The 144,179-nt window shown below is 35.3% G+C and overlaps 1 protein-coding gene across 7 annotated transcripts; it reads left to right on the forward strand.

Moving 5' to 3' along the window:
• The first annotated feature begins 5,211 nt into the window (after positions 1-5,211).
• On the forward strand, positions 5,212-116,734 carry tox (thymocyte selection-associated high mobility group box). Of its 7 annotated transcripts, none has more exons than XM_088642374.1 (11): positions 5,215-5,749; positions 62,813-62,878; positions 66,034-66,141; positions 80,311-80,559; positions 99,827-100,087; positions 102,197-102,457; positions 105,913-105,993; positions 107,364-107,735; positions 113,347-113,475; positions 115,253-115,404; positions 115,568-116,734. In XM_088642374.1, the coding sequence occupies exons 1-11, from the start codon at positions 5,648-5,650 to the stop codon at positions 115,602-115,604; spliced, it is 1,818 nt and encodes a 605-aa protein (XP_088498500.1). In that variant the 5' UTR covers positions 5,215-5,647; the 3' UTR covers positions 115,605-116,734. The 7 variants fall into 7 exon arrangements, with proteins under 7 accessions (XP_088498502.1, XP_088498500.1, XP_088498501.1 ...); XM_088642375.1 differs by having other exon boundaries at positions 5,216-5,749; positions 102,227-102,457; XM_088642377.1 differs by lacking the exon at positions 5,215-5,749 and adding an exon at positions 7,728-7,749.
• The last annotated feature ends 27,445 nt before the right edge of the window (positions 116,735-144,179 follow it).

Consider the following 144,179-nt stretch of genomic DNA (forward strand, 5'->3'; position numbering starts at 1 on the left):
TGTGAAAATCCTATGCATTGGTAATAGATGACAGTGTTCCCAGAAAAAAGAAATAACGGCAAAAGAAATGACTAAGTTACAAGCAGCCATAAAACTTCATTTCTAACTGTTTCTTCTTTGTTGCCCATCATCCTTGTCTCCTGAGCATGGGTTGAGGATTGATTTTCATCTTCCTGCTCTTGTGCTTCATGCTGAAGACACTATTATTGGTACTCATGCACATTTGCACACTCTTCTATATGATACTTTGAGTGGGACCTCAAGCCTTTAGTACATACAGGAAATGCCACGACCAACATACTAGGAAATGACCTCTTGTGTAGGGCAGTAGGTGTAGCTTCAAGTATTCAAACTATAGTACATTAATTATTTATGACTATTGTTACATGAACAGAGACAACCCTTTTCTTTTCTTTTTCCCTTTTCTTGTGGGTAGAAGCATGTGTTTCAAACACCATTATTTTCAACAGGACAAGGTGTCCAATCTGTGCTTGCTGTTTATGGCTTCACTCTACATGACTGAATACTACATGCAAGTTGTATTCACATAATTAATACCAATGCTCAAAAACTATGTGAGTACTTTTTACAGTCCAAGAAGAATCTGTATATTTTGTAAATGCCAGTCTAATTACTTTCAAAATGGTATAAAGTAATGTATAGGATATGAGTTACTGTATATGAGCATGACATGACCTAGGTGACCAATAAAATATGAGTAAAAGCAGAAAGCCTGTTTGTTCAAGAACAACAGATTAATGGTCTGGACCAAGCAGAATGGTTTGGAACCATCTACACCATAAGCTATTAAGAACATTAAAACACAAGAATTCCGGACAAGAGCAGGATACTTTGCCTCTGTAGCTTGCTTCACTGCCAGTAACTAATATATCAACAACCCAATACCTGAACATGATTAAATAGTTATAGCAGGATCTGAATGAAACCTAAATTAAATTAAATATGAATGAAATTAATATGAACAGGTGCAGTGTTAAGTTAATTAGCTTTGAAAAGCACAGAAAAAAAGAGGACAAGAACAGGTTTTATAGCATATACATTTCTCAAATCATGATATAAATTCAAAAAATGTTAAAAAAATTAAATGAAGAGCTTATATTGCTTTGTATTTGTACTGTAGTATTTTTACGCCTTTGTTATTTTACAATAAATACCTTCTTGTGAACTTTTCTCTGTATGTTTATATTATACATGATGTTTTCCACTTGCCTCTCAAGCCACAGGGTGCTTCATTTAGTCAATTAAGGAAAATTGATTAGTTTACATTTCTCAATAGGCAGGTTAATGGGGAAAAGTTAATATTGTATCAACAATGACAGACAGAGGAATACATGACATTCTTTTCTATATTTTGTTCAACAATAAATATGGTAATAAGGGCATCATAATGGCTAATAAAGTAGTGACACGATCACGGAGCTTTGGTTTCGTGAATCAAAAATGTGCACACAAGAACAAGAATGTTTGCAGAGAAGATGAAGCCATTTGGCCCACATAACTTGTTTGGCTGTGAGTAACAAATTGATCCAATGATCTCATCCCTCATCCAGCCATATCTTGAAAGCAGTGAAATTGAACGTCTAGTCAATTGACTTATAATTGGTTCCAAAATAAACAGATTACATACAGTATGAGTATCATTTTGGAAGCCATTCGTGCATACATACATGTTTAATCTAAAATAAAACTCAAATTCTGATATCTAATAGTTATATAGACCATTAATTTGAGCCAAAGCACTACATAGCTAGTTTCAATCATTATTGTGTGCTTTCACCCACTGTCAACAGTCAAAGTTCTAACTATGTACTGTGTAACCATAAATCTGTCTAAGCCTTTTCCAGCGATGACAGCTGTACATTGTCAACCCTGGAAAAGAGAGAAGTACATCTCCCAGTAAAGACACATTACCTGTTTCTGAAGCTGTGCAAAACTGGTTGACATAGCTGGTCCCTGGTTATTGAAAGAATGGAAAACGCCTGAGAACCATGGATGCAGGTCACTCCGCTGTTTTGAAAGTTGTCCTGTGCCAGGATTGCTTGGGTGGCCCTTGTATGTGAGCACTCTACAAGTCACACACAAACACAAGTCACAGAAATCATCAATGAAAGATAATTGACTGTACTCAGCAGCATCAAGATATGGAACTCCTCCCAGCTGTCAGTAGTTAATAGTAGGGTAATATATCTCTCTGTATCTGGAAGATTACCTGATGGATCTAAATATCTAGTAGACTGACCTTCTTCTCGATATCCTGTGTGTGACATGTCTAAACCAGCAGACCAAGACTTTACCTCTATGCATAGTTAGTCTTTGTGACTTGACTTGCAGGCCTGCCAGTTTACTTAAGTCAAGTCTCTTATACTGGAAATACAATACAGAGACACCTATAGCAATATCACTATCTGCTTTTCATTAAAGTTCATAAACTTGCAGAGATGAGTTCTGTTACACCCTCCACATCTAGAGGGCGCTCCTGCTCTGTCCTGTTCCTAGTTTCCCTGTGCTTTACTTGTTCTTCTGCTGTGTCTTCTTGTCTGGGGCTTTATATTTCCGGGTCTCCCTATCCTCCTTTCTCCGACCGATACCTTGAGCCCGGACCGAACCCCCATGTTTGCTCCGTTCCTGCCGCTATGCATATGGACCTCCCGTCTCTCTGTCTCTCTCCACGGCTAGCCCCCAGCTTCCATGACAGAATGCCGAGTCTGCTATGGACCCCGCGAGTGGTCTCCTGGCCACCCTGCCTTCAGTTTATTGTCTCCCTTTTCTTCTTTCCTGGCTTTTGTTTTTCTGGCTGCCCTGGCTTCTGGTCCTGGTATCTCCTGTCCTTTTTCCTGGTTTTTGGTTCCCTGGCCTACCCGGCTTTTGGTTCCCTGTCTCCCTGGTATTGTTCATGTTGTTCGTCCCCCTGTTCCATCAGGGTTTATTTTTGTGTGTGATTTTTTTTTAACGTGCTTTGTCTCAAGGGCTCCCGTGCCTGCTGTCTCCCTGTCCTGGGCTCTTAAGCCCACTGTATCCCTGTCCTGGGCTCCCACGCCCTCTGGTCTCTCTGGTCTGGGCTTCCATGCCCCCTGGTCTCCTTATTTTTTGTGAGTCATTTTTATGTGTTGTTTGTTCCCCTGTTCCATCAGGGCTTATTTTTTGTTGTGCGTGCTTTTTTTTACGTGTTTTGTCTGTTTTATTTTGTCTCGCTCCCCCGGAGCCATTCCCGCCCCCCTTCCTCTACTCAATAAAGGGTTTTATGCCGGAGGAGGGGGTCGTGCTCAGCTATGGACTCCAAGAGGTTTCCTTTCAGTTAAATGACGTTTTTCCTCCCCTCAGTGCTGTGCAGCTCATTTATTTACTTTTGGGGCATCAGGAGCCGCCCTTGAAAGGGGGGTTACTGACACGCCCTCCACATCTAGAGGGCGCTCCTGCTCTGTCCTCTTCCTAGTTTCCCTGTGCTTTACTTGTTCTTCCGGTGTGTCTTGTTGTCTGGGGCTTTATATTTCCGGGTCTCCCTATCCTCCTTGCTCGGCATTGGGATGGGTTGTCCAGAGGCTCGCCTCACCAGGTCGCCCCACGTCTGCTACCTGAGGGCTTATGTCTCGTTCCGACTGCACACGATACCTTGAGCCCCAACCAAACCCCCTAATTTGCTCCGTTCCTCCTGCTACGCAGCCAGCCCCTGGCTTCCGCGACAAGTTCGGAGTGATCAATAAATGATTTATTAAAAATAAAAATGAATTTTTATTTACTGACCTCAAACACTTCGATCCACATGTACAATCCAGTCTCATCTCAGCTACATCGTGAACTCATCGTTACAGGTTCATAAACCTCTAAGATGAGGACAGTCATCAATAAATTATTTATTAAAAAAATATAAATGAGGTTTTATTTACTCACCCAAAAGACTTCAAAAAGCTAATCACAAACCACATGAATGTGAATATACAGTATACTTGTGAGACTTGTGAGAGGGACTAGCGTCCCGCCCAGAGTATACCCTGCCTTGCGCCTGTTGCATGCCTGGATAGGCTCCAGCTCCCCTGTGGCCCTGTATTGGATAAAGTGGTTAGAAAATGGATGGATGGATAGTTGTGAGATTAATAAGGGGAAAGCCACAAAGTTACTTTTTTATTTTTGTTATTCATTGAACACATGAATATAGAAAAAGTAGATATTCATATTTAGAATTCAACAACAAATTATTATTACATTATGTGCATAGAATGAAAGGATTTCAAAACAAATGGACAGCACTGAGGAATTAATTATAATGTATATGTGAGCTCTACCTCTTGAGTACCAATGCTTTCGTTTTTGATTATATACACATAGTGCACTATGCAAACATTTGAAAGCATCTTGTGGAGGACAGAACCAGCATATTTACCCGTACAGTAATAAGTACTTTAAATTGATTTATCAGGTAACTCACAACTTTCCCAACAAAAGGGGAACACTTTGGGTTGTTGTATTTTATTTTGTTAAAGAGGAGAGTGAAGGAAGCAGATGGAAAGATATTTTACATTTCATCCCGTCTCTCTGCTTAAAATATTTTTCAATCCATACCATTCGAGGGCAGATTGAAATGTGTATTAAAAATACAGAAACAGTCACAAATTGAGCGATTTTTCATGAAACCTGTATTTTTTCCCCACACGAATAGCTCAACGCTGTTCTTTTCTTTCTTTCCTATTCACTACTGATGATTTCACATGAACCATTAGGATCCAAACTTAAAAATCTATTAAGCTACCGCAACATATCACAACCCCTAAACACAAAAATGTATATCAATAGAATTTTTCAATCAAAATAAAATGGTTTTGACCATTTCACCTGCGGTAAATTCTCAGTTTTTTTTTTTTTTATCTGGACACCCAATACTATTCAAATTACTACCAACTGCAGGACTGCACTTGTCCCACAATAGAATGAAAAACAAAATCTACGGCTCAGGGAAGTAAGATTGTCTACAACTGTATACACTATACAGTATGTCAATCAGTGCGGAAGAATCAAGTGGAACAAGGACTGACTTTATTCCATTTAAAGTAATAGATTTTCATAATATCTCATAACTTGCGAAGCAGCAAAAGAAAGCCCAGTTCAAGGACTGTGAATAGAAGCGATTTGGTATTCGCTCTCTTTGTGGCGCCCCCTGTACACCGCTGAGGGGTATAAGCGCTTTAGCTCATGTTCTGTCGTGCGAGTCTTTTGTGTGAAATGTTGGAGGCTAAGAGCAAACAGAGCCCTGCTTCACTAAATGCGTTGGGAAGCCATTCCGAAAGGATCCTCTGATTTGTTTTTTTCCGTAAAAAAATAAACAGAAAAATAAACTTGCATAAAAATAGGCTAACGTCGTTCAATGAGGAGATAAACAGTAGTTTCCAGGTAGATTTTGTATTAATTCGCTTTTGAGAACGCTTGCGAGACTGGTTCATTTTTGGAGAGTTTTTCGCAAACCGCAAACGGATGTGAGGCAGAGAAGGTGTTCCTCTCTACTGTATTTCAGTACTACGAGCGCTACTAATACCCATTACTAAGTCACATACATCTTGCTCTTTTTTACTCTTAATCCTTGTGTACACGAAAACAAGAACCCGAAATACAGGAGTTGATTGATGTTTCTACTGAGATGGACGTGAGATTTTATCCTCCACCAGCACAGCCTGCATCAGCTACAGATCCTTCCTGCTTGGGACCCTCGCATTGCCTGGACCCTTACTATTGCAATAAGGTGATACTCGTTTGTTTTACTGTTCTGATTTGTTTATTTATTTGAAGTTTATGGACCGAGTCGGTGCTGTAATAAGATTAAAAAAAAACTTTTCCCAGCGTTAATAATAATAATAAGAAGAATAATAATGACTATTGCCAGCATAACTCTTTAACGTTAGTGAGTGTCAAACTGCGTGTTAAATGAAAAAAAGTAAATTGATTACAGTCTCAGCCAATTGGATGGCAGCCGAGAGAGAAAAGTAAGCATGCACTTTAATTATTACAGTGTCCAGATGTGTTTAGGTGATGTATCCGTTCCTGAACCAATAATCTGTAGATACAGACTTTATACGGCAGGAGCGTGCAGCACACAGCTTCTGCGTTCTGTATTGTTGGTGGTGCCGCTTTTCGGACAATAAAAAAAAAAACGAATGACTTTAGATATAATTCTTGCATTATGCGTGACAGCAAGATTATGTTTTGTTGTGGGTATTCCCGTTGTAGATTGTACAATGTGGCTTTCCCCCAGGAGCTCTGTCACACCAAGCAATGCATGTTACTTTTATTGATAAAAATGTTACAGTGGCAGCAAACCACAACGGGATCGACAAAGATTTCACATCATTCGAGGGCAGACGGATCCGTTGCTGTTTCTCCAGACAGTCTATCCGATACAATTAACTCGCATCGAAGATAAAATATGAAAGAGACACGAAAATGGGAAGGTTTTACATTACTCAATTAAGTTCAATAACCATGTAACAATAAAGGAGCATTTTAGTCCTTTTGATAATAATTGTCCTTCGTTTATTTTTCATAATATAAAGTTCACCATTCTGGACTTAAATTAGAGTTTTTGTTGTCGTCTTTTTCAGTGCGCACATTGACGGACTAGTGTATTTTGATATATTTTTATGTTTGAGATGTTGAAGTGTTTCACCGTGCCCATTTTTTCCTGGGGAATAGGGGTCATCTTCTTGTCTTCATGCTGTAGGACACTCGTGCTTTACAGTATTTTAAACGAACGCACACTGAATACGCTAAGGAAATATAATACAGTAGATGGGTATCGAAATATAAAGTATTGAAACTTGTGTATTGAGTATTAGTGTGGCTGCTGTAGTTTACGTGACGTTATGTGATAGGATCCAATTTCGAATTAAAGATTAAAAATCCTCGCACCTGATAAAGCCATTGGAGACTCAAGACACTATTTTGTTCTTAGACAAGTTTTAACATTACACTGTGAAATGGCATGTACTGTATTGCCTCTAAGGTATTGTACGTACAGTATGCGTCCCTGGCAGTGTTACAGCTACTGTAATATAGAGTTAAACATGTTTATCTCGTCAGCCAAGTGCTAGTACTACTAGTGTTGTTTTCAAATCAGAAGTGTGGGGATCGTTTACGTATACTTGCAACAGTTTTTATGTTTAAGCCTTGCCTGTACTCTCCCAGTATGTGTTTAACGAAACAAAATCTAGGAAATACTGTCATGATGTGCCTTTACGTGCTACTAATGGAACTGTGTTTTTAATGTAGGTGCATTCATTAAACGCTGGTCTACTGCATTCACATGTCGTGGTCGTATGTACTGTACTCATTCTTATTTTGTATGCAATATTTTTTTACGGAGACCTCTACACGGCAAAGAGGTGTGTGATTTTAAGTGGAAACAAACCCTCTATGTAAAGATTTTATAATTTTATTAATCAATATAAAATGTCTAGAAGCAAATCTTTTTTGGGGGGATTGGGGGTGGTGGCAGGTCAGTTTATTAAGAGGGCAGTGTTTGCATGGTTTCCAGAGTGTGATAGTGAGGCTTCATGGGCTTTGTGATATTTCTTCGTGCTTAGGACTTCTCGCTGCGACCACTATCTTGTGAGAAGAAAAATTGAGGCTGGAGTGCAAACGAGGGTGATTGTGGCAACTGTGCGATCCATCTCTTATACAAACAGACCGAGATTGATGGTGTGCTACTCGATACGGGTCAGGCTTTCATAGCTGCATATATTAAATGTAAGATTTCCCCGAGAAAGACTTTGAAGAAAAAAACAGTTTTGTAATGTAGTTTTATAGCGCATAGACTTGATTTAGTTGTTAAAATGTGCTCTCTTGTGCATATGTACTGACTTCAGTCAAAAAAAAATGTTGATGGTATGGTGAACTGTAAATATGTTCATGAATAGGTTTAATCCAGTATACTTTTGGAATATTCAGTAATAAGGTGACTGTTAAATTCACTTTGTGGGGATCATAGGTCAGCTGTGCATTTTAGGCAACAATTACAGAAAATATATAATTCACCAAACAAATAGTTACCTATTGTAGATGAATGATATTAAATTTAAGAAAACATTTTAAAAGAACATTACTCATAATGTTCAATATAGAAAAAAATGAACATATTAATTTGCTTGAGACACAGGACTACTTTGAAGTGATAGAAAGAAAACTAATCTAGATGTGCAAATCCTCGCTTGTGGGAAGACATCCAGGTACCTAAGGCAATCATTTTTCTTTGCTAACATGAAGAATAAAAATAAAAAAAACTAGAAAATAAATGAGTTTAAATGCTATCGTAGTATAGCTGGGAGGTATGTTAATGATTAGAGGATTTGAACATACTGTAAATAGCATTTCCTAACTAGTTTTCAAAATTGTATTAATTAGCTAGTGCCTTTAGCATTTTGGACATAAATTCAATTATTGAATTAATGGACAGCTTCATTAAGTGAATTTAAAACTCTGTGTCTCAGCACTCTTCATGGCTATAGCTCTTGTGGACTTTCGGTAAAGTTTATTTTTGCTGTTTGTACATCTTCTGGTAAAATGTAATGTATTTTATATTTATACCATCGTGTAACCATTTGTTTCTGTTTTCCATGATAGTATGAATATAGTGACATATTTCCATTTAGAAGCTGAACACTTGTGTAAACATTGTTATCAAATCTGATCAGTGACATGGTTTTGAAAGCCACTCTTTCACAATAGATGAATGACGTTATGGTTGCAGAACAGTATGTGACATTTTCACAGAGAGAAAGACATTTAAAAAATACTTACAAAACAGGTCTGAAAAATTAGAAATTAAATGGAGGTGATAATGAGTATTCACATTCTGTGCCTGTCTCTAGGTAGTTTAATTAATGTTTCCATTGAGAATATTCATTACTGTTTTCACAAATTGACTTTGGTTTTCTGAATGCTCTGCAGTAAAATATGTCCATCAGTACTTCAATAAAAGCAAAACAAAAGAAAAAAATGACAGTGTTTTCAAATCATACCTCTCATTTTGAAGTGTAACTAACATTTCCAGGAATTTCAATCTCGTTTTTCTTTGTTTTTAACGTAGGAAACCTTCTTTCACAAACTGAAACAAAACCAGAATCAATTTCACCCAGCTGTGTTGAAATGCCAAATTTTATATCTTCACACCTTTCAAATAAAATGATAATTCCGTGGTATGTTGTGTTGGATATTTTATATGTAAATCAAATAAAGCAGAAATGTTCTGAATTGCTTCTTTCAGAACATGTTCCAATAGGGTTTGTAAAAAATGCTATGGTGCTGCATTAAGAAAATTCATTGAGGCATTTTTATTGATGGCGAGGATGAAAACTTCTGGCATGTTTTAAGTGAATACAATTAAATAGAAAATCAGCTATGAAAATGAAATAAGAAATGAAACATAGGGGCAATTGCCTTTTGTCTTATGCTTATATAAGTCTTACAGTGATTTTGAAAACATCAGCGTTTTTACCATCTGTTCACAGAATGAGAATAAACTTTCCTATAACTGCTCTGGCAGTTAAAAGAATTGTACTTTGTGGGTAGAGGACAAATGCTTAACAAAAAAATATGTTTTTTTGCATACACCGTATCATTAGAAGCTATTAATATTGCTGTGTAGTTTATAAATAAATTACTTGTAATAGATTGCATACACTCTCAGGTCTTAGGAGTATTCTGTTTGTACTTCAGAATTTATACTGAGAGTAGAAGAGAAAAGAATATTTGAAAACCTTGCTCAAGAAGTTTCAGAAAGTTTATTGTGTCCCAATTCTAATAATTTGGTGCATGACTTGGTATTAATTATTAAATAATGAAACATGTCTCTAATCCATTATCATTCAAAGGTAAAGAAGGGGTGAATGGAAGAAGCAAAGTATGTGATTATGTTGGGATATAATGAAAAACAAACACAAATACTGCAGACTTCTCATGAATGTATTTGAAGCTCAACATTCTTATTTAATATGGATGTCTGATTAGCTGATTTATGCACTCTTTAAGCCTGCCTTGCGTTAAAGGCTTATGGTTTCAGAGGAGAAAAAGAAAACAAAAATAAAAATTCCTTCTTAATATAGAACGAGCCTGAACTCTCTGGGGAGTGGTCCACATTTGTCAGAGATGAGAGAAGCGACAGGGCACCCTTTGAGTAAAATAGAATACAGCATAGTGTTGCATAGATTCAGCCATGGTCATTAATCATACACAAAACCTGTTCACTGTGGAAGGCTAATGATTTTCTTTATGTTAATGACTTTCTGTTGGCATATAAAAACATATTCTTAATAGAGTTTCGAGGCTTTAAGTTATTAAAGCTAATGAGATAATACTTTGGTCACAGGAGCGAGCTGTTTAAGCCATACGTGCCTTTACTTTTGTAAGCCTGCCATTGAAGTGGCTTGGGGGATCAGCAAGGTTTGATGCCAAGAATCCCCAGGGCTCTCGGGTTCAAATTATGTTCGTGATTGATATTAGGAATTCACGACTGGGCAACTTCCACTGTGTAGCCTCCAAAAGATTAAAAGGAGAAAAGAAGTGTGTCCTGAAACATAATTGATGGAGGTCATAGAAAAGCCTAAAGGTATGCTTAACTTAACAATAAAGTATACGTAACAGACAAGCGCCTTGTTTTTCTAGCTCAAATGCGTTTAAAATATATGACATTTGTATATATAAACACTAAATATATTGAAGCCCTTTACAAAGTTCCACAGCATTAAAAAGTAAAGCTGCGTTAAAGTAACAGAACAATTGTGTGACATTTAAACAATAATCCTATTTAGTTAATTATCTTGTGAGCCTCCATATGTGGAACAGTTCCACATGAAACAAAACAACAGTCTGTGTGGCATAAAATTATAGGCTGATAATTAAAATATGCAATAAATAAGTACCCCATAGAAATGGCTGATACATACTGTAAATGTTAGGCATTTAAATGCCAAAAAATCTACTTCTTTTTGGTTGCCGTACTTTGTAACCACACTGTTACAGCTCTTACACATTTACACTTTCATACACTGACTTCGGTGCTTTCAACTGTAAAATATTTGAACAGGAACATGAAAAACAAAGCCGACACAGACTGATAGATGGTCATCCTGCGCTTTCGCTATTTTTGTACATCTGATGAAAAGTCTTCATTTCAGAAGAAGCACATGTTATTTATAGAAGTACAGTCATGCATTCACACAAGATTGATTTAATGTTACGCTGTCAGTAAGGTTTTTGTTATGTGGGCAAAAATTTCACCCAAGCTTTTGCTCTTAACTTTTTATACAGTAATCTGTCTAAAAGAACTGCCGTTTAGATGTCTTTCATTTTTCAGAGTAGATGATTTATGCATGTCTTTCAAAAGGAGTTTATTAAAATGACACCAGAGCCATCCAAATCTATGTTTGAGCAACGCTGAATAATAATACAGGAGGAAAATGATAGAATTCAAAGGTTAAAGTACTTTTGTCTTTCACCTTATTACGATGAACAGTTTTGCTTTGTTGAAAAAGTAAGAGTTCGTGGCTTTGCTCGCTCACTTACAGTGTGACACCAAGGCCAAAGTGCAAAAATGGGTGACTTTAATTTTTTATTGAGCACTTAACTTTATCATAAAGATTAATTATTTATGCAAGGTGCAGAAACAAACGTTAGTCTTAATTAAATATCCGGGAAAGAAAAAGCAGTTTTACTTCAATAATTTATCTAATTTGTTAATCTAGTTTAGGGGAATAATAAAGGGCTTGTATCTACACTCCCCTGTTGGCTATAAAAGGCTATTATGTTCATGGCAGTGGTTCAGGTACAGCTGCTGAGTGTTAATGATACATCATCACCTCCCAGATAGACACAGCAAAGGTCAGCTCAGGAGTGACCCTCTGAACACTTCAACAAGCTAATCTTCTTCCAAATTACATATTATCACCTTGGAAACCTCAGTATTGGAGGGCAATTCTTGGCAAGCAGATACCACCCACAGCAGAGTGTGTGATAAGAAGGCTGGCAGCAGCAATCATTCAGAAAACGATTTTTTAAGGAGCTGCTATGCATTGAAATGTAAGGTTTTGCCTAAATTGTGAAGCACTACCATTATTCTTTATTTTTCTGATCCACTACTGCTTTTAAGACTAAAAAGGTGGCCATCATCTGTTATATCTTTACTGCATTAAAAATGTGTTAAGACATTTAGAAATATCAGAAATTTTAATTATAGAAATTATTCAAACATAGACATAACTTAATAATCAAATTAACAGTCTGCATGTCTTCAAGTATTAGCTTGAGAAATTTCAGGTAAGGGTTTGAAGTTGTAAATCTTATTTCAACTTAACAAAGTTTAGTAGTGCAGTTTTGAACGGGCGATAATGTAGGACAATTCATCATTTAAAACACGCTATCTATGTATGCCTACAGATTTTCGTAACTATATTGATCCAGTTAGAGGATTACTCACTTAGGCCCCTATTTTTGGACTTGCAAAAGTGATTTATATTAATGTTACTCATGTTTTTAGTCATTTAGATGGGTGATTTCTATATGATCGATTTTCAGACTTGGGCGTTCAGGTTTTTTTTTTTCACTTAACCCAGCTTTCTGTTTCAATTGCCACACGTTGGAATAGCTGTCACACCTCAATACGTGAGTTTTAAAGCATATATAAATGACTAATCTGAATCATTAAAGTATTTTTAAGTTACACTGTCTTCGTCCTGTGTGAACATTACAATTCACTATCAGATTGGAAGTGAAACAAGCAGACGTTTTTGTATTTTTCTTTTTTTTAAATTGTATATGGTGCAGGCATAGAGAGTGAATAAAGGAATACACAAGATGCTTTTGTGTTGCATTGTACAGACCTCTGTTATCGTTATTCATAGAAAATGAGGTTAATGATAAGGTTATGGAAGTATGAAGATTGCTTTACAAGCAAATAATACTGAATGTGTTCTGTGTTATAAACCAATACAGAATACTGATAGTAGTATAGATGTAAAGTATAGTAGTGTACTTCGAGCAGTATAGTAGTTTTGTAGTTTTGCAAGGGTGATCACTTAAAGCACTGCAGTATGTTTATATTTAGGGTGCAAAACCACACTTAATTTTTCTTCAGTGTTGCCTTGCTGTTCGTTTTGCTGATTGATAGCCTCACTATCACCATTGAAGGGAATGCATTTAATTTTTAGTTTATGGAAAAAATTCTATGTTAAACCAATTTCCATCCATGCAAAGGACTTGATCCTTGTGAAAATGAACGGAGAACACAGAGCTGCAAAGATGACACGGAATCCAGACTATTTTTAAGTGAAACGATAAGCATTGATTTCTAGATGGAGGCAGCATTGCGGCCAAGCATTTAGAAAATGTAGTTAAATAAAGGACGACAAGGTGGTTAGCTCTGCTGACTCATAGCTCCTGGGTCTGAGTACAGTCTGACACGTCTGGGTGGAGCATGCATGTTATCCCGTGGGTTTTCTCAGGTTTCTCCCATTTTCTCAAACCTCACAAAGTTCCTGTAGCCCTTACCAGGAATAAGTGACTTTCTGAAAGCAGATGGATCACCTGCAAAGACATGTTCTTTTTGGGGGGTGGAAATGTGTTTTTATTCCTCCATTACCATTTTCACCATTCTCAGGCCAGTGTATTGGGGTTTCTTTCATTTCTGGCAACCTTTCCTGACCAGAAATGCAAATGTGATTTGTAAAAGAATACTTGACTAAAATGAGGCTATTTTGAGCTCTTGTTGATTAGTAACAACTGAAATAATAATAATACGCCAACTAGGACAAAAGTGACTAAAGGTTTGGAGAGTTATTACTAAACTTTCACAAGTTTCAGAAAAAATATCTTTGAATGCAATACTTGGTAGAGAAGAAGTGGTCGGCTGCTGTAAATACATATTAATCAAATTAAACATCAAAACTATACTGTCTCACACTATACCTCACTACAAACATAAATCACGTTTGTGAATTTGAACATTTATAATACAAATAATCACAGAGTCCAGCTACCAAGACATTTTCTAATATTAGTGCTTGTTCTTTCACTGTGTAAAAGATTTGTCTTTTGATTCCTAATGACCTTTGGCCTTTTAGCATTTCTAAATGTGGGAGGCAATGACTGTGGTTAGTATTTTTTACAAAAATGTAGCAGTGAAGCATATAATTGTCTAAAAAGTCTGGCAAATGTCTTCAGAGAGGATTTTGAGCATTGTACTATTCATGAAGCAATTCCTGGCATGCCAGGCAAACATTTCACCAATAATAAGTGGTTTGTGAGAGAAAATACAAAAGAATGTATATAGGTGATGAAATAATTGCAAATTGTTTATATTGCCACAAAATTATTAAACAACATTTTCTAAAGAAAATATCAGAATGTAAAAGCATTTCAGACCTATCGCTTACAATAAATTCACATAATTTATTATAATTCGAATTATTGTAACCGTAGAGAAAAAAAAATGCAGGGTATTTCCAGAATACTGCTAGATCTGTAATAGCGATTGCGCAATGGAAAATTCTGCACTAGCGTTTATATTTTAGTTTGACAAAATCAGTTGCTGAAATTTTAAATTCTCTGAGGTTCAAATACTATGAAAATATAAAAAATAAAAACAACTGGTGAAAAGTCAAGTCAAGGAACGTCCGATCCATATTCACTATGTACCAGCTGTCTGGAGGAACTGTATCGGTACAGCCTGTGAGAGATGGGCAATACTGGTTCGTGGGAGGCTGGTGAATAGTCCTACATCCTTCCAATTAGTTCCATAAAACAGTGGGACTATTTCAATAAATACACGTGCACGTTTCTGCGTATTAGTATGACTGCTGTTTAGCAAAGATTGTTAGGAAAGCTTGCTTTACAATACAATATTTTTTTTTAATTATGTAGAAGTTGGCGAATTTACTTTTCAGAGGCATGGTATAACTAAGTTGAATGGTGTGTGACCCGAAGAAGGCTCCACAGCCGAAACGCTGAGTTTCCTTTCGTTTCTTCTCAGCATGGAATAAATCTTTATGTGTTCCATGGTATAACTACGGACTTCATATAAGCTGCTACTGTGCAAAATATGTTATTTCAGATGATTTTTCGACTACCTTGTTATTCATTTTTAAAATAAACCCAGTATGTAACTAATACATAAGAGCAAATGGACAACAAAAAGCATTCGTTTTCTTCTTCAGTCCATGTTACTAATACATTTGAACTCTTGTACTTGTAACCACCTGTTGTTTTTACAGTAGTTGGAAGGGGAGCGCAGTCTCATAATTGTAATGACAGGATAGCTTCGTTTTTTTTGTTGGGAAGTGTTTGACAAGGCATTGCAGTAGAGGACAGTTACTGGTAACATGGCATTGTCTTGTTCATGGAAAAGTAAGTGGTGTTATAAATTGTCGCTGTGAAATGCTTCTGTCACTGAATTAAAAATGGTCTCCTTAGATAATCAAATATTTTTATGATAAAGAATGTTATATTTATTGCTTTTGTTTCACTTAACATTGCATTCAGTTAGTACAACTGATCAGTGTGAGGGAGTATACACTGTGCTTGACATAATTTATTTCAGAACTAACCCATCTATCCATCTTCTATCCTCTTCATCCGATATAGGGTCACAAGGGAGCCTGAGCCTAACCCAGCAAGCAACATATACAAAAGGCAGGATGCCAGTCAAACACAGGGCACACACAGAGAGAGACACACACTTACACCAGTGCCAGTTTTCCCAGAAGCAGTATGGCTTTGGACTGTGGGAGGAAAATGGAGCACCCAGAGGAAACCCATGTGAATAAGGGATTACGTACAAACTCCACACAGATATCAGCCTGGTACTTGAACCCAGGGCCCCAGTGCTATGAGGCAGCAATACTAACCACAGTTGCCACAGTGCCGCCCATTAACAACACCCCAAAAGGAAAAATGTAAATTACCCAACATAAGTGCATTAGCTTTCAGCTTCTATATCTTAACTATATTGTTAAGGTTTTAGAAAATGTGATTTCACAGTTACATATTAGTAATATGGACTCTGATCTGCAATATTAGTTCTTGTATGTGTTTTAGCCTCAGGCCTCTTCAATTAAGTTGAAATTTTTCTGGTCTTAGGAGATACTGCCCCTTTGGGTGTTACATGAAGTTGACCTTGTCTTTTTATGATGCTTAATTTACAATGATTTTTTTTATCCTAAAATTGACTGATTATAAGATAAGCCGTCTTCACCTATCGCATGAGGTGATAGAACAGAAACTTTCTGACATGTTTGAGAGCTATGACAAAATCCTGGTGCTGGTATCCTGGTATTTCATATTAACAATGTCATCGGATGTTGGGGTCAACTTTAGATGATCCATTTACTTGAAAAGTCAAGAAGCCTCCGTTATTTTTTGTTTAAACTCATTAGTGTATGTGGAAACACAGGAATGAAAGAAAATAAAAAGCCCCCAAATATTAATTTTTCAGTTGCAGTCAATCACAGAAGAAACAGGGTGAAAAGGATGCCCTTCAATACTCATAATTTATGAGGTGGCTGTACAGTTGGACAGTTCGGATTTTAGGAACAGAATGCTCATTCTGTGCAGAAGAAAATACAGGCCTAGTAAATTATGTATGTTTTTTTATGGTCAATTTAGATAGTAGTTTGATCTTTCGATTGCCAGACAAATTGCAGACAGCAGAATACATCAGAATGAAAGAACATATTTGGTTTCTTTATGGAGAAGCAATTGTCACAATAGGATGTTTATCTGGGTTATGTTTATACTGCATATAATGCTATATAAACAGCACTGCACTTTTACAATGTCTGGAGATTGTTGGTTCTCATGTCATTCATTTATTTTTGTAGTGTTTGCTGCACATTTCTCTTCACTTCGCTTGAGATTACACTATATTTTAACACTGGTTTGCTGCCTTATAATTCTGCCATAAAGGTGGTTTATATGAATTTGACAGCTACAGCTATCATTATACAGTATGATTTTCTTTATGTAGCCAGCCTTTCAGAAGCTGGTTTCTGCTTACTAATATATCAGATAAATTGCCTTGGGTCAGTGTTACCATTTTAAGATTACTTTTAAGATGTAAGTATGAAGAATCTTGGATAGGAACAGGTCAAGCTAATGTCATTTTAATGTGTTATAATGATATAAGCTATAGAACTTAGTAAAAGTACTCCTTGATTGAGATGTACTGAACATTTCACCCATGCAAAAAGTTTAATTTAAAGATCTGAAAATAAAACAGAGCAGAAGCTCTATTTGCATTTAAATGAGCTCAAAAATGAGTTTTGTAAACTTGACAGTTTTGATTGCTAAATGAAAATTTAAGCTTCTATCTGACTTACATAAAAATATATTCAAGTTCTCTAGTATCTGCAGTATCTGTTCTTTTTGTAAATAAATCGGGGGTCCCAAATGCTTGTTGGCAGGTGATTAGAGCTGTCCTGGAGTGTTGTTCCCTCTGTCATGTGCACCATTCATTAGAAAGGTGATTTGTCATGAGTGTTAATAGTCAGGAGGCAGCTGTTCTCAGCATGGTTGGAAAGCATGAAAAGAAGGGAGATGTATGATGAGTGGCCAGTAACATTTGTATTCCAACAGTTTGCTGTATGTTGAAATTTCACAAGCTTTTACATCATAATTCCAGATTCTTCAGTCATGTCATTAGCATACAAAGTTAATTGTTTTTGAGTGACAGTATCCAGTCTTTTTTTGTGCCATTGTTTTGTAAACAGAACTTTGGACATCATGTGGTTTACTAGAAATTGGCAGCAAAGTGCTCTGATTGACAACCTTCTCTCTATAGACATGTGGGAGTGACTTAGGTGACTTCTGATTATAAGTGAATAAAGCATTTTTTATTTTGTGGCCAGTACAAGTTTCACATGGACAATTAACCTTTGTGGTCTATCTCCCTGATCTGCAGCCATTGAGAAGTGCAGAGTCTATGTGTTAAATAAAGCAGAGATCTGGGAAACATCTAGAAATTTAGCAAATGATTGGGCCAGCTAAATCATCAGTGCTTTGATGGAACTGAAACTATAAGACACAGTGAATGTTCAGGAAGAAAGTTGCAGATCCCTGCATTATTTGTTTCATGCAAAGCTTAGCCATGGTGCCTGTGCCGTATGTTTTTTCTTATGTAAATCGGTCTGAACATTGATTCTCATTGGTTCTTCCCCCGTTTCTGCACTTTGTTAACCCTGCTGTGGTTACAGAGCTTTGCTATGTGAGTAATGGCAATGCGAATGATCTATGATCATTTCCACTGATTTCAGACAGTGAGCAAATGAAAATTTGTATGAACTAAAATGACTTTTCAAAGCATGCTATTTTTTAACAAAAAATCCATACTTTAATTTTGTAATGATTGCCATGCGCTTTCAGGCTTTCCTTTTTATTTAAATATTAATCAAATGGTTTATTGGTTTATAATCATTGATTCGCTTAACTGGAAGTACTGAAAGGAGGTATTATAAACTAAGACCAATAAGTTATTTTGTTATCTGTGTGTTTTTTTCAAATACATACAATGCGGAAACCAAATAATATAATATCTTTTTTTTAAATCTCAATTAGAACATTTTCTTATCCATTTATATTAGCCAGAGCTTTTAAAAATGTAGCTTAATCTTCAGTAGCGTTTCAGTTCAGTCTGGCAAGGAGTCCATAACTTCTGTTTTTAAGTAACTCCTTTTTAAAAATATATGTAGTTTGGATTATGTAGTGTCTTAGCGACATATGAATTCCTTTGACACATTTCCATTATTAATCATACGCTAAAAAAAAATTCTGAGCATAATAATTTCTTAGAAATCCAACCTAATTGCACTAAAATTCCTTCTTGCTGGTAACAAAAGCTGTTACTGTTTAAGTTCCTGTTCAGTGGTTAGTTGGTACGGTTCAGTGAGTGCTGTCAAAAAGGCTTTTCTTCTGATTGACATCCCCACAGGAATGTGAATGGAGATTTTAATTGCATATCATGTGTGCATATCAGAGGAGATGGATTCACTGGCTCTTCCTGCAATTCATTAATGCTTAACTCTATTTCTCTACAGGTCATCCATGCAACAACAACAGTGAATTTACATTTTTGAACTATTTTTGAGGGGCTGAAAGAATGTCTTATAGCGAGCCATTTTTCACCTTGATAGTGCAACTAAATAATACATTCGCGCTATTGGGAATGTGTAATATCTGTTTTGTTTTGTGAGAAAATGTTTTTGATTTGGGTATGCTAATGTAATATTTACTTATTGCCAGAGTATGTCTGTACTTTTCAGTGTAAAAAGAAATGTCTTTCAACACTAACCTCATAGTTTTAAAATATAAACATTGACACCATGCAATGCATTGCATAAAAATAAACGCACATAGCAACTTTGCCGTTTGAGATGGCTTTTAATTATTAAAGAAAGATGTTATAAAGAGCCCCCTGGTGGAATTCATTAGTTAGTGAATTCCTTTATTTTCTAATTACAAAATAAAAGAAAAGCTTAATTATATAATCTTTATGAGAAAATAAGGACTATCAAATAGTTTCTAATTCGGGTTATTATGGCAGTACAAAACAATAATAAACACATTTTATTATTTATCATAATTTATCTTTGTGGTGTGTACAAAGATACAGTTTTATCTGGTACAGTTGTGTGTGCAGTAGCATTTTGTAAGAAAACCAACAATTTCATGGAAAAACAGAAGATATTAACTGGAAACTGTTTTTTGCTAATTGACACAGTCTTTATCTCATTTAGTTTCCACATTCAAATCAAATGAAGCTGTAAATGAAATAGCTCCTTTATTTTTTTGATATTTACACCACTTGTAAATCATACAATAACTCACTTTTATGGCCATTAAAATTATGGCCTGTAAATATTCACGTATTTATACATTCTACTGTCAGAGAATGCATTATATATTGTACAGTAGGGAAAACAGTACTCCTAAATGATGTGAGCTCTGGTGCAACAATTAGTAACGCTTAAAAATTTGCATCTTGAGCAGCAAAATACTTAATTGTTTTTTTTTTTGTATGAGCAGCGGTTTCTTTAGTAGAATGCATCATCATCTTATCTTTAGGACTGTTATTCAGGAGTAATACATCGGCTTTGTAACACTGAATATAAACTAATGTGACAGAACAATGAAGTAATTATATGAATATTAAATAATCATAACACTGACATATTTTTAAAGCCTGTTGAAATGAAACTCATCCTCCCTACACAAATATTTGAATATTGAATGAATATTTGTTAAGGACCTATTGTAGGTAATAGGGTTAAACTCAAATGGGCTTGCTAAGCAGTTTTCTTCTTAGAAAAGCTGTTTATACAGTAATGCATTAATGTAACCCCCCCACCCCCCAGCTCAGTTTTCCTTTTCTTTTAGCATTGTCAAGGTCAACAAACATGTTTTTGGAGTGGATGGGACTTTACAGCTTTTTCAAGTCTTGTGTAAATAAGACTTTCTGTTTGTTTTAATTCACCTTCTTGATCTTGCAAAATGTATTTTGGAGTAGAATTTTATAAATACGCAGACCACAGACCATAGCCTTTTTGGAGAGTGGGCCAGGAATTGTGGTGACCAGGACTGATTTTTTCGCCTTTTGCTTTTTGCTGGGAGGACCCCTGCAGTTCTATGTCTTTGTTATCCATTTGCAATAACCACCAAGTCCAATATGGTGAGGTGGAACAAAACAGGACGCACCCTGGACGAGATGCTGATCCAACACGAGGCACACATGCATGCACGCACCCAGAACTGGACTATGGGAACACATGGAAGCCCATGTGGCTGTAGGGAGAATATGGAAATTTCACACAGAAGGTGCCCCCTAGACCCAGTCAAACCCAGGTTCTGTGAAGCAGTAGTTCGGACAAGTTATTATACTTCTTATGATGTAATATCAATATGTAATATCTTATGGTTTTGTTATTGTTCTGCTATGGTGGACTTGTTGAGAAGCATTAAAGGACAAGAAAGAAAAAAAGATGCATTATACATTTTCCTGCACTCCTTCGTATCAGAACAAGGTCTTTACAAAAACACTCCATTAATATAAGTACAACTTCGTGGTGAAGTGGATGAGATAGATGCATTTGAATATTTATTATCCATTCAAATTGTGCTGTAAGATGTGAAGCCTTGAAAAAAAGTATCACCATAAAGAATGAGCCTGACCTCTGTTATTGCATTCAATATTCTGTGTCATGGTGAGAATTAATGTCGCCTAAATTACAGCCTTGTGGATCTGTGAGAATAAAAAAAATGCTTTTCTTAAAGAAAAAAAAAACTTGCTTCTGACCTCACTTTTAAAGGGAGTGTATCTTCTTTGAACATAACAAGGCACACAATATTCTTCTGAGGTAAATCTGGTTTACAATCCTATAGTTCCAAGTCATTCACTCATTTGATACCACACACTCACTCTTTACACTAATATGTTATGGTATTAGACCACAATTGCACCTTTACAATTGCTGCATTATGTGAAATGAAATATACTCTCTTGTCTCCAGTTAAATTTTGCATACACCATGTGCACATGACTGCTGATGGGTGTCAGCATCTAGTCCTCTACACAATTGCCCATTCTTAGCAGGTTATGTTTAACATAATTTACTCTTGAGTAACTTTCCCCCTATTTTTAAACATATCTCATACTATATTACTTATTTTCCCTGAAGAGGTATGGTCTTCCATGCTATCCTGAATTAGTTTTTAATCACATTTTCTTGTGTAATTTTAAAATATGTCTCAGCAGGGTGTCCTTACTTGTGGGGAAATCATGAATTGGACACACATTGGAGTAATACATGTAATAGTGTTATACATCTGTATTGGTAACAATGATGCTGTTCCTTGGGTTGTCTCTATGTCTGCTTTATAGAACTGTAATGTTATTGAGCACACTATGACCTGAATATTTTTTAATAACACAATACAGTAAGCAGGACTAATGCTCAGAACAGCCAAACAGTGTTGGTAAAATCACTTTTTAGTGACTGCTGTGCTAGACATATTGAACTTTGTCTTTTGTCCTTATTTATTACTGCGTTGAATAGCTAATCAGATATTTAGTACATTTGGAGGGATGTACTGTAGGCTTTGCCAGCAGGCGTTTTCTTATTGAGTTATATTTTGGTTTCTAAGTAGCATTTGGTGTAGCTAAGCTTTTCATTGCATGTGAAGATAAACCCCAGGGCAAATCATTTTTTGCCTGCCACAAATGTCTCATGGAAACTGGCATATGATGTTCATCTTTTGTTTTTCTGTTGGACTGATTGTACAAAATATATGATATGAGCAAACTGTTTTTTGAGTATCAGCAGGGTTTGAATGAAATGTCATGTTTTAGATAAGAAAATAGTCTTAGAAAATATTTATAATATGTCACAACAAAGGGTACAGGCAGGAATTACAGCAAAATAACATTTTAGAAAACAAAGCATCATACATGAATTAGCATTGATAGTAACCCTCACTTTCACAAGTGGGACTTTTACACCAACCAAACATACCAACCGTGAGGAATGTTGAATATTGTTTTGGATTTCCTTGGTTTTTGACTGTAATTTTGACAGTAATTGTGAACACATTGTTCAAAACTTGGTGCTGGGTCTCATCAAAGTAAGAACATATAACTGACTTCATAGTCAAGTCGCTATGTAAGAGGACAACACTAGACCTGTAAGGACCCCTGCCTTGCAGAAATTAGGGTCTATTGACCCTTCTGAGCATGAGAGATTTTTTTCATTGTTTCTTTTATTTAAGTCAATTGAGAGTAAATTAGCACTTAAATGATGAACTGGCCAAAGTTAAGCCACCACAATATAAACAAAGCAGTGCAAGAAGGAATAGAACAATCACTAATCACATCCTGTAACGTTATTAACATTTTATAGTGTATTGACACCACTATATAACATTTTGCATGAGTTAAATAGTTTCCTTATATAGCTCAGTCGTTTTTTAGCATATAACATCTTCGATTTTTTTTATTCTGTATCAGTATGGTAAATTAAAAGTTTGGCAGACAATGACAATCTGATTTGATCTAGAATAAGATTATCTCTAGAACATAATTGGATTTCTGTCTTTGCTTTTCTGTTAGCTAATCTCGTCTGGTAGAAATGAAGCCAAAGATCAACTCATTAAATTGCTGAACATAATGATCATAAAATCTGTACATGCATTTATGCCATTTTGGCTAGGGGAATGGTTTTTTTTTCTTCAGATAGTTTATAAATGCTGGCTTAGATCAGTGATTGCAATTCATTCATGGCACTTAATTTGCTTTTGCTTTTCCAGTAACAATCCAAATGTGACTATCTGATTAATCTCCCGTTTGAAAAATCAGAAACATCTAAACAGATGGTGAAGTGGGAACCTGTATTTTAAATAGCTTAATTGTTTGTTTTGTTCCTGCTACAAAACATATTGCAATAATTTTACTTTAAAAGATTTGAATATTAAGTGCAATACATTTAGAATTTTTAGTACACATATTTAGGTAAAATATAGTTCAATATGTAACTCCATTCTTTGAAATGCATTTTTATCTCTTGTAGAAAGGTTTGACAGAGATTACAACTAAGAATTATGCAGTAACAATACAGTAGGTGTGTTATTTAAACCATGATTTGCACAATATTTCAGATTTTCTACTTCCGAATATACAATATTTAAACTATTGAATCATTTATGATACCTGCATTGGCAAAATACAAACATAAAATCTATAATAATACTAAGGGGAGCAACATCTGGACAAGACAAGTCATCCTGGGCTGTGGAATATTGCTCTTTCCTGGTGAGTGAGTTCCAGATAGTTGTAGATACTGGGACACATCAACATAGCAGTATGAAATGAGGCACCTTCTTTTTTCTCTGTAAAGATTACTACTGGCAGAACAATTTTTATTTACCATGCAGAAGTTATAGTGTTTTTATGAAAGCAAGCGTCATCGCTATAAGGTAACAATGCCAATCCAATACAAAGACAATCAGGCCAATCACTGGACACTGTTGTGCTCAACCAATGAACCTAATACAGCTTCTCTGCTAGGAATAGTTGGGCCTATAGACCAGGATCAGATGTACTTCCAAGAGTAATCAAAAATCTTATCTGCCTATGAACAGCCCAATTCTCTGACAAACAAAGGTGTGTTGTGTTTACTATCTGTGGAATCAGGATAGAAGTGTCTTATTTGTTTTTTGGACCAGAATGTCTGTGCTCTGATTATTTTTTAGTGGACAGACACTTTTTGACTTATAAGTTAAAGTCAACATCTTCATATGGACATTTGATTACTTTTATGATTCTGGGCATTTACAGACTGTGATACAAACTTATATTCATTGAAGGTGCATATTAAGGTGCTCTATATTAAGGTGCATATTAAGGTTGGCTATAACTCACCATGCATTAATCTTGCGCAGCCACACTGAACAGAATAAAGGCAAAGTAAGACTTTTGCTAAGCTAGTACCACAACCAGTCTAAATTATGGTTTATTTTATATGATTTATTAACTAGTTTATTGCAGCAGCCAAACATTACATGTAAAGGTTGTATAGTTATTTATATGAAAAGCTTTTAATGTTACCTTTATCTCATTCTCCTTATGTTCTCATTTTCCTTGAGAATACACAAAAAGTCTGTAGTTGCGAGCTCAGCAAATACATCTTTTTTAAGAACTACACTACAAGGCAGTGCTCTGTACTGTTGACATCCCTGGTGTTAAGTCCAACAGTAATTCTGGTGATACACAGACCCCTCAGCTTTCAATCATAGTACATTTTTGTAAGGCTAACATTTAGTGGTTTGGGTAAATTATGCTTATCCATGGCTTGCATATATATATTTACACCTTCTGCTTATACTTCATTTGTAGAGTGACTGGCCAAAAGAAGAGAGAAAAGCACCTTTACTATTGCAGTTTGACTTTCAAAACAGTTTTCAGTGCACTAGAGTTACCTCGGGCTCTGCACTGCCATTTCTGACACAGTCTCAGCTCCTGACAGACCAACACACATCCAAATACACACATACAACGTTTATGGAGCAGTATAACACTGCCTTTGTATAGCTGCTGTCTCATGTAATTTTAATGCAATAGGCCATCTGTAGGTGAATTAATAGCCCGTTGCTTGTTCTTTTATTCAGAGTAGACCTGGGGATTTAAGTGGCACCTGCCAGCCTTAGTAGCTCTGAGACTCTTAATGGTGAGTGCGAAGCATATTGTGTGAAGCTGACCACTGTCCTATGATAAACGTATCTCATATCTCAGCTTCATCTGGCAGGTGGGCCTCCCCCTTTTCTTGTGAAACACAATCAATTGTGACACAGCAAAATTAGATACTGTTTATTATCAGTTGAAATCAAAAACCATAACTGGCAAGCCATGTGTCCATTGGAACAGTTTTCCTCCAGGTCAGAGAGGAAGAGTACACATGATTTGTGGGAGTGCAATGTAGAAGTGGAAGAAAATGCCACCGATTCAGATCGAATCTTTCCTGTTATTACAGATTTCTAAAATTGCTAGGGGTCCTATTTTTATCCAGTTAATCGTGGAATAAGGGTGTATTGTGAAGGGAGATTGTATTTAAAAACCTCCAATAAATAAAAGGTGGTAGGTGGCAAAGCACATTTGTGGGAGATGCTATTATGGAAAGCTTCCATCTGAAGTGGCAATACATTTGCAGTGCTGCTTATAGGAAAAATACCTTGGCATGGAAAATGAAATGTGTGGTGATAGAGTGTGTATAGATGTATAAGGCAAATGTAGATGAAGGTGTTTTAATTGGGGGTGATTAATTAATTAATTAAATTGGTTTCTCATAGAAATCCTTCTGTTTTGCCTAACAAGCAAGTAGCACAATAATGGAAGACATTATTTGTTCATTAAGAAGGTCCTCAATAGGAAAAAGAGAATAGGAGACTTATTCCTATTATGATTCAGATCTTATGGGTAAAAGGTTTTGGATACCATGAACAGGAATGCAGGACAATTATATTCCTTTATAAAAGAGTCATTTGTCTGACATTTTTTCAAAATGACATAACTCAAGTGGAATTACTGGTAAAACATTAGGATCGTAGGATATTAGGATTAGAATTTTTGTGGCATCTGACTGACTGTTTGTCTTGGTTGTCGTGCTGAACTGTAACTTCTCCCTGTTAGCTTGCAAACCTCACAACAAGCTATTAGAATTTACAGGTGCGAATCTCGTGAAAATGGTATCTTTCAACTCTTAATACCTTATTAACCTTTTTAAAAAGGTATGGTCAATTAGTAATCAGTAATAGCTTCAGTAATAGATTTTCCGCTCTTTTATTTCACAATTTAAGTCCATAGAGAACAAATTCTCTTTTAGAATTATGACCTGGGGACCCGTCTTCACAGCAGGACATTTACTGGAATTGGGCACTTTGGACAAATGTTGCGTTCTTAAAATAAGAATTAAGAGGCTTCCTGTCCCATCTCACTTGAGTCATTGGAGAACTAACATATCTAAAATTCCTGCCGGATGTTTCTTGAACGAGCATAGATACATGTCCTGTCTGCCAGATACCAGATACTCTGGAATTATTACTTCTTCTCTTATTGAATTCCCTTTTTATTTCCAGTTGTGATCCAGTGTACTTACTGTGCAGTAGGTTCCTTGGGTTGATGCTATGTATACATCTTAGAGTTTTAGACATGTTCAGATCACTTCTCAGTCTCCTTGATTCTAGATTGAAGAGATTTAGTTCCTAGATCGTGCCAGGAAAGAGGGTGTGCTGATGCCAGTGAGGTTCAATCATCACTGCAGTAATACCAGCCAGACTGTTTTCTATAGTCTAGTTAAACCGCAACAGGGAACATTCCTCTCTAGAAGCAAGGATACATTTGCAGCATTCTCCAAAACACCAACATATCTATAAACTATATGGCTGCATAAGAATGTCCCCGACTGAGGAATGTTGAAGGGGCGCCCAGATAAGAGGGTAGCATTGTAAAAAATAGCAAAATGTGAGGACCATTTTGTTCCAATTTTAATATCTTTCTACTAGGCACCACAACCCATAATTAAATATGAAATAACAGGGTTGAATCTCATTGCACTCTGTCAAAGATATGCCAGCGAAGAGTAGCTCTCGCAGTTTATATGGAAAGACTACATTTTAACAGAGTTGTCGCTATAAAACTGAAGCTCCATTATCACACCCAACCATGACTGAACACAGCACAGATGGTCAGAAATAAAGTTTCAGATACCATTTTTTTAAACGTTTATTTCTAGTTTAACTCTAAACTTAATTTTCTAGACTAATTTAATAGCATACATTTTCTAGTAGCACAAGTAAGGCAGTTTGGTCTGTTGGTTACGTTTTCTGTCCCTTTTTAAGAACTGTTGAACATTCTTCAGTTTGTGCTTATAAATCCCCTTCCTTTTAGAGAGCTGAAATATTTTAGTTAAGAATATATGAATAACATCACCTATTTCAGTATGACTGTGAAAATGCCACCAGGCTCAGGTTTTATTAGTTTTGAGGTACTCTGGCCCTTCGGAGTACCTCAGTGTTATTCTAAAATAACCCAGTAGTAATGAAGCTTCTTCAGTAACAAAGGGCATATAACAGATGTTTTCTTTAATACGAATGTGTGTAAATATTTATCATGTTAACAATTTCTTTATCATTTTGTGCTATTAATCCCCAATTATTTTGTAAATGGTTGCGTCAACATTTACAGTTTTTTTTTTATTGTTGCAGTGGGTAGACAAATAATAATAAGTTTTAAACTGGACACAGAATGTTTTCGAATCAAACATTTACATGGTTACACTCCTAACAAACCAAATTTCATGGTTCTTTTCTTGATTCATAAGATGGAATTTTCAGAATTTCCTTTGCCATCTCTATAATCTCCCTGAATTTCTTTAGGGAGGGGGAGTGTCAGGAGAAATGTTATCCACTTTGGTGTTTGCTTAAACTTTTTATTTTTTTGGCTCGAAATGATGTTTGGAACCAGCAGGGTTTGAACTTAAAAGCGGCTTGAAATAGCACTCCTTTTTTAGTGTAATTGCACATGAGATTTTTAGGCAACTGTAGACTGTTCATAAAATAATAGAAGTGTGCACAAGATAACTCTGGTAAAATGTCTTACAACAAGATATATTTAACTAAACTTATGTTAATTAAAAAAAAAAATTGAGTGTCATACAGTAGGTTGCTTTTTTGACCATACCAACTGGTATAAGGCAGATCAGGCTGTATCTAAGCTTTCAGAAACAGAATAAGCACACTTTGGAAAATTGCATTCCACTCTGAGAAGCTTAACGTAAATCTCTATGTGTGTGTTTATAAAGTTACATTAAATAAATTAAAGATATATATATATATATTTTTTATTCCTTCAAGCAAAGAACCAGTTGCTACTTTGGAATTAAGAAAATTACTTCTTTATGTGTTCTTTCAAATTCTGTCTCATAAGTGATATCGTTTTTGATTTAGTTACATCTGTGAAAGTAAAACTAACCCCTGTTGCTTTGACTTGTTATATTATATGTACTATAGCATTTCACCAGGCTAAAAATAGATTTGTTTATGGAATGTACAATATAGATTTTCTACTGATTTATTATTATTGTATTTAGGTGCTCACTTGTTATTTCTGTGTTTAGCAAAGAAAATATATAACAAATAGCCCTAATCTTAAAAGGTGTTACAGAAAAGGTGTGCTTTGTTGTAGAATCAAATCATTTAAAATTATAAAACAGAATTGTCCAGAAGTCCCTGATCCAAATGGAAATACGGATCTTCTGTGCTTTCTAGCTGAAGCAAAGATTTCTCTATCTCTGCATCATTAATATTTCCTAACTTATGGTGATAAAATTGATGTGCAAACAAAATTAGCATCAGTTTTTATTTTTTGGAAGTCTAGAGAAACTGTCCTTTACCTTCTGCTAAACATTATTTGTACTGGAGCTGAATTTGGGTCTAATTACGCATTTATGCTTTTGTCATTGGAGTAATCCAAGTCTTGGCTTTGCTTCAAAAGGAAATCAGCAAGGTCCCAATGAACCCTTTTTTCTCGTTTATACTGTAGATATATATAAACATTTTTATCTGCCTGTTTATTTAAAATAAACTTCATGTTTTTGTCAAATTGCTCTGTGCAGCTTTTTGGACTATGTGTTATTCTTGGAACAGTTTTCACTGGTTCAAACAAAATGAATAAAAACTGAAAGCCAGTTTCACTCCCATCTTAGTTTTTAAAGTTGAAATAACACATTGGCTTCTGTGTATATTCATTATGTTTTCATTGTCATTCAATTACAGTATATGCTATATACAGTACACAAATACATTATGGTACCAATAGCCCCATAGTGCTCTCATTTTACTGGAACGTGCTGAAGAAATCCTGAGTTTCATTTTGCTCATGAAATTAAGATTTAGTCTCTGTGACATGAAGGTTGTGGAGTCTCCTCCCCACCAGTATGACTATAGTGCTAAAGCAGTTTGAATTCTTCAAAAGGTCAGCACCACACATCATATATCTTCATCTGCAGTTCGGTGAGATTAATAACTGTGGGGTAATAGATTTGCTGGAAAATCTAAGGTACTAAGTCATGAAATAATGAGGATCTCCTCCTGTTGTGATGTCAGTGTTCATCATTGAGTATTTTCTTATTGGACAGATTATTTAGTAAGTGCGTAATAAGTTATTTTTTGTTAACTACTCATTTGTAGAAATGCTGAATTGTGTTAAGTGCTTACCTTTCTAATGCATTTATAATTATGTACTGTATGACTATTGGTTGCCTCCTTGAAGGTTTTGGGGCCCTTCTTAGGAGACTAATACTTAGTGAACCATATCCCAGCTGAGTGGGTCTTGAGGAAGTTGATGGTAATGTATTCTGTCATGTTTGTACACTCAGTTCTCAGTGAACAACATACTGGGGAGGTAAAGGAGTTTCAAATATATCACCCTAGTGCAAAATAGGAACAGCTGCGCCATTGTAATTAACTACAAAGAAATCTTTGAACAAAATGAGGCTAATGACATGAAGTTCACATGCCAGAGTGTTGAATATTAAACGCCCTTTTACAGGTGGTTTGCTTTGGAACATGAAATGACTGCAGTGCAAGGTGAAATAAAAAAAAAAATCAGTTATTTCTTATTTAATAATATTCAGTTCCTTACCTGCAGACGACTTTTATTTAGACATTTCTCAGGCTGGATTAGAAATTCATATGCACAATAAGTTTTCTCTTCCATCAGCCTCCATTTCAATTCTAATTGTCTTACATATACCAGGAACTCAGGAAGTGATCTTTGCAGTTTACATTCAGTCAGAATTACTGAAGTATTGAAATAATATATTCTTTAAGAATTATGTTGAAGTACAGAGCTATAATGCATCTAATGTGTCTTCTGTCAAAAAAGAAAAATATGTTTGGTTCAGACATGGGACTAATAATAGGAGCTTGTCTTGAATGGTTTTGGTATAAACAGTGAGGCATTTGAATAGGCTTGATATTTTACAACCATTCTGATGATGCTGTTCTCACCATGTTTAAAATTTTACACCGGGTCATGTTTTAAATCTAAACAGGAAGCAAAAATTAAACAAACTGTTCCCAGATTTTCTTGGAAAGAAATGTTACAATGTTCGATATTATAAGGGTTTTAGACTTTTTAAGTTTGTTTTTCGTTCATGCTTTAAAATCCCTCAAAGTGGGCCCCTTGTAGGAACTTGGAATAGAATTAATGTAAGCTTAGTCCAAATTACCATTAGAATGGTCTTTTTATTTTACTTTATTTATACAAAGATCTTTGTTTTGTTAAAAACGGGGACACCCAGTAGAAAACACTTTAAAATAACACTACATGAACAGAGTTAATTTTCATCTGTTCTCCCCTGAGTGTCTCAAGAGTATATTCAGATATAATAATATACCATTAGCATCAAATGGAGCTAGACTCAAGGAATGTATTTGTATAAAGGAAAGGAATTAATGTCACTCAGTCCTCCATAGTTTACATGAAGGCTCTAATGCTAGTGAAGGCTCTATTTTAGTTAAATTTTTGTCATCCCATTTTTGCTATTAATATTAAGACATGAAATCATGCTGGTTCAAATATATGAATTAACTTCAGTCTAGCAATTCTGAATAAGAAATGCTGTTTCTATTCATCAGTATCTCTGAGATTATTAGAAGAGCTTGTGAAGAAACTCAGATTATAGAGATGCAGTAGCCTATCTATTTAGAGGCACTGTTTTTGTTGTCAGTAATGATAAAAGCATTTTGTTTTATCGTTGGGAAATCAAGACTCTCAGGTTTTGCAAGTCTTTTCATGTATAAGTAAGTATACGATCTGTAAGTAGATATCTAGTATACTACAGGCAGATTACTCTGACAAAAAGAGCCTGCTCTTTTTTCTCTGCAGAAAACATCATAAATAAATTCTTCATATAATGGGAAACACGTGAAAATATGTTTTTTACATGTTCTTTGTAACCATACTCATTGACCCAAACAAAACCATTACCTAATCCCAAAGCACTCAGGTAAGAAGAAGCAATTAATATTTTAAGAGTTGAAAACAAAAGTGCATGAGATTAGTTACAGTCACTTAACCGAAAGTGGCAGAAGAGAAGCTATAAACGTGGTGCCTTATAAGCTGTCTTGACCTCTTTGGTAAAAAAAATACCTTCCCCTAAAACCAATTTATTTGAAAATACCCATAAACACGTCAGTTAGGCCAGTGCTGAATTGTAGTTCTAGGTGCCTGTGTTCAACCCATAACATGATTAAAAATGGTAAAATGCATTACATGTCTATTTTGAAATTATTTGTAAATAATGTTTCATCAATAAGGATTAGTTTATTTGGGCAGATATGCTCATTATCAGCCTTCTGTGATCCAATTTGTACTATAATCTCTTCTTTGACACTGTCACAACTCTCAGCATGGTATCTGGAGAAATTTTGAGTCAATCATGTAGACACTATCAAGGAGGTTTTAAGTTTGAAATGTTTCATTGTTTAAAATGACACTTTTATTAATTAAATGACATTTTTCTCATAGAATATTAACAAATTGAGTTCTGGATACCAGCATTGAAATATGTGTGGTTCATTTTACACCATAGTTGATGTTACATGAAGAAAAAACACCATTTTGCTACCATGAAAGATTATGTAAAATTATTGTTATTTTCAGACTAATGAACAGAAAATATAAGTGATTATAATTTTCTAACTTTGTAAACAGATGCAAAAATGTAGTATTGTATTTTGAAGTTGGATGCAGTTTAAGATACTAAAATAATCTTAATCTAAGTGCAGGTTAAATGATATTACCAAATCAAAGGAAAGTGTTTAAATCATAAAATTCTGTATAATGCATTATTACTAATATCATGGAAATCCTATTAAGCATTTTAATGTTTTTTTAAATCAAACATATTTAGAAACAAAACAGACATTCATCATTGTTTTTACCAAGACAAGATCGGTTTCTTTTCATATCCATTATTGATTAGTTATTATTAAGAACTAGTGCACAATATCTGTGCTTATAAAATACACAAGCCATACAGTACTTTTGCATCTATAATTAAATATATACCAACATTTAAAATCATACACTTGGAAATGTTTCAGTTTTTAACAGATTCATTGTAAACTGGACACCGCAAAGCTAATCTGCTATATAATCAACGTAGATGAATGTCTTTATTTTGAGACTTACATAGATTCTTCACAATCTCTTCACAATTTTATCAGATGGATTACACAACGTGCAAGAGCATTATATTCCATTTTGGCCTTTTATTGCTTCATACAAGCGTCTTTATCAAACGTTTGAAAAAGTTTACATAATGTCAGTGATCAAGGAGAGAACATGCCTGCTATAATTTTTGAAGAAACTGAAAACTGACAGGAAATAGGTTTGGTGGTCCACAAAGTTAAATATGTTTATAAGAGTCTTCTTTAAAATAAAGTAATTTGTTTGATAAGTGACACTCTTCCTCAGAAGGATTTGCTTGACAGCAACTGACATATCACAATGACTGATCATAATGTAAAAAGATGTGAGAGCATGAATTCCTGCCTCAAGTACCAAGTTTCTTTTATACAGTATATGTACTTCTTGCTAGCTAAGTATTGTATGATATTTTGAGTTTAAAAAGTATTGCAACCACTAAACAAACTAGCTCTATAGCTAGTTGCAGTCTGCTATACATGACTAATGATATATTTTACATGCACCTCATGAATTGTGTTTGTTAATACTAGCATGTGTATAAAAGTTTAGAAAGAACTCCTAAAAACTCTTAAACCACAATTAAATGAGACAGTTATGCCATCTGGAACCTTTTTGCTATATTACTCCATGATGGCTTTCTGAAGGATCCATAACATCATCTCAACTAAAATAACTCCCTAGATTATAATTCTGGTTTATGCATTATTTATGTTAGGATGTCCTACCGCATTTAACTATACTTCTGTTTCATTTAATTTTTGACCCACCTGGGGTGGTACTGTAGTACCCTGTCATTGTTCCATTGACTTGAAATACTTCAGTGGGAATCTCAATTTAAAAACGTCTGAGTTTCAGGACCTTGGTACAGTATGTTTCAAATGACAATTGTTAGTTTCCCAAGCAGAAAGCATGATTCTGCAATATCTAGAGCTTACCTGAATTTCCTGGGAAAGGTGTGTCTTCTGATTTTATGACTTGGAAAGGTGATTTTTGTTTCATGTAAATGCATCTGACAGTGAGAGAAGAAATCTGAATGTAGCATTTAATGCAAAAGGATTGGAAATTGCTGTTTAGAGAATTGTGATAAATGAAAAAAAACATAAATAATACATCCAATTTTACATCAGCTCTATCTGCTTCCTCTGAGTTCTAAAGCATAGCTTAAGAAGGCATTAGGGAAGGTGTTAACAGCTGCATAGGTTTAATCAATTAAAAAGTGTAGGTGAAAATACCCAGGAGTGCTCCACTTATTCCCTACTCATTTGTCTGTTAAACTCATGTTTAAATGGCCTCTTAGCTATATACTTTCTTACATTTTATGTTCAGTGATTACTATAGAATTGGTCCCTTTTAAGACATTTTTCTGCTATAATAAATAAAGACTGACTCATGCTGTGACGGTTTTTAAATGCTTCTCTCTTCACCTCCTTGAGATGATTATAGAATTTCCATGCTGTAGTATTTAATCAAGATGAACCACCTGATCAACACAATCTCATATTGATTTCATAGATCTCAGACTTCTATCCCTAATCAGATAATCATTTCAAAGTCATGACTAATTTGACACTCAATTCCTTGATTATTTTTTAATACTGTAGGTGTTTAGAAAATAACAGTGTAAGAAAATGATCTTTTAATCCCAGTTTTGACAATACTGCTTGTCGCTTTGGGTCTTACTGTAGTACAGTATGTTGTTTTGCACAATACCATTTTCATCTGCAAATGATGTAAATTGAATCAATTTTTTGTTTGGTTATAATTCAATATCACAACAATGCAAGAAAGACATAGACACACTGCAGTTTTCTGTGACCTGGAATCTAACATATTTATTATTTTCAATGCACAGTTCTTGAAAATCTCTATTATAACACTATGATAACCTCAAACAGCTGTGCACATTTCAAATGTCTTTGCAGAGGTATACTGTATGTGAGTGCCCCAGTTTTGTTTGATGTTAATGAAAGATTCGGTTCCATTCATTAGATCTTAACATTTGCTGCTGTTTAAAAACATGGATTTATCAGAAGGATGATAGACTTTTTAAAGAATAGAAATTATGACCAAAGAACAGATCATTACTGTATGTGCAACACTATGAGGTCTGGGGTGTACAAGCAATTCATCAGATTTTCCTGTATGCAGTTTTATATTGCTTAATATCGATTGGAACTGTAAGATATAAGAGTTTTATAAACCATGTTCTATTAAACAAAAAAATAGACAATCTAAATTATATAAAATGTTGAATTCAAAATATGGACTTTCTGTTACTGAGGCCTAGAATAAATCAAAATTTAAACACACCTGCCAATCACAAATTATAAACCTACTACTTGGCAGTGGCTTTCTGTTTGCCAGAGGCTTTTACTTCTAACCCAATGGAAACCTGCCAACAGGCAACTGTACTGTGTCTATAATTGCAACTGTACTGTGTTGCAGTTGGTGGATGGGTTGTTTCATCCAGGCCTCACTGTTACTGAAACATCACCAAGGAATATTTCAAACAATGTTTTTCCTTAATTTGACCTTTTTTATTTAAATTACTGAAGTATATATAATTGTAAACCATTGGTTGCATTCACAATAAAAAAGTTGATATGGTTGCATAGCAACCGCTACCAAATGTCTCACAAATTGAATTACAGGATTTTATTTTGCCAAGAACAAGTACCGGACATGTTGAATTTGTTATCGCTATGATGAGTAATCAGTTATCTTTTGAAAGGACCCACGTTTGTGCTACATTATTAGTATTGTTGTTTTTAATGCTTTTTGGTCATATGCTCAAAGAATGAAGTTGTTGTTATAAATAATTATCTCGTAGTGTTTATGAGACTATTTGCTAGTCTGAAAGTCAGCTGTACTGAACCTTAATTTACGTGTTAAGCATCAGGTCTCAGAAGCTCTCTCTCAGAATCTACTATAGGAGCTTTCAGATCAGTTATTTGCTGATCTGAAAGCAAGCATTGTAATATCTAAAAGTTTGAACCTAAACATATTCAACCTAATACTACACTGACAAGCAGTTTTTGGTTCATCTTGTGGTTTTCAATGACAGCCTGTGAAGTTACAGATCATGTTTGTCACTGTATATAGATGCACATCCCTTCAAGAGCTATTGACAATGTTATGTGTAGGTTTTAAAACAGCAGCATTACCACCCTGTAACCTGAACTCAGAAGGTTGAGTCTATTAAAGGAGAACTTCAATGCTATTTTTATATTTTGGGGTTGGAAAGAATCGGCATTGATGAGTGCATTTCAAACCACATTGGAAGGAAAATGTACACAGTAATGTGTTAAAACCTTCAATTTACATCATGAAATAGATCAAATTTCAAGGCATGTGCCATATTCTACAATTAAACTAGGCAAAAAATCCTCAGGTTACGTGAAGTGGACTTATTACATTGTAAATAAGCAGGCTTGTGAATACATATCTTTTAATCCAAAAGAAATATTGATCTTGACTTGCGACAATCTTGCCGATAAATATAACTTATTCTGCATGCAGATCACACTGGAACATTTTTGCAGTGAAATGTCTGTTGTACAAACTTCATGTATTCATTTGTACATCACATTCCACTTGTCATTTCAGTGACTAGTGAGCAGGAAGGGCCACTTCACATTGCAATTTGAGCAAACTCCTATCCCAACAGACTCACAGCTGTTATTGCTTCCAAAAGTGCTTCCACCAAGTATTAACACTGGGAATTGGAGACTTTTCCAAATACGATATTTCTGTTCAGGATTTTGATATATATTTTTTCCAATCAAATATTTTCCTTTCAAAAATGTGTAGTGTGGTGTCTAGATAAGATTTAAAAAATCATCATTTGATCATTTAAATGCATGAATCTCTGAGGCACCAACATAAAATGTGAAAAAAGTTCAAGGGGGTGTAAATGTTCTATAGGATCTATGTATTATATAAGCACTATCTAAAATAATGGCTTTGTTTCTTTTTCATAGAAAGACCTTTCAGGTTTGTGTTGAAAAGAATACAGTCACTAAGAATAATATACCGTATTAAACAATATATTTATATAATGGCGTGAATAGTTTTTTATCTTCAACTGATTGTAACGTTCATGTAACTTATTATTTTGATAGTTATTGTATTACACATGTCATGAAACCACGCCTTTTCAGCAGTCAGTAAAAGAATTGGATTTTACAACAGTACCGGTTTAATGGTTCCTAAGGAACCAGTTTATGTGACTAAGCTGTCACAGGCATAGCTGGGTCCCATTAATCTAGGCCAGATTTGTGTGTTTGTTCAGGATGTCGAAATCTCATGTGAAATGGAGTGCTAAAAGGCCTGTCATGGCAACAACATGTATCAATAAAGTCATCTTTATTTCTTGACAGCAGGGGAGACCTGCATTCTAATGTGGAGGTGCAGTATTATGATGTGTTACAGACACATGACTCCATTTGTGCCACAAATGTTTTTTTTTTCTTTAGTTTGTTATTAATATAGGAAGTATTTGCTTGGCATAACGCATATGCCATAGCTTTTAGCATGTTTAATGCTGTATTTCTTCACAGTTTGTGAATGTCCGTGCCGGATGATTCTGTGTTTAAGCAGCATTGAGATTAATTAGGATACTTAATTAGGAAAAATATAAAGATTTAGTACTTTGGTAACATTTGATAACAAAATAAAATTAAGATGCGTATGTAGCTTTTTGTCAATGGCTCAATAATGTTGAACAACGGGGTCAAGGTTGTATTTGGTAATGATATTCATTGAAAGCAGATTTGACTGCAACTTAAAGTAAATACCTATATCCTCATAATGTAATATAGCATTGATTTTTTCCTGTTATTGTAAATATTCTGCCTTTTGTTGCAGCATTCCAATAGTCATGACAAGCTAAGGTGGTATATTAGATGTAGTAGCAGTAACCTTTAAAGCAACTTTGACATTTTGATTTTTTATTTCAAATGTCTTTAATGGTTATGATTCACATCTAATGTGAATGTAGAAATAAATGAAAAGATGGCCAGGGGACCTGTTTCTAGTGCAGAATCTGTGTTACTCACTGGTTATTATACTCCAACTGGAATTTAGAAGAATTAAGTTTAATTACCTTAATCTAAAAATCAGCCTTTCCCTCTATTTTGTTTGGCAATAAGAATGCTTGGTTTAAGCAAAGAATTCATTTTGCAAGAGCACTTGTGTTAAATATCAGTAAAGAGAATTAAATGAGGAAATGAATACAGTGACGGTTACTATTTCATTCTTTAAATGTTTTCTTTTCCCATGTGGTTCAGTAATCTTATAGTTCCGATGTACAAGTTAATGTTACTGGTTTCAGCTGGAACACAAGATGCATTTGAAAAGAAAAGAGCTTTGACCTGCTTTCACAGCAGATGGAACATTATGTGCAGGAGAATACACTGCAAATGCTGAACTGCAGTACAACATTCACAGTGTTAGATCCACATGTAGATGTTGATTTAAACATTATGGATAGAAACAACAGTATATCTTAATACTGTTCATGCAAGCAGAATGCAATGGTGCACACAATAAATAATTTACACATCTCTGCTGACATCATTTGTCAAGCACTGTAGTTCGTTCATTTGTTTTTTTATTTCTCTTGATTTTCGAGCTACAGAGGCTTTCAATAATTAAATGTGCCTTAGTTCATTACACTCCACCTTTAATTAGGTAAAGATTGTGTGTTGTCATGTGTCATTATTATTTTAGATAAATAGTAAATACCTTATGAATGAACTTAAAACAATTATTATTTTTTTCCCCAAAATATGCCGTTCCTGAACCCCTGCACTACTCACTTTAGATACATAATAACTCTGTCTTTACATCATGCTCCTCAGTGATTTAAACAGATGGCAACAGCTTCCCTCTTGATTATAACTTTGAGGCAGGCTTTACTAAATGGAAACAGCAGGGTTCATTAAGGTCCCATTTGATGTATCAGTATTATAAAAATACCATGTTAATTATGCTCAAACGCTGCAAGTTACCTCCATTTTTCTGCAATCAGAAGAGGAGAGAAACCCTGTGAAGCAAATTAGTCCTAATTGAAAGAGGACTGATTAATATTTAAATAAGGCATTGTGTGAGGGATTCTGCCATGAGAAAAATAAGCTGAACATCTGAATTAATTGCATAGCAGGTTAAATTAAATTTCATATAATGGGTTGGAAGATGAGTTGGCACAGTGCTTTTACAGGGAGCACAATGGCTGAAATACCAGCCTTTTCTTTTTCTCTTGGCTAGATTCCATTGAGATCCTTGTGGTTCTACCTCTTTGTTGTCTCATTTTCACAGCAAACAAAGGCACTAACAGAAAACTGCAACCACATTTTGAAAAATGTTAATCCTTTTAGGACACAGCACCTGCCGATATTTTCGACACCCCACTCCCCATGTCCTGTATGCTTGTGTGCATCCCCACAGTTGTAGTTTTTGAAGCTTGTGTTGGCAGTTGATATTATAAAACAGGCCAAACTTGGACGTAGACACAGTTGTGCTCTTAGTAGATTGTTACATTTCTGACAATGTCCTGTGCAGGAGTGTGCATGTGGAGTCTGTTTAAAGTGATTAGGTTTCTTAAGGGTCCTTGTTGGAGAAATTCTACCCAACATAAATTACTTATGCACTGTGTAAAAGCGTTCAAAGAGAGAATGTCATGTTGTACTTGTTGGCAGGTTTCCAGACAAGAGGTTGTTAATTACTGTATGGCTCTCCTAAAACTGAAGACCTAAAAAATAAAATGTGAGAAAGCGGCACTGAATTTTTAAAATACAATTTTCTGAAGTTCAAAACTCCAAGAAGCAATATTGCATTTGTTTTGCACCACAATCCAATAAGGCTTGTTTTAAAAAGACGTAAGACCAGTTTTTTAAGAACGACATGAAAAACAAGCAGCTCTGAATCAATAAAATGTTCTCTTCCACCAGAACTGGACAAACAACAACAACAACAAGACTAGGAACATTCAGAGAAAAAAATAAGGATCCTAACATTTTTTCTTAAAACACTAAATTTAAAGTGCATAAAAGTGTGTTGTGACCTCCAATTCAAAATAAAAATGCTCCTTGCAGATGTACAAAACAGTGTGTCCTATGGAGAACTGTTAGATGTAGATCTTTTGAGTAGCATCTGTTTAATGATGATCATGATGCGGATCATCATGATTCTGAGTTAAGAGATCATATTCATTATTTAGACATAAAGATGCAGGAGCGAAAAGTGTAGCAAAAATTGCCTATCAGCATTCAAGCAAAGAGAGAATATCCTAGAGAATAAGAAGTTAATTTAACCATGGTTGTTGACTGAAAGCTGGTATTCAGCCATTTTATGAATTGCTGAATGTGTAGATGTATCTGATACACATAAAAGACAGTAGTATCTAGAAACTAGACTCGTCTTATAAGCGATTCTCTTACATTCTTCAGTTTTACTAATTTATAATACACTTGCTCGAGGGCAATATTTCGGGTATTGCTTTTTTGTGTGCTAACCTTGATTAATAGAGGTGTGCTAATTTCCATCAGCAGAATAATAAGCATGCTCATATTCTGAATATCCTGAATAGGCCTGTATATGTCTTACTTATGAATGTATGGCTGTATTCTGTCACTTCAGACAGAATCTTTTTAAGGTCCTCAGCTGGACCTTTGCATACTGCAGGTTTTTCAACGTTATTATTTTTGAGGGGGAATTTTTTTTCAACCATTTTAAATGTCCTTTTAGACCGTGAGTCATGAAGGACTTAATAAATAAATAGTTGCTTTGTTTTGACATGTACTGTATGGAACAAAAGCTTCTGTTTACCATCATTAGAGAAGCAAAAGCCGCATCAGAAACAGAACAGTATAAGACCATCTGACACATATGTTAAATCTGTAAGAAATGTTCTAAAATTATGTTTTTTTTCTATTATTATGTTTTTTATGATTTTATGTTTGGGCTTAGATCTTAAAGTACAGAAACCAATTTAGTGGTTATTCACAATAATGGATAATATATTATACTTCATGCATGTTGTCTCACTTGCAAGATCACACAGTCGGATATAAAAAGCACAAAGAACATTTTTCTTGTTGGCATTTATTTGATAAGATCTGTTATGATTGGGTACCAAAATATAATTCTTTCCTAAAAAGTCTTCTATAATGTTTTTTATGGCCTTTATTTGTGCTTAAGAACAGCCATTCTGAGAAACATTAAATTGAATCTTTCAGTAAAATTCCAAGAGCTTAAAATTGCTGTAACTGTATTGGTGCATAGTGTCATGTAAACAAATGTCACATTATCTTAAATTATTTCAGATTAGAAAATCTGTATTTTACTGCCATGTAGAAAATAGAAATAGTTTTCAGTGTGGTCGTTTTACAGAACATGTTTCTACATTTTTTTTTTAATTTTTTAAAGCAAGACATCTCAATTTCTGTTATTTATTATCCATTTAAAATCTTTAAAAAGCTGCCTGTTAATTAACTGGTCCTGTATTTTTAGTACTTTGCTATATCTGTCTTCTGTTTGTAGAAAGATTTTTCGTACATTTCAGCAGCTTAAATCAGCTCTGTTCTGGAATCTATGTGTGTTCTACCCTGCTTAGTTCTTTAAATTGCCTTATGGTCTGAGGTGCTTGACCCTCGTATGTTTTTTCAATCCCTAAGTAGACATATTGATTATGATGAGATATGGAGACTTAAGTGGACCAATCCAGCATCTAAATATTGTCCTTCTTCATTGAACCAATCAATCACTCTGCTTTTATTTTATGAAATGCCCTTTTTTGGTAATTACAAGGCACTTTAAGCAATTCATGTTGCTATAGGTCAAATACATCATGGAGGACGAGAGTTAAAAGTTGTTACAAACGACTGGTTAAAAAAGGGGTTGCCCTTACAGTTACCAAGTCAGACTCATAAAGTCCTAACTTTGACATTTTTTCCAAAACAAAAAAAAGTGAGTGTTTAGACATACTGTATGCTGGCAACTTTAAAATTACCAAGACACTCAATGTTTCTCTGCAAAGTTATGTAAGAAATTGACAACTGTCATAGATTCTTCTGCAATCAAAACTGACTGGTGCATGACACAGCCCTAAATCTTTATTGATCCACCCCGGCGCATCACTTTGGGTCTAGTTTTAGCATTCTTTGTTGTTTCTCCTGATATGTAAGGGTAGTATTCGCTGTAATTTGACGTGTATGCTGAGAGCAGGATGAGAATACAATATGAGTATGTTATCCTTCCTTTAATCTGTAGTGTTATGTTTAAATATTTTTAGTATTATGTATAATTGCAGATTTACTGCACTTGACTAGGACAAATCTTTCAAAGATATCTGGTAAGATCAAAGTTCCACTTTGCATGTGTATACCATAAAGATCTTTTGATAATTATAAAATGTTTTTCACTGTTCTTGGTCACTTGAGAAAAGAAGACTCTATACTTCTTTTCATTTCTTTTCATCAGAAAGCATACTTTTTGCTCATTTACTGCAAATGAAGAGGTCGTGTAGCAATGGAAAAACCTTATTACGGATTAGAAGAGTTCTTCCAATTGCAGACATTCTTTTGATCATACTGCATTTATAGATTTCTTGCAAATACATGAACTCTGTCAAGGGACTACTATAAAGCAGTTGTGCTGTAGCTACATATATATTTACGTGGGTATCTTTAATAAGGAAATTATTACTTTACTTTCATTTTTTTCATCTGAAACTGGTGATATTCAAATCCAGTTGAGGATTGAATATTCCTGCACTGCACTTTCTTTACTTTTTAGTCACTGGAAATGCTAAAACTACATTTTGCTCCTAAGTAGCATCTTAAAGTATAGAATCTCCGATTATTTTGAGAAAACTTTTGATTTGTAAAGAACGTTTCAAGCCAAACCTTCACAAGGCGCTGTATAATATTTATAAATCAACTAATATAGGAAATTACTAATCACAACAATAACAATAGTGAAATGGTAGAGTTACAGAGATTCTTGGCAAAAAATTAGATTGATTAAATCATTTTAGATAGATTTAGACAGTCATTGGTCCTCCCCAATCAAGGTGTTTCTCTAAGGAGATGTATACCCATGAGATGCACATGTTACATGCAACATTGTTTTCTTACTCATCCAAAGGCACTCAGGAATTATCCAGACCCAAATGCTGAGCAGATGTCATGAGAATATATAGCAAGAGTTTGCTGGTGCAGCTTGTTTTTTGATGACAGGCCATTCGTTGTCCAGTGTTTTTTAATGATTAACATTATAATAATTAGAAAGTAATTGGAACATCATGTTATATTAAATATGCAAAGATGTTGCCATAGATTAGACAAATCAACATATACAAAAATAACAAATACCACACACTGCATAATTTACTTGAGAGTTTTTACTTTTTATGACAAAATATAAATTATTTCAACAAATAATATTGGACGGTATCATTTTTGTGGCTTTTGTTATTGAGCAAGAGTTTTGCCATCCTAAATGTAGTTATTTTTTGCTTAGGTTTAAGCTTTCACAGGTTGTCACAAATTCTTTGAAAAATTATGATAAATTAAGTTCATAGTCGATTAGTTCCAAGAATATGCAACTGATATTAAACACATGTTGTCACAATCTGAAAATGTATTCAGACTCGATGACACATAGTCATGATAATTACACAACATGGTCATCTTAGTGACAGATGTAAATGTGAATGAAGCAGGAAGTGTTACTATGTGTATTATTAGTTTTACCCTTATTACCTACCAAGAGGCCCTTTAACTGAAAATTGACATCTGGCATGTAGACACTCGTTTGCATTCTTGGGTCTCATCTCCTAATGCCTGATTTGCAGGAGAGGTTTGCTTCTTGGTCTTCTACCAAATAGTACTTCAATTAAGAGAAGATATCTTTGATGTCCACTTGTTCCAGCTTGCTCTAAGCAATGCTGGCTGTCTTTAGATTTGACACTTAAGAGGTTTCCAGAAAACACAAAAACATATTTCTTACCTCTTTGGAAAATACATATTTTTTGTTTATCCAGAATGCAGACTTAATCTGTGTTTTATTCAATATTTAAATCACCTTTTGGCTCTTTACCATGGAAAATGAATTGTTTTTATATTAGGATGTATTCTATATGGAAAGTATTCTTATTTTTGTGTGCACATGTATTCTCAGATGTTTGTGCTGCACTGCAGTTAAATATAGCAACATTCACACCACTTGTTGATTGGTGTGGTAAAATGTTAACCCTTAACACTCTCCTTAACACACTGTTTATATTTTAATCTTGTAAATATTTAAGATGAGAATATAATTTAGAAATTGTAGATTTTCTGTGTTTTTTTTATTTTTGCAGTATAAAATTATCAATACGGGGTGCATAAAGAAATATTAGGTATCTATTCATTTTCTAACCACTTCATCCAGTACAGGGTCATGGGGGAGCTGGAGCCTATCACTGCAAGCAGTGGGCGCAAGGCAAGATAGACCCTGGATGAGATACCAGTCCATGACAGGGCACACACAAATACAGACATGCACACACTCACATCAGCCCAGTTTTCCTTTTGGATTATTGAGTGCCAACCCTGTGATGCTAACCATTATTCCACCATGCCTGCACCATCACACAAAAATACATATCACACAAAATAAATATATTGTTGAAACAGTTTTTTTTTCTGAATTTATTATGCTGTCAGGTACATTGCAATCTGTTTGCACACAAATGAAAACAAGCAGCATCTGAGACAGGCAGCTGATGTAGCAGTCGGTTCAATTAATACCACTGAATTCGAGCATTGAAAAGAGTAAAAATGTAAATAGCCTGTAGATAAAAACAAACAAATGAAATACCAAACTTAAAAATGTGTATTATTTGTGTCACCACCTGTCTGAACCACACAGCCACCTGATCTTAGCAATTATTTGTAGGCGCAGATTTAGTTTAGAAAATTTGCTTTCCATGTTGCAGACTTTCAACATGCTTTCAGAGGACAAGTCACATTTATTTGGCAGTTTGGCAGTAAAGGATATGATGTCATAAGCTCAGAGCACAAACTGTTTGGTGAGAAATGGTGAACTCTGTCTCCAAGGGATCACTTAAGCTGTCAAATTATAATGGCAGAAAATGTAATGCTAGAACAATGGCTTGTGACACCAGCCCAAACATCTGCTACATTACAGTGTGGAAACCCTCATTTACCACTTAAGAGAAATAAATGAGACACTTAACTTAAACACGGTGTGATAAAAATAACCTGACCTATCTTTCACTTGCCTACATCCTGGACCCTGAAGGTGCTTTCATTTTGTCAATATGTGCTCTAGAATAAAACATGACATGCATCGGCACTGAGGTAACAAATAAAAACAGACACATACTGTACCTGTTTTTAGAATTCTTTTAGGTTATAGGTGGTATTTTTTATTTTATCTGCTTGTTAACATTTGCAGAAGAATCGCATCATGATTTAAGTGCTTTCTGAACACTATAAAACTGATCAGTATGAATATAAAAAATATTCTTACCTTACAAATATATTGAGATATTTAAAAGAAACACAACATTCTGATCATTCTCACATCTTTAACTGTTTCTCTGTTATTTTTGTTTGCTTTATAACGGTCTTAATTGTTCTTCATCTTTACACTGGATAATCAGACTACTATATTAGTCAGGAAAGCAATAGCATTTTAGTTATTCAGTATTTAAATTTCAAGCAAAAAATAGCATTGCAGACAAATAATGTATTTTCTCAATTCTTGAGTTTAGGAAAAAATCTTATTTATTTGTTGAAAATGTCCTCAACAAGTTGTAAGGATACCCAAAGGTGGAGATATGGCTCCTGTGCAGCCGCAGGAGTAGCTGGTAGACAAAGCAACAGACTATCCGAAATCGAGAGGCGAGTTCGTGGTCAAGGGGAGTAAGGAGGGTCGAAATCCAAGACAGACACCAGAGGCGAACAGTCCAAAACGAGAGGCGAGATCGTGGTCGGAGGGAGAAAGGTAGGTCGAAATCCAGGACAATCACAGGAGGCAAACGATCCGAAACAAGAGACGAGGTACGAAGTCAAATGGCAAAAGGGGAAGTCCAAAATCCAAAGTGTCACGAGGTATAGGGTACGCCAGGTAGAGCTCTAAGGGCGAGCAGCGGGAAGCGGGTTATGATGGTATAAATAGCGCAGGGTGCCGCGCGGTAAAGCGTGTGCAGGTGGATTAACACGTGCGGCGGCGCTTGCTATAATTAACCTGTTGCTGGTGCTGATTAGTTCGCTTATGGGTTGTTCTCCGCTGGCTGGCGGTCGTGACACAAGTACACAGAAAAGAGAAAACAAAGTATTACGCTGTGAATAAATTGTCACATTATGTAGTCTGATTTAAGATTTAAGTATCTGAATAAAATTTAATTTCTCATAGTTTAATTATATAATTGTAACAAGTCTTCAGTCCAAGCTAGGAGCAGTTTAAATAGATTAGAATACTGTATAATAGGACTCCAAGCACACACTTCACAACCATGCTGTTTTATATGGAAATCAAATTGGAACTGATGAGTGTGTACAGTAATCCGAAACAAAAACCCTCAGATTTCTGCTTTTCTGATTATTTATATATTATATATTTATATAGCCTAGGTAAGGTATTCGGGATATGGAGAGTTTGAAACCAGGAATAATATAAAACACTGATGCATTTTCATTTTCATGCATAAGCTGTTTTATGTTATTTTTCCCTCTTTTAACTTTCAGGAATACCCAGCATATACTGTATCTAGTGTATCCCTTTTAAAAAATCCCCATTACCTGAAAAACACTTTGAGTAGAGTGTCTAGAAAAGCGCTATGTAAATGTAAGGAATTATTATTATTAATCTCATTTTGCAGGTGTTCCTCAGGGCTCCGTCCAAGGTCCCCCCACATTTCTCTTTCTACATCCACTTTTAGGTCCCATCATTTCTTCCTCCAGAGTTTCATGTCAGATTGATGCTGCCAGTGCTCAGATCATTCATTTTCCCTTGCTGCAACTCAGATCTTCTACCATGCCTGTGCCTGTTTTTGCTGCTATCTGTACAAGCATGCACTCCCACCATTTTCAACTCAACCTCTCAAAGTCTAGGAAGTTTTTTTTTTTCATTTCTTCTACTCCTGCCTCTGTGGACTTCTTTATTTGTGTCTTTACTGCACCACCCTCTCCTCCTCTTCTTCTGCCTAGATCCTCTGTCTCACTCTTGACACTTCCCTCTTCTGTTCCAGCACATTTCTTGTCTCGCTCCTTGCTCTGCTTCTTATGCACCGCTCACTGAATCTTAACAACTCTTCTACACAGTAGACTGTTGTTACTCCTTGTTGGCCGGGCTCCCTGCTAAAACAATGTGTCCACTCCAAATCTTTGCTTTTTCTCTTCTTTGCTTTCTCCTCAACATTAAATTCCTACTTCTGCCTGTGTCTGGTTCAGAATCCTAGTCTTTCTTTGTCTCTTACCTGTCCTCAGTCCCTTCTCCCTCCCTTTAGCACCTCCCGTTCCTCCTTTTCTAACCGATTTTCCACACCCCTCCATGTTCTCCCCACTCACAGAGCCAGGCCATTTTCCATCCCTCACCCCTCCCGTTTTTAAACAAACTGAACACAGTAATGAGACTGGCTCAGCGCCTGACCACCTTTCACCGCCAGCTCATGGCTCATCTATTTAGACATCACCTATGGTCTCTCAGCTTTCAGTTCCATTCTTCTGTATGTCCTTGACTCTCAGGCTGGCAGTGCGATTTGCTTATTTTTCCTGTTCATTGTTGATATGGAATACATGCTGCTGGACTGCCTTTGCTGCTTCTTGATATCTACACCATTCATAAACTGTTACTATTTAATTGTGCCTGTCACTCTGCTTGAATTGCACTAGAGTTTGAACTAGTCATATTTTTTTATTTTCTGATCTTGTTGTATTCACTTGATTTTTACATACCTACATTATATACTTCATTTTAATGTATAAGGTTGCCTGGAAATAAAGAATAATATCAAGGAATTACTTATTAGTTATAAGAATATGTAATTGTGGAAGCATTTGTTTTATTTTAAGAGCTTAATGAGTAGAACACAGTACAGATGACAGATATAGTAAATTTAGGTATTTCTTCTTAGACATCTTAGAATTGCCAATGTATTTGGAAGATGTCAGAGTGGCCGTCAGAGTGGCATTTTAAATCTCCATTTCAGAACAGAAAGGAGAGAAGGACAAGGAACAGATGAGAGAGGGGCGTGCTTGTCTTTTTTATAAGTTTCATTCAGTTCAATCTTCTGTAGTAAGACAAAAATAAAATTCTGATTGTAAAATAGTACCTGTTTTTTAACTCAAGACTATTTGACTTCTTGTGATCTCCATTTGCATTATGCAGTGCATGTAGTCTGTCCCCAGATTTGAGCTCCCATCTCAGGCACAATTAAGAAGTCTGAGCTACACAACCCAAATGGGTTTCAGACCCACCTGGGGACTATACTGAACCTTGACTGCTGAAATGGGCTTTTCAGATTATATAAGTGCATTATGTGTTTATGTGTGATTTTTCTGAGAGCATATGGATTTCTCATGACCAGCTAAAACTGATAATTGGACTTTCCATTGAGTTCCAGGTTTAAAATACAATTCATATTTAATAAAATGTGAATGTTGTTTTTGCATTAAATTTATTTTTATGTGCATAATATAACAGACGTAAGCAGAACAATCTTCTTGGTGCAACCCAACCCTGCTTCTTGCTATATTAAAGTGTAAAAATAATAATCATGAGATTGTTGTTTCACCTTATGCTTTTGTATTGCATAGATTCTACGTGCTGACTCGGCAAACTCCCAAAATGAGTCTTCTAGCCCAGAAAACCTTTGGAATGTGTATAAGCCATTTTCAAACATCCAAGCTCTGCAGCAGTAATTAATGTATTTTTTTTTCTTTTTATGGCTTATGCATTATAATCCTTTACATTGTTTTGACAAGGGGTTCAGACTCAGGCTTGTAAATCTGAGCGCTTAAAGGATTTATTCCCTGTGTATTGCAATTTAGGAATGAATACCTGAAAGATAAATCAGTCCTACAAAGTTTAATATTTAAATTTGTTTCTTGCAAATATAGCCATATACGGTCCCACACCCTGGTTAGAAATAAGTGGAAGTAAAAGCTTAAGTTGCTTGCCCCAAAGGGAGTATAGAGAAGTGCAACACAAAGGAGCTTTGTGCATGACTGTGCCCAAAACTCTACAAACTCTAACCCACCAATGCAACCAGTCTTCTCTAGCAAAAATAAGTAGAAATTTCAAATGGCTGTTTAATTCACTTCCCATTTTCCAGCCAACTTGTTCTGAGAAGAAAAGAATAGAAGCAGAGAAATTTAGACCGTCATTTTGAATCGTTATTTACAGGTTGCAAAAGAAATTTCGTTTGCATCTTTTTTTTTACCGATATGAATCCCCCATTATTAGTAGACAAGAAAATCACAATAGCTCTCTTTCTAAACCAGATTGGCGGAGCAGCAGGATTTCAGGCACTTGGTTGTGCCGGAGCTTTAGAAACAATTGCAATTTGGAAATAAAACATGATTTTGTGGTGGCGCAGTGCAGACAAAGAGGGGATCATCAAAAGCATGATTTTCAGTTAAAAGATGATTGACATGCTGATATTGCAGGGAAGGGGTGGGGGGAGGTGCACTGGTCTCTCCCTCTCGACTCTGACCTACTTTTGTGGCTGCTTATTATTCAAGCTACAGTATATGTTTCAAAAAATCTGTGTAATTCAGTTTGGCATCCTCTCCTGCATGTTCACCCTGGAGCAGTAGGTGCTCTGTAATATTAGCAACGTCCCCTGTTGAGTTGTATTTAATATAAAAATCCTAATATACTCATAACTCAGGAAGAAGCTGTTAATTGTTACTAGGGAACTGCTTGATTGTAGACTACATGTCTCATCAAGGGCTCTGCCTATTAGTAACCAGTGTTGACATTTAGATTTAAATTGAATTTGCTCCTAATTAAACCCGGAGGGGACTGATCCTTTCAGATCTACAGGTTAATAATATTAGTCAGAAATTGTTAAACACTGAAGCTAAATTCTCCAAGAGTATTGTTGTCTGCTGAATTTCAGGGGTTAGGGGGCGGGCGGGGGGGTGCATAATTAAAAATAAAAGAATTAATTAGTCGCTTCATGTTATGGAATTTTTAATGTGTATATTCTGTTTTGTTCTGTTTCTTTTTAAATCCCGAACCATAAAGGTTCAAGTAGTTGTGGGCGTTAAAAAAAAGAGATTTCAAACTGAATTTATTTTGTCATCTTCAGATATTTATTTTAAAGAGCCATAGGAAATCAAACAACTAAACCGTTACATAACGTTGTTGTTTCCATTAGCAAGGTGTTCTTTTCCACAGTATTTTGATGTGGCTTGTAAGCATATTTCTTTTCTGTTTGTGATCCTACATGGTTTTGCACTTATGGTACAGTCAGCATACAGGCCTCAGAGTCAAAAGACCAACCAAATTGGTGGAAAAGGAGTCAATAAAATACCCCAGTTATGTAAACGTCTGCTAAAACTGTGTTTTTCAAGTGTCAGGCTGCGATGAGAGTAATGATGAGGAATAAAATTGGTTCCAGTCTCCGAAAAATTTATGATTCTTGAAATACAAGTTAAAATGCTAGTGCTGTTTTTGTGGGGGGTAGAAAATTAGACTTTATTTGTAAGCACTTCTTGTCACAGAAGTACCATTCACCATTTGATAACCTTTTAAAAGCTCTTCTTGCCCATAAGAGAATGTTTTAGATTGACCTGATTTACATTATATATCTACTTCCATATAAAAACATAAGAAGCATAATACAGATGAACTGTAGATGCCCTGAAACCAAGATCTTTTTGGTTAGAAAAGAAAAACAGACTTTTGTATACCTCTGATTTTATAATGTAAGACAGAGATTAGAAATTTGTGTTTTATGACCACAGAGTTTTTTAATTGATGTGTCACGGTAGTTGATGATGGATTACTGCACCAGCTGTGGTTTAAGAAAGTCCTTTCTTAGCCAAACAAGCAAACTAGATTCAGCCAATATCCATATGAACTTCTTTTTCTGGAAAAAAATGGAAAGAATGCAGCATTTAAAAGTCATTGAATCTTTCAAACTCCAGAGATATTTCCACTCAGAAGTTTGTTTTAGAAAATGTTTCCTTTTTCAGAACTTCAAAACATTTAAACATCAATTTTTTGAAAATTTAAGGTTTACAATTACTTTTCTCATTGGAAAAATGATTCTGTTGAAATGTAGTTTAAAATGCTCCTAAGGGAAATTACAAAGGTGTCTCACATAACACATAACACTTTCCATATATTTGCCATAAGCACACTGTAAAACTTCACAGATTAAGCTAAATACAGTATGTGAAGTTGCCATCTAATCGTGTACTGTAAATAAGTGTAATATTTCATCAGCAGTTAATAGAAAACTTATTTGTACTGTATATATTCATACAAACATGATATAAATAAACTTCAACAGAAACTTTAAATAAGGCTTTTTCACCCTTAATTATACTGTACATCTGAGCAGCAACTTTGATTTGGACTCTAGATCAGCAGGCATCCTTCTTTCCTTTTAAACTCCACCCCAGCATCTCAAGATCTGCGGTCTGCAACGTGCCAATTTATTGTTAAACCACACCTCTGCAAAGGTGCAAGGTGAGGTTAATTCCTCACTGAAAAGTAGAAAAAAAAAACAGTTCTGCTGCTGAGATGTTTTCAGGTGTGACACACCTCAGCAATGTTTTTCTAACTGAAATGTTGAATTTGCTGAATATTTCAGTTTTTTTAGATTTTATTTACTCACTAATGGGACAAGTGGAATAGATTTATTCTGCACCTCGAATAGTTTTAAACTGTTTAAACCACCCATTTGCCACTGATTTCAATTTTATACTTCTCTTAAGTTGAGTCTTCTTCCTTCAAACTCTGCTTTCCAGAAGGCATTGAAGGCCTTTTTGTGAGTACTTTGTTAACATTTCCAAGGTACTGTATAGCTGATATCATGGAAGTTAGGGTTACCACAACTGACTAATTGACATTATCCAATACATGATTTATTCTTACCATCCAAGTGGTGGAGGTGTCAGATTAATATACACCACTCAAACAAAGTTTCCCAAATAAAGAGAAAGATATTAAAATATGAGCACACCTCTGGACCAAGAGCAAAACCATCTGTTTAAATTGTTTACACTCTTGCTAATAAATGGTTTTCTTGTTGACTCCCCTGTATATGTTTAAAAAGCATGGGTCAACCACTGCCAGATGCAGGTGAATAGTTCATACTTTAGAAACTACAGTTGCTTTCTGTACTTACTCTGCATCTACCATTGTATCACAGGATGTATAACCTGTGTATCCTTTCTTTAGATTAATTCTTTTATCCTTTCAAATAATCATTCTGTAAACATTCTGCCCATGTGCTTTTTATATGACCTTCAGGGTTTTTGCTCGAGAATACATTTGCTTTATAAACCATAACTCTGGTGTCAGATCTTAAAGCAGTTATAAGAAGGAAAGCTAAGCACAAAACAAACTACAACAGAACAAAATTCCATGCAAACAGAACAGCTTCATTATGTTCTCGGAATAAATACATCTATGCATTCAGTCAAGCAGAATAATGTATTCATGTCAATTACAGTTTAGATAATTGCTTATATAGTCTTCTGGCAATGCAGCAAAAAAATCTAAACAAATGAAGCTTTCTGTACAACACAATTTTTATAAAATTGTCACAAAAAGACTTTTCAAAAAGTGTTGGTAGTTCCACAGCACACAAGTTTGATTAACTTGTTTGAAACCCTTCTGTATCACTTACTGGAATTACCCTGAACTGTTTTCTAGTGCTGAGTGTCAGCTACTCAATTTCTTGGTAAGAATTAGTGTCAACTATGTTGGGATATAAGCGTGGTCTATAGATTCTCTACTTAAATGTATTAAACTTAAAAAATTCTGAAGTTTGTATAATTTATACCACATTTCATTCTTAAAATGCAAAACACCTCTCTTTATACATTAAATACACTATCCCTCTTTTCACATTTAAAATGAAGTTTATACATTGTTGAGTTGCAGATTTCTTGATGCTTATCGTAGCTTTAATTCCTCAGTCTTCATTTTCTACTCATATAATAAGCTGTATTATAATTGCTTTGTTAATTAGAGTCAAATTAAATACCTTCCAGTGTAATTTCCTGAAAGAGTTACTAATTGGGCTACTGCTCATGTGCACTTCTTCTTTACTTAATTAAGAATAAAAGCTCTAGTGATCACCACCGGCCGTTTTAGCTTTGTAAAAATCTGAATACTGGCAAAACTTTATATTATATACTTATATACTGATAAATATTAAAAAGAGAAAATGAGTACAATGAGCAATTTTCTTTTTTAATGCAATTTTATACCCCGTAAATGCATTTATAATGAAAGATTCAATAATATGAATAATTCTGTACAAGAGATACCTCAGACTGCTGTTTTCTATTCTTGGCCATCAATGTGTTTATGTCTGCAAAATATCCGTATTTCTACTAGGAAACATCACGATACTGCTATTGAATCAGTGCAGGTTGGGTGGGAAGGCTTGTCTGTACAGTATGTCTTGTTCTCTCAGGTTGACAACACAATATTTGTTGAGGTTGAGACCATCATGGTATTGCCTAGTTCCCCTTCGTTTTATGAGTTTGCAACATCTGCTGATGAAGCCAGTCTGGGGAATTAAGGGCCCAGCTAGACAGATCAATTTTCATTCCCTGCCTCTCACACACATCCGGGATAAAAAAATCCTCATTTGAAAGTATCTTTATGAATCTAAGATATATAAGATAACCATAAATTCTGCAATTGTATGTTTATATTGTATGTTGTAAGATAGTAAGAATTTGTGCAGAAATGTATATCTTGTAATCAGAACTGAAAGTGCTGGGTAATGCAAAGCTGTTGTTTTCACAGGGGCTTTTTACAGGAAATAAAAAGACGAAGATACTGTTAGAAGTGCAAGAAACATCATGTTTTCAAGGCTGTAGGATTCTAGTTGCTACAGTGCACTTTTACACAAGTTCATTAAACATTGAATGATGCCTGTTTGTAGTGAGGATATAATTAACCTTCGAGTACCTAAATCGAGAATGATGTCATGTTATTGTGATCTGTAGCTTAGAGGTCCAGTCTAAGGAAATCTAATACTTGTGAGCTACCATCCATCCATCTCACCAGCTCTCCGCCCCTCCCCCAACTAATCTGAATATCCATCCATTTTCTAACCACTTCTTCCAATTCAGGGTCGCAGGGGAGCCAGAGGCAAGCAACAGGCACAAAGCAGGTTTCACCCTGGACAGGACGCCAGTCCACCACAGGGCAGACATAGAGACACGGATACAGACACACACACTCACACCTAGGGCCAGTTTTCCCAGAAGCCAATTAACCTGCAGTACCAGTATGCTTTTGGACTGTGGGAGAAAACCAGAGCCTAATCTAAATATGTTTTAGGAATAACGATAACTCATCTGCCCCTCCTCCATTACTTACCCACTTCCAATTTTGTCTGTACTGCGCAAGATAATTCACTCCAAGCAGATCCCATCATTAAACTAAGCTTGCAGCATACTCCTGCCTCTGTAGATTTGGCCAGCCTTCAGGATAGAGAGACACAACTGTCAGATTAGGTGAGGTAATTGGAGGCTCAAGGTCTGTGTTGAAATCATATCTTCTCTTTGTGCTGACCCATGGCCACTTCAGCAAGAAAAAGCAGCCCTGGTCAATAGATGTGCGTGTTTCTGGAAAGCTAAAAAGAAACACGTAGGCCTGAAATCTGATGTTGCCGCATTTATCTTCAAATTAAATGAAGATAAATGTGAACACTTAGAGAGTTATTTTTATCAGTTTCCTTTTAACAATATTCCCTATACAGTGAATCATGTCTTTTGGGGAATTGACAGTTTTGCTTAATTTCCAATTACAAACCAGAATAATCTAGATGTGATCTAAAAATGCATCTAGGCCATATTTTCCTGAATAATAATAATAATAATAATAATAATAATAATAATAATAATAATAATAATAATAATAATAATAATAATAAGATTTGTAATAAACATTAGGAAGAACTCCTGTTATATTAGTATTCTTTTATCTAAAGAACAATTTATTACTGGCCAGTGAGAAAGCAAATCGTGCCTGTGTGAATCACTAAATCATTTACTATGACTCAACTTGCTACCTCCATGCTCGCAGTGCTGCATGCTGTTCTCTAAACCACTCTCACCAGCCCTTCGCTTTACGTTTTCTGTATCAAACTCCAGGTTTTATATAACCTACAAAGCCACCGAGAGAGAGCTCAGTGTGCAGACCAAGATAGCCTGAGGTTGTTGCTGAGTGTTTTCATTTTATCTCTGTACACAGCCCAGCTAGGCCTGTCAGGGGCATGTAGTTTAACAACAGTTCCCTGCATCTCCATCATGTAGCAAACTCCTGCCGGCTTTGAAGAGTCTATTCAGTGATACAGCATTTAACATCAACCAAGCACATTGACTACAGACATCATGCAGACTTTCATTGATTACAGCCCAAAGGCACACTAAAACTGCTGGAGGCATGAAAGCACATCTTTGAACAGGGCCCACCTGAAACGTTCAGGTATCACATTTAACTTAACTGGGATTTGAACCAAGACAGGCACAAGTTTATTATTCCATTTCATCTAATTTATGAAGGAGTCAAAAATAAAACATTTGAAACGCTGGAATATTTACTGTGAAGATTACATGTTCCATCTTATTTTGGAAAAAAACAAACAAACATGGAGCACTTGATTTGAGATGAACCAATTCAAATTTTTCCTCACCATTGCAAGGCTACTGTAGTTATTATTTTAAAACTGCATCACAAGTCAAAAGAACACTGTTTCTGAAAGCCAGCAAAATTCCTGTCAGAAAGTATTTAAATTAGCCGTGCAGGAGCATATTTGTATTAAACATAGTTTTAAATGCTAATACAATACATCCTTGTTAAACTAAAGAAATTGATTGGTATTGTGTCTGTTTCAATATTGTTGTAATTTTGTAAGCATCCTTCCTCCACCCTGTCTCCACCTTTGTATCTCTCCCTTGGTCTCCTTATCACCAGGCATGGTGTCCTAGCATCCCTGCCCTTGGCCGGAGTTTTGGGCCTCAGCTAAGCGGGTTGAAGCAAAGTTTCCACAAACATAATTCTAATTTCATACCATCTTCGGACACCCTAGTTTCTGGGGTTACATTGTATGTATTATTCTGGAAATCCCATGACCGTGCATTGGTATAACATTGGAATAAAATGGTTAGAAAATGGATAGAGAGATATATTTATATAAAGTGAGTTTTGAAACCTCTGATTGAAAGGCACTATGTAAGAATACAATGGATTGATTAAAGAGTTTTTATACGTCCACAGTCCATGTCATTTCAAGTTCGTCTCTTTATGAAACTAGAATTTAGTATTATAATATATATTATTTATATATAGTATTATACTATTAAGTGTTATTTAATAGTACTGTAATATTTTTATATATTATATATTTAATTATAGTAAATATTTTAGTTTAGATCGAACCACTGGTACTGTAGCCTTACCACTAATAGACATCAGACTGCTCTGTTGTTTCTTTGTTCAGTTTCATTGCCAGTTTCTGAACTACATTTACAATTCTCCAGTCCGTGGATATTGCACACGTTCTAGTGTCAGCTGAAATATCCTGCTGAAAGGTCAATAAATAACATCCCTAATTTAGTTTATGTACAACTGGGAACAGAAATCATTGCTTCTTACTGTTTGCTTACAATGTTACAACTTGTAACATCATCTCAATGTGAGGTGAAACAAAGAGCATTCCATACTGGTCAAATCCTAATTAAAGACATATTTGCTTTCAAAAAGATCCTATGGGCCGTACCCGCCATTTAATTTTGAAACATGAAATTGCCAAAACAGACTCCAATTAATTGTATCTAAGAATAATTGAATAGTCAACTCATACTGTATATTGGAAAATTGAAGCAAGGGAGAAATGTAGTCGTTTTACCACTGATCTGTTAAAAGACAAATCTTAATGACTATCAACCAATGCTGTTGTATTAACAGATGCTATATGAAAGGATTAATATGATTCATTCAGGTGAGTAGAGCATTGTATACTATTTAATTATGTTTTTAAAGACCATTTACACTGATCTTAATAATGTTGCTGGGCTTGCAGTATATCTGACCCTGTGGATTATATGTATAAATCTTAAAATTAGGTTTATTTTTCCTGATTGTTAAGCATCAAAACAACAAATGAAGTCTATTTTGCTGGTAACACCCATGGGACATTTCATGTCAAAACAAACACTTTTCAAGTATTAAAGAAAATTATGAATGATCATTTTGGTATGTGGTTACTGGATTAAAGTGTTCTTTTTCCCAGTAGTTATTTAGTCACATGGTCATTTTGCGGGGTTCTGCCTATACAGTAATTGTACGTACAGTATACCTCTGACTAGGTGGTGCCTACAGGAAGTATCCAGTGCTTTTCGACTGTAGTTCTAAACAACTCATTGATTTCTCATTGTACTTGCATAATGATATTGAATCCTTATTTCGGTGCTTCAGTAAACACAACAGTTTGCATTTAGCATCATATTACAATTTCTGTTGAAACAGAGCATGTAAAGCCAGTATGAACAAGTCAGAAATGTGCAGATGAGGCAGGGGTGTATTTCTTTAGTAAACAAACTTTGCCAGATCAGATGTGATGCAGATCGCTTTGGTTTCTGCACTGACTGATCTAAATTATGACTAAAGATGAGCCTATTTAGAATTAAGTTTGATGTTGTGATTACCTTGAGATATATTACCTGAATCCTAATTTATATGGCTTTTGAATGCTCTTCTGCACTTTATGTAATTTGTTGCAGTCATTGCTTCGACACACATATATTATCAGTTAACAAGACACCTGACAGAATAGCTTCTTGATACCTAATTGCTTTATGTTAATGCATTATTGATGAACTAATTGAGCCTCCTTCAGCGGTTCTGTTAATGTGAATGTGATAAATCTGCTTTCTATCACAAACAATACCCAAAGTGTGTCACTTATGTAAGTCTAAAACATTATATTACTTTAATTTCCATAATACTCACCACTGTACACTTTCAATTATTATATTAGATTGAAAATTCTCTTTCCATCTTTACCATCATATGGGAGGCTCCTTAGGCTAAAAACTCTTCATTTCTAAAAGAGTAATCGTTTGCTAAGCATATTTTACAGCACAGTGTTTGAGGGATCTCAGTCTTTTCTAGTGAATGTTTTTTTTAGTGAAGGTCCTTCGTTTTTTAAAGCTTTTGATGTGGTTAAATTTGAAGTCCTGTGTAAGAAAACTTCAGAAAACCAAAAAATATTGATAATTTTGAACATTGTAAATGATATGTAAATGGTTTGTTTCAGGATGTTTTGGATAATATTTCTTCCATGTCTGTTTGGATGAAAATATAACCATTGTGTAGTTGATGTGCTGCTTACTGTGGGTTTATTAAACTGTGGTTAAATTCCTTCTAAAACAGCTAAAAAGGAATACAAAGGAATTTTGTCTGAAACGTCCTGAAACAAAATTATTTTTAATGATCCAGACCATCCTATCTTTGCCAAAAATGAAGACGACAAATGTTAAATAACCACAGAATAAGGGCCTTCAAATGATAACCTTAATAGAAAATAACATTTTGCACAGACATACATTTGCTGTTTTCAGCCTCTCAGGTGTGAAGCAGCCATCATATGATGACTTGGTGTCCCTGCAGAGATGATTGTAATACTGGGACAAGGTCATATTTTATGAAGCGAAACTGTACTGTTCAGATTCATTTAGATAGTGCATTCATATGTAGGCCAATGGAAATTTGTATTGGAATTGTTTTGTTTTGACAATTGTCCAGTCTCTCTTTTTATATATATCTGGAAAATAATGCATTACTAAATATGCTGATGGATCCTAAATATTTGGAAACATTAATATCATAATGCTTTATAGAATAGTACAATATAGCATTATTGTCAAGAGATACTTTTGATTAAAAACCCTTAATGATTTTGATTTTGAAAAGAAGTCTTCTCTAGGGTCTCCTCTTGCATACTGTTCTTTATACTGTACATTATACTTCAAGACCCTAAGAAATTGAATTTACATTCATTCAGTTGGGTTTAATGAACATGTACAGTATTAAGAAATGTTATGCAATGTCACTGTTCTATTTTGAGGAAAACAGCATTGTTTGCTAACTTTTACATTTTAATTCAAATATATGAGATACAATTATCTTAAATCTCAAACCATAACATATTAGTTATTTTAACTTATTAGTAATAGATGCTGTCTAACTGATTTTGCAGGAAACGAGTTTTCTACAGAAACTCTTCTTGTCTCCCTGGAATTCCCTGAGGAGTGATACACACTGTAACCATGAGCAACCCAATATTATTCAAGCTTTTCTCCTTTTAAGTTTTAATTTAAGTGAAATGCGAGTGTGCAGGTCTTTTCCTACTTTGAGTTTGTTTGTTATTTTAGTGTAACATATTCTAAAATATAAAGCTGACAATTTCATTTTTGTTATGTCAGCATGCAAGCTGGAATTATATTTCAGCCTGGAATTAACCCTTTACTTGTTCCTAAATGTTTTAATATACAGTATTGCACTGTAGTGCATTTTAAGAACAACTTCTGCCTCCACACATCTACCGGTGATTAAAATTAAATATAGACATTTCAAAAGTTTTCTGTGTTGTAGAGAGGCACAGATGGATATATTTTAAAGTACAAAATGGAAGTTAAAATGTGATCGATATGGAAAGAAATGCATACATTCTTCTTTTTTTAAATGTCCTGAGTATGTCTGTTATTAGGTCTGTTACCAACATTGCCAATTGATACAGGCTTTTTAATTAAACAACAGATAACTGATAATGAATAGATGAGTTCCATTATTTAGCTAGCTGAATTCTTTATAGATGTGGTGAATTTCAGAAATAGAAGACTTTGTTCTATAAAAATATTATGCAAAATTAACACTTGGGGGCGGAGCGGTGGCTCTGTGGCCAAGGATCTGCGCCTGTGGCTGGAAGGTTGCCGGTTCAAATCCCGCGGCTGGCAGAGGAATCCTACTCCGTTGGGCCCTTGAGCAAGGCCCTTAACCCCAACTGCTCCAGGGGCACCGTGCATTGGCTGACCCTGCGCTCTGACCCCAAGCTTCTCTCCCTTTGTGTGTCTGTGTCTCATGGAGAAAAGCTGGGGTATGCGAAAAGACAAATTCCTAATGCAAGAAGTTGTACAGGGCTAATAAAGAAACATTATCACACTATCACTTACATAAACACTGCACTGTAAAACAGAGTGTGGATGAAACAAAGCCCTTGTGAGGGTGTTGTCCGGTGAACATTATTATATCACTAGCTTGTAACAGTTCCTTGGGTTTGTATTAAAGAGCACCAAATACCAGTATTTGTTTTATTTCTTTATTAAAAAAGCAATAATTAATAATCAAAATAAACAAATTTTAATCATTAGCAGTTATGTCCAAGTGTGAGACACTCGAGGAGATCTGAAATTAGATTTCACTCTTCACAGCAAAGAGGACAAAAGGCTGTGAGTGTTTCATTTGTTTTCAGAATATCACAGAAGAAAAACTTGGCCATTTAATTTGAAAAAAAAAAACAACCTTCAGTTTGACCCTTAGGTTCTTAAAATAACAGTCAAGCGTTCATCCACAGGAAATTAAAAAACTAAAGATGACAGAATTAGCTTTGTCAGTGACTACAATGTCTTGATTTTGTTATTGTTCTTATTTGTTGTACCCTTGTACGTGTATACTACAGTATGCATTGAGTCATAAATTAAAAACTCAAAACTGTTTGCTGCATGTCTGACAACTGTTTCTTTTTACTAAATGATGGACTTTCTTGAACAAAATGCTCCATTAACAATTAATAACTCAGGTCCTTTGAAAAACCCTCATGGGTAACTCTTTCTGGGATCCCTGACATCCCACTTGTGTGTACCTGCAAATGTTCGCAGTGATAAATTGCAGTTTTTTCTTCTTTTTTTTTGGTACTATTTGACCTGCCCGGAGTCACTCTCTCAATTAAAGTAATCCGTTTGCATGTAAAAAGTAGCATATCTTTCCTTGCTTTAAAAGGCCTAGAACATATAAATTGAAATATAAGATAAAGTATTCTGGAAGTAGTGACAGTAAGCTTCTTTAATCAGTGGATTCAAAAGAACTACCAGGGGCAAAAATGTAACAGTTCCTGTGTTCATTAGAATGAAATAAAGGCTTTTCTGAATTCAAGGAAAATCGTTATAAGCTGTGACTGACCCATTTAGTTTTTACCATGAGAGCAGCTCAAAATTGCTAAAAATGATAAGTAAAATGAAATGCCACTCCAGTTATAGTACAACAAACAAAAACAACAAATGTTTTCATAGACACCTATAATCTGCAGAGCACAACAGTGGTTAATATATTAATCATGTTGTATAGATTATTTGATTAATGAGTTCACACAATGAAGCACAGATAGCCTTAATATAAAATGAACAGTCCATCCAATTGAACAGCACACTGAAAGGCTTGCATTGAAAAGACATTCAATACAAGACAAAATGATCAGTTATAATAGAATAATAGGGTACAATGCTTTTGTCAGACCAAGGAAAACGTACTCAATGCACAAGAAGTCTGATTCATAAAGAACTTCTCAGGTCTGTTTTCCAGTCAGCCTCTGGTTTTTTGTACATTCTTAAGATCCAGTCTGCCTTGGCATTCTGTACAGATAATAGATCTATATTCATCTGGGATTTTAAAAGACCCCAATCACACCCTGACAGTTTTCTAATGGAATTCTGATGGCATGTCCCTCTCCTGGTATTGAAATCATTACTGATTTCGTCTTTTGATATTAATCAGTCATCTTTCATTGCTTTTAATGGGAGGCCTTTGAAAATCTTGGTACAAAGTGATTTGCCATCTGGCGAAATAGGATTCTTATCGTCAGCTAATTTTTTCACCTTGAGAGACCGCAAGAAATGATAGAATGTGTTGTTTAATTTCCATTGTCACAATGCTTTTATGATCCTAGAAAATTACCCTAAAAAGTGGTGATCAGGTGTGTGCTTTCTTAGTTCCAACGGTCATTCATTAGAAATGATTAAATTCGCAGAAAAAAATAATGTAAACTTTGATTACAGTACCTTTTCACGGCTACACAACATTGTGCAATCAATGGCAATTGCAGTGAATGAGAGGGTACTGAAATGCCTCATTCTTTTCCATGTAATTAATCCGTGTTTTTATAATGAGGTGTTGTGCTGCTGTAAATGTTTGTCACAGAAAATCCACAGAAAGTGCCTTCATTAGGATGTAGAATGTTAAGTTTAATTGAGGCTCCCTGGCTTCTGACACATGAGGAGCTGAAGTGGCTCTAAGGAAAGCATTTCGGATCTTCCTGCCTTGCCCCATTCCCTTTCTTTTGTCCCAAGCAGGGCAATTCATTTAGTGATTCATTAGGACTAATAACAATATGTATGCATGCTACACAGAGTGAGCCATTTTGTTTCATAACAGATTGCAGATGAAAGGAAACCATTCATTTCTTCCCTGTCTGCTGTAATTACTAGTGCACTAATTACCCCAAATCACTGACATCCAGGGTCAGTAAGGATGGGAACAGGCACATCAAAGACGATTTCCACAAAAGCAAAGACAATGCCCCTCAACAAAGCCTCTTGGAAAAAGCAGCAATGTTTGTTTGGCTATTTTGTCCAACACCCCTCCCTTCCTTCCCTCATCTTTCTCTTTCTCTCTCCTTCCTTCTCTTTGATTGTCTGTTTTCGGGGGGTGAATACTTTCTGAATGTTGTTATTTTGTTTGCAGTTTGACGGGGAAAACATGTACATGAGCATGACAGAGCCGAGCCAGGACTTCATGCCAGCAAGCCAGGTGGGTTAATTAATCTTCACTGCCTTGTTTCAAGTTGTAATTAAACAAATTTAAAGGGATGCATTGCAAATTAGTGGTGCTATCAGTAGCTGCCATAATCAGGAGTAATTATAATTTATAAACAAAGCATTTAAGCCCAGTTTCAAGTTAATGAGATGGAGCTGATAAAGCACAGTGGTTGGCGGGTTGCTGAAAGATGCTGCAGCTTGTTTTTGTACTTGAGGGGAATGGCAGATGCTAGGCCAATCTGATCCTTCCCAGCAGTTTTTCTTACCTTTAGGAGAAGCAGTCACTCTTAGCAGGTGCATCACCATAATGGTTCTTATCACAACGTGGTCACGTAACTTGATAAGTGTCCAACTTCTCCATTTATGCAAATGTCACTGGAGGTCTGCAGAAGCGAAAGCTGTGCACGTGTGTCCCTCAGGTGACCCAAGATGTAAAGAAAGCAGTACATCCTAGATGTCACAACAGATCTCTTTTATGTGAGAAGATCTGCCCAATTTACTACCCTGGCCAGGCCAATGAGACTGGGTTGAGCCCGATTCACTCTATTGATTCCTGTACAGAGGGGGATATCAGTACAGGCAGTATTAAATTAATCGAAGTAGGGCCCCTAACGAGCTCTTAAAAATTTAAAAACGTAGATGTGGTTAAAAGTATAGTTGTTTAGGCTTTTTAAAACAAGCATTGAAAACCTTACATTACGTTTAAAGAATACATTTACTGTAATTAGAAATGTATCGGTAACATTTAGTAACTCTTGGAGGGAGATCTTGTGTACTGATTTGCATGTTCCAAAGAAAATAGTAGGTACAAAATATATTTTATTTAAAATTAAGTTTGTACAAACATAGATAATTTATTAAAGATTACATAATTAATCATTATGTATGTATTGCTGGCACTTAAAAATCAGATGCATTTTTAAATGCCAGCAATACGTTGTAATGTGTTTTTCCCTTGTGGTCCATTCTTCAGTAATAAAAAACTTCTCTATCTTGCATTTGAGCAGGACAGACTTATGGACAGCTGTACAATTTGTGTCTGACATGCCACAGCTGGTAGTTTCTATTATTGCATGCATGAATAATGTTACGCCAAAATTGTTTTCCTTTTGTGCAGTATGCATGTTCTCCCCCATATTCATTTGGGTTAATGCCAGATTTACTGTTTTCTTTTTGCCCCGTGATGGGCTGGATGCTACAGAGATTCTTGCCAGCTTTCTAAAGATAAGACAAAACTAGATAAACATCTTTCTGTTGGTTGATTTTAGTTGGGTTTTACGGAGGCAACCATATATCTGCCACCACCATGAACTGAGAAAAGCTTTGGCTGTAGTGTGGGCTAGTGGTTAGGGCTCTAGATTTGTGACTGGAAGGTTGTGGCTTTAAATCCTAGGAAGGGGCACAACTATTGTACCCTTGAGCATGGAACTGAACTCATACTGCATCAGAAAAATGGGTGAGGATGTGTATCGCTCTGCATAAAAGCATCAGCCTCGCTTAAAGTAATGTTATTGGAAATAAATAATCCCATAAGTAGCATCCTCACTGTATTTTTCTTTCTATTATATTTCCAACTCTATTGTTCTTTACTTCCCAATCGTGTCTACTGTGAGGGACCATTAGAATATTATAGGTTTTAAAACGTACACTTAGCCATTAAGGCAAAAGAAAAAGTAACAAAAAAGAAAACTGCTGAAGTCCTCACAGACGAAAGCTCTTTTAAGGCGGTAATGTGATGTTTGAATACCAAAAATAACTTACAATATATCAAATGGCAGCATCTTTGTTTTTATAGTTCCATAATCCAATTAGATAAAGAGGGCCCCACCACCTCACAAAACTATAATTGCCAAGACCAAGACATAAAATAAAAATAAAAAATTGTACTTTAAGAATGTGCAGTTACAAAATAAAGACTGCTCTAAGTTTTGCGTTGTGGAAACTAAATCCCATGGTTTTCATTGCAATTTAACTGTATGGTGCATACCAGAGACATTTAATATGGTTCAACATAAACAGTTTAGTCTGGTTTTCTTTTATTTTTTTTTTCTTTAAGTGTTCTTCCAGTGCAAAGGCTTTACACACATTACATGGTTAAATATTATTTTACAGCTTGGGCTTAATGAAAAACAAATGTTAATTTATGTGAATAAAAACAGTAGGATTTGTCCATATAAAGAATTACCAAAGCACTAACTTTAATTTCACTTGTATTCTCTATCATTACAATCTCTATATTATTATATTTCATTTTAGATATTATATTATTTCCATGTACTATACACTACTGTATCCTTCATATATTTTATGATGTATACTGTTGGAAAAAATATGATTTTGTAGAATGCATTAAATGGTTGAGAATGTGCATGAGCCCAGAAAATGGCAAATACTCTTAACTGTGTGCACAGCTACAAGTTATCTATAACTGAGACAATCCTTTAGTGGTTCATTTTTAATATTTAAAAAGTAGATATTAATTTACAACTGCAACTGTCATCATGCAGATCAAGCAATTTTTTAATGCTTTTGCTGTTTCCATGCAGGTGTAATTAAACTACTGTTAGCAGGAAAACAATTGTTAAAACAACCTGGGTCAGAAGTGGTATGGTAAAAATGTAATTGTCTAAAAAGGATGAGTTAAAATAGTGAGAAATTCCAGGGGCTAAAAAAACATGTTCTACACTGAAAGCATTGCTAAGAAAGACATCGTGAGGAGAGATAGCAGGTCGTTTAAGGACTTGTGGAGATAGGCCGTACCCAATGAGTCAAATGAAAACTGTATTAATGTACTCTGTATATCTGCTGATTAAGTAATAGATTATTTCAGTCCCTTAAAAGCAAAACAAGAAATGCTGTGAGTCTTATTATACTTAAGAAACAGGCAGGAATTTAGTCTGTTCATTATCTTCCTTGCTGTGTGTTATAAAACTGTACATTGTTAAAATGTACTGTACATTCCTAATGCCAAATGGATGCAGAACATGCTTTCTGTTGGGCTGTATCATGCATAAGCCTTTTATTTGGTTTCTAGATTTTTTTCTGTGTATATCCTCAGTTATTAAATGTCATAGGATATGTTGAGAAATGCGCTATCCTCTTTTTCATAATTCTTAGTTGATCCATTCACCTTACATTTCACTTCAGTTCCGTGTGCCTGACAGCCCCTCCCAGATGCAACAAAACTTGAAACAGACAGGACCCCAAGGGAAAAGAGATGTGCCATCTCAGGTGGATTATCCTCGACTATCCTGGGTAAATAACGTCTTAATTAAAAAAAATGTAAAACTTTCATGACTTTTGCATTATATAGATACATAATTTATTTCTTTGTGTGATTGTTTATTGAACTCATGGCGAAAAATAATAGATCTGTCTATAGATCTCACTGCAGGTTTGTTGCCTTTTGTCTTTATATTCAGATTTTTATCTTAAGAGTGTATAGGCAAATTTAGTGTCAGGTTCAGCAAACGTAAGCTCATTTAGACCCCTTAGGGTCTTAAAGTGTGAGGTCTAATTGCATTTATTTGATACAGTGGAGATGCAAATTGAATCAGTGATTGCAGCTGCAAAGCAGCTGCAGCCTTTATAGAGAATAAAGGGCCCCCATATAAGAGCTACTGTTAACAATGGATGTTAAAGTAGGGCTATTTGCTGGTATTGAAAGCAGCTGAATCATTTGCAAACTATAGTCTATTCAATTTTCACGCAAGTGACTCCTACCTAGTTTTTTTATGGCTTAGTTAGCTCTGATGCAGTGCAGTTATTTGTGGTGTTGCACAGTGATAGTTTTAAAAACTTTGAAAATGAATCCCAAACAACCATGTGTAAGCTCTAGTTAGGTGGCCTTTTGGGGCTGTTGCTCTCAGCCCAACTCATCGTGTTTATTATAGAGGTAAAAAATGTTTTTTTAGCCTTTTAAAACCCGTTTGTAATTTGTGTTGGGTTTTTTTGTTATTCACTCTTCCCAGTACATTAATCAATAGGGAAGCTACAGTACTTCTAATTACATTATTTCACTGCTGAAATGCCCAAGGGGGGAAACAATATTTATTCCATCAACTGAACACTCCCTGCTGTACTCCTGTTTCACAAAACACGCATCTGCATTGTTAGTTTTCCTGTTCTATTAATCTAGATTTAATTCCATAATATCATTTTCAGAATAAAACAATGTATTATTATTCATTTCTCAATTTGTGACCTTCTCAAGATATGTTAATGGAAACAGAGAAACTGTCTCCTGAAATACAGACTTACTAACGCATTAAACATGTTCGTTAAGAGAATGCATAATTCTAAGCCACATGTGCTGTTCTTCTAAAGTAATTTACTAGTAATTTAATTCGTTAGTTTCAGAGGAAAAGGCCCAGATTCCAAAACCTGTACAGTATGAATGTCGTGGTTCACAGTTAACACACATTACTGCCGAAATCTTTCACAATATATCAATATTTACACAAAATTACTTTTTTGCATTATTTGTATACAAAATTTGAATAAGTTATAAACTGTTGAAAATTATTAATCTCCGATAATTATTTATTAGCTCTTTAATTATTGGTAGTCTCCTATAAAAATTGTTCTTGGCATTGTGATCCTATTCCGCACTAGGAATTCAAGTTGGATTTTTTTGTTATATATATGCTTTGTTCATATTGCCTCTTTAGAAGACTGTGACTACTTCTTTACTTCAGGGGGAAAAACAATGTATGCTGACAGGGTCACATCTGGCCTTCTTCACATGATTTGACAAATGTGAGTGAAGCAGTTATTGATATGAAAGCTCCAGAGTCATTGCTCACAGTAGGGACTTACAGGAAGATATAGCTATGTTTACATTTTGTTTATGGAATATTCAAGGAAAAAACTAACTTCCGTGATAACAATGAAAAATATGGTGCAGCACTTAACACTAATTGAGTGGCCTAAATTGATTGTGACCATTTCATAATACAGAAGCACAAATGCTTTTCAGGGACAGTATTGTGGCGATTTACTGAGTTGGTGTAGTTTTAAATTTTGCAAATAAATGCAAGTTTTTGTGAAAATCTGTGAAAATTTTCTCCAAATATTGAAGGTTTCAGTGACAATGCAAGAACATAATGAAGGTGGGTAGCTGCGTCAGCATGCGTAGGCTGCAAAGGAACAAGTAATAGGTTTGTTCCATGCTGAAAAAAAGAAGAAAGAAAACACAACGTTTCGGCCGTGGAGCCTTCTTCAGGTGTCAAGAACATAATGAATACTGCAAACAAGAGGAGAACATTCAGCTCATCCGGCTTGTTGATTGCTAGAAACTATTGGGTCTGAGGATCTCAACTTGATGCTTCTTTAGAGAGAGTTTCTGCCTCTAAAAATCACTGGGGTTTGTTGCAGACTCCCACAGCACTTTGTGTTAAAAAGGAAGGAAAATCATCAGAACAGAAATGGAAATTATCAGCCATTTATTGTCAGAATTATTTTTATGAATCACCTTGAATGCAAATGTGGAAAAGGGAGCGTTTTGATGGTATTGCCTTCCATCATGGTAATGGAATCAACGTGCCAGTAAACCCTATGAATGAATCGGAAAAATGAGACAGTGACACGCCTTACCGCCATAGCAAAACAGATGGTAGGTTTCAGGAATAATCCACTTTTGCCTTTTGTTTGACCATCATTTGACACAGTTCCCTCAATGCAAAATATCGTGCTGAAAAAATAAAAGTACATTTTCTTAACTTTTTGACAAAAAAAAGTGAACTCCAAAGCAAATATTCTAATGGATGGCGTATCCAAAGATTTGTTTGAATTAGGTATCCAGACAGATCAAAAATCAGTTTTAGCAGTAAAGAATGGACATAAGTTGCCTACCATTAGAATAAAAAGTGTTCCTGAAAGTTTCTTTTTTAACGATTAAATGGCTTGTTAAACTAATGGCTACAGTGTCCATCGTTTTGTAAAAGTACTGACACGATCAGCAGCTGTGCTGTACTAGTTGAGAAAAACTATAAAAGTACGTATGGATCTAAAATCTGATTTTGTAAGTAATTTAAATCATGCAGCCATCGAAGAAAGACTCTGAAGTTTTCTCTTTCCAAAAATCTTGCATTCTTTCTCCAGATAAAAGAATGTGTAACCCAGTTAACTACAGCTGTTAATTAAAACAAGATATTGTAGAACATTTCCAGCAGTTTCAGTATATTGAGCTTTCAGAATAGCTTGCAGCTGTGCTTCTCTTAAACTTGCATCATTTGGATGTGTTAGTTAACTTCTATTATTATATGTGTGGTTAAACAGTCCTCCTACCCTGTATGCAGCTATTACAACATAACTGGTGACATTATCCAATGACCAGAGTGAGCTGAGTCAGGAAGAGATCTCCATTTTCATCAGTCTGAAAAACAGCTGAGCTTGCAAGACACTGAGCATCCCTATCTAGTTCAAATCAGCATTTTCAATTTTCTTCATGAACTATTGTGAATTCCTTCAAGTTGTCAAATGCCATTCAAGATGATTAAATTGGCAAGATAAAGTTGAATAGCCCTGAAATGTTTCCCAAATTTAACATGGCATACATTTGTGGCCGGTAAATGAATTCACAATTAAAACACTATCGTACTTTGCCTGATTGTCCATTTCACATAAAACAATTAGTCCGATCAAATCGTCGAAATTCCACCTTTAAAAGAATAAATATCCTCCTTTGAAAATCACCAGGGAGCAGGTAGTAAAGAGAAAATTAATTTCATTGCCATTGGAAAATATACTGTAGCTGTCATGGCATGATATGCCTTCATTTGCTGTAACCTTTAGTTTTGTTTAATGCAACACCCGACATCACCTTGACCTCTTTCACTAATCGGTTGTCAAAAACAAAATATTACTTTATCACGGAATTCATTAAGGCAAAGGCCTGCTTTTGAATACAAATGTTAAGCTTGTCTTAAAAAGGTAGGGATAATTATATATTCTAAAATCTGCTAATGCAAAATATCAGAATCAGTGTAAATGTGCTGGAGAAAACTTGTTCAGCTTTATACAGGAGAGAATATCATGGTTGTGTTAGTTGTAATCTTCTTGAATGATTTCTCTAATGCCTTAGTTGCTTTGGTAAATGCCTGTGTTATATGGAAAATTAACTTCAGTGTTGATCTGTGGGAGTTTTTCTGTATTTGTTTAAGCGTTATATTAGCAATAAAGCAATCTAAATCCTAGGCCTTTTACAGACGGCATTGAAACATTAAATATGGTGCCTCTTGGGTTTAATTATTGCAGGGCAGAGAGAAATGACATTTGCAACACCTGTTTCCAACTTGCTTTCTTTTTCTCCCTGAGATTACAGTTATTGTTGTTTGTATCCTCGGGACTTTTTGATTAAAACGACACAACATTTCTAGCAAAAGCAATTGAGGCATGCATGTGTAATCACACGGGATGAAAAACATCTTTTTCTCTCTTTGATTTCCACTGTTGTTTCACAACCCAGGGGAATGTAGGTGATTTGGCATGAAGCAGTAAGGAGTAGGTTGAATGTGAAGTCATTCAGGATCATCTTGCTTTGAGAAAAAAAACCTAAATCAGGGGCAAACAGGTGTTCTCCCTGTAGGGGGCATGTGCCTAAATGGTTCAGTGAGCAAGCTAGGAATCCAGGTAGAAATCAATGCAAACGCCCCTGCATGATAATACAGCTTGTATCAAAGGCGTAATAGAAGACTTGTTTCTCCATGCATATAGTGAAGGACAGACCATGTGTGACTTGAATTAGAGTTGATGTTTTGAGGTGTGACTTCTTATGCATCTGTTAGAACGGTTGGGTACTGATGATGCTGACTTGTCAAGTGGCTCAGAAGGTAACGGTTTTAAAAATTGCAAGAAGGGCACCTTTAAATATTGGTTGTAGGCGGCACTTGAAGTGGAAGAAATCACAGGAGCCCATGAACAGCTGTTTTTTAAACAATACTGATCCGTTTAAAAGTTTAAAAACATCGCTAATCCATGGTATATGAAAGGAGGCACTATTATTTACAAAACTAGTGTTAAAGAGGAATAAGTGTCCCTGTAATTTGTGTCACAGTAGTGTAAGAAGCTATTTAGACAATAGGATATTAGATATGTTGAATTTACTTTCTTTTTAAATTGCATCTATCTTTTTTTTACATTTTGTGATTATGTAATTACATTCAATTTTCAAGAATAAAAACTCTGCAATTGGTATAGTTAATCATTTTGACTTTAGTTTGGATCAGGATATTTCTTGGTCTCAAAGAAAACTGGCCCTGCAGCAGTTGATCCTTTAGGTTCACTTTTCATATCAGTAAATGCTTTAGGGTTTATAGAAATTGCTAAGTAGTAACATACGGCAGCCTGCTGTTGTTGTAATAGTGCTGTAAGCACATACCATAATTCTATACTTGTAATTTACAGGATTAGTTGTGAATATGTTTCTGAAATCCTATAGTCCAGTGTCCTATATAATATAAATCTTGCATTGTGAGCAGTTGTGGATGCATGCTTAGTCTACACAATAATCTTATGGCCTCATTCAGTAATATACTATACTTCGATAAGGCAAGAAATTGAAACATAAATGTTTCATTTAATATTCAGCAAAATTCACTGCAGGCATTGTTACTAAGTGGAGTAAAACAAGTCGTTTGTTAAATGTTGAATATTTTACCACTTCACCCTTCTGATCCCTCCCCACCTCACTTCCTTACCCTGCCAGACTTGGCCATTAGTGAAAGCTGCCTTTATTAAAATTAAATGATGGCATGTGAGCCATAAATCTGGCAGCAAGATATGACTGTTTTTGAATATATTCTCAGAATGTTGAAATGGATTCAAGACATAACCACGGTATGTAGCTTTTTTTAACATATAAATTGAGGTACCCCACATTAACCTGAACATAAATATATCGGTTCCATTCTAAAAAATAGGCAAACAAAACACAAACGGAGACTAAATATGCAAAACGCTTTCATGTGGATTGTTCAATGCAATGTATGTTTTAGAATGGCAATTCCTTCCATTGAAATGAAAAAAAAATCACATTTTTATTTTCTTCTAATTTAGATCTTAATTGTACTTTTAATTAATCTATGCATTTGCTGATATTAGTATAAAATGGATGGTTTCATATTACATTACAAAAAAAAATATATATTGCCTTGTGGGTTTGTTTAGAGCTTTAGTGAGGAATCTGTAACTTCACAGTCAGTAGGGACTTCCCCCTGGTGTAACTGTTGTTTTCTCAGTACCCTGGGACCTAGTAAGTGTCGCATATCAGCAAATGCTGGCCAGCTCTGTCTATACTCCTGAGACTGTTGCTTTTTTGGAAATAATATGTACAAATAGATTATTTTGAATACTGAGGATAGAAACCAAAAAATATTAATAGCACTATTTATTATATAAATCTGTATATCTGTAAGTTCTGTATTCAGAGTATTCTGTGAGCATTTAGAGTAGTTTTCTCAAAAGATTTGTTTTAATATTTCTTTGTAGTATTTTCATAGTCTGGAAAACACTCACATAGGAGCAAGCACGATCTAATTACTTTAGCAGAGAATCTAAGGCTTAGAAAATAATTAGACAATGACCTTAGGATTTTCAAAGGTAAGAAAATGGAAACATCTGAACAAATGTGGGATATCGAGTATGTTGAAAGCAAGTGCTGGATATATTTTGAGGCTGCAGGAGGGTACCTCAGTGACTAGAAAAGAGGAGTGACTGTTGGGCAATGTTTGGCAGGGGCTTTAGTGACAAAGACACTTCACTTGGTGAAGTTTCAAGAGCAACAGTATCTGATGTGAAGTCAGCGTGGAACACTGAGGGAAAGATATCATCAGCACATACACCAGGATCATGGCATCAGTGCATTAATTTAAAGTGCAAGGCAAAACAAGAGAGCATTTCCCGATCAATTGACTGCAAATGTCAACCCAGCCAGTTATATCAAATATTTTCAATGTATCTCCATTTTTTTATGCTGCACTTTGAAAGCAGGGATACATAACTGTATGTGTTGAACTTTTATTAACTAATGCCTATAGAAGACCATAATGGCATGGTTTTGTTTCATTATTTTTGTTTTCTTATAGGCAAAACTATGACATAATGTTAGAGTATTTCTTGATCTGGGCAGGTTTCTGTATTCCAGGACAGATGAAAGTGAAGACAGCAAATGTTGTTGTTTTTTTTCATCTATCAAGGATACACCTGCTGTTTAAGATGCCACCTACTGGTCTTTAATTCTGTAAATTTCACTACATTTGCTGACATGACTCACATTCTTGCTGCAGTTGGCTTGAATTAGTCTCATAAACACGTAAAGAGTTGGCGATTGTGACATGAAATCGCATACTCTTAAACTTTGAAGACAAAAACTGATGTCCCTTATCACAGCACCAAGGGAGAGATTTCAAAAATTCAGTTTGACCTTAATGATCTTTGACCAAATACATGTCATAGCCCACAGAATTTGATTTATCTAGTTACTCTTAACAAAGGCTGGCAGCTCAACAAGTCCAAACTAGTTACAGAAACCAGATTAGAATGTAACATTCAAATGATTACTGTGTAGAGTCCCTGAGGTATTCATTACAGACAAAATTGCTCTTGTTGCCTTCCATACAAGCTGAGCTGCAATGGGAAATGAAAAGCTGCCTGGAAAAATAGGCCACCTAATTAAGTTAAACTACTCTAGCATTTAGCCTGACATCTTCATTACTCAAAATTAAAAAGCTGCTTCATTTTAGTGTGCAGGTTACTGTTGTTTACATTTATTTTCCTTTTAATTGGTTTTCTTTGAAATAAATCTTCCACAAAACCATACACAGAGCAGCAAGATATTAAAGGCTAGAGTAACTGCACATTAGAGTTGGAAAATGAACAGCAGAAAAATATGAGCAGCCAAAATGAAAATAGATTTGTCAAATCTTAAAGGTCTATGTTCATAAAGACAGCGTAATCACCATGTACAATTGCCGCAACAAAAACAAATGGAAAAGTACATCTGCCCTGTTAAAAAAAATATGTATATATGCATATGCACGTAGGTAAAGTCAAGTCCTAGGTGAGAAACAGCAGCTGTTGTTTCTGAGATAATTGGAAGCTGTTTGCGGTCAGGTGTCTTAATACATTTTTATCAAATTTTTTTGTTCACTTTACCCATAATGTGCTGGGCTTTTTATTTTTCAAAGCTCTATAAACACCTAAATGAAAGATGTTAATAAAGAAGATTAAATAAGAGCAATACTTAAAAGGAAATGTTTGCCTTGAGTGTGAAACAGATTTGTAAAAGAATAGGTTATAACATATTCATTGATTATTTTTCTTTTCAAGGGACAGGCATATTGGACAGTCATGTCCTGTTAGGCAAAATGAACTATTAAATTAATAAAGCTTGGATATCATAGATGGAGTTGTAGTTAGTGCTGCTGTCTCATACCTGTAGGGGATGAAAAAAGCGTTCTTTTGACGAACTGGAGCTTTTGTTTCTTTGCATATTGTTTTTACCGGGTTGGCCACTTGCCTCCCAGATTTCAAAGAATTTCCAGCTAGGTTCATTTAAATTTGTCTCTGTTTGTTTGAGTGTGTGTACCCTGCGATGGACTACTGTCCTGACTAGACTATAGCCCTGAGAGTGTTCTGTGTCACCTGGCTGCTGGCTTCCACAGCCCTTACCAGGACGACGTGGCTTTTCTGATGATGAATGGATTAATAAATAAGCATATATCTAATTAGATGCTTTTTATGTGATTAAATGTTGTTCCTGTCCATCACTGCTAATGTTAATTAATTTGGACTGCCCATACCCCATTTTATCTTTACTTGAGGATTTCATCAACAGAAAATGTAACCCGAGAAGAGCAGTATTTCAGAGCTCTTTGTTTTTCAAAGTGGGATTTACAGTAGGCCTGGATCAAATCAAAACTGTGGATCCACCTGCCCACTAGACTATAGGACTTTCCCTGTGAAGAGAAAGGATAGGGGAGAAAATTCTGTCAAGGATAAAAAACACTATCATCTAGGTTTGTTGATTTAAACATGGATGGTTTGATTTAACTTGGGCTACAAAGGCGGTCTTTGGTCTTCTGGGATAAAAATGTTAAATGAGCATTCATGTTACTTGAGTGTTAGGGTTCCCTTGATTTCTGGATCACTGAAAAAGGTTTTAAAAATCAGGGTGTGAAAATAGGCTCTTGAAGTTACTTGGCAAGCCAGGTAATAATAATCCAAATGAGCAATATGACTTGAGCTAAAAACTACAGTTTAGAATTTAGCCACCAGAAATCACCGCTCTTTATTGTACTTCAAAGAAGACAAATAGAGCAATGAATTTTGTAGCCTGTTAAACAATGAAATCTTATCACATAAATTTCACTGCAGGTGACAAAATTGTCTCTTTCAGGTGATAAATGCTTATGAGTCACTCTGCTCTAGGTCACCTTTCCTTACCTTAACTCACTGTGTTAAACATTACCAGTGAAGTTAATGGGATTTTCAAGATCTGAGATTGGTTTTAGAATATTGTCTTTGTTTTAATTACTTTTATTACTTTGTGCACTATGTGCCGGTACTTTAAAGGTTAGTAGGAAAAAAAAGATTCTAATTTGAAAGTAAACATTTAATTAACCTTTTCTCCTTTTTACTATGTCTTGAACCTTGTGTAATGTGGAAAGTTAAAAATGGACATATGTCAATTCTGCTACTTTTTATCATTAATAGGGGATCTAAAGCCAAATTATTATTTCTTCTGAGTAAATTATATTTTCATTTGGCCTTCAGTGTTATATTTAGAATCTAATGAAGCACGATGGGTTACAGACCAAAGAAACAAGAAATATAATTTGTGATAGTGTACTGAATTAGCTGCAGCTAAGTGCATTGAAATGAGATGTGCATATCATTAGAGTGTTTTAAAATAGCTAAAACATGTTTTAAAAATGTACTGCTCACATTAGTTTAATAATATTAGAATTGATTACTTTGTTTTTAATGGATGATGTATGGCTTGCACCTACTGTATTCTTTTTCAAAGCTCACAGTATGCCTATTGACCTGAATGAGAAAAAAAAATATATATATATCTTCCGTAGCTTAGTGCCTCCAATTTGTTTTATTAGGTCATATTCATATCACAACCCATTTCTGGGAGTGGTTACTTTGAAAGAAATAAAAAAAAACAACAGGTGCATGTTTGCCTTAAATTTAGTACACTTGAAAATGAATCATATATCTAAAAAGGAGAGGAAATAAATAGTTTGTGTATAGACAAACACACAAACCTCTAGTTCTAATCCAGGTTTAGAACTAGAAGTTGACAGGTCTCAGGAGAATACACCAGAGAGACAGTGGTACTGTGAATGGAAGGCCAATAACTAGTTAGGGATTCCAAGGATGATAATTGCTATCATTTCTGGCAAAATTAAGTAAAACTATGTTCAACAAATAGATCTGTAATAATTACTGTATGGTGTATAGTCTGAAGACTTCTTTGGTAGTAGCACTGAGCTTGTCTGGTTTTACTCGGGGCTCATTAATTTAAAATCATGTTTGAGTTCATTTGGTAATCAATATTTCTGTCGCAAATATTGTAGTACAGCATAGATACAGTATTGGAAACAATAATGGTAACCAAGAAAGTGTTGTGACACTGCCTGGGGTGTGGTGCAGTAGCAGGCATCTTTTTATAGGAGAAATGTCAGGAAACAGACACACGTATACAGCCATATGTAGTGAAACTGCATTTTAACATATGTTGCATATATGTTTTGAATGGCACCTGTTTAAATTAGCATATTATTACATTTTTATTTGGCAACTGCATATATGTATTTTGTAGGAAATGAACAGGCATTTTTACTTATTTTTATTATTTGTTATTTGTGGGTTTGCAATATTGAAATTATATGTTAGAGCACCACAAACAAAAAAAGACATGTTTGTTAAACTATTTACTGTGTTTTCAGTTTTAGTTTAGTACCGTATTTAACCAGCAGCCATATCACCCTGCAACTCACAACTGGCAACCCACTGAAGCTAAGCAGGTGTGAGCCTGGTCAGTACCTGGATGGGCGACCTCCTGGGAAAAACTAAGGTTGCTGCTGGAAGAGGTGTTAGTGGGGCCAGCAGGGGGTGCTCACCCTGCGGTCTATGTGGGTCCTAATGCCCCAGTATAGTGATGGGGACACTATACTGTAAACAGGCGCCGTCCTTTGGATGAGATGTAAAACCGAGGTCCTGACTCTCTGTGGTCATTAAAAATCTCGAAATGTCTCGAAAAGAGTAGGGGTGTAACCCCTAAACTTCCCATTGGCCCTTACCAATCATGGCCTCCTAATGATCCCCCTCTATGAATTGGCTACATTACTCTGCTCTCCTCCCCACTGATATCTGATGTGTGGTGAGCGTTCTGGTGCACTATGGCTGCCGTCGCATCATCCAGGTGGATCCTGCACATTGGTGGTGGTGGAGGGGAGTCCCCATTACCTGTGAAGCGCTTTGAGTGGAGTGTCTAGAAAAGTGTGTGTGTAAGCAATTATTATTATTATATTTATAGGTTCTAGTCTTCAGGGCCATTTTTCATAATCGGCAGCAAAGTCAAGTGTCCCTTTCATATTTGTGACATGCGTTGTTTCTACAGTTCCATTATCCTTGTAATATTCAAAAGACAATAACATCTCAGCAAGACTCCTTGGGCGTCTTGAAAGATGTCGCGGGAGGATTGCATTATGCTTGAAATAACTATATTGTGTCAGGAGGTTACCCATCCCTAACTTGAACTTGAACTTGAACTTTATTGCCATATGTAACCGGTACTGGCACAATGGAATTCTTACTTACAGAAAGTCTCTCGATTGTAAAACAAGTGTAAAAAACAAGACAAAGTTGCAACTTTGTACCTGTTGTATCATACTGTTGTACCCTAGTGTATCATACTAGGGCAAACACATTCTGATTATCTCTGTTAGTGATTTGTTTTATTTTATATCAAATCAGGCTTATGTAGATAGTCTTAAACCCCACTGTAACGTTTGGATGCAGGTTATGAGATGAGGGTTTTGCTCTTATGGGCTGGTTCTGAGGTTTCTTGTGTGGCATGGTGTATTGTGTGAATAGCTGGGGTACGAAATAGTGAAGGATTTCAAGTATAACAAGTGCTGGAACTGTACACACAATTTTTGGGTCAAGATGGTATAAATACCGGGGGTTTGGACTGAATTTTGGTAGCAGCCCTGCAACAGCTAACAGCAAGCGAGTGATCGTTGTGAATTCCCCGGTATGTTTTTTTTTTTCAATTATTCAGATTAATTCCTTTCAACGAGTATGATAACTAGTGTAAACTAAGGGGTGTTTGTGGTTGTAAGGTAATAGGTTCAGTATCTACCTCCTTGGCATTTGAGGAAATCATGTCTTTAAGTGTAATGAAAAATAAGCACTCTATAAATGCCCCTATTTACTCACACATGCACAAACAAAACAAATTTCATGCCAGTTACCCTGTGAAGATTCATTTTCAATACATTCTGTGCTGTGATAACACCTGAGCCTAAAGTTACTATTCATAATTTAACAATGTGCAAATGGATGCCTTTTATTTTGTTTTTACTTTCCCGCAGTGTGATCTACAAAAGCTCTGTTACCAGCTTCAGCTTTTACATTCAGGTGGCTGATTCTCAGAACAAATAAGAAAGGCTTTATTTTATACACGCTATACCTTTAGGTTTCAAAAGTCTTTCGGGAAGACAAGATTACAGGAGCAGCCTGCCGTGAGGACTGTTGTTTGAAAAAGTAGCAGAATGAGTGGTTTGCAAATCCTTGGGGTTAATGTTAGACCATGTATTTAATTCACATAAAATAAACTGGCAATAAACAGGTGCGCTGGCAATAGTTTCATTTTGACTCTCGTGACTCTGCTATGCTGTTATGTTAGGTTTGTTAACGAAGCCACTTGCTTTAAACATTTTCTTCAGAGTTTAAATTTTGTTAATTTTCTTTTAAATTTATTTTAAAACGTGTACATCATCCCTGGCCGTTTTTTTAGAGCAGATGAACTTACACACCGCACTATTTCTTAATGACTTTGACAAACGTCTAATATTTAAACGTTGAAATGCCTCAAACTTTTATTAATGTTCAACATATCTTATTTGTGGCAGAGCCTTTTCTCACCTTTTTCGGCTTCTACAAAATCAAGCATGCATGGCAAAAACCATCGTTTGTGTGGAAACATTTTAACATTTTGGAACATGATGACATTCCTTCAAATTGCTTAGTAAATTACACTGTGGCTTTTAAAAGGAGGTATGGCTGGGTATGTCTGAAGTTAAATAAAACCCCAAAGCAGTATTAATACAGTGCTGATGCACATTTTCATAGAAAAATCACTTTTTTATTGTCCATTACTGCAACCTTTTGCTGTTTTAGAGCAGGTGCTGTGAAGTATTGCTCACTGCTGGGAAGTGCTTGAACAGATTTTCATGGTCTTAACACTTTCAATAGCAGTAATCAATGCCACTCAGCCTAATCTCAGAAAAGTATTATCTTTTAGTGAACCATTACTTTTCTGAACAATCTCATTCTAAAGAGTGTTCAAGCTTCAGTTGCAGCCCTGGATTTCTATTAAGTGACTGAAGGTCATGGGTGTAAAGAATACAGAAGTAAAAATATACTGTAAGATACTATTGTCAACCAATTTAATACATAGTAAATAGTAAGTGTGTTAGGCCTTTTAAGACAGTTTGTCAGTGAGATATTCTTTTTTCTGACTCAATGTAAAGAACTTATGCTGGATGCAAAGTATGCTGTCCCAAACTAAATCAGACATCTGTGACAAAACACAACCATAGATACAAATTAATAATAAGATGAGTTGGCTGTTACAAAGGGAATAAATCTGAGCTTCATTAAAAACATGATTGTGACCTTTTAAGGAAACAGTTGGGCTTGAATTTTGGATTAAATTCTTTCGTTAATTGCTTTAACTGGCTGTGTTACAGAATGGCTTGCTTCTTGTATGAGCAAAAACTGTTATGTAGGCGGTGGGAAAAAAAACTAATTAATTTTTGTATCATATACATCTGCAGGGTTTGGATCACAACAGAACTTTCAAAGTTAATGTTTAATGAACAGCGTGTCAATTGGGCATCATGAAGTGGTATTTTGTAAGGAAATGTTCTTTATTGACTATTACGCATTTCTGAACATATGTGCCAATAATGTGCCAATAATAAAAAAAACAGGAAAAATACTATTTGTAAAGGTTCAAGAAAGTTTTTCTTTCATATTTGATTTGTTTATTATTCAGTTATATATTATATCTATGAATCTATAAAGATATAGATCACAACTGTGAAATAATTGTTGTTATTAAACAGTGAGGCTGCAGTTGCTGAATTCTGTTTTCCTATCTTTTTGTTCCATTTCTCTAATTAGTCTTACCCTGTGCCCAGCCTTGGTGACGAAGACTTCAACATTCCTCCCATCACACCTCCTACACTGCCCGATCACACACTCGTCCACATGCCACATGAGCCAGAATCCGGAGGGTATCCTTCTCTTTGCACCTCAGTTTCCCAAAACGGACTGCTTCCATTCCATCCCCAGAACATGGACCTTCCAGCCATCACTGTGTCCAACATGCTGAGCCAAGATGGAGCCCTGCTGTCCAACTCCCTGTCTATGGTAAGTCCCCATCACAGAATCAAAATGACAAAATGATGTTTAATGTGTTAGGATCGAGCGTCTGGTGTGAATATAACCAGCTCCAGTCTAGTTAGAGAAAAGGAAAATTGGTTACCTTGCTCAAGGTAATATTTTTCATTGTAGTTTCCATGATTTTGGCTAGCCACATATGTTTGGTGGTTAAAAGCTGTGAACTGTACAGTATTGTAACATGTGATACCTTTGCACGTGCTCCACCATTCCTTTTAATATAATGGAATCATTTCATGAAGTTGTGATCACCAAATTAGTTTTTATTGTTGAATAGTTGGTATTATTATAAGTATTTTAAAATGAGAACCATTTTGAACCAGGACAAATCATAAGAAGCCAATGACTTTTTAAAGAAAATTACTGGAAAAATATGTGCAAGAAACTTAATTTTGTTACAAATACAGTATGACATACCTCTATTCCACGGTGCTGACTTGATGTAGCAGAGACTGCCATTAGATGACAGTTCATTTTGTCACCAAGAGAAACACAGCTCATCTAAAATGATGTCCTACCAGTGAAATGTGCACATTTGTACAGTTATATAAAATGTCATGTTTTGATCATCCTATTCAAGTCAATATGGCATTATATCTTTTCAGGAACCACTTGTCATCCAAACATTTGCCATATTCTTTTAGAGTATAGTTATATGACTTCTCTGATAGGCTGAATGAATGCTTTCTATTGCACTGTTGTTTATTGTCGATATGCTGAAAGAGTATATAATTTCCTTTGTGCAAGTAGCCACACACACACAATAATTAGATAGTTTTTGTTCTGCAAATATATGCCTTTAAGAGGTTGAAGAGCAGAACCTCTTTTATGATGTTATATGTTTACCACATTTCCAAAAGTACAAATGCATGTATACACATAAGTATCTGATGTGAATTCAAAAATACAGCTTCCTAATTGGCAATATAGTATTTTCCGCATTGTGATTGTAGTTAGTCATTTAAGTACTTGGGTTTACATTCTGTAATAAGGAGACTTCATGATCCATTTTTTAAAATTAAAGACAGTTTAGGATTTAAAAGTTACTGCAGAAGTATCAGACATGATTGTGACAAGCCATCACAAAACCCTAAATAACGTTATACACATTAGTTTGCATTATAAAACATGGGACCCTAATACAATTCCAAGCAAATTCTATATTTCATTTTTGTTAATAGTTTTTATTTTGTTCAGTTCACATTTTTATTTGATATTTTTTATATTTGCTTCATATTGCATTAATAAATGTACACCTGCAATTTGATACTCTGCTTCTGAGTATTGGTACCGTTAACATCCAACAGAGACATTAATTTATTGAGCTGTTTTTTAATAAGCTTGACCATATTGATAACTCTGCTAAGTGTCTAAATTGTCCACATGTGCTTTTGGCTGTGAGCGTGCCCTGCAGTGAGCTGGTGTCCTGTGTAGGCTGTGGTTCAGCCCTACACTTGATTTCAGGTTGCCTATAGCCCTTACCAGGAATAAACAGCTATGAGATAATGGTTAGAACTGAAACCCATTTTTTTTTTAATTCTTGCAAGTGGTAATTAACATTTCTAATGAATTGCTTTAAGACACAAGCTGTGAGTGCTTCTTACTGTTAATGGCATCGTACAAAGTACTCTCATCCTCTGTCCTAAATTAATTAATCCATTGAAAATGTTAACTAACCACTCGCTAAGTTTATTGTGTTTAATAAATTCTGAGTTAAAGTTATATTTGAAGAGTTAATACTTTTAAAATCTGGTGACCACATTCTGTTATAGATGCTTTATACAGTTATAATTTGGTTATTTGGCACAAATTAAGTGTTTAAGTGTCAACAGATCATAGGCCTGAGAATTAGTGAAGGCTATAAAATATAAAAGGCTATAAAATGCAGACTCTTATTTACTCAAAATTATTTTTGTGATGTATTAATTTGACAGAACTGTCAGTTTTCTGCGTTATCCTATAAGGAGGTTTACATACAGTTACTTTATTTCTTTAATTCTTAATCTATATGCTAGCTGTGTTCAAGTGTTTAAAATTTAGCACAGACACTGTCATTTTGGAAGAATCCACCAACATCAGAGTTCATCTGTTTGGATGAGGTGTGCTTGGAGGTTTATTGCAGGAGTAATTTCTTAAAAAATCCAGTTGGCAGCAAGTGAAAGAAAAAGATATAACAATGCTGAGCATGTCTTCCAATGTAATAATCCTAGAAACGCAAATTATTTACTTGACAAGACTGCAGCTCACCATCTGAACGGAATGGCTATTTTAGATAGTTATATAGTTTGATGTCCTTCTTTCACACATATATTTTATCTTATCTTATTATCCCAATGAAATGTATTGAAATGTTGTTATTGTGAAGGGTACTGTTAAAAATCCAGAAGGTTATTTTGAAATTTAAGTTGAATACCTAATCTTTTTTTTATAAAGATTCATAAGCAACTAAAAAGTACCTGTTATAAAAGTTTGTTTTTTTTTTAATGTGAATATCTACCAAAATTCAGTTTTATAAAATTTAATGAAAAAGAGTTTGCTGTTTTTTATAATCCTATTTTGGATTATGGTAGGGATGGAACTGGGGTTTTCTGTGTTTTCTAGTGACACATCAATATTTTAAAGAGTATAAGATGAAAGCATAAAAAGAACTCAGTTGTACCTACAGCCCATTATTCTACAAACTGCTGTAATCTGTCTTCCTATGTCCTGTCCCATGTGAATACAGCTTGTCTATGTAGGTGTACTGTGTGTTTTTGATAGAATACACTTCCAGTCCATGTCTGGAGGAAGTGAATTGCAAAGTGATAGTTTTGAGGTGGGGTTTTTTGTATCAAACCAATAGCATTGAGGAAAAACATGTCCAGATTTAATGCAAATTGCAGGCATCCCCACCTTCTTTTTGTCACATCCTTCATTAAGAATAATACAAATTGGAATACATCACTTATTTTGGTTGTTATATATAACCAAGTAATATACAATGGATTCGAGTTTTGTTATGGTTAGATCATGAAAGAGAAGAAATGACAGCAAACTCATGAATGTGTCATTTGCCTTTTGAGGTTTTGAGGGGTATTCCCTTTTAAAGAAGGAAAAAATACTCTCGTTTTAATTTCAGATGTCTGATTTTGGATGTTGTCAGGGGATAAACCATTCATTTGTTCCTCATCATTTTATCAGAATCCGTTGGTTATTTCAGATTGTTTTCATGCAAAACAGAAGGAAAGGGAACTGGAGAATTTTAAAAGATTTCTGCATGTGTGGGGAAAAAATCATGCATAGAAAGTGGCGAAAAACAGTTTTTTTTTAACCAAATCAGGTTTTATTAAAATAATTGCATCTTGAGCGACTTTACTGGTGGGGAACTTAAAGTTGTAATCAGTTTTCCCAGTGTGCATCAGGTTCTGTAAATAGTTCTGTGTGAATTGTTGCACTTAAGTAAACGTTGACAAGAGCATTTCTTTCAAGTAGGTATGTGGTAAATTAGCACTGATGGAAACGATAAGAATCTACTTTCCACCTGTTTTAAGGTCTTTTTCTTTTACTGTCCAGAGAAACTCTACTAGTGTTTTATAGTCTCCCATCTCTGATTCACAGCCTGAGTCCTCACCGACTGTGGTTTCCACAACTTTTCAATCTTTCATGTCAGCCTACTGTACTGTACCTCCCTTCGCGTCTTTGCTGCCACTCTTGCTCAAAAAGACTTTCTATCCACCCTTCTTAACTGTCTCTTTTCCAGACATCCATTCCTAAACTGTGGAGCAAGATACCCACAAAACGGTGCACTCCCTAACCAGAGTTTGGAATTTGCACAAGAGTCATCCATTTACACCTGACAGTTTACACATGACCACTCAGCTCTGGATCAACTGCATCCTTCAATAAGGCTTACACTGTTTGGCACTAATGTTTATAAATCTGGTAATATAACTTGCAGTTATTCACTGTAAACATGAGCTACAATACATACCTGCGAAGTATTTACATTTGCTGCACCTTTATCTACACTGTCTTTCTGTTTTCATTTTTATGTGGCATTTACAGCCTGTGCTGACCCCAGTTCCATTTAATTTCATGATTGATCTTTATCTTAGCATTTAATGTACATTTTCAATAATGTCATTCACTTATCATAGGGAATCTGCTTAACAAATACACAATAATAAAAATAGTTTACAGTGATAGATAGCTAAAGGGAATCTCTATTTTTACCTCTGTATGCCAGTAACTCATTCTTTTAGACTGTATTCACTTATATGAATGCCTACATATTATTTATATATTATACTCCATCTTTAAGATACTCCATCTTAACAATTTTCTTTTTTATTCAATCAGTTTTATCAGAGTAACATATTAGTACTGTAACTTCTTTGTAATTCTCTTTTTATGGACAGAGGGAATTGAATAAGAGTTTCACTGTAGCAACTGGACATTATATTTTTGAGGTCAAGTTCTAATCTTGGTGTGGATTTCATTTTTCATTTGATAAAATTAGAAAAAGAGGGTTTTCTCCATGCACACAGTGCCCCATGCCTTTCAGGTCTGGTCTGGTCTCTCACACCACTTGCTGTGCCATGACTCGAATGACTGTTTCCATTGATACCAGAATATTTAAACATTTGTTTCTTGTGCACAAAGCCGCCAGTGTGCAAAAGGTTGAAGGAAATGGGCAGCCCTTGGAAAGTGTGCTGATATATAAAACTCCCAAGTTTCAGATCCACTTAAGTGTGTCGAATGACTGCATATTTGTTGTTGCAGCATCAGTATTAGAATATATATTAAATATACAGGAACAAGTAGCCATTGTAAAGTTGATTAAGGCACAGGTACTGTATGTCATCATAAAGTGTTAGGCTTATCACATTAAAAAATATCTATACTTTCCCATATACCAAGAAAACCTCAACAACTCAAATTACCAATCCATTTCTTGATAGCTTCTTTTCTTTGCTAGAGACTTCTTGCCTGCCTTGTAAGTATTCGGCATGCAATTTGATATTTGCTGGTCATTAGAATTTTTGATATAATTTGGGTGTTAAAGTATATGTTATTGATACGTGTTGTTGTGTTTTGGGGCTGGGAGTATGGAGCAGTAGTTGTACTTAACATTAGGGTTAATTAGTTTTCACAATTAGCAACTACTTTCTTTAACAATAGATAAAAAAGAATAATTAAAAAAATACCCTTTTGACACATAATACTGGCCTAAAGAATATCCATGTTAATCTGGTCTTTCAACTTTCAACTGACCAGCAGAGGAACATGTTATGTAACGGAACAATTTAAATCTGAATGGTTTAGGTTTCCTGAGGGTAATGGAATTTTTAATGCCGAAGAAACGAAACTTATAGAGTCAGGGTTTTGTTTTACTTGAAAGAGCACAATTATGGTTTTTATATCATACAACATGACTAATCTGTTTGCCACAGTGTAATTTATGAGACCCCGAAAGAAAAACACAAAAAAAATTCTACTCAAACAGAAACTTAACATGGGAAAGTGATCATTTGCTTTTTTTAAATAAATTTCATTTGATTTCCAATAAAAACACATGCTATTTAAAATTTATGAGTCAGTATTAGGCAAAGAAAAAAAAAAGAACTTTCCTGCATAATTGATGCAAAATAAGAAATGTGGTATAAACATTTTTATAATCAGACCCTTGAAGTTACACAGGGAAGGACATAGTTATAGAAATAGTTTGTGAAATTAAAAGTGAACATCATCACTTAATGAATCCAAAGTTCACAAGAGACAAAAGAATGAATGTACTTTATAATAAGAAAAGGCCCATTCCCTTTCCATCCACCTTGGTCTGTATAGCAGTGTGATCCAGTCCTGTTTAGAGGATGATTGAACATCCTAAGCACCAAATAAAAGCAGGCAAAAATTATACAAATTATACCTCCTGGTCACATTGCAGCACAACAGAGGTCCAAAGTACACAGCCAAGTACTGTATTGGGACTGGCTGTTGTACTCACCGACCTGAATCCAACTGGAGTGTTAGAGGTACAGAGCATTTAGTTACACAAGAGCCCACTAATTTCAACAGAGTACAGTAGGGAAATGTATACAGGAAATACAACAGCAATGTGCCCAGAACCCTCCACAATTTAATACATGTTAAAGGAGAATGTGTTAAGTACTGTCTTACAGTATACAGGATAAATATGGTGATCTCTCTTTCTCATTGCAGTTTAATTAGCATATTCCCCATCATTCCTTACAGTTTTCCACTGTCTTATTAATGTAGTGCTGTTTTTGTCTTTAAATGTAACATGTAACATAAGACTGGTGTAACATGTAACATGTAACATAGGACTGGTGGGCTACTTATTTTTCTACAAGATTTTCTGTCTTGTTTAGTTTATGTAGGGCCCTTTTTGTTTTTAATGGCACATTTCGTAATGATGTCTCAGCTATTTATTGTTTTAACAAATAATGATATGAGTATAATTCATCTTTATATTCCATTCAGGAACATTGATTCAGTAACTTCCGCCGGTCCATAATCAGAATATAAATTAAAATATTTTTACATTCCTGATAGAGAATAACTGTATGTTCACATGGTTTGTATAGGGTTATCGGTGCACTGTATACAATAAAAAATCCCAATCTATCTTTCATGAAACCTAACAACACAGAGCAATAATGTTTGGCTCTTTAGCACGGATAGCATTGTTTGTTTCTCTGCTGTTTTGTGCTGCATATTGTCTGTATACAAGGCTGAATTACAGTGTGCAGCACAGATTGAACCTGATAAATTGAAATTGTATTTGCAAATTCCATATTTGTGATTGTTTGGAAAATATTTTTCAAACACAATTATGAGAATCAAGATTGTTGCCACAAAAACATTTCAACATTATAGCATTACGATAAATAAATAATAAAAAATAGAATTACATGCATAATGAAAGATTTCAAGATTCACCCTAGGCATTTATTCTTTTCACCTTAATGTTCTCAGTGCTGGAAGAGTATCCATTAAGAGCTACTATGAATTATGGTTGCCAAGCAACAAGGGGGAGCCTGTAGCAGCACTAAAGAATGAAATGGCTGGTTGATAAAATGAATTTTCTCTGAGCATTAGCCTGTTGAAACTGCCTTTTCTTGTGGAACATAAAGTGCATTTATTTGTCTCATGCATTTTTTATTAGAAAATTATTTCAGTTCCAGGGGCTTGAATCGTTTTGCTGCAGGAGATATTTGATTTTAATGTGTTTTACTAAAATGAGTATTAGAGGAAAAGGGTTTTGCTTCTGAGTGGAGGCATTGAACCATCTTCTGTAGCTTCTTTGAAAGAGAAATAAAAAGACGCCAAATGCATGTGAGGATTTCTGACTTTCTAATTCAAAAAGAAAACATTAAGCAAATCAAGCATGAAGTGTGTAGATGTAAACTAAGATGTAAAAGGACTGAACTGAAGGAGAGGATTATACAAATGTATTGTAAAATGTGTTTTTAAATCTAAAAGAGTTATTATAAAGATATAAAGGTACGGAAACTTACAAGGCAAATGGTACCCAAACATACAGAATGTACCCCAGAGTGGTCACCTTTGTCAGTGCTTTTAACAGAAGAGCCAGGTTCTCAAGACTCAGTTTAGAAACATAGTACAACAGGTCTGGTACAAACAGAGACTGTATGTAAGGCACATCTTAATAAAAAAATAATAATTTTAGTTTTGCTCTTGTTATAGTATGTGTGTTCATTTTGTTTCTTTCAAAATGAAAAAAGAAAAGATGGAAACAAAAGTTACATTAGTCTAAATGATTCATTTGTTATTTTAAAATTACAACTAAAAGCGAAATGTGTTGTTTGCAAAGAAAATGCACCCCATCTTTGTGCGGTTTTACTGATTTGAAATAAAGTGCAGACATTTTGAGATAAAAATCTTAGGTTATGTGGTGACTGGTCAGTATTACTCATGGATTATGTTACTTTAAACACATGAATCAATTTGTTCCCTGTAACATGAGCAGCCAACACTGTAAAAGGTCCTTTCAAACAAAGAAGGAAGATTTTAAAATAAATATTAATTTTGTTTCAATCACTTTTGTGCTTTGATTATAATATTATTTGAATCCTTACTTACAATTATGTTAATCTCTATTCCTATGCTGCTTTGTTTTTACTGCAACAAAACAGATTTTGTGGTGCACTTGTACATGTTAGCATACAATATATTAAAAGGTACTACTAAAAATAAAGAATAAAAAACTTGCCTTCTATTATTAGATGATATTATAGATGATAAGTAATGCATTAATTTAGCTCATGCCTTTACCTAAGGTGATGTTATTAACTTAATCCAAGCAATGTATTCTTCATTGTTTGTCATTTCAATGAACAAAAGGCAGGGCTCCCAAAGTGTTTATTATAGCGAGTTTGTGTTTTACTTATGGTCCCTGTTATTTTTATTGTATTGCTTTAAGTGAAAAGACTCCTATTTAAAGGGTGTTTTCTCCAAAGCATTACTTGTTTCTTCTTCCTTTTTGTTGAGTCATGGTATATCTGTTCTCTTTGTTCATATCGAATAGGTGTTAAAGTAGGTTTACTGGCACCAGGTTGTCTTTAAACTCCGCTTACTGAAGTTATTAAACATTTCTGCTGTTGTAACAGGGTTCAGTAGCACAGAGCCTGTTACAAACAGTGACATCATTCCCATGGTACCTACAGAACATCCTCAGTCTTCAAGGTAGTGAGTGAGAGTGTTGCAGGCTTATCTTCAGATAGACAAGTAATGCCACATACTTTAATACATATCTTGTCCGTCTATAGCATTCATTGGAATCTAAATGAACTACTGAATTTGAGTATAAATAATATATATTATTGTGTGGTATTCATTTTTTAAAGAAATCCTGCTGCTTGTACTAATAGCTACTGTTTTTCAGGCCTATGGTACAAAGTACTTAAAATATTTAATTTTCTAAAACTCATAACAATAAAAAGAGTCTAGTGATATGGCTGTATATCACTTAGAGGCATGCTGCCTGACACGATAAATCATTTTATGGAAAGCACTGATTCATCACCGCCGTAATTAAGATCACCAACAGCAATAGATTAGCTTCCTCATTGAAAAAGCCTTGTCAAATCCCTAAGAGATCCCCATCAGTTTGACATTGTTACAAATGATCCTGATCCGTTCATTAGATTTTTATTAATTAATTACCTTTGGCAGACAGAAGGTCTTCATCAAGTTCAGACTGCTGAAGCAGGTCATTTTTTTGGTGTAGCGCTATATGACAATAGCATTAAGTTATCTTTAGTTTTGTTTCTGCACCATACAGTATATCTACTGCAGTTGTGGAGTGCAAAGGCATTGTGTTTTGAGTATCACCTTACCATGCTCAATTAGCATCACGCAAAGCAGTAGATGCATTTCTTTAATTAGGGAAAATAAATCCCAGTGGAGCTTGACACTTATATTTGGGCTACCAATGTTACAACAGTATCCTCTATTTGTTATTTAAAACTTAACAATACAGTACATTCAACTTGGGGCTTTTGTTATTGACTTTATATAATCTTTATGCTACAGCCCTTGTTTATATGGCTCAGAAGATTTATGATAGCCAAAGACAAATAACAGAATCCACACTGCAAAATGAAGTACATTATTCTATATTATACAGCAAAAAATGTAGATCATCAACCATGAATGGCTTATATGCCTTTTCCACTTCAAGCAAGGCATTTACAAATGTTACAGATATACAGGAGTGTCTTTGCTCTTATCCTTGCAGCCAAATTAACTTATTCCAAATTAACTCATTGCTATACCATCTGAATTTCTATTTTTAGATTTCTCACTGACCGCATTGGAGTAACATCCATAAATACCACTAAACATACTTTGTTACCTCTGCGATGTAAATGCAAATGTTACATGATTGTTTATTTTTATGAATATAATATTTCATGTTGAAAAGAAGACAAGGCAATTGTTCCATGAATTGAACCTCTTGTTTCACAAAACACACAGTGAGTTTCCCAGTTACAATAATCCGGATTATTCCAGCTCTGCTTTCAAAATAAAATACTGTTTCTGATAATAATAGTGGTGATAGACTTGGAAGTAAATTTTAAAAAATTGCTTCTGGGGTCAGTGCATACATCTGAGAATCAAAACTAATACTTAATACTAATACTTAAATAATAATTAAGGTTGAGGATGACTTTGTCTAGTAAAGTATTGCAAATTGATGATTGAGATTGTGATTGAGATACAAACGGGGCATTATAGTGTGTTTTATATTGTGTCTGATGATACATATGTGGAAAAAGAAATTGGGTTTTCCATTGTGATGTAGAATTTTATACATGAAACCATACACCATTTAGATTGGCGAGGTTTTTTGTTCATCTAAAGAATGGATTTATTAGTCATTTGTAATGCTCATCAAAGTTTCATATTGTTCTTGTGAACCAAGTGGGGTTAAGCTTGTGACAAGCACTGCTGTGTTACTCTGGAAATGTGTATTTTCATGGTTGGTGGCTAACAGTTAAATAAGGGTCTTCAGGGTGAGAAAAATATATTTGATAATGCGATAAGACTTTTGATGACACAATGCCTTTACTATCCAATTTCTTAGAAGTTTGTTTGCATCGAAATAGCTCTGTTTTGCACATGCAGAGAGACTTAAAATCTTATAAACAGTACAAATTAACATTACTTTAAAAATAAATTAAACATGACAAAAAAGACATAATATACCACTCCTACTAAACTGACATGTTTCGTGCTTTTTTATAATTTACTATTCTGATAATAAAAATGTTATATTGGTTTGATTAGTGCAAATAAGGTAGAAATGCATCAAAGGCAGATTTAATTAAATTCATGACCAGCCTTGAGAAGACAGACCCTAATACCTGCCAGTCATCAACTTCAGGGTATAAATTCCAATCTGCAGCCCACTGTCTGTCAGTGTTCATCATGTTAAGACCCCTCCTATGCCATCAATGCAGTAACCTCCTGGTGTAATGGGGGGTATTTCAACTCACCTGTCCTATGGCCAGCCTGTCATTTCTCAAACCAAATGAGTTAAAGCCAAACGTATCTTTTCCCAGTCACATGTTATTGTCTGACTTTGTCTGTATTGTGCCATTGTAACCGTTAACAAACTAAATGAGGTTTCACATTGAAAAGTCACTACTTTCAGCTTCGCATACTTTAAAAAAAAGTTTATTTGATTGTTTTTCAAAGTCAGTTCCTCTTTCCTCCAGAGCCAAGGCTGCAAGTATCTCCAAAATGCATCTATTTTTAGTTCACAAAATGGAAGGATTTTACACAGAGAAATTGGTTTTGATTACCTTTTTTTTGCATCAGCAAATACTTTAGTCATAATTAAGGCACTTTATTTCTTAGAATATTGTTCAGTTTTCTTTAAGGTACGTGTAATTTTCACCGTTGAGGAAAAAAAGGTCTTCGTAGAAGCCCACAACATTGTTCTTCAGCAACCCACAATATTTAAATAAGTTTTGGTTTTATAATAATTACATTATGTTACTGGAAATATGTACACATATATATTAATTTACATGCCCACGCTTATCAGCCAAAATGCTGTGCTGGCATTTAAGACACCTCCAGGACTATTTTATTAGAAAACATACAATAGCACGCCTTTGTGGGGAAGGAGATTGGAACATTACATCCTGTAAACATTCTAACTTCTTTTTATGCATCTTTTCATGAATTATTCATGATGTTTTCGGTGGATTTTCTATTTTCTGTACATTTATTACACTGTTGTTTTAAAATGATAAAATGATAGTATCACGGTAGTAAAATGGTATAAACAGTGTCAATACAAATTTTAATGAAACATTGCATGTTTTTATTCCTTTTATACAATTTTCCACATAAAAAGACATAAAGTGCAGAATATTTACCAAGCCCTGCTCATAATGTTTTCTTAATCTTTAAAAGCCAAGACAAGTCTTTTTTTATCAAATGCTTTATTATCACTAAAAACACATAGTTTTAGGATTAAAAACCTATTACTTTTGCTCAAACCCAAAAGACGTATTACATTTTGCACTTACTGCAGAACTTAATAACAGCCACTTTTCTGATTTCATGGCTGAAAGCACACCCCATAAAGATTTAAATAATTCAGAAGACCCAATGTAGAGACTGTATTAGATGCTAAGTGAATTCTTTAGCTACTGGAGATGGTTGACCCTTCACGTCTGAACTCAGCAGATCTCTGTTTACAATGCATTTGGTTAAGAGAAGGTTATTTACTCTCAAGTACCAGTGACAAAGATTAACAACATTAAGAAAACATACTTGCATATTGATTTATTCAGCAACCTTACAGTAAAATTTAGAACTTTAAATGTTATGTAAACCTCCTCCTATTATGTGTTGTAAATCAGATTACAAAACGTTAATCTTAAAAATAAGTAACATTGATCTTAAAAATAATGTATTCTTACTATATATTTCTTTTGGGTTTTTTTTCAGCTTTTACAAATGGAAGAGAGAAAAAGATCTGGAAAGTGTAAAAACTGCTAGGCTAAATTTATTTTAATTAAAGTAGCTTAATCCTTTTCAGATCTAATTTATAAACATAATGGTTATAAAGTAGCATTTAGTGACCCAAAGCTTGGGTCTTTAAAGCAAAGTTGAGTGTTAAGCTTTGTATGGAAAAAAAAATACAGGACCTAAATTAAAGAGCTTATTATTTTGCGTTATCCCTTAAACATTTTGAGCATCACAAGTACATTTTCACAGCATGTATTAATTTTTAACTAGACACACTGTATTGGTCTTCTATATTATTCAAAGGTAATCAATATAAAACATTTGATTTGCGGTCCTTCTAAAACCACAGACAAAAAAAATAATTAGAGCAATTCAGGATGCATCTGGAAAACACATTTGAAATTGATTTATTTCATACTGATAACTAAAGAACAGGATTTCAAGTGCAATTTGTTATTATAAGATAAATATCAGGAATGCTCCATTAAAATGTTGGCACATTAATTTTATTGAAGAGTACTGATGCAAACTAATGGCCTTTATAAGTGTGAGAGTCTCTCTTTCCTCTGTTTTTATACATAGTACAGACACTATTCACAATTGTTTATATTTTAGTATTTTGTTTTGTGAATAGCGTGGAATTATCATTTTATTCCATTTAAATCTTAATAATCTTATTTCATTGAAGCAGCCAGGTAAAATCACTAAAATGGTCCAATTTAATAAAGAAAATTCCAAACAGTATTGAATCTCAGCCATTTTCTATCTGCAATGATTGATTCAGCATTCCTCCCTGGGTTCCTTCACATTGAGCACTCTATGTTTCAAGAAATGAGTTCGGTAATGTTAATGCTGTAACAGGCAATTGTCCTTGCTAAAAACATTGGCCTTCATGGCAGAAAGAAGATGGTGATTGTTGGTTGAATTGTCTGACTTCTTTAACCACAGCACACAGATGATCAACTGTAGCACAGTTTTCAGGGCTGCACCTGTCATTTATTATGTAGAGCACAATAAAAGGTATGGGGTATATTTCACATAATTCATCCAGTTGAAGGGTTTCGGGTGATGTGACATCTTTGATTGCTTTGTCAACTGAACTTCCTGCATTGTGTTACTGTAATGCAATTCACTTTGAAAGAGAGCCATTAAACTTGACAATTAACAGACACATTGTGTTAAAGGACGCAGAATTTAAAATTTGGAGACAGATTTTAATTTGAGTCAAATTTAAAGACGTGTCTGCATGCAAGAAGCCCACCTTTACCACTTCTGAGTAGGAATATTCCATTTGAAAACTGAAGGTTGAAAGGGGGGATCCCTTTTTCTTCTGAGAAGTGAGCGTGGGTTACCCAATGTACTGGGAAACCATAACCACTGCAGCCCTTGGTCTGCATATGAAATGTCAATTATTTGCAATGCACTACTGTGTTAGTATTTTTTCCTGGAGCTTACTTAAAAGTTATGTATCTCCCATAGAGGTATAATGTGTATTATGTCATACTTATGTTCACTGTTCTGATCTTTGATCTGTGGTCACATTCACACATGGGACCTACTAAGCAGATATTAAACGTCATAAACCTCACATCGCCATAATTGTGATGACCTTTAATAAGTTCAGGATGTAAGAAAATCACATGAGGGGAATGGGAGCTATCAGAGCTTGCACATCAGCCCAGAAACCCTCTCAAAATTTGATATAGTTCTGTAGAAAACAATATTTATGTTGTGAGGGTTACTAAAATATAATTATGTAGTTATCAGTAATGTATTTCCCTAACTCTTTCATGATCTTTTTGGTTTTTACTCCTATTGAGGCAACATCAAATACAAGTCTTTTCAAAGTTTGTTTTTGGAAGCAGCGAATGTTGTATTCCTTTGTCCATGTCAGAGGGTACCCGACAAGGGGCTTGTAAGTGAAGGGCCAGGGAGCCACGGTCACAGAGAAGCTGCAGCAGGCTCTCTCTTCCAGAAGCCCTGGGGATAACACACTCAGCAATGTTCAGTGTCAAGTGATGACAGGCCGGGGTAAATGGAAGGGCTTCAGAGATGCCTCGCTCTCTTGTTCCTGAGGAATACTGGCACACTTCCAGGTCTGGCTGCTAACACCCCATAAGCAGCAGCTGGTAAGTAACATTAACAAACAGAGCCTGGAGGCTGCCTGCATTCCCATTCCCCGTTTACCAACTGCTGTGTGGTGAAACAGCTGGATCAGAGGAGACAAGGCCCAGGAGCACTGACAACAGCCTGCTGTACAAGTGGTTTGACTACAGATTTCTGCTAGCAATCTCTTTGATAATGATAGGCTTGGGCGCTGATATCCCTGTCATTTTTAATAATGCAGGGAAAGGAGAGAGGATGCTTAAAAGTTTGGAAATCCTACATCTGTTGGATGAGATATATATCTTGTAATTGGCATCTTTCATCAGAACACAAACTATGGGGGGGGGGTAAGGTATCTCCTTTCAAGTTGTAATCTGTCTGCTCGTTTGTTGATGTTTGCGAATAAAGACTTCAAGATAACTTCATAAAGAAGCAGTTGACAATTACCTTTTGCACGGTATGGTTTCCTTTATGGGGGCAACTAACCTGCAAAGTGTTTTCACAGTTTTTGGGAGTAAATGCCGAAGGGCTTGGGAGTATATTTACATTTCATTTTCAAATAGCTTTTTACTAATTTGAACGTCTTTTCAGTACTAGATGTGATTTTAATCTGGTGCAATGTATCTCATTTTGTCATAACCTGTGGTTAGAAGTGTTATGCTTTCATCAGTCACCTCTTTGTTATCACGGTTTCTGTTAAACTGAATTACAGTAAATGTAGAAGTAGAGTAATTTAATGTTTTATAACTTAGCATCCAAGTAGATATGATTAATGTGCAGAAGGCAAAAAAAAATTCATTATTATAGAGCTGAATTCAAACTCTCTACCTGAAGATACTGAAACATAAAATGTTCAAAATGGCAAGCTATTATAAGGTAATTTTGCAGAAGACTTTAAGATGTTGCACAGGAAATTACCTTGAAATAGTAACTGAGAACACATACTGTATATTGCATATACTTGCAAATGTTGTGGAACAGCTACAGTAATTAAAAAGTAGATATTAATTCCTTGATATTTTTTTTTAATTTTGTTTCACGTGAGATGAGTTAGTAAACATGAATAATTAACAAATATTTTCAGTGACACTATTTTATAAAGTGCAGAATTTGCTTTATAAGTTTATAATAAATACAGTTGTTAACACTGAAATACAGTAACTATTATTAAAGTATTCATAAACAACATATGTGACTTAAGTTAATATCCAGGTAGTTAGTCACTAGTACGGTTCACTTACTAGCAGATCATTCTTCATATATTACTGGTCAGAAGAGGTCAAGATATGAATTTGTGTCACGTTAATATTTCAGTATGATAATGAAGGTTCTGATAATGTGCACCATATGATTTTAAATAATTAATCAATATCTTCAATTTACTAAATGTGCTTTAATTTACTGTCTTCACAAAATGACAGTAGTGGAGAAAAGTATAAATGATGTGATAAATTATAAATGTGTGATTGTGCCTTAAATGTTATATAATTATTCTATTAAAATATTAAATTTCACTTAAATGTTATATGATTATTCTGTTACATATTTATATTCTATGTTTGTATAAGAGTAAAAAGCAGTATTTAACCCTTGTGTAATCAAGCTATTGACCTCAATTAAAAGCACATAGAGGACGCAGGGATGCATGATAAAGGTGCAAGCATACATTTTGTTTAAATTCATAAATCCCTCTATTGTCACAGCTATACAACATGATTAATTTTGGTTGCACTCTAATAAACCAAATTGATGATCACAAAGTCAAAGAAATCCTGTCAGCATGTTAGCATGGGATAACTAGAAAAACTATCATGCAGCTTCCACAGGCCAGACATTAATCTCTCCCTTTCATTTACATGTACCTACTATATCTTCTTTTTTTCTGGAAACCAGAAGGCTTAGGCATTCCGAATATACAACACTGGAAATATTTACGGAAACGAAAGGAAAAGAAGAGATTTATAATGCAAATTATTTAAAAAAGAAAATATTATTAAATGCATGTGTAATTCACACAGAATATACCTTATACCGCACACATTTCGGTTATGGGCTGTAAAATGGTGATCCGCATACAGTAATGTGTTAATTGCTTGGTTGCTATTTACAGCATCTTGGTAGCCCTTATTGCCACAGAGGTTCTTTAAATGACGAAGGCCAGGCCATCTTTCTTAGTTTTCCATTCGCCACTTTTCGTTCCAGATATTTTTCACCACATTTGCCGTGCACATAGAGTCCTTGTTCTGTTGAAAAATAAACTTGCCCAATAAGATGCTTTACTGATAGAATGGCACAGCGGATCAAGCCCTGCTTGTACCTGTCAGCAGAGAGGGTACCCTCATTTTTATGTAAATCGTTGGCAGCGCTGGCTGAGATGCAACCCCAGAACTGTATGGTGCCACCCCCATACTTCGCTGGCTTCACTTCACCGTGCACTGATTATTACACCCCTCTCCAGTCCGCCTTCGAAAAAACTGCCGTTGATTATTGCCAAAGCGCTCAAACTTGGACTCGTCAGCAAAGGCTATGTTTTTGCAAGCTGGATCTTCCCACTTCAGCTTTTCTCTTCTCTTGCCTCCCCTCAGTGATGGTTTCTGAGCAGCTACGTGCCCATAGAGACCGTTCTGTGCTAGTGTATCTCTTGCTGTTCTTGAAGTAACTTTATCTCCCAAACTTGTAGGAAGGTTATTCATATGCTCTGTACCGGAATATCACGTATCAGGTATAAAATTTACTGTGAAGAGCTTGAGAGAATTTAGATTTTCTGCCTTAGCCTCTTCGTATTTCTATCTCAACAGTGGTATTATTGCCTGTACTTGTACTGTATATGCCATGACCTGCTGTGACACTGTCTTATTGATTTCTTGACAAACAGTTGTATTTTATCTATATAATGCTATATGAGGTAATATTTCATTTTAGAAAAACTAAACTAATGTAATGTAAGTTATTACCTTTGTGTACACTCTTTTTGTTTCCATATGTATTTCTAGTACTGTATCATTTTATTCTTTAATATTAAACTAGTTATTGCCTATACACTCAAAAGAAACATTTTTGTAAAACCAATAACATGTAATAAAGTGCTGGACTAAAGTGCTATTAGATCAAAATCAGAACCCAAGAGAAGACATTGAAAGGCATTAATTACATATTATAATTGGGGCTAGGAGTTTGCCTCAGAAAATGTGGGCCTAGATCGCAGTCATGCTGAAAACCACAAAAAAACTGAAAGAGAATAAAGTCATGAGGAGAAACAGTTATCCACGATTTTTAATAACTCATATGGTACCTAGCGTGCACATGTTGAGCAATTAAAGTAATCTGGAGGCTTTTTTTTATTTGCTCTGGGATTGCAACTTCTAACTCACACTTAGCCTCTAAACTAAGTGGAGAACACAGGCACATGTACATAGTTGATAATTTACAATTAGTATAAATGTAAATTAAAGGCAAACACATAACAACGAAACAATAGTAAGTTTAACTGATTAGAGTCAATTTCAGTCCCGGTCAATTGCTTCAAGATGGCTTCAGCAGCTGTTTCCCTAACCTTTAAGACTGAAATCAAAAGTAAAATGTCTCTCTGCTCAGCTGTTTCTACTGTGATAGTCCAACACTTTATTTTTTTTCCTCTTCAGAATTTATACTGGTACAATATGTTGTACATTGAGATTAGCCAACTTTATAGAGCACCGTTTTTTGCTGAGAAGATTTTGACAGAGTGAGAATGGTCTTTCAAGCATCAACACTGTTTACTGCTGCTATTGAACACTATCAGCTACAGGCACAGCAGATACAGCAAGTGGTGGTAATAGTGAACACTGCTGATGTTCACAATTTAGAACATGTTAAAATAAATTGTTACATTATATGTCAATCAAAATTTACAGTGAGATATACAGTTATGGCATTTGTGATGTACTGCAGTGTTATCTTCAAACAATGGGATGTCCTGAAACTTCTTTCTCATGCATATTTAAGTATTTAGCTTGATTTAGGTCAAAGACAGGCTTTGACAGCTGCTATTCTGGACAGCTTGGGCGTGCTCAAACCACATAGGCCTATTTGCTGAATTAAAATAAAATCCAGTTTTTGGGGTGTGGTGGCTCAGCATGGTGACACAGTGGTTAGACGTGCAGACTTGCAGCACTGGAGACCTGGGTTCAGTTTCAGACCTGGGCTGTTGTCTGCCTGAAGTTTGTATGTTCTCCCATGTTCACATGGGTTTCCTCCAGGTACTCCAGTTGTCTTCCATAGTCACGTACTTGTACTGTAGGTTAACTGGCTTCTGGGGAAATTAACCTAGTGTCTGCGATTATGTGTGTGTGAAGGATTGGCATCCCATGCAGGGTGAACCGTGCTTTGCTCCCATTGCTTACCAAGCTAGGCTCTGGCTCCTCCACTACCCTGAAGTTGATGAAGTGGTTAAAAACGGACGGCTGTTTTGTTGAAAGTTAAAGATGTATAACCAAAATTCATGGACATCAACAACAATCACTGTAACTGTGACACTAGTACAAATGTGCCCAGCTTAAGTATGATTCAGAGGTGATTTGTAGAAAGGAGGCTGTTATGGGATTTAATGATTAAAAGCTTGTTTCTTTATTCATTACAGATGCAGGACATGACAAACACAGAATCATCCCGATACAACACTCACCCACAAATGGAAGCTTTGAGACCCAGGGTCCAGTCTGTTATGCTGCAGCATGGTCAGCTCACCACTATCAACCAGTCACAGCTCAGTGCACAGCTGGGATTGAATATGGGTGGAAATAATGTTCCTCATAGTTCCCCATCACCTCCAGGAAGCAAATCTGCAACCCCATCTCCTTCTAGCTCAGTCCATGAAGATGACGCTGATGAGACATCAAAGGTACATTAAATGTAAACTTCCAATTTTTCCAGGCTTGCATAGTGTATTCATGAATGCTTTAAAAAAGGAAGAGCCACATCAAATACATTCAAGTGCATTATGGCAGTATGCAGTAGCATTATTCAAAGCCATGGTTTCCTTTGTCCATTCCATGGTGCCTTTCATTTTCTTCCTCTTGATTTACTTAAATTGGAAACTATAGCAGCCTGACACACACAGTTTATGGCAAAACTGCAGTGTTAGAATAATTGCAAGTAACACACATAAATACACATACTGTACAATGCACATACTCTTAACTTTAAAAGTGAAATATATTATACACACCCTGAGTGCAGTTTCCGGGCAGGTTGGAGACATGTAGCAGCCAGTTACTGCCCTGGTATGCTATGTGTGCCCTTTGGTGAGGGAGTTACAAGAATGGCTTTTGTGCTGAAAGTCTGGAGTTATATTAAAGAAGTGTGTGTGTTTTCAGTTGGTTAGTTGGTGCGTGGATTTGGCAAGTCCAGTTCAAGAACCTTTCATGCAATTATTTGTTTGAGTGTCAGTTAGGTATAATTTTAATTATTTTGGTGAAAGTGATAAAACAACTAATTTCAGCTGACATTTTTTCTTCCTTTGTGAAGGAATTAACAACACATTCAGTGAACACATTATGTCAAACAAGAAAGAATCTGTTCATGCTCCATGAAACCCATTTACAGACCTGAGTTGGAAGGGGCACAGAAAAATGTTAAGCAATATGTAGTGCATGATTAAATTTGTATTAAAGAAAGATCTTTCTCATATTCAGCATTATCCAATGGCAAAACGTGTTGCATTGCTGTAGCAAGATAGAATCAAACTGTTGGCTTTTTTAACTTTATTTGCATACAACAAAATGCCAAAGAAGTATTTGAATTCAACTGGAATTGTAAATTACAAAAATACTACACAAAACATTTTTTTTACAAAAATAGTTCAGTAGAGAGTCAGCATAAAGTGTGAAGTGTTCCAAGGAAGTCATCAGGGGAAATCCATTATTATCTCAGAGAAAACTAATTTATTGTAAAACAACACCATCTCAGGAAACTGTACAGCAATGGCATTAACATCTGCTGTTTACTCAGAAAAGTGTATTTCCTGCTATCTTTTTCATATGACCTTGCAAGAGAGGCAGGATGAGGCAAATGAAATTAGACATTAAAGGAATTTTTTCTTCATGTTATACAGTATTACATGATTTTCATCTGTTTAGAATTATAATTTAGTAATTAGAATCAGAACACATAGGACACTTCTTTAGAAAATAAACAAGATTAATGTCACTAATATCTATGAGATCAGAAATAGTAACACAATATAAATACATTTATGTTTTTTGACTTGTCTTTCATCCCAGTTATTTATTTATTCTGCCACTACCAAACTCTGGGACGCAAAGATCATAAAAACCATACTGTGTATGACAGAAGATTTATTTCACCACAGGCATCATGTGACATTAATCTCTCTCTGCATCTAAAAATGTGCATAAAACATAATCTATCAAACAATGGCTCTGTGTATTACACAGGTTCAGATTATTCATATTCAAAACAGAAACAGATTGATTTTATTTATGAACCGATTCTAGCTGACATCCAGATTAAAGCGCAAAACTTTTTCTCTCACCTATGCATTTCCAGGGGAGGAATATTTTGTATTGATATTGATATTCCTATAAAATATGATTTATGATTTAAACTAATCAATCCTGTAGTCTGGTGGTTGGCTAAACTGGCGTGATAGTCAGGGGTCAGTAGGGCTGGCTTGGGTGGAGTGAACTAGATGCAGTTTATCTCTCTGCTTCCCAGCAGAGCCTGTTTCCTGCAAGTACGTATACTGTATATTGTTGTTGATCTGTCCTTCCTCCTCCTGGCCTGAAGTAGCCATTCTAGCTGCTAGTTGAATGGAACCAGCTTTTCAAAATGGGTGGGTCTGTTCATAAAAACACCAAAATCACTGTTTTTCCCCTTTATCTTTCTCATCTTAATTGGGTGGCTGATGCTTTCCTTGTGAAATAAAAATTTGGAAATGTTTTTTTCCGCTTGCTGTATTTTATTGTCTTTGCTTTTTTTTATGTCGCAGTTTACTGAAAACAGATATCATGCCTTGCAGATGAATGGGGCAGAAAAACGACCAGCTACTGACATAGGAAAGAAGCCAAAAACTCCAAAGAAAAAGAAGAAGAAAGACCCCAATGAGCCACAGAAACCGGTGTCTGCCTACGCACTCTTCTTTCGTGACACTCAGGCAGCCATCAAGGGACAAAACCCAAATGCCACATTTGGTGAAGTTTCCAAAATCGTCGCTTCTATGTGGGACGGCTTGGGCGAGGAACAGAAACAGGTGAAATACAATGTTTTTAATAAAAATCCAGTATCCGTTTGTCTATATGTACATATGACATCAACCATGTTTTATGGGTACTGCCTGACAAATACATGTCAAACAAAATAACTGCTTAGCAGTGATTTGTGACTCCTTAGAGTGGTTTTAAATCCTAAACTGTCAATATTTCATAAAGGAGTGTTATTTCTATAATGTTAGATTAAAAATAGAGAAAAACAACATTGCCCTTGAAAGGAGTTTACATATACCAGAATTTTGAGCGATCTTTTCCATGAAACATTTTTTTTACTTTCAGGACACATTTCTGAGAAATATAAAACCCACAATGGATTTGGGTAGAAATTCTTTTCCAGGATTCTTTAAGCTTGATCCTAGCCTTATCTCAAACACCACACCCATTACACATTCTTTATTTCACATGAAGCACCTCATCTCATGTCCTGTGTCCGAACCTCAACTGTGGCAGAAGTGAATTTTCATGCAAATATGTTTTTATATTCCACTGAGATCCATAAAGTAAGCAGTATGTTAACCCAACAGGTGTCAGTCAACATTAATGTTAAGTATTGAAATTGTGCTGTAAAATTGGGCTCTTTATGTCATTCCACCTTCTATGACATTGTTAAAAAACAAAGGCGTTGACAGTATTAGAGAAGGAATACATATTGTGGTTTTCTATCAGCTCTATGTTTATTTTTTAATTCCACACATCCTGTCTCATGCCTTATGCACCAATTTTGTACTGTATAATCTACTAAATAAAGATGCACACACCATTTGCAAATAAGGAATATTATTAATGTGTCAAATGACATATCACTCATCCCTATTATTTTTACAATGAGCAGTAAATGATTACAATAAAACATTTTTTTTGGTTTATTTTGGTTTCATTAATACAATATGTAGTTGATGTTTATGAAAGTGAAATTAAAAATAAAAGTTAAACAAAAGCACATATCCACATCTTGTGGATAATCTTTTCATAAAATATTTTTAATTAAACATATCTATTTTTTCATGTGTACCAACACATGTATATAATATATAATCCATCAGGTGCATGTGAATGCCTGGTGTGGACAATCTTAATTTGACAATCTTATTCATTTATGTACACTTTCCAAATCAACATACTTTAGAGTCTGGGATGGATCTCTTTCTTTATCTTTGAAACATTCAAATTAAGCCATTATCTTTCAATATCTTGGTGTGTTGTAACCCTTGAATGCATTGCAGTACCAGCAAAGCCAAGCAGAAAATATCGCTGAAGGCTGAAATAAAATGTTTTTCACAAGAAATGTGAAATACAGCTTTGATCTTCTTTTCAGAGGAAACTGACAGCTGTTATCAACTCATCTGAGTGATTCATTGTATGTCAGTTAATTTTGCTTGAAAAGGGAAAAGGAAATTTAAGAGCAAACATTTCTGGAAGCACTAAAATATGTGAAGAGAACTAATTAACATTATTTTTCCCATTCATCCAAATGTACTTGTTGTCAGCAGTTGCTTTAACATAATAGATCCACATAGCCCTATAGCATATCTTCAAGCTATCACAGAGACAGCAAACAGGTGATATTAAAAATACTTAGCATATGTTTGGTTTAGGGCTGCATAGTTCACATGTTGCTCAACAAGCAACAGCTCTCTATGATTTAATTCGCTCAATTCCTGTGTTTGATGCCTCACGAAATTACTGTTAATTTGTTAGAGAGGGGCAGCCTGGACACAAGTGCGAAGAATTTAATTTTCTATCCTTCTTTCCTGCTGATACGTTTTCTTTCCCCTGGTAGAAGTGGCAAATGTAAACAGTTAATTTGCTTCAATTATGAGCCTGCCCTCCTGAATTAGAAGCAGCAGGGAAACGATGAGACAGAAATGCACTTGTGAAGCAGCCAACAAATCCTCAGAGCCCACAAACCACTGTCTTCTCTGAATCGTCAGTAATTCCATTAATTATATGTCCAGTCAAGTCAATCAAATCAGTAACTCCTCTGCAGCATTACTCTGATAGCAGAGCTCACATCATGGCTAAGTCTTTCTTCTACTCTTTGGTATAAATTGTGAAAGAAATACAGTTTTTATGGGATTTATTTTAGAATTGATTGGGGTTTCTGCAGACTTGTGCAGTCTTACTATTTTTTTTTCAAATTAATTACTTTTTTAAATATAAATTGAGATAAAAGTGGTTTTAAAATTTAAATGACTTTGTGCATTTTATTTAATGTGCTGCAAATTAAGACAGACATACCATAGGCTTAATCCTATAGATCTGTCATCAGTGCAAAATATCCTACTAATTGATTATTGACATTTGATTTGGCAACCAAACTTTAAAATAGATGTTCTAGTTTAATTTAGCAAAATAAAACAATTGGAAGCAAAACACTCTCATGCTTTATGCTAAGTTAATCTAAAATACAGTAGGTTTAACTGTAACGATTATAAAATTAAATGACAGGGGAACTCACAACTTGAAAATCTGATGAAACTTTCATCAACAGTAATATCCCACCTGGGATTTTAACCCACAACTTCCCAGTTCCTTTACTATTTCCCACTGCTGCTCGTGTTACAATGGTTCATTATCATAGGAAATGAGAAATGGGCACATTTGACTAACCAGTTGTGAAAAAACGGATCTGTTGAAGAACTACAAACATTAACAAGTCAAAAACATACAAAGGCACTTTGAAAGAATACAAATAAAGCTTCTATAACCCCCCTGAGGTCTTAATTTATAAAATACCACCTTATTATTTATATGCCTTTAATGACTTAATGTGTTCTATTAAGAACCCATGATTTCATCATAAAAAGGCAAATATAATTGCAAAACAGTCAAATGCATATTTAGCCATCTCGCTAACAGTTCGAATCTGACAGCCCTACAGGACAATCCTGCATAATTTACACAAATATTAAACTGTTAATACAGAAAGATAAAGTGTAATAAAGCTAATATTTATAATATATATGTATATTAAATAATAGTAAAAATAAAGCTTTAATTAAAGTTTAGAAAGTGAACAGGCAATCTATGTACATTGGAAAGACCTCAATGTTTAAGTAAGACCTAAATTATGTTAGTTAAATTGTATGTGTCTGTTTGAAAGAATAATCAGCTGTCTTTCTTAATTGTACTTGACATATAAAGTCTGTGTAATAGAGGGTTGCTGTGTGGGTCTAGCTGAAATGTCATGAGGGCAGCTGCACTAAAGAGCTGAAAGAAGTAGTCACAGCTGCTAGAGATAAAGAGGAGAAAGGAATGGATAATAAACAGCCCAAAAGAAAATAATATAGGGAGCATTCGTAAGTAATGACTTATTGTACTATTCTGCCAGCAGCAACAAAAAGATTACAGATCATAAGGGTACTGTAGCTAACTGAATTAGTAGGAATGATTGTTTATGGGTGCTGAGAACTTTTTTTCAATTATTATTTTGCAGTTATACAAAAAGAAAACAGAAGCTGCCAAAAAGGAATACCTCAAGCAGTTGGCAGCTTACAGGGCTAGCCTGGTTTCTAAGGTAAGTGTGCAATGTGCATATTTAATTTATACGATCAAAGTTGAGGCTATTTCAAGGAGCTAAGGTGACTCCCTAATGCAAATCCTATGAAATATTCCTTTCAACTGGTGCATTGTAATGACCTAAATAATATAAATTATTAACTTCACAATTGAATCTACAAGTAACATAGCCCCAGCTGGGGCCATTGATAAGTAAAGACATGCACTACTTGTAAAGCATACAAGTGGGAAACTCGCAGAAGCTGTGAATAACTAATATTCAAACGAAGGGCCCAAATCAATTAATTATATGCCTGTAGGGAAATACCATTCTAGTAAGAAAAGCAAACACTCTCCAGCTCCCTTTCCAGTAAAAACACTCTTCCTTCCAAGGATAGAAGCATTCTGCAGATCAATCCTAAATGAGAAGACTTTTCACCCTTGCCTCAGTTATTTCTGCTTCTGAATAAATTACATTTTTGCTAAATAAAATTGGCGAAGAAGCTTCTTATTTTTGTGCAGAGAAACAAGGTTTTAAGCGATAAAGCTATAGTGTTTTTTGCTGTTCATCACTGCATGACTTTTTAATGTTTAAAAATCAGTTCAAAAGTTTATCACTGTTTATGTTACTGTTAAAACCTCAAATGTATATGATCTATTTGTATTTTTGGGTGATTTCACAGTAATTCTTGTAGAAATAAATCAGAATTATCAGTTGTTTCTTGGTTCAAAAGTACTATATTTGAATAACCTTGATTATAAATTAAACCCAGCATGATAGCTTGTGGGCCTCCACTGTAAACCTCAGAAATTTGGATTTAATAATTAAAACTGTTGATATTCTATGGTAAATTGATAATGCCCAAATATTAAGTGTTTAAGTTAAAAATGAATTTAATGAATTTCACTAGTAGCTATGCACTTCTTAAATCTGCCTTTAGAACTGCACCCTTTTATAATGCTGTCTGGAATGAATTTTAAACAAGATGGTCGATTTCAAATGGTCAGCTTACGGTTTTGTAATTGGTTGTTCTGTTGGTGAAGGGTTAATAAAGACATACAAATCCTTTTCTCTGTATGATACATACAGTAACAGATATTAAATATTGTGTGATCTTATGTTAATTTGTAAGCTGCGTAAGTGCTAAAAACAAGGCGATGGTTTAAAATGTATTTGTGGTAATACTTTGGACATTTCTGGGAGACTGTGTATTTCCTGGTGCTAGACTGTAAGCTTATATAGTAATGAAGTAGCAAAGGTAGAGGTAGTCAATCACAGGCTGGAAGAACAGACTATAAAGATCAACTCGCAACCAACACCTGTGGATCTTGCTTGAATTGATGGCCTGGTGGTAGTTACAAGCTGATTTTTCCTATCGTCTTTCTCAGAGTTACAGCGAGCCTGTTGATGTGAAAACATCCCAGGGTTCACAAATGATGAACTCCAAGCAGCAGGTTTTCCCTGGAGCCGCGCAGTCTCATTCGGGAATGTATATGGGATCTCCTTATCATCAGCAGCCCGGAATGAATCCACACTTGCCTGCCATGCATCCCAACCTTCCCCGGAGTATCGCCCCCAAGCCCAACTCACAGATGCCGGTGACTGTTTCCATAGCCAACATGGCAGTGTCTCCAACCCCCCCTCTCCAAATAAGCCCACCTCTGCACCAGCACCTAAGTCTCCAGCAACATCAGTCTATCACCATGCAGCAGCAGCTAGGCAATCACCAGTTACCACTTCATTCCCCATCAATGCAGCAGGTCAGTACTAGATCTATTGTCTTCTCTCTTAAAACCCACTTTGACTGTTTGTAAAGCGCCTTGCGACGATGCATCATGAAAAGTGCGATCCGAAGTAAAGATTACGGTTCTAACATCGTGTCTCAGGAGCCAAAGCGAATGTTTTATTATTTACCCCCTGGCATGACGAAAAATATGGAACTGAAAGAGCATTTCCATTCCTTTCACGCAATGAACTCTTGTGGTAGAAGAAGTTCAGCTGGTAGTACTCCCTCTGTATGGAGGAGCTCTTTTGGATGATTTCAGAAAATATGTCTGATAGGATTTTAAATGTATTACTTGTTGACAATTTAATTGCTTTGACTATATATCAATAGAAATATTAGTAAATATCTTAATAATGGAATGCATGTGAATGAATGATATAAGAATTGCAACAAAAATATTTCCAAATATTTTTGTCTTTCTAGTTTGGTTTCTTAGATGGTGGATGATATGACTAATATCCCACCATTGTTTTGATATAACACAGGCTATATAAAATACACTTGAGCTCAATGTGTTAAATGTAATAATTTGAATCAGGTGTCCTTCATAGTCATAGTATTAGAAAAATGACTTGTGGCAATGCATATGAAGATTAAGTTATTTTAATTAGAGATTTCTGTAAGGAGGAAATTATCAATTAAAATTCCAATCTCAGTATGTAATCAGGTAAGTACAAAACTAAATTACAAACCTGTTATATTTCATACAACATCTGACATGTTCTTGACACAATATCTATCTAGCTACAGTGTGTGTATATATACTTTATGTATGTGGGTGGGTGTGTAGCATGTGTTAGCTATATGCTCCCATTCCATTTGTCAGGATTTCCAGTTCTCCTTTCTATTCCTTGCACTCTGAATGAGGTCAAGAAAGAAATCATTAATATCTGTCAGCTTGCTTTATAACCTTACGGAAAAATCTTTGTATGATATCGCACAGACAGATTTTCAATTTTCTCTTGTAATAAACAGATGCATTAGGATTTGGATGTAATTTAAGGTTGCAAAAAAACATTGAGATTGATGAATACATCAGTTGGGAAGACAAAAAACCCCTGGTATCTGATGAAAACACCTCTTCAGACAGGCAGGAAATGAAATTAGTTCCCAGTAAAGTGTAGAGATGGGGATCAGTGTTCAGTTTGGCTGCAGGCTTTTTAGGAGTTGATGCTGCAGCAGAGAGAAACTGCTAAGGCTACAGAAATCTAATTAAAGAGCAAATGTCCCCTTTGACATCAAATTAATCTCTATCAGTGCCTCTTCTTTTTGATTTCTCTGTAACACTGCAACATGAAACTTTAAATTCCAGCCGTGTTTCAAAACATTGAGTAATTTTCTCTTGAGGATCACACTGTGAAATACTAAATTATTTTTTTCTTTTTTAATTAGACCTGTAAGCACTCAATTCTCTAAGCCTGATTTCTGTATTATTAATGTTTATCAATGACTGCAAAAGCAGACACTATTAATTTACTGCAGTTAGTAAAGCGTTTATTAGGCTAGCATTGTCTTAAACTATTTAGAGCAGATAGATGTTTCTTACAGTACATGTTTGGGAGTCTGAGGGTAGGTGTGAACAGGGGCTTGTTCAGCATAAACAATTGTAAATAACACTATCATTCCATCTACTACATTGTTCTGGGATTAAGATGTTTTCACTAAAGACAATTATTCTCTCAAATTGAATTAGCTTCACTTCGAACTGCATGGGTGAGAAATTGAAATGATTTAGAATGGGGGTTATCACCTCTTCAATCACAAAGCACCCTTGCATTTTTTTTTTACTTGGAAAATACCCACCCACCCCCACTCCCTGGTGAATCAGTTCAGTACTCCATTGCTGAGTACGGTATGAGTCACGTGATTTTAAATTTGGATTGTAGTGTAAATGATTCAGAAGAATTCCTGCATTCTGTTGACATTTAATGACTTTACATACCAGACATTAAATGGTGCTTTTTCTATGGTAATATCTAATTTTAAAACAGAACTTCAGAAAGACACATAAAAAACTAGATGCAACTGTCAGGTGAAAAACAGCATCTAAAATGGGCTGAATCTGTATCATAATGTTTTCTTTCATTGTTAAGTGAAGAAACATCTGAAGCAGTAGTGGTAGCATTCTCATACTGGCAAGGGATGTAATAAATATCATAGTGCATGTAGGCGTACAGGTAAAGGCAGAAGACATACAGGTAGTACAATCAGTTTTGCTGTGGTTACCATATGAAGCCAAAGCTAAAGCTAAAGATGCAGAACTAACTGTACAAATGCTCTAGTGCAGGAAATCCCCATGGGCACACAGATGCACAACTGAATGTCTTAAGGTTAATCAGAAGGTGATTGTGGTCCTTCCTCATGAAATAGATTTGTGGGTGTATTAAGTACATCATCCACTGTCTGCTGTAAGGAATGTCTGCTGCTCAACTAGGCATGGCATGACTGGTGGCAACATAGATATCTGCACCAATGATCACAACAGGCCACATTTCAACATACTGTAATCCATGAGAAGTCATCTGAATGCCACAAACAGTGAGAGCTTGTCCACCAAACACTTTACTAACCATGAATTCAGAACACCAGCAAGCAAAGATAGATTGTTGTAGAGAACATCAGTGATGAGCCATGCTCCAGAAGTCACTTGGTGTACATTCTGCTCAGAAGACTCAGTCAATACTTTCAATATGGCTTTGTATGCAGGTAGTCTTATGCGGGCAGATACTGTCTGCCTTCTGGAATTTTTTAATGGAATTAATCAATATTGAGCAGAATCAATTCGATCTTGTAGAATTATCATCCTACCATGGCAACATCATCTGCAAATATTACCTTTTGCCCTTTTCTTGCTCTCATGTTGGGAAATTTAAAGTAACTACATGTAGGCCACCTCCAAACAAGGAAAATCCACTCTTTACCTTGGGCAAAAATGTCCCTGGACCTCAAACCTGTAGTTCACTTCTGGGATATATCTGACAGACTCACAAATTCCCCCAGAAATCTCCTGAATATGGGAGACATTCTGCAAGAAGAAAGGCATTGGATACCTCCAGCACATCTTGATTCATTTGAGCCACTACGCACAGAAGAAACTCCTGCTTTGCCTCCAGTGGTAGAAAAACCCATACTGGTGTCATGTAAAAATGACCTGTTACCCCATGTCAACTCTTTAAACCTAGGAGTCACGCTTAGATTTTTTCACAATGATATCTCAAATGATGCTCTATTGGGATTAATCAAGTAGATGTCTTTTTTCTGGGCCTAAAATCAAAGCTGTTAGATTCTCATTTCTAACATGTATGCACTTGCCTATTATTAATCATGCAGATTTAACTGGGGCTTCCTTTTGTCACCATCCTTGGCACATAGTACTAAATTCTCTTGCAGTAGTAGACCCAGTCTTCTGGCATGGAGGAGTTTTTTTCTGCCTGAGGAGTGGCACTATGTGACTGCGATCGGCAGGGGTGAAGATGTAGTTGTCACTCATTGTTAACTTAGAGTTAGCAGGGTGACATCCTGGGACAGACACACTGATTCTTGCTTTACAGTGATCTTTTTGTTTCTAAAGCCAGATGCAATTTTCAGCTCATGTGAAATGGGTTGGGAGTGAAAAATATTTTAGGCAAGGACTCAAACCATCACTGTCTTTAAAAAATAAAGTGCTTTTATATTCCATTTGTCATCTATTAGGAAACCAGTCTAAATATATACTAGTTTAATATTTAAATGTGTCATTCCAGTGTTTGTTAGTTAGTAACTATCAAATGAATTTTTTGTTTCATAACTAAGCAAAGCAATTGTTTTTGACTGCTGTCATAATACCCCATAAGCTCTCATTCAAGCTCTAAAAATCAATTAAACAATCTCTAGTGAATTTAGAGGTGTAATTATACACTTTAAAATATAAAAATAATTGAAAAGCAGAGCTTTTTATTTTACCATATTAAGGAATTATTGTGTAATGAAGTCATTGTTTGTCTTTATCAATATTTTACATTAAGAAATAACATTGGTGTATGCAACCTCTTCATAAAAAAAGGTGTATGTGCTGCTATACAAAACCTGGGTTAACTCAGCACTTTTATCACTCTTCTACAGGAAAATTAACTGATGCCGTGGCTGAATGTCATTTCAAACGTACTTTCTTTTCAAGTGGATTAAAAGATAAATTTATCTGAATGCCAATTTTAGATTACCATAGTGCTCCTTGTACTGCTATGTCAATCTTAGAGGAGGAAAAATGCTTAAACATCGCCTTTCTTATCCCACTTTAAGTTTTTAAGCTCTTTTCATAGATCTTGCTTTTATAGCAATAGTAAATCCAGTATAGTGTAATAATCTTCATTCGTTTTGCATATTTGTGAAGAGCAAATAAAAAACTGTGGTTGAACTTTGGTTAGCTCAGGCAGGGGGAGCAATACAAAGAGACAGATGGTGCCTTTGTGATTGAATGAAGGAGAAGAATTTCTGGGAACAATGCATGAATAGGTAGAATCTAACAAGCAAAAACCCAGCCACCTGCTGCTGGCTTCTTTCAGACAGACTCTCTTGTGCATTGCAGGGATTAACTTCCCTTTCAGTTTTCTTTTCTAGATAAGTACAGGAAAAGTCTTCAAATTAAAATATTTGCTCTCATTTTTTTCGCGTTTATGTTGATTTAAGCTCCCTTATTATACTGTAATATTGTATGAAATTCCAAGTGAAACCACTTTTGCTATCGCTTCAGTTTCATCAGTCAGATTGGCTGGCAGTGTTTTGTAGAATTCAAATTTAAATCTGTAAAGGCAACTGCTAAATACAAATGTTTGGAAAGATAGAACTTGCACAAGTTTTAACTTTACATGCCATCCTACACACAGACAATTATAGGCATACGCAGGGTGTCACAGCACTGTTGAAGAGCTAGTAAGATAGCAAGTCATTTACTGGAATTCTTTTTGAACCCAAGACCTTGGTGGTGCAATTAACATAGAGAAAAATCAACTATGAGAAGCATTTAAAGAACCTCTATGTCTGTTATTTATATACATTTTTGTAATATATGTTGCTGTGCCTATTGAAACAGATCATTTTTAAAATCGAAAGCTATCATTTATCAATATAAAAACTATTTTAAAGTGCAACAAAATCACCATAAGAATAAATGATAAAACATAAAAAGCAACGTATTGTCAAACCCAGTCATTAACTGTACTGTCCAACCTGCTTGAATATAATATTGCAAAAGTCTGTGATAAGCTTTAGAAAGTGGCACAGTTCCCATTTCCTGTTGATACTGTTCTTATTTCCCGATAAGGAGATGACAGAAATGTGATAATCCATGCATAGTATAAATTGTGTGGTTGTTATGCGTGCGAACGTTAATGACTAACATTTTCCTTTTTTACACTACATTTGTATATACCAGAGATTATCTATATCTATATGTCTATATACAGTATATCTATATATAAACGAGATATCTTTTCCTCCTTTTTTTCCATCCCAGCAACATCGTGGGAGTTATAAAAACGTTCACTGGCTTGATTCTCCCTCTTTATACGATGTAAAACCATTACCTATTTCAAACCTTCTGTTTTCAGAACAATTGCGTTTTTAACCAACCTCCCTGGACCTTGGTATCTTGGCATAGTCGTGCGGCAGGAGAAGGGGAACGGTTTGATTATAAAGCAAAGAATTGGATAGATCACGAAGGTGCAGCCGTGACCTCTGTAAGCCACGCCCCCACTGTGCTTGCTCATGATTATGCAATGTAGCCAAAAATCCCGAACCACACTTTTGACAGATTAAGTGAAAGCATTGATCTTAGAAATGACAACATGACCTTCATAAGAATGGTCTTGTAATTGCATCGCCACTACACTTTCCTTACGTTTTGGAATGTTGGTAGTTTCGACTCAATTACCATGCCATCTTTCGTTTTCAAGAGAGACAGAGTACTTAAACATAACATTAGAAATTTGGCGGAGGGCATTACACCCCTCCAGCCTGTTTGATGGTCAGTGGGAAACCAAGGTAGATTATTCCACACTCCCATAGCAGGGTTCAAGGTTTTAAATGCACTTCCACTAACAGTCTCTATTGAGGTAGTTAATTATCTACTGGTGGCTTCTGTGCCTCTTAAAATTCTTCTCCGTCTGGATTAAAGTGCAATTTGTGATACAGCCATTAATCACAGCATCGTACTACATTGGATGGGAAAGTATCTAGAGATCTCTGGTGATTTCCTTCATTGGTTTGTCTCCTATTTTGCTATCAGTAGCTAGTTTGTAATGTTTGTGTTAAATCTAATGTTGCCCCATTTACTGTGGGTGCTCCAAAGAGCTTGATACTAGTTTAGTATTTATATCTTGGTCAAACTCTTCACTGTAAACACCCAGGGTTCTGTTACTACTCTAATTACATTCAGATTTTATTTGCAGACTAAATCAGATGCCACTTCTGTGGTTTCAGCACTATATATATACTTTTCTGATATTAATATATGGATGCAACAGAAATTTCTCAAGGTAAACTGTGACTGAGGTTGTTCTCCAAGGCTCTCAACATCAACTTCACAAAAATCAGTGCTATTGTCCACAGTGCAGAAATCAGACCACTGATGGCAGGTAGAAATCCTAGCGTCACTCTGTGTCATTTAAAGTGTAGGTGTCTTTTTTCCCACTAGCATAAAATTTGCCCCATTACCTTCCTTGTTCTTGTCTATCTGGTGTTGAAATATAGTTATTTGTCTTTATTCAAACAAAATCTGCCTGCTGTAATGTCTTGAGTTTCTTCTAAGGTTCTAAATAGGCTTCAGGCACTTAACTCCTGTCCCCTTCACATTACAGTGCCTACCTGGGAAAAATAGATCCCAGGACCTTAAGGCTCTCAAGATCACATTCAAGGCCTTTAGTGGCCTAGCTCCAGTTTATTTTAGAGATTTACTGCATGACTTCAGTCCACCTATCAATATACAGTACATGTAATATCTCTGATACCAAATATGATACTCTAAAAACCTTCTAGAGGTTCTGTGTCTGTTAACATTTGTAAATCACACTTGCATGTCTTTTCTCTAATGGTTTTAATGTATCATATAATTTTACTCTTGGTTTCCTTTTGTTTTTACTTCTGGTATATGTACTGAAGCGTGTGTGTGCTGCTGTACAGCACTTTTGAGTTTCTTGGAAAAAGTTCATAAATAAAATTGCGTTGTTAAAAAAATGCACTCTCAAACATAAGCCAATGAAGGATGAAGTAACTAGCTTGAGAATATGAGACATTTACACAAGGTTTTTGAAAAACAATTTGCCTTAAAAATAAAGGAAATCTAATTCTAGCTTTTTTTTAAGTTTAATTGTTATGGAACAGGAGAAGACTTTAAATTTAAATTTTAACATTTTGACCACTTGCGCTAGAGATTGCTTAATTTACGTACATTGTTGAGGAAGGTGAATGTTTTGCTATTTGCTAGGTCATTTATGCATAATTTGTTCATTCTTGCAGGGATACCCTCTTCAAGCCGAGTTCCAGAACATTATCAACTCCGCTTCCTCTGCTGGTCAGGTTGTGCCTCCATCAATGGATTACATTCGTTCTGGGTGTAGAAATCCTCCGCAACAGAGTGTGGACTGGAGCAATGACTACTGTGGTAATGGGTCAGTAATCATTTAAAGCCTTGAAAATGTTTGGTTAATGTTAATACGATTCTTATGGACAGTACCTGGCTCCAAATGTTCCCATTTCTAATAACCACAATGCAGAGGCTTAAGATGCACGATATGTAGTATTCTCACGTAATGTTCTTCTTTTCTCTTCTAGGAACCTGCAAAGGGATAAAGCTCTGTACCTCACCTGAACAGGTGAAATGTTCCTGTTCTCCAGTGTCTTGAAGTCTTCATAACTTTTGCCGTGTTCAGAGGGCTGAGGCAGTTCATCATCTCAATTGAAATTAAGTCGCTAAGCACTTAGAACCTTGAAATGTATATCTGAGTTCCTGATTTTACCTGCAAAGAGAGCAAAAACCTGTCTTTCTTATTTCTTAACAAATATTTTGAAAACTTTCATGGACCGATTCTTCTTTTGTTGCAAAAGAAATCTGGACAACATGGCTTTTATGTTGGTTTTTGCTGTGGAGTGCTGCACTAGTGAACTGCCTTAGAAACTGTAGTGTGTCTGCGAAAGAAATCCTAGAATTCTGTTGGTCTTAAAAATGAGTGTTAATAGGAACTACTAAAGACTTTTAATGGCTTGATATAGCACTCATAGTGAGTTTGTAAATAGATTCTGTTACACTCTCTTAGAGTATAAAAAAGGTAAACTTTTTTAGCTACAACATTGTTTTGAACTGGATATGAGCAGTTATTTCAGTCTTTTAAGAGGGATATTGAATTGGCAAATGTTCCTATTTTTTGCTTAATTTTTAAGGGAATGAATCCAGTAAATGACTATATTTTGCGAAAAACAAAAAAAACAGTTATGTTCCCAAGTTATTTTAAAACACTTGATGGCATTGACCCATAGAGTAGCATGAAATATTTGATGATGTTAATAAATGAAATTTAAAAAATTAAGCAAAACAAGAAAAAATTTATTTTGTACTACATAGAAATGCTTTTTTGTATCACTTATGGTGTATTGATTAGTAAATGTCATTCAAATCCTCTGTGTAAAAAACTGCCAAATGCTTATCTGGTGTTTATTAGATGCAGTGACAGATTGGAAACAGCTAAATTATAACCTTGACATATGGCTGTGTATTATTATTGTTTCTTTATACTGTGTCTATATTTAATCTTTTTTTTTAATGGAACCTGTTGCGCCTATTTATGAAATAATAAATATAGGTGTTTGTAAGTAACTATGTTAGCGTTTAAAGATGTTTCTGTTTATTCTGGCAGAACAACCGTGTGAATACTTTATTCTTATTTAGTTTCTATTGTGTTAAAAAAAATAAAGCCAAACCTGCATTTTTTGTGCAGAAATCAATCAATGTGGTGTTGAATTTTTACTCCTTGGACTCATTGCAAACAGCAATACTGAAAGTATGTTCAGTGTAATGTTCAGTATTCAGTGTAAATGTACCGTTCTTCCTAACGGTTCTCTTGATGAAGCTTATATTAGTACTGTACTGTTCCACTTGTGTAGTTGCCTGAGGAGTTAAGAAACTAAGCTGCATTTGTACCAAGGGAGCAAGAATATGCCCTAGTGTCCTTTCTACCTCATCAAAGATGTATTTGAGTCAAGTATTCTATGAACTGTTTCACACATAATTCCCACAAAAATATGGAGACTTCTAGAACATAAGAACATCTGCGAATGAAATGTGGCTATTCTGCCAATCTAGCTTGTTTGGTTGCTAGTAGGTAATTGATATACATATGACCTCAAGCCAGTTTATCAGATTCAACATCATGGCTGGGTAGTCCCATCAGCTTTGATAAGGGCCTGTTCTCAATATTAAAAGCACTACTATACTGTACATTTTTGGTACTTGCCTGTAATATTCTACATCCATCTGTGTTGAATGCCATCTCCCAGATGTTTGGCAAGTTTTGAACTTTGGATAGTTTTGTCTTAATGTTCAATTCTGCTCCTAAAGGGCCAGTGTGTCTCTGTGTTTTCTAAATCACCGACATCTGATAAGCAGGTGCAGTAATTAACTTGGCTTGATTAAGCCAATAATGACCTGACCGTGGTTGAATGAAAACCTGAAGATACCTGCCAGAAATGGGATTTCACCCTCCTGGTCTGAATGTTTTTCAATTTCTTTTGAAGTTTCTACAGTGTTTGCTATTCCTCCTAATTGGGTATCTGCAAACTTCTATAGTTTACCTGCTGTACCAGAATCAAGATCATTGATATAAATCAAGAAGAGAAGTGGTACTAAGACTGATCTCTGTGGTACCCCACGATTTACAACAACCCCAATTTGGGCATTCACCAGTTTTTTGTTTCCTGTTCATTAATGCAATCTTAGTCCAAGTCCATGTACTATATTTAAATACCTGTGACTTGAGTGCCTTCTGAAAGCCTAAATATAACATATCATATGCTTGCTTTTCTGTTACTGCTGTTCAAAGAATTGCAAGTTAATTAAGCAAGACCTACTTTTTCTAAATCCATAATGTCTATTCTCTAGACTCTTATTGCCATACCAGTGATTCTCCAGTGTAATTGTAATTACCATTTCTGTAATCTTTATGATTATAAAATTAAGTGCAATATCCTTTTCTATTACTTTATTGGCCCTTAAATATCCCTTCTGACTCGTACTTGCAGTTCATAAAACTACGTTTCCTTCAATTCGGTCCTGTTATTTTAAAATTCTTTTATATATTTTTAAGTTCTTTCTTTCTCCTGATATTTTTTTCCATGTTTTTATTAAGCCATTTGGAGCAGTGCTTTCTACTCTTTGATTTTTTCATTCTTGTGTTGTACCTATTCTGTACATCAAGCTTAATATCTTTAAATTGCCGCCTTCCATTCTCTACTGATTATTTTACATATCCCACCCTACGTCTCTTATAAGTACTGTCTCATTTCTTCATAACATTCTTTACTGAAAACAAAAATATTTTTGGGATTTTTTTTGCATCAGGTCTCTTAATTATCATCAAAGCATACCTTTTGCTAAAACAGTTGGCAAAGGGTATTCTCCCCTTTGTTTTCCTTATTCTTTATTGTTTGAAATGACTCTTCAATTAAATTTTGTGTTTTTTAAACTCATACTCATTTTACTAGTAGATAATACTTTATTTTAAATAAAAGTACTTGGACACACATTATTTTGACTAGATTGTTTTAGCCAGATAACTTGATTTACCATAGGTACCGTACTTTACAAAACATGTGAAAAAAAAACTGATGGCTTTGCTTGTGGAAGACAAACACGATTCCCGCAAGACATAAAGATAATTTGGGCACCTTGGTAAAATGTGCAGATCACAACTGAAGATACTCTATGACACAAAAACTGAGATGGTGAACAAGAAATTTGTGAGCGGACAATTCGATAATATTTTAAGAGGATGGATGCCCATAGTACGGTGAAAAAGATGCTTAACGTTGTGAAGGCCAATGCTTATTTTCCACTGAATATTTGAAGAATGATTTCTTCTCAGAAATATCATGCCCAGACAAAGACACAACGATTGTTTCACCAAAAAAGCAACAGCATGTTTGGAGGAAGGCAGTTGAAGAATGAAAAGAAATGCTCCTCACACCCAGAGTTGTACATAAAGGAGATTGTTTAATAATATGGTTTGTTTTTTCTTCCCGAGGCACTTCTGACCTTTGTGCTGTAGAAGGATCAATGAATGCTTCAAAATAGCAAGGAATTTTGCACTCTTGTACAGGGTGTTAACCAGTGCTAGAAGGCTTATTGGACAGAGGTTGGTGTATCCAGCAGGATAATGACCCTTAGCAGTCTGTGAAGTATTCAAAGGAATTCATGTAAAAAATGAAGATTACAGTTATGGTTTGGTGATCTCAGTCTCTAGACTGGGTTTCCATCAAGATGTTGGGGAGTGACTTAAAGGTTGTTATTGCAAAGAGAATACTAAAGTCAATTGCAGATTGTACAATGCACTCCCTTTTTGTTTTATGTTTCTTGTATAACTGCCCACATTTTCTTCTCTTTGCATATATATACTGTATACACTGTACATGTAGAAACAGTACAGTATTTTATGTATATACTGTACACTGCATATGCAGTATTCACAGTACATGATACACCTTTATTTATGTGCAGTTAAAGCTGTAGAAAAGCATGTTTTGTGATTTAAGAAAACTGCTTCAAAGTTACTTATTTTTCTCCCTAGTGAGCCAGACATTTGAAAGTGTTTAAACTCCATTTAGACTCTTCTGAATGTTTTGGTTGCTGTCTGCTATAAGAGACATGGTTAAGCTTGTCTCTCTTAAACACAAGCTTGCATCATTTTGCTCTCCTTCTACCTGAGGCCATTCAATAGTGCCGTGGTTTTGTAAGTGAACCTTCAATTAGGACAGCAGCACTTAAATATGAATAGCACGGTTTACATAATTATTTCATATAAATGCAAACCCTTTTCCCTTGAGGCAAAAAAAAAATCTTGTTCGTTCTTGGCTTTTTTTCTAAAAGTGAATGCCTCTTCTTTAATAGAATATGTGTTGTAAATTTAAAGAGTGCAGGTGAGGAAATGAAATTCCATCTTGAACAATAAAACTGAAAAAGTAATGTATATGCACTGGCAAAATCTGATTACGTGAGAAATAGGGAACCAGCATTAGGCATGTTTTTTTTTTTTTAAATTGTAATAACTTTGGTGTAAAGAACCTCAGATCTGGAACTCATTCACTGTAGGAAAAAGGACATACAACTTAACCACAGGTCATTGCATTTAAATTGTTCTGTTACTTGCATCTTATGAAGTAAATTCTGCACAACACAGTGCCTTATTCTTTAGGTGTCTGGTACTTACTATGCACTGTGAACTTCAGCTTACAGCTTTCAAACATTTTTCATTAATGGTTACAGATTTTTTTAATCAATTTCTGTGATTTGTTTATATTATTTTTTAATTAATGTACCCATATTTAACCACAATATTAATGTAGCTTAAAAAATACACTTAAAAAGTTTCATATGTCCCATTTTGCTCGCTTGATTGCTAATAGCTTAAGTATATCTAAGAAGTTCATCAATTTGTTTGATACCACAGGTTCAGCATCAACCCCATGATTAGATATAAAGGGGTTATATAGTATAGTGGGTTATATAGTACTGTATGTTCCTTCTCTATGCAGCCTTGATTGTTTCTCAGCTTAAGTTCCACCTGTATCCATGTGTCTGTACATTGTCTTTGATCTTGAAGACATCTCTTGAATGGGATCCAATTTATTTAACATCAATGGAACTTCAGTATAAAAATCTGAGTTCAACAGGTATACAGCAGCCGTAGCAAAACTGGATGGATAGAAAGAGTATACAGTATACAAGACTATATTTGTGTTTAATATACCATTTTACTCCCATCCTTCACAACAACTTTAACGTGTTCAAATTAACTAATTAAGTTTTCTTGCTTTTTTCTGATGATTCTCACAAAAATTGATTTCCTCACTGAGAAACCACACAGAGCACTAAAGCAAATACAGGACACTCTCCTCCCCTTTTGACATGCTGCACTTCATCACACCATGGGATGAGCAGCAAACTCTAATTTGTTAATTAAACACATTCACTGAATTGCAAGGAAAGGATTTTGAAAGCTACCCATAGCTATTAATCTAGATGAGCAAATGTCAAGGTACTGCTCAGCCCTTCTCAGGTGTTGTCAGAAACCAGGCAAGTCACTGTAAGCTTTGAAAAGCTGTTTACAATACAGGAGCACCTCAAGGAACAGGGCTTATGATGAAATTGATATCCATGTACATGAGCTTTCATACCTGGAAAAGTTGTTATTTATAATATAGGGCTTACATTTTGGTAAGATAAAATACTGTTAGTGCAAATGACGTCATGGCTGGTGTTAACACATGAGTCATGAAAAAAGAGCAAACAGTTAAAGCAGCTGCACTGAACAATCAGTGCCCTAGTCCCCATTCAGAACAGCCTTTGTATGCTGAAACAATTATGGTTGCAGTGATAGCTTCTTTTGAGTTGTGGGTTATTTGCAGACAAAGATGCTTTGTTGTAGAACAGAAATTCATTCATTTGCTCACAATGCCCAGTCTTAAAATTGTATTCCCTGACTGAAACAGAATTCCCACTTTGTACTTTATTCTTTATTCCAAAACTGAGAGGACAACACATGGCATTTACTCAGCAATATATCATTTGACATATGGAAAAGTGGATGATACCAAAATATACAGTATATGCGATACAGACAAAGGTATACATTTCAAACACTGTTACCAGAGATGGAAAGGATACAGTAGTAAAATTAATTTAAATGTACTGTAAGTACAGAAATTGAAAATAAACATGTGTATAATATGTATAATCATTAGCATTTGTAATATTCCAGTACAAACATTCATGCATTTTCAGTGGTTAATTGTGGTACTCTAAAATATTTTTACTTTTATCTGACCATTCTTCCAATATGGCAGCTCCACTGACAAATAAGCACAAATTATTCAAGAGGAGAGTAGATTTCACAAGACCATAGTTTTTCAGGTTTAGATGGTGTTGAAATCATCACTTTTCAGCATGTCATTTTTTTTTTGCATTAACACTAAAAGAGGAAGAAGCTATAGCATGTTTTACAGACATTACCCAGAAACACCGAGCATTTACTTTGGAAGCTAAAGTAACGACTCTTGCACACTCTGTGGCAATCAGAGATATTTCTATTTGCAGAAAAACTGGCAAAATGTGAATATGACAATTCTGTGCAAAGAAGCAATCCACTGTTTCTAAAGGAGTGGTGCTGAGTAATAAGAACATAGCTTAGCTACTGTAAGTCAGGAAAAAGCAAACAAGTGCAATTTCAATAAAGATGAACATTAAGAGTGGGTATCAATAAGATTGTAGACCTTTGTATTTCACACCCAAAACTTTTGGACATCACAGTTTGGTATTTGAAGAATGACACCAAAAGGGTGTTCATTATTGAAAAAGGATAGAACTTTACATAATTTCGTTTACCCGATGCTTCACTTTTGAATAAGTCATCCATCCAGCTATTTTCCAACTGCTTTATCAAAAACGGGGCCTGGAGGTACCCTGTCTTGAAAAGCAACGGGCATAAGGCAAGATATACCCTGGATGAGATGCCAGTCCATTGTTGGACAAACACAGACACATACAAACATTCACACCAGGGCCAATTTTCCCAGAAGCCAATTGACCTCTTTGTGCTGTGGGAGGAAACAAGAGCACCCAGAGGAAACCCACACAAATATACAAACTCCACAGATAGCATCCTAGTAACTGAACCCAGGGCCCCAGCACTGTGAGGCAGCAATGCCAACTCCTGCACCACTGTGCCCTCCACATTTAAATAATATACGTTTCAATGAGATGAAGTAACTTGAGGAAATCACCTGTACAACACCACAGAACTGCAAGCGTAGTATTTCACGCACAGTAGTACATTGCTCAGTAGAGAGAGCAAGTCTGTATCAGCAAATGTTTCCTCTACATACTGTACTCATTGATGTCCTGGGACATCAATTTCTTTTGAAATGTGAAGGAGGCCTTTGATGCTTCTTGATTACTGTTCAGACCGTGAATTTTAGAATGCCAAGCTCTTTGGCAATGCATTGCATTCAGTTGCATTTCCTACCCATATTTAGGCTGCTTGAATCTACAGTAAATGCGTTATAGCAGTACTCACTTTAATTTTTAATGTAATACTGGTAAGATTTACATCCTGAGCAGGTTAAGGTAACTGCGTTGTTTCCATCAGTACATTGTTTTTAAAATTCTGATGTACTCATTTTAAGATTGCCAGTATTTGTATCTTTAACTTAAAATAGTAAAATATATATTTGTATGCACTGTACACCCGATGAGAGAAAGTTAAGTCGTGTGAGCTGTTCAGTTCTTCAAGTGGGCTAGATATTGACTAAAGGCCAAAGAATAATGTGCTACTGCTACTAGAGTGGAAGATCTATTCTAGCTTCATAGAGTATTATCGACACCACTTTTTCTGGAGTCTGCTTTGAAGACTGGCTGACCAGGGCTTTCCCCTGCAGTTATGGAATTTATAAAATCGTTGTCATTCTTCACATTATCAGTGATATTTTTCAAAACTGATATTTTTCAAAACTAGTAGACCTATGTAGTAGCTCCTGCAGTTTACAGTATGTGAGTTTAAATTAGTTTTAGAGCTCCACATTCCTAACATTATCCCCCACCTGTGTTTCTGATACTTTCTGAGAAGAACCCCCATACAGTATATGTGGGATAACACTGATTTGCAGCCCGATTCAAAATATAATACTAACACAGTGTATAGTTATATTTTCTTTTGGCATGCAAACAAGTATAAACTTGCCAAATTAAACTTCTTTGAAAGTTCCATTCCTCAATTTAAAAAACAGTACAACGTCCTCCTTGAACTAATCACATATAGTTATATTGCATTTTGTGGTGGGACATTTGCTCCTGGATTGGTCTGGCCCACTTGACTGAATGAAAAAATCCTGACTAATAGAACAAGGTTCATGCCACTTTCTAGATAGAATGAGCCAAAGAGCTGCTGCAAGAGTCATGGTGGGGGAGAAGGGTGGGATGAGAGGTAATTAATTTTAGTAAAGGTGATATTTTTACTCAAATAACAAATGCTGGGTGAGCCTGAGTGTTTCTATGTCATTTTGTTTATAGTGCTTTGTCTGTATTATAGCCTGTATAGAGGAGGACATTAGCACTGGTGTTCAAAGACAAATAGAATAGTGATCCAGAATGAAAAATTATAGTCCTTCTTCACAGGCATCAGTGACGCAGGCTGTAGAATACAGAAAGGACATTCTTTGAGTATGAAATGTACTGTATATGAATACTAGGAGGGTGACATTTTGTCTTTCAAGCTGTTTGTTCAATTCTTAATCAGATATTTAAGACAAAAACAGTTCAGACTTTAAAAAAACTACCATTCTACAGATCTATTCAATCACCTTTCACATATCATGGTACTGCTGTCAATGTTAAAGATAATGGTTATAACAGTATGGTAAATTGTGGGTTTTAGAACAAAATTGTATAAATAAAAAAATGAATATTATAACTTAATCAGCCTTTGATTGGGTTGACAAAAGAGAAAAAAATAAAAAAGGAAGTTCTTCAAGCAAATGGTTTTTGACAAAAAAAGCTTTCCAATAATATCATTAAATCTATCTGTGACTTTTTAAGGAATAACAGGATGAGATTAGTTGTTTTTTATCAAAAATATTTTTTCCTCCTCTCTTGTGCTCATTGCTTGCCAGGATAGGCTCCGGTTCCCTCACAAACTGGAATTGGTTGAACCAGTTAGAAAATGGATGGATGGATTTTTTTTTTCATTTACAATATCTTCCCTAACTGTCATTACCTACTACATTCTTATGTTCCAATATTTTTATTAATGAACAATATTTTTGTACAGTCTCCATGATTCCTTATATTTTTTTTTACTTTTCATCATTTCTCTTTTAGTTAAGTTATTGACTGTTTCTCATGCATTTAGCTATATTCACTGGGGAGTTGGATTGGTTTGTATATTTTCCAATTATTTTATTTCTTGTGTGTTCCAGTCCTTTGAGCAGACGGTGCCTAATGTGTATGTGTCACTTAATATGATGAAAATGACATGCCTAATAGAACTTGGGCCTCAGTCAGGTCTTTAATGGTGGACTAGGATCACATCATTTGTGGTTTATAAACCTGCCTGAGCTTCAGGAAAAACACAAAGGAAACAACAGGAGACAATACTGCAGCTATGGGGCATTAGCTGCAGACCTCGAAGGGAAGAACATGAACACCTATTTTGCTTTACAAGGAAAAAGAGTAATATTCCCTCCTTAGGGCAATCCAGCATTTAATGTTAGCATTTTAACTTTTTCTGTGTGTCTTGTTATTTCTTATTAGTTCCTGTAGTTTTTGGTAAATAAAAGAACGTTTTACTCATTCTTACTTGTGTCTCTGTTCTGGTCTTTCAAATTTGTACAAGAAAATCCATCCATCCATTTATTTTCTACCCACTTTATCCAGCACAGAGTCTTGTGGGATGCTGGAGCCTAGCCCAGGAAGCAACAGGCACAAGGTTGGATACACATTGGAGTGGACGCCAATCCCTCCTGGGGCACAAACGCACACAAACAGAAATACACATGAACCAGGGCCATTTCTTTTCCTCAGAAGCCAATTAACCTACCAGCATGTCTTTGGGCTGAGGAAGGAAAGAGGAAACACCTGGAGAAGACCCACAAGAACAGAACGAGAACATACAAACTCCATTCAGATAGCACTCCAGACTTGAACCCAGGGCTCCACCACTGCAAGGCAGCAATGCTAACTACTGCACTACCATGCCACTCTGTTGAGAGATATACAATATACAGTATAGAGAAAAGGCTTGTAATGATTGTGATTTAAAACAGATGTGTGAAATTTTTCTTTTGTCTGTCACTGTCTCTCCTGAACTTAGAGAGTTACCAACCTCCATTTAAAAAAAATGTGTATACAGTACACCATTTTATATATCAACAAAATGGAACACCTTTGAAAGGGGGGTGAATACTTTTACAAGGCACTGTGTTTGTGATATGGGTATGAAAAACCTCAAAGCCTCCATTAGTGTTCTCTACAGTTGCATTACCTAGAACGTTTATTAATACAGTTTGGGTGTGAAGAATTCAAGCTTTGACATTTAGCAATCTTCAATTCACATTGAGCAGAATCTCCAAAAACGTGATTACAACAATAAGAGGCATTGTACATGAGCAAACAATACGTTTTGTAGCAGCTTTTCCTGTCAAAACTAACTGATTCCCTGCCAGGCATTCGTCGTCATTAACATTATTGCTTTTTACTCATCCATGAAGCAAAAAGGCAATTTCTTACACTTCAAAAATCTATGGGGATTAGCTGTAATCTTAAAAGGCTACAATTTCATCATGAGATCTCCACAAAATTGTGTTTCTGCAGCAGGAAGAAAAACACTGAGTGAAAAGATTAAAACAATCTAAAATGTCTATTACGTTTGCACAGCACACACCTGAAGAATGCTAACAATGTCAGATTGACATAAACTACTGGTTTCGACATAGAGCATCATTATTTTTTGGTTTTACTGTTTCATAATACACCTCAGGACGTTTACATTTCAACAGTTTTCAGAGAGTAGCCATGAGAATTTATTTAAACATATCTACAGTAAAGTTATCACTTCTACATTCCTAAAATAGATGAGGACTGGTACAACTTTGCTTTCAACCTTCTGAAAACCCAATCAGTAAATTTACTTTTTTCATGTGAAATATGTTGAAGAAGGTTTTGGAACACATTAGTTTGTGTGTTGTGTTTTGTCTGAGCTTTATCAGAATCAATAGGTCGGATTTGCAGTGAATCATTATAATGCTGGGTTTTTGGCATATGCAGTTAATTTGTAGAAAACAAAGAATAAATATAAACATACATTCAAGTGTGAGTCAAAGGGTTATGGCCATTCAAAAGGCTTAAAGCACACTGATGCATCTCTAAGACACAAAAACCTGGGTTTAACTTCATATTGCCACAAATGGGATTGAAGCTCAACACACTCAGAATAAGGTGACAAAATGTGCTCAACAGTGATTTCTTAGGTTCTGGACTTATAAAAAATGTTGTCTGAGATTACACTGAGTACAGTGTACAGATTCTATGGTTTGAAATCTAACTACTGAATTTCTCTCTTCTATCCTAGGAAGGTTAAGTTTGAAAATATACACTAATATCGAGGCCAAGACCTAGACCAAGACACTAGGCTTTCCATTAAATATCTGTTTAGGGGAGCAATGCATTTACCTCTTCACATCAGCCCCACCTGATCCACTAGATGTAATTCCATTTAATGTCAGTGGTCCACATCTTATTACTGACAATAACCAATAACTCCTTGTGATCATGCAGAACATCTGAACATAAGAAAGGTTAAAAATGGGAGGGGGTCTTTCAACCCACCTACAGTAGTTAGTTAGTGGTAGTTTGTAGTTAATCGATCCAAGGAACTCAGGCAGTCATTTCTTAAATGACTTCAACAACACGACCAGGTCGTTTGTTCCATTCTCCCACAAACCTTTTGGGTAAAGAAATCCCTCCTGTTCTTGATTTTAAATGCACCTTTACAACTCACCTATGTTCACCTGTGACTTCTAGGAAGAGAAGTACAAATAGGACCAGAGTATTCAATGTTCTGCAGAGAATACAGAGAAGGATGAAGTGTCTAAGTAGATCTAAATACCAAACGGTGTTTTACATAATAATTCTCAATGCATTAACTTGAGGGGTCCCAATTAAATGTTATTACATAAGGTTAATTGTAATACACATGAATACTACACCAAGGAGGTCAGGAGAACAATTTACCAGAATTTCTTCCCAGAAGAAAAGTATTGTCAAGCTAAGAGGCATGCTAAGACTTAATATTGAACCCTTTCTATTACATTATTATGTTTACAGTACATGCTATAGTGTCATAGACTGACTGGTAACCCTCAGATAGTGCCACAACCCATATAGGCCCATATACTGTGGGTATAGGCAGTCATTCCATTGTTAACTAGGTACTGTAAGCTAAATGGCTTAACCTTGCTTGTTAGCCATTATTAAATTTTAAATACTGTATATGGTGGATACTAAGGCTCCTAGGAAGGAAATGTCACATGACAAGAGCACAGAAATCAACATCTTAGCTAATGAAGGCAGCTCCTAAAGTCAGATTGCAACCCATTCACTTTTCACCCAGTGCTATTTATGACACTATGACAAGGTTTCCTGATACACTGGTAATGTTGACAGTAGAAGGAAATTCAAGTTATCTACAAGTGATGTTAGGTTCCCCAGAGTAAATACTCTGCATAATAAGGAAATGAGCTAGCAGGGAATAACCTTTCTACAAGTCTGAGTGTTAACCTTTCTTCATTAGTAAGCAAAACATTATGGTAATGGGCCAAAGATTAAACATTCTATGCTACTCTTACGTCAGAAACTACAATGCTATTATAACTATACTGTAGCATATCAATATAATACTGTATCAAGTAACATTTAGTGTATGGACAAAATTTATTAAGCTATAATGCATAATTCACCCACTTTTCCCTTTTTTACCTTAATTATTTCCAATACTTTGGCTATATCTATACTGTACATGTTTGCTAATGAGCTTTACATAAACATAAAATAAGAGAAGATCAGGTAAGATAGTTACAGTAAGAGTCAAGATGTATGCTACTTCTTTAACAGTTAGCTAATGTTGTTTTTGAATATTAATAACATTGTAATATTCAATACACTATACATAATGTGATTGTAATATTATATAAATATTTAAACATACATTATATAATGTTCAAATAACTTTTAAAGTACATTTTGTTTTGCTTTTCTTGTGCAGGTAAAGTCAAGTTTATTAATATAAACCTTATTTATTAATATCAATTAATTATTAATAAAAAACCCACTTTCTTCTTTTGGAGGTTATGACAGCCTTGTTTTCACAGATGAGTTGTTATTCTGTCAGTCAGGCAAATTAAACCAATAAAGCAAACTCATTTAACTTAGTAGTTCAGGTGGGTAGCTGTGTCAGCATGCGTAGGCTGCAAAGGAACAAGTAATAGGTTTATTCCATGCCTTCAGCCTTCATTTAACTTATAACTCAATTTAATCTAAATCAGTGATTAACCAAACTACCAAATTGGAATTTTACCAACTACTGCCTATCTAAATATTGTAGCGGTTTTGAGTTCACACAGGACAAAGGACAAGTGGAGACAAGATAGCGACCCTGTTGTCACTTTCTTAAACTGTAAAGACATTTTCAAACAAACCAGTTTCTATCAGCCCTTATCTATATATTTCCTGGTATGGCTGGTACTGCTACCAACCAAGTTCCCTCCATCAAGGCCCTGTTATGTCTTCCTTGACAATATAAGTAACATGTTCCATTACATTCTTGTGAGGAATGTGGGATGTCAGCTTCATATATTCTGAGGCAAGGGCCAGAATGATACAAGAGGAATAATACAGACATATGAATATAATAGTGAGCAATAATAAGATAATCAATAGTAATTAATCAGTAATCAATCAGAAGCTAAATCGGGGGTAATATCAATATTAATGATTGGAGCACATGTGCTATTTAATTTATTCAGTCCCTTCACTGCTTCAATATTACAGTGCTTTCATTCTTTTACCTTCTTCACACTTGCTCAAGCATTGTTCTCTAGAGCAGCGTATTCCACATCTTTTCACTCGATTTGGGAATTAAACTAAACCTTCCTTCGGCCATCTCATTTCCCTGTCATTCAATAGTTCGGCCAGGCATACCCTTATTTATAGCCTATCTTTAGTTTTCATAATTTACTAGTTCTGCATCAGCTTTATGGAGGTCAGTCTTTTTTGGAGGTTTTGACAGTTCCATCGCTCTGTCTTCCTCCTCAGCCGAATTATGCCTCTTAATGAGCTTGAATTAGAGTTTGACCAAACTACTGACAGAGAGTTTTAAACAAAAGTTAGACGGTCAGAACCGAATCTCACTTCACCCCACCTACAAAGTAATATCATGCTTCTTGATAAATCACTTGCGTGTTTCGTTTTTTCACATCCCTTCCTCCACCCCATTTTCACCCTTGCAGCTGCTCCCTGCTCGTCCTTCATTACAGGGGTGGCGGGTTTTGGCAGCACCATCCTTACAGATTGGTTGTTGTTTAATCAATTTCATTGAGGTAAGATACCTCGGTAAGGCTCACTTTTCAAATTATGCCTATGGGATAGGATCAATCCTAGGATTTATTGTTCTGCTATTTCTTCATTGTTCTGCTCTACTGATAAAAAATGACGAGACAGAATAATTATGCAGATGAGTTCATACCACACATTTCAGAAAATATGTTACACGTAAGACAATAAACCACATATACTGTCACTGTTTCATACTTCATTTAAGGGAAAAAGCTATTTCTATGCAAGTTTCCATTTTGTATTATGCCACCATTAACAGTACTTTATAAAGACATTTCTATATAGCATGTACAGTATCATACCACAACGTCACCATGTTCCCTTTCTCAGAGAATCAAGTTTCAGTCTGTTTACTGTGCTTATACTGTATGTCTAAGCAATAGAACATTTGTTTTGAAACTAATTAAAATACTAGATATATTGAAATGTCTTGTACAGACAAAAAAAACTGTTACATATGATGAGTATAGTCAACAATTTATTTAGTTGTTTTCTTATCCTGTTGACAGCTCTTCTTTTGAGTTACTACTTCTGCTTAAAATTAATATATTTGAATCAGAGGCACTGATATTGATTGTACTATAATATGTAGTATTAAAGCAGCGGGAAAATGTATTATATCAGGTTATGTAGTCTTATGTGGAAAATGTTTAATTTTGTAAGTGAAAAAAATGAAAAATATGTCTGGGGAGAGAATACTATAACACACGGTTCCCACTGACAATATATAAAAAAGGAGAAAACACATATTAATTGCTGCCAAGTATTTTCTTGGCTACTTTTTTTCTTCACAGTTTTATAGAGTTTATAAGTGAGCTGAAATGTCAGTTTATGGCTGATGGCTGAGTTGATAAAGGAGTCCGGAAGTCAGTAGGTGGTTGAATAGGTGCTAGAACAGAATATGTTCCACAAAGAAAAAAAAGAAAAAAAGTGGTATTGCTGTTAGTCACCTCAGAAAAAAATAAAAACCACAGTTTGCAACTGTTAAGTGCACAATGTGAAAAAGAGCTGTAAAAGCAAACTATGAACAAAGGTAAAGGCACCTTCCAAAATGACTTCATGTGTATAATCCAGTTGATCTGTTGAACATATTTCTTTTGAAATGAAAAAGTGTGAATTCTTGACTAACCAGCTGAATTCTGATTGTAATTTTGTACAGTATTCTGTACACAAGTTAAACAAACTGTACAAATCATTGTTTATTAATCCTGGCAAATTGATCTTGATTTAAAATGTAGTATTTAAATACTTATGGTGAAATTATGGTTAAAAATAAAAGAATGGCTAAATACAGTATATTTATAGGAAAAGCTCAAAACCATCCACTATAATGCATAAAATGTTTACCAACTGAAATATTACTTCGATAGCCTTTTTTTTGTGTGATACAAATGGACCCCCAACTCCTTTGAAAACCATGTCGAAGACAGAGTTACTATTATAAATGATAGTATAGTCACCACGAATAAAGGAGAAGAGTTGATAACTGCTTTATTTTCAGCCTAATAAAGTTCTCCTCAATGCCTAATGTGAGTCTACGTTTCAGTGTCCCAATTACTCCCAATTATATACTAAACAACAGCCAGAGAGGTGGAAGGCCTCCAACATTCAAAATATCTAGCGTAATAAAAATATTTCAATTAATTCATTTCTTTTGTCAAAGGCTGTGGCTTCTCGCATGTTTCTTACAGGTTGCCCCACAGGATACTCTACAACATCACACTCTCCAGAAGCTGAGCTGACATTTAATAGCTCACGCAGTTAAAACTGCTGCCTCACAGCTTTTGAGTGCTGGGTTCAATTCCGGACCTGGTTGCCTAGTCCGTGGTGTTTGCATGCTTTCCCCTTGTTCCCACATTGGTTTTCTTCTCCAGGTAGTTCAGTAATGTAGCACAGTTCAAAGCCACACCTTCAAAGAGACCTCCATATGGGTGTGCCTACTGTGAGGGACCAACAGCACCTTCTGCTCTTCGGATAAGACAGAGGTGAAAATGGATGGATGGACAAAGTCTTCTCTTCTTTCACTAGCATGATGCACAGATGCTCTAAAAAAGATACATTTGCATAATATACACTTCAAACTGGCACTTCCAAATACAATGGCAAAATGGCCTAAATAAAGAAAAATTAGGAAGCAAGAAGTGAATAGAACCAATTAGTGCCCATAAGACCTTTAAAGTCTGAATCCCAAGATACTGCGAAATATAATTAATTCAGACATTAAATTCATATATTTCTGACAAAATATGTTGAAAGCTGTACTTTTATGTTAAGGAGTTATGAAAAAAAAAACTCCAGGATCTAGAAAAAGTCAAGGTATGCTGTTCTTTGTTTATCTCCATACAATAGCAATATCAATCCCAAGTGAATTGCAAGGGTTGATTTACAACACAGTGAATGAATGTGTAATAAAAAGCATCTATATTCTAAGAGGAGAAGGACACTGCGAGGAACAGTTTACCAGATTCCAGCTGAGTTGTGGGCGAGCGGTTGTCAATATGCAGTCGACACAGGACTGAATTGTAAGAAGAGTTGTGAAAAGATAATTGTCTAGGTGAAAGTGACAGTATCACGGACGATGACCTCATGATTTCATGGGTTTGGATAATAATGAGCAAGAGCATTGTAGTGACTGACCTAACTTATTTCCTCAGGCCAGGATTAAATTTAGCAGGGTCTATTTCTAACTGATTTAAGACCTATTTTTCAAATTGGAATTATTGTATTGTATTGATTATTTTCATTATTTTTATTATGATACAGTGAACTGTATATTTCTTAACAATTAGCTTTTTACTGCTTTCCTTTACAGTGAAACACGGTAGCTTTACGAGTGTTATTTATTTACACATTATAATGTGAATATCATGAATTTTAAAGCTTGGCAATATGTACTATGTCCCTTTTAGCTTTGTATTCATTCCGTGTAGTGTTGCTGACTGCAAGTATTTTCACATCATAAATGGAAATGTAAACACTAAAATTGTGCTGCTTTGGAGACTGTAGAGTCAAAATGAGCTGATTAAAAAACAGTAGGGAAAACTTAAATTTAACTTGGGAACAGTCTCTAGATCTCATTTTTATACAAACCTTTATGAATGAGTTCAAACCAAATAAAGAACAATCAGATATGCCACAGAATGGTTGTTCAAAATGCTTTCAAATGCTTTTTGGTTGGACTGTAGTAAGATTAACATGACAGCAGCCTTGTAATCTGATCTGTACTGGGATCAGTGCTGGTGGACTAGTTGGTAGCACTGGACCTGGTCTTACCCCAAAAAAAGAGAAAATGTGAAAAAAAAAATAAAAACATGGGAGGATTTCCAGAGGTACAGGTAGTTACAAGTCAGAAATACTTATCGTATCAAAGCAGCTATTTGATCATTAAAGATCCCATGGCACTGTTCATAAGAATATAGTGCTGGTACATGTTTGTGGCACATCATCCAGGTGGATGCAGTACAGTAGCGATGGATTTTGTAGATAAGTTCATGTTCCTTCATGTTCCAAGCACAGGTTGCATAGCAGTAAGTAATACCGCTTCAGAAGTGTTACTAATGCTAGTGAAGTGTTTACTTGTAAAAAACAATCATGTAGAATTTATATTACTTATGTAAATTTACAAAGGAACAAGTAAAGGTTTATTTCATGCTGTTAAGCCTTCTTCAAGTGTGCTGAAACTTTGTTTCTTTTCTTCTCTTTTCAATCTAGAATTGTTGCAGCCTACGCACGCTGATGCAGCTACCTACTTGAACTACTCATATATATTTATATTACTATAGAAGGTTTTAGTTGAAACAGGCCTTCTCTCACATTTATGAACCTACCTGCGACATGTCTGAATGGAAGAAAGGCTTTTTTATTCACCAGTCTAAGATTTGTTCAGAATTCTGTTCAACATTAAACTTCCAAATCATTGCTTATTAATCCCGGCACATATTAATCTTGAATTAAAATGGAGTGTTTCAATATTTAAAAAAAAAATTGTTAATATGAAAATATGGCTACATATATTTTCAATTTCCTTATTAACTGGAGAACTGGAATAGAAAACATACATAAAGAGTTCCAAAGGCAGAAGAAACAACAGCAGATGGGAAAGTATCACAGCATGATACAAGAGCTCAAATTGGATTACTTTTTTTCAAAATGTCAGTCATGCAGCTTCTAAACTAACTAAAAAATTAACTATTATGTATTAGTGTACAGTATTTACAGTAACATAACTGGCAATTATTTCTAAGCTTCAACCATAGCTAAGGATTTATTCCCATAATAATTACAGTACAGTATATAGCTTAAATATTTCTGAATTGTGTATACACAAATTGTATTTGCTTTTTGAGTGCTTTTTAAATATTTGTAAAAATACATCCTTCAAGTATTATACTGTCCTCTAAAATTACATAACAAATGAAAATATCATGATTTTGGAAAGATCCCACTGTTAGTGAATTTTTATTTTACAAAAAAAACATACCGAACATTTACTTATCTATATGGGTTTGCATTCAGGTCAAAAGAGTAAAACCTCGTTTGCGCAAGCTATAGTGAGATCTTTAAATAGGTGGGCCCAGGAAAAACAGATACACAAATGCAGATGTAAGGTAAAAACAAACGTTCTTTATTTACAGTGCAGGAAACAAATTGAAAATGCACTAAACAAAACCAGAGCCTAGCTCCTTTTTAAGCCACTGACTAGACTTGCTCTTCTCTTTTTAACCAGGCATCCAAGATGTGCAGCAGCCCATTGTGGAGTGCTGTAATGGGATCTTTTAAAACAGGTTGGTCCAGGCCAACAGATGAAACACACAGCTGTAAAGTTAAAACTCAACAGTGCAATTTTTCTAGAGTGCAGGGAATCCAAGCAAACAAACACCAAAACAGAATAAGCCAAACAAAAGCATGAGCTCCTCTTTGAGCTCCTGACAAGGACTTTTCATTGAAGTCCCTAACTAGCATAGCCGACCAGCTCAACTGCTTACCGGCCTCAAGCAAACATTGCAGCCGTCTTCACTGAAGAAATTCTTCTCAAAATTTCCAAATGTTCTAACCTCACAGTTCAGTTTTCCAAAAGTCGCAGAATCCCTTGGTCTGTGGTCAGTCCTTCTCCCTCCTGTGATTGTTTTTTCATTGAGTCTCTTTGCAGAAACTCTTCCAACATCTCACAAACTCACAGTTCCAAAGTCAGTTGCCTTTTCTCCTTTTAGGAAGGGTGCATACAGGGGATCTGCCCTCTTTCCAAAAACCGACTGTTGGAAGGCTTTGTTTTCTGTTTTTTAAAATGTCATCTGGCCAATTGTCTTGGAGCAAATGGTCAAGTTACTGAGGGCAGCAGCTCATTCCCCCAAAGCTTCCTGGGGAGTGTAGTCCAGACAAGGACTGCCATTCTGTCTGAACCTGCTGCCCTCTTTCAGGCCCAATACATCTTGTTAGCCGGGGTCCTCAATTCTTTCCATCTCTTTCCTTGTGTTGATTACTCTATAAAGTTTTTCAAACCTGTTTCTTTTTCGCATATGACTTTCATGTACTGTACATTTTTAAACATTTTCCTAATATCGTTTTCACCTATTTTCCCAGCTCTTCATCAATTCTTGCACTAGTATATAATTTTTAATTTTACTGTAAATACATATGTTATGTCTTGGTCAATGTGATTTGTATCCATCCATCTGTCCGTCCATTTTCCAATTGCTTACCTCTGGTGAGGGTTGTAGAGGTAACAGGCTCAGCAGGGCAGGCCAGATTTCCCTTTCCCCAGCAACAGTCTCCAGTTCCTTCTGGGGGATTCTCAGTCACTGCCAGGCTAGTTAAGAGATATAATCCCTCCAGCATGTCTTTGGGCTGCCCGGGGAGCATCCTTACCAGATGCCCAAACCACTTAAATTGGTTCCTCTCAATCCAGAGAAGCAGCAACTCCAGTCCAAGATCCTCCCAAAATGCCGAATTCCTCACCCTGTCTCTGATAATACGCCAAGTAGCCCTACAAAGAAACCTAATTTCTGCCCCTTGTACCCACAGTCTCATTTTTTCAGTCACCACCCAAAACTTGTGACCATAGGTGAGAATGGGGACACAGGTAAAGAAGAAAACTGGAAGCTCCGAAAACTTCGTTCCCACTTCACCATCATGGTTTAGCAAAGTATCCGATTACAGCAGCCAGGGGATTGTGGCACCAATGCCACAATCCCCTTTACCCTCACTCATGGGAAAGACCCTGAGGTATTGGAACTATGTCACACTTGATCACAAGCCACTCAAGTGTAGCCCAGAAATCACAGTCAGATGAGGCATAGCAAACAGCAACCCTCAGGTCTCCAAACTGGATACACTCCAAAGCTCGGCTGTGCCTTGATATCCTGTGCATGACAATCATGAACAGGAGAGGGGAAAAGATGCACTCTTGGAGAAGCATGACATCTACCTTGAATGGGCTCGGCTTATCGCTGAGAACGCAGACTCTCACTCCTCACGGATAGGGATAGAGACACAAATCCTCATGCTCCCACAGCCTTCTCCAAGTCCACAAAACATGTGTAGACAGGGGTGGCAAACTCCCACGTCACCTCAAATGTCTGTGCGAGGACAAAGAGTTGGTCTCATGTTCTATGGCCAGGACTGAATCTGCATTGTTCCTCTGGTATCCGATTTAGTGGAAGGTGCAATAGAAAATGTATGGGCTTAGTAAATTCATTCTCAAACGATATTTCTTTAATCTTTTCAACGGTCTTAAGAGATTACACAGTCTTTTCCAATAATGGGATCTTAAGCATAAAGACAAACTAAATGACCATGTAGCACTCTAAGCAGAGTACATTTGTTTGTAAAAATGGGATGGAAAAAGAACTTTAAGTTACTCATTTAGTCACTTCAGCAATGTTGGTTGACCTTTAAACACAGTAAATGTTATTAGCTTAATGTAACTGAAGGAAATTTAGAGCATATAGAGTTTCTGTATTTCAAACATGTAAATGTTTCCAACAGCGGATGTCAAAATGTGTACAGAACGACAAAGGGCTTTTCATATTTCCCCATTCCCCGTTTAAAAATTGTTAAACGTCCATGGACTTTTAAGTGATATCAGACTAAATGTTGCTGTTAAAGCTCCTAGTAGAAGAGATTAACGGAGATAATGTACTCATTATCTATCTTAATATACATTATAATAGTAACTAATTGAAACTGAAAACAAGACATTTCAACACCATGACATGTTTTTTAATCCCTGTGGGTATTCTACATTCACTAAAGAAGAAACAACCATATGGCTTTACCATAAAATATCATGTGTACTATATACGACAGGAAAAAATGAATGAAGAAAACAGACCAAAGATACTTTTAATTTTTTGATCATCTGAAGTCCATTTATGTACAAGTATTTCCATTGTAGCGACAATTCTAATTGTCAGATTGTTACAGTAAATTAAAACCCTCACATCACTACACCAGTGTTATTTTTGTCCTAGTTTTTTTCAAGTAGGTAGCTACATCAGCATGCGTAGCCTGCAAAGGGACAGGTAACGGGTTTATTCCATGCTGAAAAGAAAAATTCCCTTTCTTTTCTTATCAGCATGGAATAAACCCGTTACCTGTTCCTTAATATTATATATATATACTGTATTTAAATTACTAGCATATGCACAATTTTGTAGCATTAGACTGTTACTGTACAATGCTCAGTTTCCTTTGCTATCATTTACTACAGTAATACAATATAAACATATGGGCTTTCTGAGCGAAGACTGGACTCTATGATTCAGATATACTGTATCTAGTTTGAATCTGTGTCATTTCACTGTCTGACTATGACCAATGTTCCCTAAGTGGCAGCATAGAATTGGCTGTGCTCTGCCAGGGCTAGAACTGGGATCAATTGGCTGGAGCCCTTTCAAGCTCTTGAAATTTCCTGGGCAGCTACAGGGTTGTGGTGAAGTCCAGTGGGATATGCATCTCTTCCAAACTGAACTGAACCTCTAATGCATTCCTACAAAGTTTGTAGCATGTCAAAATATCAACTGTTTGATGATTGGACAGGTTCTTCATTCTCCCTTGTGGATACAAGGGTCATTGCTGTGAGCCAAGTCATGAAGACCCAAATAGCAAGCCCAGAGCAGGTGGGAGTATAACAAAATAATAATTAATTTAAGAAATATATGTATGGGCAGAACAAAGATTTTTAAATGTTTGGGAGTTTCATGTCCTTTTTTGCTGTGCGTTTTCGTCTAAGAAGAATGAAACACACTTGCTGGTGAGCAGTATTTTTTGTATTATTGCCAAAGGGCAGCAGAAAACAAATTGACAGAAAACTTGCGAGCCTGTCAATGGTGATATCAGGAGCAGTACGCACTGACTGTGCTATGGTCTTTTGTTTTGTGAGAAAATGAATTCAGCTTTCCTTCAAACTATTGCTTGTATAAAAAAAAACTCTTTAGAAAAACACACAATTTTACCCTTCAAATAAATCAGAAAAGAACACAAGAAAGATCATAAACAAGAGAGACTAAATATTCCACTTGGACGTTAGCTCGCAATTGTTTTTTTATTATTATTTTTTATACCATTTATTTTTTTAATCATTTTATTTGATTTTATAGAAGTATAACAAAGCATACATATCACGTCCTCCAGACTGATGAAAACTGCCGATGAAAAAGGAACAAAAACATCATATGATAAAATGAGTTGTGGAATGGATAATGTGTCATGCTTAAAACAATTCTAGTACCGGAACCCCATAATATACTACAACAGTCTTTGTCAGTATAATCCCTGCCAGAGGAGGATTTACAAAATAACTATTATTAATAAATGGACCCTTGGGTTTTGTGAATTTCGTGAAAAAAATATATCTGGATAAATAAATTATTCATGTCTAATTAGACTTTACTCCATACATTTGTGATTAAGATTCCATTATATGAGACCATATTTTGTTATTATTTAAGGGTTAGATTTAGGAGTTATGAATAAATCACAAAGTCAATATGGACTGCCTAAAAGTTTATAAATTATCTTCTAAAGTGGCATACAGGCATTTAATTTGTTCATACTTTAAGATACAATAGGTTTAACTTTAAATCAGCCCTACTGGCTTTTTCATCTTAGATATAAAGAAGAATCATTTTTAAGAGCTGAGGTTTGCAATAAAATCTGAAACGTTTAGGTGATTAATTCTACTGTAGTTGGATCGAATAATATTGATACAAGTATTGTATTGTTAGGTTTTAAGGGAAACCTATCCTGCCCCAACTGAACATGATGTCAGAGCTGTAAACATATATAAAGGTGTGTTATAGGTTTCTTCTCACGACACTAAGTGTTTACAGATCACATATTTTTCATATCAGAAAACATGTTTAAGCTAGGATAAATTCTGGGCTGAAATGCATGCGGCATTGTACTGTGCTGTGGGTTCACCAGCAATTACATTTTTGCACAAGGGAAAATACACCACTCAGGATGACCACAAGTAGGAATGATTGTCTCTGTTTACTGACTTAGCAACAAAAACCCACCTCCAACTCACTCAATCACGCAGCTTCTCACCCCCAGACCAGCCCGTAGGCCACTGGCGTCCAGTCTGAGTGAAACTGATTGTTCCACAACCAACAACCAACCAACAAGATTACAAACACAATCCAGGTGAGAAGTCTGAGTAGGAAGATCAATTGCTGGGGATAAAACAACACAAAGGCAACATACTGTATGTACATACTGTACAGTAAAGCAACTCTTGGGGCAATGGCTGCATAATTAATGTCCCCTTTCTGTCTGCAATAGTACCTCAAGGACACTAGCTGTCATAGATGTCACATTATTTTATTAATAAAATGATAGTATATTTAAAGATTCCCAACAAATCATCTAGTTTACTTTGGTTAATTAACTTCTGTGTACAGTACATGATTATGGGTCAGTTGAAGAACAGACAGGTAGGGAAGGAGAAGGTGAGGTTCCTGAGAACTGTAAATGTTAACACAAGCCAGGTGTTAACCAGCGGCCCCATACAGTCTTGAGACATGTCAATAGTCACTTCCAATAACTTTAATACATATATGGTTTGGGAGAGATTTCTTCCAGTAAACACGTTTTTCATTATCCACAGTCAATTCAGGAATGTATACTGAGTGAATAAAGAGGACTGGGTACAGTTTTAGAATTAAGACATTAGGGGTGTATAAAAGATATGGCATTAGAACTTCTAATAGAAGAAAGTGGCTATGAATCTAGGTCCATGCTGAGGATTTACTACCATTGAACCAGTGATACGGAGACATAAGTTGAGTTTCCCAGTAATATAACTGAGGGTCTGGAAGATCCAATCAACTTTTTTACAGGGTTGTGATTAAGAGGCTCTTTTTATTTTGAGGACTGTGTTTCCACAGAAGAATAGTTACAAGACTTTTATGCAGTAGATGTTAAAAATGGATCTGAGAATCAACACAAGAGCAGATCAAAACAAATGAAAAATTCATTTTTATCATGTTAATTCACTGAGTCCTTCAAAATCAGAGGAATATAATTCAACTTCTATAAATAAGGATGATGTCTGTCCATACAAATTCCTAAATGCTTAATTGGTTTAATTTTAAATGGAAACTGACGTCTCAATTCTAAATGATGTATACAGGTACTGTAAGTGGAAACACCTCACTCTTTGACCAATTCATCTAGAATCCTCTTTAAGTCATAGGAAAGCATTTACTGAAATAAATGGGTCTGTCAGAAACAATAAAATATCATCTGCATACAAAGAAATTTTGTAAATCCTTCTCCCTGTTTCAAAACCTTTAATGTTCAAGTGAGTTTTAATTTTTTCGGCAAAGAGTTCAATTAGTTATTTATAACACAAATGGTCCTAGGGAAAAATAGGACATCCCTGCCTGTTAACATACAAGATTATTTCATTTGTACTCACTCAAGATCAAGGATTATTTGAAAAGATCAAATTTTTAAATTAGGGACCAAATTCAAATGTTATAGTCCTTTGATAGTTCCATTACACATGGTCATACAGTATATTTTCTTTGCATCACTTGACACAGCCAATACAGGACTATTCTGCCACATAGCCTGATGTTTTCTAGCTAAATGTTTTAGTTATTGCTAGACAATTTCTGCATAATTTGTATTAACTCGGAGAGTGTGGAGCAGATGGTTTAAAGAGTTTTGCTTGGACATCCAATCAATTGTGCGTAATGCAGGGGAATAGCACATATGACTAGACCCTGTTCTAGGCACTTGTGAACACCAGACTTGTTTAAGCAGTTTTATGATAATTAGCTCTCTAATTTAAGACCAAACAAGTGATATCTATGGGCATTTGCTCAGATATCATGGTACATAGGATATATACTGTACAGTATGGATGATTTTGAGGTATATTTGCCCAATTTCTTAAAATTGAAACTTAACAAAAGTCTTGTCTTGCATTCCTTGTCATTTTAGAAACCCAAATTTATCACCTTATCTCTGGAGCAGCGGATCTCTTCTCTTGACTTGGCCAACTTTGTTCATGACCTGATGGATTAAAGGCAGTGTCTGTGCAACTCTTATCTCCCCATAAGAGGAAGATTCACAGTCTCCACCTCTGAGGAGGCAGAGGTATCCGAAGTTGGGGATGCTTGCAGATTTATTTCTTAGCAAGAAATGAGCACACATACTCTAATAGCAGATAGAGTAACAACCTTTTCAAGACTAAGACTGAGTACTTTAGCTAGAGTCTGATATCTGCAGTATATCTACTAAAGAAATATGATGTTACAATTCATACATATTTGTAATTAATATTATTAATGCTTTTTGGAGGGTTTGGGGTAAACTGGCATTTTGGAAACATACATTCAATTAATACATTCAAAATAATGGATCTTATAATTGTTTTGAATTTCATTTCTCAAATATTTGCTTGTGAAACCATGCAATTCAGTTGCTTTACTGAGCTTTACTTTATTGATGACTGAAAGTTTCAGTTGATTTAATCTACTGTATTAGAGAAGAGGTCCATTTTACCATTTAGTCTCCCTTTTCTGTGGAGTACAAATTCAGCTAAAGGTTTTGAAAACAATTATTGATTTCATGATTGATTATTCATTTCATTATAAAGTCAGTTATTTAAATATATAAATTAATTAAGTTAGTTTTTTAACTGTATGTATTTGTGCCTTTTTATAATAGTAATAAAGTATAGTTGTTATAATTATTAATCATTTTATGTTTATTTATCATTATTATTAATAATAATTGCTTTTGACAGGACAGGAGTGCAGGTAATATATTTCAAGGATCATAATAACATTAATAGTTCAAATCATTGCTTTCTCAGTTTTATATGTATTAAAATACTGCATTACATTTGATTTGGTTCCTACAGTGCTTAATATTGTATATAGACCAGTAGATAGAGTAACAGCATGTTAAGTTTAAAATCTGTTCTGTATTTTTCTTTAGTACTTTTCTTCATTTAATCTTAGATGTAGAATGTATGAAATTCTATGACACCTAAAATACGTTTTTAAAACATCCAGGAAATGGTTCCTTCACACAACCTGATCCTCCTGGAGATGCAGTGAATATTAAGAGTTGAGGGAGTGTGGATGGAGCACAGCCCTTGGTGATCCAGTTTAGCAGTGGTAGTGAAAGTCTCATTTAAAATCTCTGCCATGACTTAATATTATATGTTCAATGTACCAGCTAGAGTAAAGAAAATGGGTACAATGCAGTTCTGCAAATGCCAGTGGGTACATGCTATAATTACAGTACATACAAGAACATCATTAATAGCCCAATAACGTATTACTTGAGATCAGAAGCAAATCATCCAAGTTTATGTAACCACCACCTTCAGACAGACTCATCAGTTTTGTATTACTGTGTTAACAAATCCAGTTATAATTCAACTCACCATTCATGCATTACATTTCCGTAATTCAAGAAATAATTGTATTTTTTTCTCTATTTTCCCCTATTTCTCATATAAACAAACTCCAGATCTGACTAGCCAAAGGGATCAAAACCTATTAATTCAGTGAGATATTTTGACAAACAATGGCAAATAAATCCCAGTTCAAATTACAATAAAAATATGTTAATATCCTACTTTGAAGAAGCTGAAATCATGACTGTAAGGCACAACGATAATGCATTACTCATTCAGTATTAATAGGCTATCTGTGGGACTTCAGTATCCTCAGACATTGCTTTCAATTCTCATACCTACTATTTATATTATCAATAGTACAGTACAATGTATTTAGTGATTACCTCAGCATGTAGTGTGCCCACACTGATTTATTCACCCTATTTCACTACATCAGCAGGTAGGAAGGAGAGACTGCTCAAAAATAGATTGGTTAGTTTTAGAAAATAAAACAGAGATGGTATCTATATCATCAGGTTTTCAGTTGTTTACAAAACGGTTTCTAATTTTCTGTTTGTTAGTTGATAACCATGATAAAAAAGATCCAGGAGTACATTGAAGGCAGATAACAATCAGGTCCAGGTAAATAGTGGTTCATCCAGCACACGGAGTCATGCAGTCATTTCACTCTTACCTACAGGATGAATTTGTTTCACTCTTTCAGGCAAATTGGAATACACAAGGCAACATGAAGCTAATCAATGGTGACAAGGTGAATGTAAGTAGCACAACATCACAAGCTGTTTTAGTTCAGTGAAACTACAAACTATGAGAAATGCCAAATTAAGTTGCAATGCAACCATATTTACTCATTCATTCTGAACTACCTGATTTCATAACAATATGCAAATTGATTTTTCTCAATTACAGTAATGCTGTAACTTAAAGGTGTATCATAATCTTTAAATATCTCTCACTCACAGTTATTATTTAATGCTTTTGGCCTTTATTTACTCTGCTTCTCCTAGTAAGGGGTTTGATTACCTGAACACAAATTTCCTGCTCATAGTAGAGTATTCTATTGCTACAGTATGTTCCTTTATTGATCATTGTTTTTAGTCTAGATAATACCTTACTGAAATACAGTATCACAA

This window comes from Lepisosteus platostomus, chromosome 8, assembly GCF_059453375.1.
Source record: "Lepisosteus platostomus isolate fLepPlt1 chromosome 8, fLepPlt1.hap1, whole genome shotgun sequence".
Taxonomy (NCBI): Eukaryota; Metazoa; Chordata; class Actinopteri; order Semionotiformes; family Lepisosteidae; genus Lepisosteus; species Lepisosteus platostomus.

What these genes read in the sequence shown, in the direction of transcription:
- tox (XM_088642374.1), top strand. Translation starts at nt 5,648, where the DNA reads ATGGACGTGAGATTTTATCCTCCACCAGCACAGCCTGCATCAGCTACA. An exon ending in TGTCCAACTCCCTGTCTATG is followed by an intron (nt 80,560 to 99,826) that starts GTAAGTCCCCAT and finishes TATTCATTACAG; the next exon opens with ATGCAGGACATGACAAACAC. An exon ending in AATGACTACTGTGGTAATGG is followed by an intron (nt 115,405 to 115,567) that starts GTCAGTAATCAT and finishes TTTCTCTTCTAG; the next exon opens with GAACCTGCAAAGGGATAAAG.